Source organism: Moschus berezovskii, chromosome 15 (assembly GCF_049115385.1).
Source record: "Moschus berezovskii isolate FMDL1 chromosome 15, NW_MosBer_1.0, whole genome shotgun sequence".
NCBI classification, from domain to species: Eukaryota; Metazoa; Chordata; class Mammalia; order Artiodactyla; family Moschidae; genus Moschus; species Moschus berezovskii.
This window is the reverse complement of record NC_142474.1, coordinates 54340164-54484342: the sequence shown is the minus strand read 5'-3', so window position 1 is coordinate 54484342 and position 144179 is coordinate 54340164. Positions and strand designations below refer to the sequence as shown.

Here is a 144179-nt window from a genome sequence, read left to right as displayed (position 1 = left end):
TTTCTTATGTCTCCTGTATTAGCATGCGAGTTCTTTATCACTAGTGCCACCTGGGAAGCAGTGATATATTTTTCCAGATCTCTCCCTCAGAGCTATAAGGAACATTTAGTGGGTTATGGTAACAAACTTTAGTTCCTCAATCATGACCCTGTGACAGCAGTCACGTAGGTGGGTTAAAGACTCTTGTGTAGGATCTTCTTTTTCCAGCAATTTGATCTGTACCTGCTATGCTGTGACACTTTTTTTCCTTTTTTGGCTTCCAAGTTCCTAAACACAGAAAATAACTAATCTAATGTCATTGCTCCCAATGTAGTCTCTAACTGATGAATCTTCATAAATTGATTTTTTTTTTAGAAAAGATTTTGCTTGTCTTCTTGGATTCTGCAAATGCTGGCTGCTGCTGCTGCTAAGTCGCTTCAGTTGTGTCCGACTCTGTGCGACCTCATCGACGGCAGCCCACCAGGCTCTCCCGTCCCTGGGGTTCTCCAGGCAAGAACACTAGACCCATGAAATTGACATTACATCTCTCTTTCTTTTCTCTATGTGGATTAACCTGTTTGGGTTCTCCTTGCGGACTTTATTCTCTTTGGGCACTGTGGTTCTCTTTGTCCAACTATCATATTCTGGGTTGTTTTAAACAGCTTTGGGGAGTGGGGCACGGTAATCACTTTCTGCTTCGAATCTTAGTTGAAAATGGGTTTCTGTCAGTGCTGTTGTTGCTGTATCTCAGAATCCAATAGCTCTGATGCATTGTCTCCATGCACTCCGGTTGGACTTGAAGACAGACCTGCGGGAGCTGTGGTTGATAGAGGATGAGAAGGAGAGTGAGCTGTTGTTTGTAATTGGAGATGAAGGTGGTTTCATGATGGGGAAGGAATGCATAGTAGCCCTTTAATCCATAAACGTAAATATAAATAACCCTCTAGTCCATAAACAGCTTTGTAAAATCAAAACATGAACAGCCCTTTAAACCATAAACAGTTTTTGTAAAATCAAAACAATACATACAATTTAATAAATTTAATAAATGTAGAGCCAGCGGTCGATTCTGGGGCAGGAGAGGTTAAAGAAAAATGTATTATGGAGCTTCCCGGGTGGTCCAGTGGTTAAGAATCTGCCTTGCGATTCAGAGGACACTGGTTGATCCTTGGTCCAGGAAGATCCCACATGCTGTGGAGCAACTAAGCCTGTGTCACCCAACTACTGACCCTTGTGCTCGTAAACCACAACTACTGGGCCCACGTGCTACAACTACTGAAGTCCACACCCTGGAGCCCGGGCTCTGCACAAGGGATGCCACAGCAATGAGAAGTCGCGCGCTGCAGGTGAAGAATAGCCCCTGCATGCCACAGCTAGAGAGAAAACCCAAGTGCAGCAACAAGACCCACTACAGTCAAGTAAATAAAAATGTATTACGGAAATTTAACGCTTATTTCTAGGTATGAGATAAAATAGGGGGAGACAGAGGCAGGAAGGTTGGAGAGGAGCCCTTACAGGAGCCAGGCCTGTGGCTGCTTAACTGTGGAGAAAGGAAATGTTTACCACCAGGTACCAGATTGGAACGGAGAGAAGCTCTGTGTACCACGTGGTCCAAAAGAACACGAATGCTGCTGCCAATACTTAGAAACCAGAGAGTGGGAAAGTGGGCTCTTCGTGGGTTAATGAGCTACCTTTGTGACAGCCCTTTAAACAAGAGGTCAGCATGCCCGTTAGCTCACAGTTTCCTCAATCTTGAGTTCTTGAGTTGGCCTGAGCCCAGCACTTTGCTTTGGGTGCAGACTGTATAGGCTGAGTGTTGCCATGCTGTTTACCTTCCTCTAGACTTGCTCCCAGCCATTCATAGAGCTTGCTGTCAGCCTGTGTGTATCTTCAAGGACTTGGGTGACTTCATTTCTGAAGCAGTTCTGTGAAAACACAGAGTTGCAGGGTCTTGAAGGGGTATTCCATATATATCTGGTAGAGCTCCTCTAAAAAGTACAATAGTAGACAGAAAGTAAGTTTTTCATGAATTCATCAGGAAGTCTGACTGGTGGCCTTATTTTTCAGTTCGTGTATGGAAGGTACTGGGGTAAGGGGGGAAGTGAGGAAGAAGGAATGGGAGATGCATTTGGAGCGACAGAAGTAGAGTAATTTCTGGTCCGGCCTGGCTTTTGTTTTTGTTTTGTTTTGAAGAGCAGGAAAGCCCACAGCTCAATTTGGTTTTGATTAACTGCAATTGCTGAAAAGAGGCCCTTTGTCTTGGCCAAAGAGACCCTTTGTCTTGAGGAGTTGATATACAGCAGTAATATAATCCCAGGTATGTGATTTGGGCTCCCTAATGAAGGCCAGCAGTGATAAGCGCAGACAATTCTCTGAAGAGGGGGCTGAGGCAATTAAGTATAAGGGCCTGATTCAAAATGGTGCTAGATTCCAAAGATGGGATTTCAAATGTATCTGGAATTATGGCTCAGTGGATTCAAGTAATGTGGGTGAGCTGTTTAAATCAGAAAGCCTGGGTTCCTGAATAGGGCTGAGTTACTGGGTTAGGTCTGTTTCCATGAGGTCCTGGCAGCAGGTGTGTGTGTCTGTCTGTGTGTGCCTGTGTTTTGAGTTTAGTTCTAGGAAGCAGTTAGGGAATCAGAGGCTGTCTTGAGTGCTTCCACTATTCCAAAATTTTTTTTTTCTTTTAACAACTCAGACATTCTAGTTCTTATGTGGAAGTATTCAAAAATACAATAACTGGAGAGACTTGAGCCATTAACAGCTTGCTGGCACTAAATAAGGAAATGCAAGATGATCCCATTGGTACTGGGGAAACTTTTTGTGGATCATGAGGCTTTTTCTGGTCACAAGAAGAGGTTGCCCCATGGTTTGTCATGCTCTACCACATCTGTATGCCATGCAACTCGCAGCCCCCAGGTACTAAAAGAATAATGCAAATATCCTGTTGCATTTTTTTCCCCCTCCTCAAAGTTCTGGGACCTATCTCCTCCACCAAAAAATTAAAAAAAAAGAGACAATTCCAAGTATGTAGGAACAGTTATATACTTGAAGTTAAGAACAGTTCCAGTTTTAAGGAAATTAAATAAAAATAACCCCCCTCAAGAATAAAATTTAAAAATCTGTCCTTATAATATCAAGTTCATCGCATAATCATAATTTTAGTAATAATGGATAAAGCTTTAACATATAAGTCAGTCTTTGAAATGATGATATCACAAATGTCAGTGCATTCAATGGGATAGAAATGCGAAGAATCTCCAATTTTTGCTGACAGCACTAAGAACATTGCATGCTAATATAACTGTTTAACTTGCCTTGAATTGAAGCTTTTATATTGTATTTTCCATGCTAATTGTCAAGACATGAAAGTACAGAAAACACGCACAGGGAACACTCCTTTAGTTCTTGTAAATTGATAGCATGTCATGTCTTGGAGCTGGAAGATTTTCCCATATTATAAGCACTGCTCATATTTGACCCAGTCTATATTTTGGAAATTATTCCATAGCTATAAATAGTTCTAGAGGCTATATTCCATTTTTTAAATGTCTAATTAGAATAAATGTGTTTTTTTCCTTATCATAAAACATTATGAAAAAATTAGAATGTACAACTAAGCATAACAAAGAAACGAAAAACTATCTATATGACTTCCTCCCCAGAAATGAGTCCTTTTAAAATCTTTGTGCATAATCTTCCATCCCCTTTTCTCTGTATGCCTGTAGTAGGGTGACCAGCTGTCCCAGTTGGGTTGAGGCATTTCTTAGGGCTTTCAGTTTTTAAAATGATCAGTTCTGGGCCAAATGGGAGATGCCTTGGTTGTATAAATGCATTTGTGTATGTTCCTGTGTGTGTGCACATACAAACACAAATATAAATCCAAACCATACACCTACATTAATAAATTAGGAACTTCATGTGTTGGACCAGCCATGAATTCTATACCTGCATTATCATGATTCCCAGTTATTCATGAGGGTGACTAAAGCTTAGAGAGGTGTTTTCCTATTGTATCCTGAGCCTGTTTTCTCACTGGGGCCAGGTGTGGTGGTCAGCCATGTATGTGTATTTTTCCCTAGTTTGTCATTTCCTTTTTAAATTTAGTTATGGTTGTCTACACACAGAAATTGTAAAATTTTATGTCGGTGCTATTATTTTCCCACTTTAGGTAATGTTTAGAAAATCTCTTTCCATCCCAAGGCCATATAAAATCACTTAGAACTTTTACTAATACTCGTAAAATGTTTCTTCTAGTTTTTTACTGAGATATATTTGATATATAACATTGCATAAGTCCATGATATGAAATACAATGATTTGACATATGTATGTATTACAAAATGTTTACCAGAAGTTTAGTTATCATTGATGCATGTCACATGGTTACAATTTTTTTTAATGAGAGCTTTTAAGATTATTCTTCTAGCAACTTTCAAATATGCAATATACTATTATTAACTATAGTAACTATACTATACATTACATCCCAAGACTTATTATCTTATAATTGTTAAGTTTGCATCTTTTGACCACTTTCTGCCATTTCACTTCACCTCCTGCCTCAGGTAAACACCAATGTGTCTCTGTATCTATGAGTTCAGTTTGTGTTTTTAGATACCACATGTGAATGAAATAACACAGTATTTGTTTTTTTCTGGCTGGCATATTTCACTTAGCATAATGCCCTGAAGGTTCATCCATGTTGTCACAAAAGGCAAGATGTCCCTTTTTCATGGCTGAATTATATATATATATATATATGTGTGTGTGTGTGTGTGTGTGTATTTCACATTTTCTGTATCTGTTTATACATCCATGGACCCTTGAGATGTTCTATGTCTTGGCTATTGTGAATAACAATGAACATGCGGACACAGATAACCTTTTGGAGGTAGTGATTTAGTTTCTTTTGGATAAATACCCAGAAGTGGAATTGTTGGGTCACATAGTAGTTGTATTTTTAATTTTTTGAGGAATCTCCATACTGTTTTCCATAGTGGCTGCACCAGTTAACATTCCCGCTAACAATGCACAAGGGTTCACTTTTCTCTGTATTTTGGCCAACACTTGGTCCCTCTTGTCATTTTGATAATAGCCATTCTAATAGGTGTGGGTGGTATCTCATTGTGGTTTTGACTTGTATTTCCATAATGATTATTGATGTTGAGAATCTTTTCACATATCTATTGGCCATCTGTATGTCGTCTTCTTTGGAAAAATGTCTATTCAGATCCTCTGCCTATAGCTTAATCAGATTGTTTTGTTTGGGTTTTCTTTTTTTGGCCATTGAGATGTATGAGTTCTTTATATATTTTGGATATTAATCCCCATCAGACATTTCATTAGCAGACATTTTCTCCCAGTCCATAGGCTGCCTTTTCATTTTGTTGATGATTTCCTTTGCTGTGCAGAAACTTTTAGTTTGATGTGGTTCCCGCTTGTTTATTTTTGATTTTTCTTTTGTTTTTGGTGTCAAATCCAAAAAAATTAATTGCCAAGGCCAGTGTCAAGGAACTTACTTGCTATGTTTCTTTCTAGGATTTTATGATTTCAAATCTTCTAAGTCTTCAATCCATTTTGAGTGGATATTTGTGTGCAGTGTAAGATAGTTGAGTGATCCAGTTTTATTCTTCTGCATGAGGCAGTCCAGTAGTCTCAGTATAACTTATTGAAGAAACTCTTCTTTCCCCTCTTCTGTATTCTTGTTCCTTTGTTGTTAATTAATTGACTACATATGCAATGGTTTATGTCTGGGCCCTTTTCTCTGTTCCATTGATTTATGTGTCTGTTTTTTATGCCAATACCATACTGTTTTTATTGCTATAATAATATATATAATATATATGATAAATAATTATACATATTATCTGATAATATATATAACAATGAAGTGATATAGTTGGAAATCAGGAAGCGTGGTACCTCCTGCTGTGTTCTTCTGGAGGTTACTTTGGCGATCAAAGGTCTTTGTGGTTCTATATATATTTTAGGATCATTTGTTCTGTTTCTATTAAAAATTCCTTTGGAGTTTTGATAAGAATTTCATTGAATCTGTAGATTGTTTTGGGTAGCGTGGAAATTTTCACAGTTTAATCCTTCCAATCCATGAACATTTATTTGTGTCTTCTTTTATCGGTGTTGTATATTTTCCATGTACAGGTCTTTACCTCCTTTGTTAAATTTATTTTTAGATATTTTATTATTTTGATGCAATTCAAATGGGATCTTTTTCCCCTTTAATTTCTTTCTGATAGTTTGTCATATGCAGAAACCCAAAAGATTTTTGTAAACTGATTTTGTAACTACAACTTTACTAAATTCTTCTATTAGTTCTAACAATTTTTTAGTGCAGTCTTTAGTCTTCTGTATAAAATATATTGTATCATGTGCAAATAGAGAAGTTTTACTTCCTTCTTTTCAGTGTGAATGCCTTTTATTTCTTTTTCTTACCTAATTATGTTACCAACTAGGGTTCTTGACCTTCTTAATCAATAGAAATTGACTAGAGGCCAGACAAGAAATTCAGGCAAGCCTTTACTGGGGCTCCTGCTGCAGCAAAGGGGGCAGGAACAAACATCCGGTTCCCTTGCTTGCTGGCCCCCTGCGGGAGGGCAGTGAGCTTATTATTTATATGGGCTGAGGGTAGGGGTGTGTCCCAGGGTTGGGCCAGAGGGGTGGTTTGCCCACCTCTTGGTATTGTGTGGGTAGGGGCATGTGCAGTACCCTGCTTTTGCTCCAGGCTCTTCAGAAGTGGCAGTTAGGTTTCTTGGTTTCTTTGTATGTTTTTTTTTTCCTTCCAGAATTTGCCCTAACTATGCCTGCACAGTTATTTTTAGTCCCATATAGTTTCTCTGTATTTTGTTGCTCGAGGAGAGGTGTGCCCAGAGAAAGCATTGCAGCAAAACATCCTAGGCCTGTCTCATTCTCCCCTTCTTAAAGGGCCGAAGGTCTCTTCTGACACTTCTTTCTGCTGGACAGGAACCACAGACCCTAGCCTTCCCTAGAGGTGCAGAAGTCCCTCACTGACTGTTCCAATGCCCTGTAGGGATCTGGGTTATTTTCCACTGGATTGGGCTGAATTCCTTGAGCCATCACGAGCCTTACTTCAAACTGTCGGAGCCTAAAAGACACAAACTTAACTAAAAGGTTAAACAAAACAAGGGCTGTAAAGGAGAATAACAACAATGGCCATTGAAGGGCCTAGCAAGGAAAGGAACCCGGTTCCTTTTGGGCTTCCTTAACTGTTGACCAGACAAGGAAAGTGACATCACCCCTACCAAAATTATGAAACCACTCTGCCTGGGTGTATATTTCTTTAACATCAACTTTTACCTGTCCTGTCGCCTTGATCCAAGTGCAGCAGGAAGTATTAGTTATCGCACAAACTCTACCTTGTTCTGCCAAAAGGTACTCAAGGGCCAGATGATTGTCAAGCACCACATCAGCCAAGGAAACAAGAGACGTCCCAAGTCCCATTAGAGCTTCAGATAGGAGCCCACCCACTACATCATTTTACTTAGGTGGATAGTGCCTGTCTTCTGAACAGGTATCAGGTCTTCCACTGGCTCACAGGTGTATTGTTCTTCTGTTGTGACTTGTGGGGCTTCTGGAGGTAAAAGCTTTTAGTCTGGACAAATGTACCCAACTCAATATCCCTTGCCACTTGACAGCAGTGGGAATGGTTGAAGTTACATTATAGGGGCCCTTCCATTTTGGCAATGGCTGATCTTCAGGAGACCCCTCTTTCCAGGTTTTAAGAAGTTGGTCCCCAGGGTTTATTTCCAAAGGAACTGCTCCATTCTCTGTATTTTTAGTGGACTCTGGCAACACCTTGTGGGCATGGTCCTGGATTACTTTCTGAACTTGTCCTGTTGTTGTTCAGCTGCCAAATCGTGTTTGCCTCTTTGTGACCCCATGGACTGCAGCCTTCCAGGCCTCCCTATCCCTTACCATCTCCTAGAGCTTGCCCAAGTTCATGTCCATTGAGTCGGTGATGCCGTCCAACCATCTCATCGTCTATCACCCTCTTCTCCTTCTGCCCAACACAATCTTTACCAGCATCAGGGTCTTTTCCAATGAGTGGGTTCTTTGCAGCATGTGGCCAAGGTATTGGAGCTTCAGGTTTAGTATCAGTCCTTCCAGTGAATATTCAGGGTTGATTTCCTTTAGGATTGACTGGTTTGATCTCCTTGCTGTCCAAGGGATTCCCAAGAGTCTTCTTTAGCACTAATTCAAAAGCATCAGTTCTTTGGTGCTTAGCTTTCTTTATGATCCAACTCTCACATCTGCGCATGATTACTGGAAAGACCATAACCTTGACTTATGAGCCTTTGTTGGCAAAGTGAAGTCTTTGCTTTTTAATACACTGTCTAGGTTTGTCATAGCTTTCTTCCAAGAAACAATTGTCTTCTAATTTCATGGCCGCAGTCACCATCCACAGTAATTTTAGAGCCCAAGAAGAGGAAATCTGTCACTGCTTCTATGTTTTACCCTCCTATTTGCCATGAAGTGATGGGGCCCGGATGCCATGGTCTTAGTTTTTTAATATTGAATTTTAAGCCAACTTTTTCACTCTCTTCTTTTACCCTCATCAAGAGACTCTTTAGTTCTTTTTCACTTTCTGCTATTAGATTGGTGTCATCTGCATCAGTTCAGTTCAGTTCAGTCACTCAGTCATGTCCAACTCTTTGTGATCCCATGAATCACAGCACGCCAGGCCTCCCTGTCCATCACCAACTCCCGGAGTTCACTCAAACTCATGTCCATCGAGTCGGTGATACCATCCAGTCATCTCACTCTCTCTTGTCCCCTTCTCCTCCCGCCCCCAATCCTTCCCAGCATCAGACTCTTTTCCAGTGAGTCAACTCGTCGCATGAGGTGGCCAAACTATTGGAGTTTCAGCTTTAGCATCAGTCCTTCCAATGAACACCCAGGACTGATCTCCTTTAGAATGGACTGGTTGGTTCTCCTTGCAGTGCAAGGGACTCTCAAGAGTTTTCTCCAGCACCACAGTTCAAAAGCATCAATTCTTCGGTGATCAGCTTTCTTCACAGTCCAACTCTCACATCCATACATGACCACTGGAAAAACCATAGCCTTGACTAGACGGACCTTGGTTGGCAAAGTAATGTCTCTGCTTTTTAATATACTATCTAGGTTGGTCTTCTGAGGTTATTTGTATTTCTCCTGACAACCTTGATTCCAGCTTGTAACTCATCCAGCCCGGCATTTGGCATGATGTGCTCTGCATGTAAGTTAAATAAACAGGGTGGCAATATACAGCCTTGTGGTATTCCTTTCTCAATTTTGAGCCAGTCCATTGTTCCACATCCAGTTCTAATTGTTGCTTCTTGACCCACATGTGGGTTTCTCAGGAGATAGGTAAGATGGTTCTGGTGTTCTCATCACTTTATGGATTTTCCACAGTTTGTTATGATCCACACAGTCAAAGGTTTTAGCGTGGTCTATGAAGCAGTAGATGTTTTTCTGGAATTCCTTTGCTTTCTCTATGATCCAGTGAATGTTGGCAATTTGATCTCTGGTTCCTCTGCCTTTTCTAAACCCGGCTTGTACTCCTGGAAGTTCTCAATTTAAGTACTGCTGAAGCCTAACTTGAAAGATTTTGAGCATAACCTTACTAGCCTGAGAAGTGAGTGCAGTTGTCTGGTAGTTTGAACATTCTTTAGTACTGCCCTTCTTGGGAATTGGGATAAAGGTTGACTTTTTCTAGTCCTGAGGCCACTGCTGGGTTTTCCAAATTTGCTGACATATTGAGTGCAGCACTTTAACAGCATCATCTTTTAGGATTTTAAATAGCTCTGCTGAAATTCCATCACCGCCATTAGCTTTATTGGCAGCAGTGCTTCCGACAGCCCACTTGACTTTACAATCCAGGATGTCTGGCTCTAGGTGAGTGACAATACCATTGTGGTTATCATGGTCATTAAGAGCTTTTCTGTACAGTTCTCCTGTGTATTCTTGCCACCTCTTCTTGATCTCTTCTGCTTCTATTAGGTATTTACCATTTCAGTCCTTTATTGTGCCCATCTTTGCATGAAATGTTCCTTTGATATCTCCAGTTTTCTTGAAGAGATATCTGGTCTTTCCCTTTCTGTTGTTTTCCTCTATTTCTTTGCATTGTTCGTTGAAGAAGGTCTTCTTATCTCTTCTTGCTATTCTCTGGAACTCTGCATTCAGTTGGATATACCTTTCCCTTCTCCTTTCCTCAGCTATTTGTAAATCCTCGTCGGACAACCACTTTGCCTTCTTGCATTTCTTTTTCTTTGGGATGGTTTTGCTCAATGCGTCCTATATAATATTATGAACCTCTGTCCATAGTTCTTCAGGCACTCTGTTTACCAGATCTAATCCCTTGAATCTATTCATCACCTCCACTGTATAATCATAGGAGATTTGATTTAGGTTGTATCTGACTGGCCTAGTGGTTTTCCTGGCTTTCTTTAGCTTAAGCCTGCATTTTGCTATAAGGAGCTGATAATCTGAGCCAGAGACAGCTCCAGGTCTTGTTTTTGCTGACTATGTAGAACTTCTCCATCTTCGGTTGCAAAGGATATAATCATCTGATTTTGGTATTGACCATCTGGTGATGTCCATGTGCAGAGTCATCTCTTGTGTTGTTGGGAAAGGGTGTTCCTAGGTTAATAATATCTCTTAGGGCCTGGCTCACATCCTCATCTGGTAGTATATCAGTAAGAAAAAGTCACCCATAGGTCACTTCAAATGGGTTAAGTCTCAGACCTACTCCTGGGGGCTACATGGACCCTGAAGAGTGCAGTAGGAAACAAGTTGGTCCAGGGTTCATGAGTTTCTTAGTAGAGCTTTTGCTAAGGTTTTCCTTAAAGTATGGTTCATTTTCTCTGCCTTCACTGAAGACTGGGGGTGCCACAAGGTGTGTAGCTTGGAGTCTATCCCTAGGGCTGTTGTGAGCCCCTGTGTGATTTTGGGTATAAAAGGGGGCCTGCTATCACACTGCAAGGACTTTAGAAATCCAAACCAAGGAATTATTTCTTTTAAAAGGGACTTACAGGGGCTTCCCTGGTGGTCCAGTGGTTAAGACTTTGCCTTCCAATGTAGGGGATCCAGGTTCGATCCCCGGTTGAGGAACTAAGATCCCACATGCCTCGTGATCAAAAAACCAAAACATAAAACAGAAGCAGTATTGTATCAAATTCAATAAAGACTTTTACAAAATGGTCGACATTAAAAAAATCTGAAAAAAAGAAAACCAGGGGGTACTTACAGACTTCCATAACCTTTTCAGGTCAGGTGGGTAAGACTTCACCCCATCCTATGAGAATATCGACAAGCACGAGAAGATATTAATACATCCTGATCATGGGGGCATTTGAGTGAAATATAGCTGCCAGTCTTTCCCTGGATATGGCCCTTGGCATTGAACTAACCTGAGTAATGAAGGAGGAATCAGATGGATCTGTGGGTTATCACAGAGCTTCCCAGGTGGCTCAGTGGTAAAGAATCTGCCTGCCAATGCTAGAAACCGGGGAGATGTGGGTTTGGTCTTGAGTTGGGAAGATCCCCTGGAGGAGGGCATGGCAACCCATTCCAGTTTCTTGCCTGGAAAATTCCATGAACAGAGAAGCCTGGCAGGTTGCAGTCCATGGGGTTCACAGAGTTGGACATGACTGAGCATGCGTGCACACACACATGGGTTGTTATGGGTCCGTAAATCATGGGCACGTGTTACTTGTTTTACTGTTCTTTTAAGCCCCTTCCCTGAAAAATCCTTTTGTGTTAAGTCCCATAGTGCATCCCTCCCATAGTGGGTGGGATGTAAGCTCTCAGTGAGTTTCCATCATTGAGCCTCAGGAATTAGAACCTTATCCTCCTTCTTATACCAGCCTGTGCTTCCTTTCTCAGAGCCCCATTTCTCAGCATGTTTGTGTTCCTGTGGGGAGTACTGGGGAAGGCTGGGGAGTGCAGGGGCAGCCCATCACTAGAGCTGTAACTTGTTCAGGTTCCTGCAGTCGAGCTATCTGTTTTGCAGTTTGATCAACTTTGCCATGCGCTTGGCTCACAAAGGATCCATCCCTCTGACGGCTCCCACAGTGGATTACTGCTGCCTGGGTCAGGAGCTGCACTGCTTCTAAAAGAGCCAGGACCAAATCTTGATGTTTTATGGCAGAATTTCTAGTGGTTAACATTTCTCTTTCCAAATGGCAGCATGAGCATATAGCACATGAAACCCACATTTACAGTCAGTAAAAATTTTTAATTTCTTCTCCTTCCCTAACTACAAATCTGTTGTGAATGCAGTCAGTTCAGCCTTATGGACTGATGTCCAGGGTGGCAGGGCCTTGGTTTCTATGACTTCATCTAGACTAACTATGGCGTACCCTGCCTTTTGGGCCCCATTTCTACAAAACTGCTTTGATCAGTAAACCAATAGACCAAGGGTGTCAAGAGGCTCATCTAGAAATCAGACCTGCTGGACTGAGTTTATTCTAGGCTCTCTACACACTGATTCTCTAAGTCTCCTCTCTTGACTGCTAGAAGCAGAGTTGCTGGGTTCAGGGTTTGGCACACCTTTAAGGTAATTTCAGGGACATCCATTAGGAGGGCCTGATATCTTGTTAACCTTCCTCCAGTCGACCAGTGATGTCCAGCACAGATTGTACCTGACGAGGGGTTAACACATCTAAGTGTTGCCCCGGGGGAGCTTGGAAGCCTCACTAACCAACAGGACTGTGGGTGCTATGGGCCGCAGGCAGCTTGGCCAACCCAGGGCAACTAAGTTCAGTTGTTTTGAAAAGTAAGCCACTGGTCTCTAGTCCGGTCCCAGCTTTGTGTCAGGACTCCTGCTGCTATCCCTGACCTCTCATGAACATAGAGGGTAAAGGGCTTGTCCAAATTTGGAAGCCCCAGTGCTGGTGTCTGCTCAGCTGAGGCTTTAGAGTCTCAAAGTCCCCCCGCCCCCTACAGGCTGGTGGGCCTTATTCTATTGAAGGGGTTCCTTTTCTCCTCCCTTTAGAGCCTAATGTAGGCTTTTGGCTCTAAGGCCATAATTTGGAATCCAGAAAGGACAGAACCCAGACTTGCCTGGTGGCTCCGACGGTAAAGAATCTGCCTGCAATGCAGGAGACCTGGGTTCGATCCCTGGATCGGGAAGATCCCCTGGAGAAGGGAATGGCAAATCACCCTAGTATTCTTGCCTGAAAATTCCATGCACAGAGGAGCTTGGTGGTCTACAGTCCATGGGGCCACAAAGAGTCAGACACAACTGAGCCACTTTACTCACTAGGACAGAACCCAGCCATCCGGAGAAAGCCTCCAAGTTGCCGCCTTGTGGTTGGAGCTGGTAATGCACTCATTGCTGTTTTTCCGATCTGTGACCAGGGCTGGTGCCATGTCCCACCTTTGCAGGTGAAAACAAATCCTAAATATTGAAGCCATTGCTGTGAGACCTAAGCCTTGGTTTTGCTAGACAATTTAGGACTCAACAGTATTTTAATACAAATCTTGTTTGGTTTCACTACTTATCACTGAATCATCAATATATTGGAACAGAGTTCCCTTCTCAAGGCTCAGTTCCCTCAGTTCTCATGTTCATGCTTTTCTAAATAGTGGGGCCCTTCCAAAAACCCTGAGAAAGCACCATCCATGTATACTGGGTAGCCTCCAGGGTTTCAGGGTCCCTCCTTTCAAAGGTGGAAAGATATTGAGGTTTGGATGTAGGGGAATACAGAAAAATGCATCTTTGAGTCCAAACAGAGAAATACTGGGTGCTCCCTGGCACTTGGGTGAGGAGGGTTTTAAGGGTTTGGCGCCACTGGGTGATTAGGGATGACGGCCTCATTCACTGCTCGTAAGTCTTGCACAAACCAATAACTCCCTGTTAGGCTTCTGCACAGGGAGAGTCAGGGTGTTGCAGGGGGACTGGCAGGGCCTAATGAATCGGGTTTTAGGAATTTGCTGAGCAGTGGTCGGATTCCCCTCAGAGTCTTAGGCTTTAAAGGATATTGTCTTTTCCAGGGGTATTTCCCCCCAAGCTTTAGCCTCATTTAAAAAAAAATAATTTAGTTATTTATTTTTGGCTGTGCTGAATCTTTGTTGCTGCTCAGACTTTTCTCTAGTTGCAGCAAGTGGGGGCTACTGTCTAGTTGCAGTGCGCAGGCTCTCATTGCTGTGGTTTCTCTTCTTGTGAAACACGGGCTCTAGGGCACAGACTTAGTTGCTCTGCAGTATGTGGGATCTTCCCAGACCAGGGATCGGACCAGAGTCCCGTGCATTGGAAGGCAGATTCTTAACCACTGGACCTCCAGGGAATTTCTTGTCTCATTTTGATATCAGGGCAATTCTGGCCTTATGAAACCATTTTGAAAGTGTTCCCTCCTCTTCTGTTTTTTCGAAAGCGTTTGAGCAGGATTGGTTAATTCTTAAATGTTTGATAAAATTCAATGAAGTTGGTGGTCTTGTATTTTTGTTTGTTGGAAGATTATTGTTTACTGATTCAATCTTATTACTGGTGATCATTCTGTTGAGATTTTCTATTTCTTTTTTATTGAGTCTTGGTATCATGTATGCGTCTAGGAATCTTTCCATTTCTTCTAGGTTGTCCAGTATGTTGACATAATTGTTCATAGTCCCTTTTTCTTTTTTTGTAGTTCTGTGGTATCACTTTTAATGTCTCCTCCTTCCTTACTGATTTTGAGTCCTCTCTTTCTCTTGGTGAGACTAAAGTCTTTCAGTTTTCTTCTCAAAAAGCCAACTCCTAATTTCATCTCTTCTGTTACCTTTTCAGCGTCTTATTTCATGTATTACTGCTCTGATCTCATTATTTTCATCTTACTACAAAATTTAGGCTTAGTTTCACCTTTTTTAGTTCCTTGAGGCATAAAGTTAGGATGTTTAAGATTTTTTTCTTGTGTCTTAATGTGGGCATTTATTATTATTTATCTTAGAACTTATTTTGTTGTATCCCGTCGAGTTTTTGTGTGTTGTATTTACATTTTCATTTGTCTTTCTTCTGGTAATTGATTTGTAGTTTCATACCATTGTGGTGAGAAAAGATGCCTGACATAATTTCAGCCTTCAGTTTATTAAGATTTCTTTTATGGTCTGACATATGATTTATCCTGGGTTTTGTTCCATGTATACTTGAGAAGAGCATGTTCTGTTGCTTTTGGATGGAATATTGTATAAAATTTCCTGTAATTCTATCTGGTCTTACATGTAGTTCCAGTGTTTTCTAATTGATTTTTTGGTCTGGATGATCTAACTGTTATTGAATGTGGGGGTATTGAAGTCCGAAACTATTATTGTATTGCTGTCTGTTTATCCCTTCAGGTTTGTTATTGTTTGCTTTATATACTTAGGTGTTCCTCTGTCGGTTGTATATAACAAAGCATGTTATAGGCTTTGGTCAAATTTGTTACCAAACTCAGGTTTGGCTGCTTGCTACTCGAAAGCCAATACAAGTATTGATTGGGAGTTTGCTTTATTCTGGAGACCAACAACCTGGGGAGAAGGCAGACTCATATCCAAGAGCCTACTCCAAAGATTCTACTTGACCATGAAAATTCTAAAGGGAGAAAGGAGAAGTTTATCACAGTTAGTCATTTGGGAAAGAGATCAGAGTCTTCATTATCTTCCCTTGTGTGCAGACTTTTTTTCTGATTGGTTGATGGGAGGTAATATGGTAGTGTTCTACAGATTTTGTATTGTGTTTGAAGTTACCATCCTCCACCTGGATGGGGATCTTAGTTCCTGCAAAAGAATTCAAAGATACTGAATTCATATTGAGGAACTTCCCAGGTGGTCCAGTGGTTTAAGACTTCGCCTTCCAGTGCAGAGGGTGCAGGTTGGATCCTTGGTCAGGGTGATAAGATCCCACATGCCTCAAGACCAAAAAACCAAAAGGTAAAAACAGAAAACAATATTTGTTGCAAACTCAATAGAGACTTAAAAAATGGTCCACATAAAAAAAATTCTGAATTCATATTGAGTATGTATATTTTCCTTGAAAAGGAGCCACAACCCTACACTACTGTTACTTGCTTGCCCTTCCTTTGTTCTATATTCCCTCCATTTTTTGATTAGCCACTGTTTGAATCTGCCAAGGAGGCTAAATGAAGTCTCTTTCCTACCAACAAGAAATGGGGAACAGAAAGGACTTGTACCAACTGGGCACCACAGGGTCCTGCTTGGGCTCAAATTGACCCCTCTATCATTATATGATGACCTTTCTTATTATGGCTTGTGTTAAAATATAAGTACAGCGACCCCGGCTTGCTTTTGGTTTCTGTTTACGTGAAATAAGTTTTTCTATCCCTTCAATTTCAGTCTGTGTGTGTCCTGAAAGGTGAAGTGAGTCTCTTATAGGCCATGTGTAGTTGAGGTTTTTATTATTATTATTGATTCAGCCATTCTGTCACTTTCGATTGGTGAATTTAGTTTCAGTTCAGTTCAGTTGCTCAGTTGTGTCTGACTTTTTGCCACCCCATGTACTGCAGCATCCCAGGCTTCCCTGTCCATCACCAACTCCCAGAACTTGCTCAAACTCATGTCTATTGAGTCAGTGATGCGATCCAACCATTTTGTTCTCTGTCATCCCCTTCTCCTCCTGCCTTCAATCTTTCCCAGCATCAGGGTCTTTTCCAATGAGTCAGTTCTTGACATCAGGTGGCCAAAGTATTGGAGTTTCAGCTTCAGCATCAGTCCTTCCAGTGAATATTCAGGGTTGATTCCTTTAGGATTGACTGGTTTGATCTCTTGCTGTCCAAGGGACTCTCAAGAGTCTTCTGTGACCACTGCTGAGTTTTCCGATTTTGCTGGCATATTGAGTACAGCACTTTTAACAATGTCATCTTAGTAATTATTGATAGGTATGAAATTACTACTGCCATTTTGTAATTGTTCTTTCACTGTTTTGGAAGTTCATTGTTCCTTTCTTCTGTTACTCTTTTCTTTTGTGATTTAATGATTTTCTCTAACAGTATGCTTAGATTCCTCACTGTTTATCTGCTGTGTATTTATTATAGGTTTTTGCTTTGTGTTACACAAAGCTTATAGAAAATGTCTTATAGCAGCCTAGTTTAAGCTAATGACTTAGAGTGCATACTGAAGCTGTACATTTTGAAATGCTCGCCCCTGTTTAGATGTCACAATTTTCATTTTTATCTTGTTATACTTTAGCAAATTATGTACATTTTAATACTTTTAAGCTTTGTGCTAGATTTATGTGTGATTTACCCACCATGATGACATTAGAATATTCTGAATTTATTTTTATCTTTACCACTGAAATTTATATCCTTTCATATGTTTTCCTGTTACTAATTAGTACTTTTTTTTTTTTTTAGCTTAAAACCTGCTTTTACTTTTAAAAACTTATTTTTGGTATGATCAGTCTAGTGGTCATGAACGTCAGTTTTTCTTGTTCAGAAAACTCATTTTCTGTCCTTAAATTCTGAAGAAAAGCTTTTCTGGGTAGAGTATTCTTGGTTGACAATTTTTTTGTCTTTCAGCACTTAGCATATATAGTGCTATTCCCTTCAACTTGCAAAGTTTCTGTTGAAAGATTTGCTGATGGTCTTGTGGGGATTCTCTTGTGTATAATGTTGGTTTTCTCTTGTTTCTTTAAAAACGTTCTCCTTGTCTTTAACTTTTACCGTGTTAATTATAATGTGTCTCCATGTGTGTCTTGTTGAATTAATCCTTTTTGGAATGTTTTGGTCTTCTTAGATGTATATGTCTATTTCTTTCCCCAACTTAGGGAAATTTTTAGCCATTATTTCGTCAAATAAGCTTTCTGCCCTCCCTTCTCCTTCTGTGACTCCTGTATCTGAGGATTGGTGCACTTGCTTGTTCCATAAGTCCCTTTTTCTAATTCTGTTTTTCTTTCTTTTTCTACTCCATTGAGTGATTTCCACTGTCCTGTCTTTGAGTTTGCTAATGTTTCATTTTTCCTTTTTTTTAATAGTTGATTTTTTGGCCACACTAGGTGTTAGCTGCTCCATGAAGGATCGTCAGTCTTCTTTGCAGTGTGCAGAATCTTTAGTTGAGGCATGCAGACTATTAATTGCAGCATGTGGGATCTAGTTCCCTGGCCAGGGGTCAAACCCAGATCTCCTGCATTGGAATGTGGAGTCTTAGCCACTTTCCGCTTTTCTAAGGTCTTTCCCTTAGGGCACCAGGGAAATCCTTGATCTTTGTTCTACTTCATCTTTTCTGCTGTTGAATCCCTCAATTAAAAATTTCAGCTTAATCATTATATTTTTTAGCATCATGATTTCTGTTCAATACTTTCTTATATTTTTCTACCTCTTTGTTGAAATTTTTACTCTGTTCATGCATTATTCTTCTGAGCTTGGTGAGCATCTTTTTGACCGTTATTTTGAGCTCTTTATCAGGTAAGTCACTTATCTCTGTTTCATTAACATTTGTTTCTTGAATTCAGAACATATTCCTCTGTTTCTTCATTTTCCTAGATTCTATGTGGTTTTTGTGCATTAGATAAAAGTCACCACTTCCAGTCTTAAGGGAGTGGTCTCCTGTAGCAGATCAACCTTCACTGTGCAGGCTTCCCATTACGGTGGCTTCTCTTGTTGCAAAGCATGGGCTCTAGGGCAAGTGAGCTTCAGTATTTGCAGCATGTGGGTTCAGTAGTTGTGGGGCACAGCCTTGGTGACCCACAGCGTGTAGAATCTTCTAGGAGCAGAAACTGAACCCATGTCCCCTGCATTGGCAGGCCGATGCTTAACCACCAGGGAAATCCAATATAAAATCCTTTGAAATATATTTTATTACAGGGGATGAGGCAGGGATCTAACTAATTTTTTTTCTTAAATATATGTATATTGACATGCAATTGAATCAACCATCCTTTTCCCTTTGACTTGAAATACTACGCATTACATACACAGATGAGCTCATTTCTGAATGTTCCATCCTGCTTTATTCGTCTCTCTGTGCCTGGGCCTGTATCACCCTGTGTTAGGTATTACAGTTCTCTTATGAGCACAGATGAGTAGAAGACATGTAAATTAAACCTGACCCTAATTTAGGAACCATGAGAGTAAGTTTGGACTATAAATAACAATTTAGCCATAAATGATTTCTTCCAACTCCAATGTGGTTCGTTGTGTTCAGTGAGAGGAACACTGTGTATTTCAAAGTCATGTGTTGATATTTTGCAGTTCCCATAGAGACAGGCGGTGAAGTCCTAAATAAGATTTTACCTTGTAAAGTTCTTAATAGCTATAACAGACAACTTCTAGCCTGTTTTATTTATTTTATTCTAGCCTGTCTGTTTTATTGCTACACAGCCCAACACAATAGAACATCTGAACTTCTGGTGTTCTTTCACGTTGAGAATACTGAGATACTTTCACCTGTTTTTATTTTACTAGGTTCCATGTATTTTATGGCTAAACAAGGGAGCTTGAGGGGATGGTGGGGACAGAACAGCAATATCAAAACTATAGAAAAGAAATAGCTGCAATTGTAAGGGTATCACCCAGTCTGGAATTGTGGTCCCATTCTCCAGAGTCTCAATGGAGTAGTCCAAGGTTTCCTCTTTATCCTTAGTGATGATGTTAACAAACAATAATTAAAGATAAAAATGTTACTGGCATTGCTTAATTGCAGTGATAAATATTTTCTCTTGCTTAGTAGCACTGTTAGATGCCTTGAGCCGGTTTTATCTGTTTGCTCAGTAATTGTAATTTAAGCTATTTTACACTTGTTTAAAGCACGGGGGGAAAAAGATAAGTCATTTCTCATTTTGCTATAATTTCTTGGTGGCAGCAAATCCATGTCTTACCCAAAGCATACTTGGCCTGTTTGCAGTTTGCTTTGGCTATAGACTAATGACAAATGTAGTTTGAAAAGTTTATCAGGTTTTAATATACACAGGCATTGTTTTGTGGTCATTTCTGTTACAGTGTTCAAGTAAAACCATCCAAAAATATCACACTGAATGGCAAAGGTTTTCTACAGTTCAGGCTTTGTTGAAGTTGATAATCAGTTCCATGCATTCTAAAAACTTAATTTGGTCCTTAAAGATTGTGTTAAGCAAATGAGCTTAAAAGTTTTTTTAAATATCAAAGATATAAAACATATATCAGGTTGGTCCATCAGTGCAGAATAATCAAAGGGACAGAACTTTTGTAGTTAATAAAATAGTGAAATTTGGCATTTGTTCTAAAATTATGTGGCAGAACTCCACTAGGACATTGCTGTAGAATAAACACTTGTGTATCCCCCTTGTAGTATCCTATAGAATCATTCCCCTGCCCTAAAAATCCTCTGTGCTCTGTTCGTCCCTTCCTCACTTCTAATGCCTGGTAACCACTTATCTATTTATTGTCTCTATAGTCTTGTCTTTTCCAGAATGTCATATACTACGTAACTTTTCCAGATTAGTTTTTTACACTTCAGTTCAGTTCACTCACTCAGTCGTGTCCGACTCTTTGTGACCCTATGAATCGCAGCACGCCAGGCCTCCCTGTCCATCACCAACTCCTGGAGTCCACCCAGACCCACGTCCATCGAGTCAGTGATGCCATCCAGCCATCTCATCCTCTGTCGTCCCCTTCTCCTCCTGCCCCCAGTCCTTCCCATCATTAGGGTCTTTTCCAGTGAGTCAACTCTTTGCATGAGGTGGCCAAAGTATTGGAGTTTCAGCCTCAACATCAGTCCTTCATTAGCAGAATGCGTTTAAGGACCGTCCGTGTTTTTTCATGGCTTGACAGCTCTTTTTAGTGCTGAATAATGTTCCAGTGTCAGGATGTTCCATGGTATCTCATTATTTCAACTGGTTCCATTTTCAATGATTGCTAAGAATTCCTTTTAAAAATAGATTGGCCCTTTCCACACCATCATCCTCCTGCATCACTAAGGCCTTTGGAGCATCATCTTAAATTAGACAAACTGTAAAACAAGGTCATTGCCAGTAGACAAAGTCACCCAGAGACTGTGTTTATGCAGTTTCAGTCCACTTGGCTCTCTCCCTCTTATGGTCATTTCTCTCTTGGAACAGGTCCCCTAACTGTTCTTCATTCTACTAGTTTCTGTGGAAGTGGAATATCTTTTTTGGTAGTTTTCGGTCATTTTTTGTCAATCATTGTTTAGCAGTTAGGTGTGATTCTGGTGTTTTCATGGGAAGAGGTAAGCTCAGGTGCTTCTCTTTCACCATCCTTATCCCAAAGCCATCCACCTAGTTTTTTTTCCCCTTTCTTTTTTTGGCTGCACCGGGGCTTCGTGGCTGCATGCAGGCTTTCTCTGGTTGCGGTGAATGCGGCCTCCTCTCTAGGTGTGGTGCGTGGGCCACCATGGTGGTGGTTTCCCTGGTTGTGGAGCACGGGCCCTGGGGTGCACGGGCTCAGTATTTGTGGTGCAAGGCTTAGTTGACCACTGCTTGTGGGATCTTCCCAGACAAGGGATGGAACCTGTGTCTCCTGTATTGGCAGATGGACTGTTAACTACAGGACCACCAGGGAAGCCCTATCCTGCTAGTTTCTAAATAAGAATGCCGTGACTTCCTGTTCCCACTCTATGCTCTGTCTATTAGAATGTGTGAACAGTGCAACCATCGTACATAGTCTAAGAAGTCTCACGCTCATAGCTGCAGTCCCAACCTTTCACCTAAATTCTAGCCCTGTGTTTCTAGGTTCGTGGAGAACAGCCCCATCTTGACTGTCTTACAGTCCTTTCCTCTCTGCTTCCTTCCTTTTCAGTGTCTCTCGCTCTGGGCTCTTGCAAGGTTTCTTTCTTTTCCTCACACCCCACCTTGGATCCATCAGCACATCTTCCATCAAAATATATCCACTGACAGGATGTTAATACGTCTCAATTCCTCTCCTACTGGAACTCTCATCTAGACCAATACCTGTTCTCTGGAGACCTGCAATAGCTTCCAAACTGGTCTGTCACCTCCACTTTTACTCTTTTTTTAAAAAAAAATTGGAGTCTTGTTGCTGTATGTTGTGTCAGTTGCTTCTGTTCAGCAAGGTGAAACAGCTGTGTGTATAAATACATCCCCTCTTCCATGGATTTCTTTCCAATTCAGGTTACCACAGAGCACTGAGTAGAGTTCCCTGTGCTGTACAGGAGGTTCTCACTAGTTATCTGTTTTATACGTGCATGTGTGTGTGCTAAGTCACTTCAGTCATGTCCGACTCTTTGCGAACCCACGGGCTGTAGCACACCAGGCTCCTCTGTCCATGGGATTCTCCAGGCAAGAATACTGGAGTGGGTTGCCATGCCCTCCTCCAGGGAACCTTCCCAACGCAGCGGTCAAACCCGTGTCTCCTATGTCTCCTGCACTGGCAGGCGGGTTCTTTACCACCAGCGCCACCTGGGAAGCCCATTCTATACATAGTAGTGGACGGGCGTCAACCTGCCGTCTGTTCACCCCATCCTTTCTTCCCCACTTGGTATTCATACCTTTATTCTCTGCAGCTGTGTCTCTATTTCTGCTTGGCAAACAAGTTCATCGTGTTTACTGCTTAATGATACATCCTCCATAGAGCAGCCAGAGTGATCTTTTACCCCTTAGCTTTATTCAGTTATAATTGAGATATGTGTACAACATGTTGATTTTGTACATCTATATATTCCAACATGAGTGATTTTTAAAAGCAGATCTATCACTTTCTTACATAATATTCTTCAGGGGTGCCCTATTGCTATCAGAATAAAATCGATCCTTCTCACCATTGCTTAAAGCTCCTGTTTTATCTGACCTCTGCCTCCCTTCCCTAAACCAGTGTCTTACCTTGCCTCTCTTCATTTCCAACTTTCCAACATGCAAAGCTAGTTCCCACCCAGGGCCTTTACACTTGCTGTTCCCTCTGCCTGCAATGCTTTCCCCAAATACTCCCTTTGCCAGCTCATCCTCACCCTTCAGGACTCAGATTTTTCCTGACCTCCCAAGGTAATGTGGTTCTCACCTCCCCTGACAGACCCATCCACTCTCTCTCCCATTTCCTAGTTTTGTTTTCTTTGTGGCATTCATAAATTATTACCCCCAATTATTTGCTGATACATTTGCTGTCTGTCACTCTCCGGTAGAATGTGAGCTCCCTGAGGACAGGACTCTTGTCCTATTCCCCACTGGAGCCTGGAGCTTAGAGCAGTGTCTAGTACATAGTGGGAGCTCAAAAAGTGTCTGTAGATTGAGAGGGACTTTGCTGGTGGTCCAGTGGTTGGGAGTCCACCTGCCAGTATGGGGACACGGGTTCGATCCCTGGTCTGGGAAGGTCCCACATGTCGTGGAGCAACTAAGCCCACATGTTGCAACTACTGAGCCTGTTCTCTGCAACAAGAGAAGGCGCTGATGAGAGGCCCCCGCACCCTGCAACTAGAGAGTAGGCCCTGTTTGCCTCAATTAGAGAAAGACTTCATGCAGCAATGAGGACCCAGTGCAACCAAAAATAAATAAAATTAAAAATAGGTATCTGTAGAGTAAATACATACGGCCCCTCACAGCCCCTCCCCTCTGCCAATAAGTCATCATCCTGTGTTTTTCCATCCAATTCAAAATGATTTTTTTCCTTAAATTCCAGTTTTTTCAAACTCCTAAATCAATATTTTGGAGTCATCTTTATTTGCTCCTCTGTTTTTTCAGATTCCTTTTTCCCGCCCCTAGTCATGGCCCACATCATGGATCTATTTTTCCTACTTTTGTGTTTCTATATTTTCCTAACGTTCTGGAGGGTGCTGCCAGATGGATGTTTCTAAACACTTGTTTTCAAATTTTATGCCCAAATAGGGTACATTCCAGTCTGTATAACTGATGCTAAGTAGAAGCATCAAGAAATGAATGTATTTATGCAATTAATCAACTGGGAGGTATTATGTATGTATTTTGTCATTGATACCAATATCCTTGAATTTCATCCAGAAACCAGCAATTTAAACTAGCAGGCAGTGTGTCCTTCATAACCTGGTGTTATTTACTTTTGGAATAATAATTGCATACATTCACACTGAGTCTTTTTTAAAATTGATTATTTTTGGCTCTGCTGGGTCTTTGTTGCTGTAAGTGGGCTTTCTCTAGTTGTGATGAGCGAGGGCTACTCTCTGATTTGGTGTGTGGACTTCTCATTGTGGTGGCTTTTCTTGTTGCAGAACACAAGCTCTAGGGTGCATAGGCTTTAGTAGTTGTGGCACTTGGGCTCAGTGGTTGTGGCGTGAAAGCTTAGTTGCCCTGCAGCATGTGGAATTTTCCCAGACCAGGGATTGAACCTGTGTCTCCTGCAGTGGCAGGTGAATTCTTATCCACTGGACCACCAGGGAAGGCCCACCCTGAGTCTTTAAAGAAGAAATTTAGAGAGTGAAATATGGTTTCTCTGACTAGCACTGTCCAGAGGGCTCATTACTTTAAATCTAATGGCCATTTCCACAAATTGAGATGGAAATATTCTTGGACTTGGAGAATAACACATTAGGTATTAGTTTGCTGAAAGTGCCCCTTTGACAATGCAGAGTTTCCTTTTTTTCTGATTCTTTGCTTACCGTGTGAACTACCATTTGGTCTCCTGTTGATCCTTCCCACCACAAGGACCTGCTGCTGCCCCTGTGTGTGTGGTTCCAAGTTTTGATGCAGGCAGATTTCCCAAGAAAAATGAATTGGCATTATCACTCATAAACCATACTCTTGGAAAGGTGGTTTGTGTGAAGTGGACACCCAAATTAGTTCTCATTTAGATACAGTGATAAATTTGAGATGCTGGATGTTCAGCCTGCCCTTGGTCCAGTCACTCCCTGAGATGTTCCCGTGGCTCCCCACCATGACCCGTATTCCCCAGGCTCACATCCTGGTGTTTGGCTCCCTCATAGCTTCTGAGCTTGGCCATGTGTCTAACCTTGGCCAGTGGAACATCAGCAGATGAAACATGCATGGAGACCTGCTTGGCACTTACAGTTTGAAATGTGTCCTTCTGGAATATTCCTTTTCTTCTTCTTCTTCTTTTTTTAAGATAATTTCTTTTTAATACATATCTTGGAGAAGGCAATGGCAAGCCACTCCAGTACTTTTGCCTAGAAAATCCCATGGACGGAGGAGCCTGGTAGGCTGCAGTCTGTGGGGTCGCTAAGGGTTGGACACGACTGAGCGCCTTCACTTTCACTTTTCACTTTCACACATTGGAGAAGGAAATGGCAACCCACTCCAGTGTTCTTGCCTGGAGAATCCCAGGGACAGGGAAGCCTGGTGGGCTTTGTCTATGGGGTCACACAGAGTCGGACATGGCTGAAGTGACTTAGCAGCAGCAGCAGCATTCCTGAATGCACCAGATCTTAGCTGCAGCACTCAGGATCTTTCATTTTGGCGTGTGGGCATCCCTCTAGTTGTGGCACATGGGCTGTATAATTGTGGTGCATGGACTTGGTTGTCCTGCAGTAGGTGGGATCTTAGTTCCCCAACCAGGGTTTGAACACATGTACCTTGCATTAGAAGACAGATTCTTAACCACTGGACTACTAGGGAAGTCCCAGAATGTTCCTTTTTAGAAACTGGCTACCATGCTATGTAGAAGCCCAAGCAGCTGTAAGGCGAGGGCCACATGGCAAAGAACTGAGAGCCCTGAATGTAACCGCAGCTAAACTCCTAGTCGTAAGCAGTACCAGCTCTCTGAGCTGGGAGAAAGGCCATTTGGAAATTCGCACCATCCCAGTGTTCTAGCCCCAACACAAAATTTTCCCATCCCAAAATACCTTCAGCATTTATACTGCATCCTAATTTCCATTGGATATACTCCTTGACCTACAAGTAACAATAGCAGACATCATAACAAACATTTATGCAGCCTTTTCTATGCACCATGGGCTTTCCTGGTGGCTCAGACAGTAAAGAATCTGCCTGCAATGAGGGAGACCAGAGTTCGACCACTGGGTCAGGAAGATCCCCTGGAGAAGGGAATGGTAACCCACTCCAGTATTCTTGCCTGGAGAATTCCACAGAGGAACCTGGCAGGCTACAATCTATGGGGTTGCAAAGAGTCAGACAAAACTGAGTGACTAACACTTTCACCTTCTTTCTCTAAGCACACCGGTTTACTTTAATGTGATCTAGTTTACTATTGTGTGATCTCAATGCTGTGGTATTTCCCCCCCAGTCACCAGTTTAAATCATAATTTGTTAATCTGTCTTTCCCATCCTATGACAAATTCTTGGCTAGAATAATTCATTCAACAAATGCTTATTGAGTTCCCACTGTGTGTTAAACACTGGTGATACAGCAGTGAATAAAACAAGCAAAAATCTTTGCTCTCATGGAACTTGCATTTTGGTGGAAAATATAGATAATAAACAAGTATATCAGTTAGCTTAGTTAGGTAGTTTACATATAATGTAAACAGGGACTGCTGCTGCTGCTGCTAAGTCACTTCAGTCGTGTCCGACTCTGTGTGACCCCATAGACGGAAGCCCACCAGGCTCCCCTGTCCCTGGGATTCTCCAGGCAAGAACACTGGAGTGGGATGCCATTTCCTTCTCCAATGTGTGAAAAGTGAAGTCGCTCAGTCGTGTCCGACACTTAGCGACCCCACGGACTGCAGCCTACCAGGCTCTCCATCCATGGGATTTTCCAGGCAAGAGTACTGGAGTGGCTTGCCATTGCCTTCTCCGAAACAGGGACTGAGTTAACAGTAAATCCTCCACATTCATACGAGTTCCATTCTGAGAGTGCGTTTGTAAGTCCAATTTGTTCTTAAGTCCTACAGAGTTAGCTTCGATACCCAACTAACACAGTCAGCTATAATACTATACTGTAATAGGTTTATAATAGTTTCACACAAATAATACATAAAAAACAAAAAAAAATTTAATCTTACATTACAGAACCTTGAAAAGTACACTGTACAGTACAACAGCTGGCACACGGGCTGGCACCTTGTGAACAGGCAGGAAGAATCACTGGCTGGAGGTGGGAGATGGAAGAGCTGAAGGGTCATGAGCAATAGGAGACGGAGGGTGAGCTGTAATATCGCTTACACCTTTATGTGATTTGACATGCGAGCACTTGTTCACATCTTTGAAAGTTGGCATTTGAAGGTTTATATATAGGGGATGTACTGTATATGGTCTCTGTAGGTTGGCTCCTTCTCCTTCAAGGTCAAGGAGAAATCCCTTTCTGGGACATGCTGATCTTGTGGCAGAGGGAAATGAGAGATGGTGGGGCTATGCAGTGCCCCTTATGGCTTCTGCTCAGCAGTACCATGCATTACTGCCTCTCATGTTCTATTGACACGTGAACAACCCTGACTGAAAATGATTGGGAACATATCCTACCACAACTAGCAAAATATGTTAGATGTAGTCAAGGATTAAGTTGAAAAATAAAAAATAAAATGGGGAGGAGACCCATTGGGGTCCTGGAAAAGGAAATGCATTTTAATAGCATAGTCAAGGGTGACCTTGTTTAGAAAGTGACATTTGAGCAAAGATTTGAAGGGTAGAAGGGAGTGAGGTTTGGGTTTTCTGGATAAAGGGAGTTTTAAGGAAAAGGAAAGCAAGTGCAAAGGCCCTGAGGCAGGGGCATGTGTGCTAACTTGAACAGGAAATAAGACAGAAAATAGGGGTGGTGTGGGTATAGATCATGTGTGGTTATATGGGCTGCTGTAAAGACTTCAGATTTTATTCTGAGTGAGTAGGGCACCCACTGGAGAGTTGAACAGGATAGTGACATGAATGGAATTGCATTTCAATAGGATGTCTGTCAGCCCCATTAAAGATAGGCTGCAGTGGGGCAGGATTGGGAGTCAGGATACAGTGGGGAGGCTTTTCACAATAATCCAGGCAAAAGAGAATGGTAGCTAGTACTAGAATGTGTGGTGTACCAGGGTGATGGTGAGAAGTGGTTGTGTGGACATATTTTGAAGGTAAAACAAACAGGTTCCTTTGATTTGATCCTGGCATAGAGAGAAAAAGAAGGAATTAAGGATAACTTTTAAGATTCCTTACCTTTTAGCTCACTTACAGTTTTTTTTAAAAAATTTTATTGTGGTAAAAATAGCATAAAACATTTTATGCTTTTTAACCACACTTAGCTGTATCATTCAGTGGCCCTAAGTACACTCACGTGGTTGTGCAGCTGTCTCCATCATCCATCCCCCCAAGTTTTCACCTTCCTAAACTGAAACTTTGTCTTCATTAAACACTAACTCCCCATCCGCCTTCTCCACCCTCTACGCCCAGACCCCTAACATCTACCGGTGTACTTTCTGACTCTATGAAATATTCGACTCTTCTTGGTACCTCACACATCACTTACAGTTAAATCAGTCCAGTTCCAAACTTTAATTTCAAACTCAGTGGCAATCACATCTCCTTCTATTCCCTAACCTCACTAGACCAGTATGGCCTTGAACTGGGGACTCAGGCCTCTTGGATTGGAGGTAGGGAAAGTATTCGGAAAGATGCTGAAAAGTGCGGAGCAAGGAAGGAGCAGAGAGGTAGGGATGTCGTGAGAAAGTCGTGCAGTCCCCTCTGGGTTGACTGTCACCTGTTTCCTGGCTATCACTGAAAGTGAAAGTGTTAGTTGCTCAGTTGTGTCCAACTCTTTGGGACCCCATGGGCTGCAGCCCGCGAGGCTCCTCTGTCCGCAGGATTCTCCAGGCAAGAACACTGGAATGGGTTGCCATGTCCTCCTCCAGGGGATCTTTCTCCAGAAATCGAACCCAGGTCTCCCGTATTGTAGGCGGATTCTTTACCATCTGAGCCACCAGGGAAGCCCTAGCCATCACTAATGCCACTGATACACTCGTTTCAGTGGGTTAAGGGGGCCTGTGGGCGAGTTCTTTAGACTGTGCTGGGGAGCCCCCTTCTGTGCATTTATTCACCTGTGTGTGAGGCAGTGAAGTGTTAGGCCCTGCAGTGCTGCTCTAGTTGGGCCACCTGGAGATGACTCGACCACAGCTACATCCCCTGGCGCCTTCAGCAAACAAGCGAGGGCTGTTCTGCCGCCTCATCACCCCTGTTCCAAGGCTCCTCTTCCTTGTTCAGAACAGCATATTGTCCCATCCCTGTAGCTGCTGTCTGGGAGGTGCCTCGCCTGGCAAGCACCCACTGTCTCAGCCAGATGTGTTTCTTCTGGTGCCTCGCTTACTTGGTTTTAGGGAGGGGAGACCCTGCCTCATCTCCTCCCAAACTTGGTGTGAGGAGAGCATGCTGTTGCGCCATGAGTGTCACCTTCCCACACGCAGGGACAACCTGACCTCTGCTCCTTTTCTTTCCCTCTTCATTTTCTTTCTTTTTTGTAAAGGTGTAAGATACAGAGAACAAATGTGTGGACACCAAGAGGGAAAGCAGTAGGGTTGGAATGAATTGGGAGATTGAAAACTGATACACACTGTTGATACTGTGCATAAAATAACTAACTAACGAGAGCCTACTTTTTAGCACAGGGAACTCTGCTCAGTGCTCTGTGGTGACGTGAATGGGAAGGAAATCCAAAAAAGAGGAGTCATGTATACATATAACTGATTCACTTTGATGTACAGTAGAAACTAACAGCATTGTAAAAAACTATACTCCAATGAAAATTTTAATAAAGTTAAGATATAATTGACCTATGACATAGTAGTTTCAGGTATGCACAAGATTCGGTATTTGTGTATCTTGCAAAATGTTCACCACAGTGTAAGTCTAGTTAATGTCCGTTACCATACATGATAACAGTTTTTTTGTGTTATGAGAACTTTTGAGATCTACTCTGTTAATGTTAATACTTTCAGGTATGCAAATAGGATTGTTGTCTTGATTTCTCTTTCTATAGTTTATTAGTATATAGAAATGCAACATCACTTTGTGTGTTGATTTTTGTATCCTGCAAATAATGATAGTTTTACTACTTCCTTTAGAATTTGAATGCCTTTTATTTCTTGCATAATTGCTCTGACTAGAACTCACAGTACTGTACTGAAGGAAAGCAGTGACAGTAGACATCCTTGTCTTGGTCCTGATCTCAGGGAAAAAACAGTAATTTTCATTTGTTGAGTAAGATGTTAGTTGAGGGCTTCTCATATATGGCTTTTTATTAGGTTGACGATATATTTCCTCTATACCCACTTTCTTGAGACTTTCCATCATGAAAAGATGTTGAATTTTTTCAGATCAATCAACTCTTTTCATGTATGTATTATACCTTAATACATAAACAGGCTTAATTATCTGATGGCCAGTCCTCCTGTCTGCCTTTCCTGTAGATGCTGTGGAAAGTGAAGTGAAGTTGCTCAGTCGTGTCCAACTCTTTGCAACCCCATGGACTGTAGCCTACCAGGCTCCTCCATCCATGGAATTTTCCAGGCAAGAGTACTGGAGTGGGTTGCCATCATGAAAAGTTGTCACCATGTGGACTAGACTCTTGTCTTTCCATATAAGAAGAATCATGTCGCCCTTATGTAAGAATGTCACTTCACCCCTCTGTAGATTTTTAGACTTCTCCTGTAATTGGTTTGGTAGACCATGATTCTCTCTTATAATCCCATGAACTCTGGTTTTATTTTTCAACAATATTTAAGATATGGACACATTATAGTCATAATAATCTTGGTAAACACGATGCCATGAACCAAGATAAAGTCATGGGACCAATAATACTGCTTCTTGCAATTTCTTTCGTTCACCTGTATAAATCTCAAGGTTGCATATATATATCCAGTTTCGCTTTCACTAGCCATCCTGACCAAAATTCCATATTTTGTTGTAAGTTTTCCAGGATTATAGGTTTTGAATCTGAGTCATCCTCTTTATCATTGCTTCATCAAGTATTAGCTCTTATTTGGGTTATATAGATTGAAATTTTGGTAGAAAAAAATCTAAAAAGGCTTAACTTTTGAAATTCTGTCTGCAGGAGGTGGTGTTTCTGAGTTATTGTTAAAATGAAGAAATGTCATTATTTGTTTGAACACTCTTATCCTTTTTTAAAGATTTGTTTATTTTTGGCTGCACTAGGGCTTCACTCGGAAAAGGCAATGGCAAGCCACTCCAGTCCTCTTGCCTAGAAAATCCCATGGATGGAGGAGCCTGGTAGGCTGAAGTCCGTGGGGTCGCTAAGGGTCGGACACGACTGAGCGACTTCACTTTCACTTTCCACTTTCACACATTGGAGAAGGAAATGGCAACCCACTCCAGTGTTCTTGCCTGGAGAATCCCAGGGACGGGGGAGCCTGGTGGGCTTCTGTCTATGGGGTCACACAGAGTCGGACACGACTGAAGTGACTTAGCAGCAGCAGCAGCAGCAGGGCTTCACTGCTACGTGCAGGCTTTCTCTAGTTGTAGCAACTGGGGCTACTCTCTAGTTGCAGTGTGTGGGCTTCTCATTGAGTGGTAGGTGGTAAGTCTACCAGATCTGGTTTGAGGTTGACTTTGGTTGGTCTCTAGTTCAAAGGACTCTTGTGGTGCCAAATGGCCCTACATTGGAAGGGGTGATAATCTTACCTCTCTTTTCATTCATATAAGAATAAATTCCATATATCAAAACACCACATGGTACAGCTTAAATAGAAACAGTTTTTTAGTTTGTCAGTTATACCTCAAGAAAGCTGGGGGGAAAATATAAATATGTCTAACTTTGCAGTTCTTTCTCTTTGGTTGGATAGGTTTTCTTGGTTTGGTATCCTTTTTTCCCAAGGGATGGATCCCATGTTCATTATGGTTAGGCATGATTCCCTTTAATTTTACACATGATGGGCGTTTCCTGGTGGCCTAGTGGTGAGGATTCCAGGCTTTCACTGCCATGGTCCCAGGTTCAATCCCTGTTCATGGAACTAAGATCCTGCAAGCTGCATGGCACAGCTAAATAAATAAATAAATATCTTTATTCTTTTTTAAAAAAATAATAATTTCACACATGAAGATGTTAATGTTACCTTTTGCTAGCATAGTGTTCATCATTATTTATTATCATTCTCTGAAAATGCTCTGTAATCTTGATGTCAGCAGAATATACTCTTTGCCTTCCTCTTCAACATGGCAAATGAATTTCCACTCATACACCAAGGTCTGTTTGCTCACCATGGCTGTGCAAGATGGTCATTTTTAGGCTTAGGATACAGTGTCGGGAATCAGTTTAATATTTGTTCCTGTGTTCAGGAACTTTGGCCACCAATGCAAAGAGCTGACTCATTTGAAAAGAACCTGATGCTGGGAAAGATTGAAGGTGGGAGGAGAAGGGGATGACAGGGGATGAGATGGTTGGATGGCATCACCGACTCAATGAACATGGGTTTGTGTAAACTCCGGGAGTTGTGATGGACAGGAAGGCCTGGTGTGCTGTGATTCATGGGGTCGCAGAGAGTCGGACATGACTGAGCGACTGAACTGATTAACAAAGTAGGTGGGTCACAAGCCCATTTCTACTGAAAACTGTTGCCCCTTTCCATAAAAAGTTGGTTTGGAAGCTGGAATATTTTAAGCATAGTTATAGCTTTCTGTCTATTCCCAACAGATTTGTGCATTGTCTCCTTTAGAAAGTTAGTATTTTCGGTTGATCAGGATCCTGAATTGTTGGTTGGCAAGTGAGGTAGCTGATCATCAATTAAGAACAATTAGAATACCCATCATTGGGAATTCCTGGTGGTTCAGTGATTAGGACTTGACGATTTCACTGCTGGGGCCCAGGTTCAATCCCCTGTGGGGTAACTAAGATCCTAGAAGCCATGGGATATGGGGGATAAAAACAAGAATACCCACTACTTATTTAAGCCAGAAAATTTATTCATAATGTTTAGTACTCTTACAACCCATTTCTTGGATGAAGAAACCAGTATAGAAACCAAGGAACTAATTCAATGATTTGTAGCTAGCGGGTGGTAGGACATTTGTCAAGGATCTTCACTGCCTTCAGAAGCATCCATTATGTCAACTTCTGGCTCCGGCCTCTTGCAAGGAAATAATCTGTATTTTACTTGTTGTTGTTGTTCAGTCACTAAGTCATGTCCAACTCTTTGCAACCCCATGGACTGCAACACGCCAGGCTTCCCTGTCCATCACCAGCTCCTGGAACTTGCTCAAACTCATGTCCATCAAGTCAGTGATCCATCCAACCATCTCATCCTCTGTCGTCCCCTTCTCCTCCTGCCTTCAATCTTTCCCAGCATCAGAGTCTTTTTCAATGAGTCAGCTCTTCACAACAGGTGGCCAAAGTATCAGAGCTTTAGCATCAGTCCTTCCAATGAATATTCAGGACTGACTTCCTTTAGGATTGACTGGTTGGATCTCCTTGCAGTCCAAGGGACTCTCAAGAATCTTCTCCAACACCACAGCTCAAAAGCATCAATTCTTTGGCACTCAGCCTTCTTTATGGTCCAACTCTCACATTCATACATGACTACTGGAAAAAAATAACATAGCTGTGACTAGCCGGACCTTTATCGGCAAAGTAATGTCTCTGCTTTCTTTTGGAATTTTGCCACATGGGAAAAACATGGTACTGACTTTCTTTTGTTGTTGTTCAATCGCTAAGTCATTGCCAACTCTCTGTGACCCAATGGACTGCAGCATGCCAGGTTACTCTCTCCTCCAATATCTCCCAGAGTTTGCTCAAATTCATGTCAATTGAGTTGGTAATGCTATCTAACCACTGACTTTCTAGGATTTGTAAAAGCAAGTAGATAAGAAGTGTAACAGAAAACAAATACAAGTGTATAAGGATTAAGTGAAAAGAAACATTTTCTTCCAGAGCAGTGTGATTTTGACATGGCATATTTCCCTATTTTAACAAGATTATATGTGTGTTTATAGACAAAATGTTTTAATTTAATTCTAAGAGACAGCTGGAAATTGCTCACATTTGCTTTTTCACTCAAAATATTTGTTTGGAATTAGTCAATTGATTTAATATGTAACATCAGTTAGTGTGAATAAAGAAAAAAGTGCAGTTGACAGGGAAGAAAATATTGTTGTATAAAGTGACCATTGTGTTGATAGAATGAGTTAGTGTTCTTCAGTAGAGATGTTTAGTGTTAACTGTGATTTGGAATATAGTGAAAAAAAATTGTACTTTCAATCTTACACTCAGATAAAAAACCTGCAGAGCATAACAGGTTTTTTTGCTCATACTTAGAAAATTGTTAAGTCAAATACCCTGATATGATAAGTGTGTTCAATCCCTAAGTCAGTCCAGCTCTTTATGACCCCATGGACTGTAGTACACTCAGCTCCTCTGTCTTCCAATGTCTCCTGGGGTTTGCTCAGATTGGTGTTCATTGAGTTGGTGATGTTATTGAAGTATCTCATCCTCTGCCCCTTTCTCCTTTAGTCTTTAGTCTTTCCCATCATCAGAGTCTTTTCCTATGACTTGGCTCTTCGCATCAGGTGGCCAAAGTATTGGAGCTTCGGAATCAGTCTTTCCAATAAATATTCAGGGTTGATTTCCTTTAGGATTGACTGGTTTGATCTCCTTGCAGTCCAAGGGATTCTCAAGAGTCTTCTCCAGCACCACAATTTTAAAGCGACAGTTCTTTGGTGCTCAGCCTTCTTTAAGGTTCAGCTCTCACATCTGCACATGACTGCTGGAGAAACTGTAGCTTTAACTATACAGATCTTTGTTGTCAAAGTGATGTCTCAGCTCTTTTAATATGCTACAATCTCAAAAACATCAGAATGATCTCTGTTCATTTCCAAGACAAACCATTCAATAACACGGTAATCCAAGTCTATGCCCCGACCAGTAATGCTGAAGAAACTGAAGTTGAATAGTTCTATGAAGACCTACAAGACCTTCTAGAACTATCACCCCAAAAAATGTCCTTTTCATTATAGGGGACTGGTATGTAAAAGTAGGAAGTCAAGAAACACCTGGAGTAACAGGCAAATTTGGCCTTGGAGTACAGAATGAAGCAGGGCAAAGGCTAATAGAGTTTTTCCAAGAGAACACACTGGTCATAGCAAGCACCCACTTCTAACAACACAAGAGAAGACTCTACACATGGACATCACCAGATGGTCAATACCAAAATCAGGTTGATTATATTCTTTGCAGTCAAAGATGGAGAAGCTCTATACAGCAAAAACAAGACCGGAAGCTGCTGTGGCTCAGATCATGAATCCTTATTGCCAAATTCAGACTTAAATTGAAGAAAGTAGGGAAAACCACTAGACCATTCAGGTATGACCTAAATCAAATCCCTACTGATTATACAGTGGAAATGAGAAATAGATTTAAGGGATTAGATCTGATAGCATGCCTGATAAACTATGGATGGAGGTTTGTGACATTGTATAGGAGACAGGGATCAAGACCATCCCCAAGGAAAAGAAATGGAAAAAAGCAAAATGGCTATCTGAGGAGGCCTTACAAATAGCTGAAAAAGAAGAGAAGCCAAAAGCAAAGAAGAAAAGGAAAGATATACCTATTTGAATGCAGAGTTCCAAAGAATAGCAAGGAGAGATAAGAAAGCCTTCCTCAGTGATCAATGCAAAGAAATAGAGGAAAACAATAGAATGGGAAAGACTAGATCTCTAGAAAATTAGAGATACCAAGGAAACATTTCATGCAAAGATGGGCTCAATAAAGGACAGAAAAAATGGTATGGACCTAACAGAAGCAGAAGATATAAAAAGACATGGCAAGAATACACAGAAGAACTATACAAAAAAGATCTTCTCGACCCAAATAATCATGATTGTATGATCACTCACCTAGGGCCAGAGATCCTGGAATGTGAAGTTAAGTGGGCCTTAAGAAGCATCACTACGAACAAAGCTAATGGAGGTGATGGAATTCCAGTTGAGCTGTTTCAAATCCTGAAAGATGATGCTGTGAAAGTGCTGCACTCAATATGCCAGCAAATTTGGAAAACTCAGCAGTGCCCACAGGACTGGAAAAGGTCACTTTTCATTCCAATCCCAAAGAAAGACAATACCAAAGAATGCTCAAACTACCGCACAATTTCACTCATCTCACACGCTAGTAAAGTAATGCTTAAAATTCTCCAAGCCAGGCTTCAGCAGTATGTGAACCATGAACTTCCAGATGTTCAAGCAGGTTTTAGAAAAGGCAGAGGAACCAGAGATCAAATTGCGAACATGTGTTGGATTATCGAAAAAGCAAGAGAGTTCCAGAAAAACATTTATTTCTTCTTTATTGAGCATGCCAAAGCCTTTGACTGTGTGGATCACCACAAACTATGGAAAATTCTGAAAGAGACAGGAATACCAGACCACCTGACCTGCCTCTTGAGAAATCTCTATGCAGGTCAAGAAGCAACAGTTAGAACTGGACATGGAACAACAGACTGGTTCCAAATAGGGTAAGAAGTACATCAATGCTGTATGTTGTCACCCTGCTTATTAAACTTATATGCAAGGTACATCATGAGAAATGCTGGGCTGGATGAAGCACATGCTGGAATCAAGGTTGCCGGGAGAAATCTCAATAACCTCAGATATGCAGATGACACCACCCTTATGGCAGAAAGTGAAGAGGAACTAAAAAGCCTCTTGATGAAAGTGAAAGAGGAGAGTGAAAAAATTGGCTTAAAGCTTAGCTTTCAGAAAACTAAGATCATGGCATCTGGTCCCATCACTTCATGGCAAATAGATGGGGAAACAGTGAAAACAGTGTCAGACTTTATTTTTCTGGGCTCCAAAATCACTGCAGATGGTGACTGGAGCCATGAAATTAAAAGATGCTTGCTCCTTGGAAGAAAAGTTATGACCAACCTAGACAGCATATTAAAGAGCAGAAACATTAGACGGACCTTTGTTGGCAAAGTAGTCAAAGCTATGGTTTTTCCAGTGGTCATGTATGGATGTGCGAGTTGGACTATAAAGAAAGCTGAGCACCAAAAAATTGATGCTTTTGAACTGTGGTGTTGGAGAAGACTCTTGAGAGTCCCTTGGACTGCAAGGAGATCCAACCTATCCATCCCAAAGGAGATCAGACCTGAATATTCATTGGAAGGACTGATGTTGAAGCTGAAATCCCAATACTTTGGCCACCTGATGCGAAGAGCTGACTCACTGGAAAAGACCCTGATGCTGGGGAAGATTGAGGGCAGGAGGAGAAGGGGATGACAGGATGGGATGGTCAGACGGCATCACTGACTCAATGGACTTGAGTCTGAGTCAACTCCAGGAGTTGGTGATAGACAGGGAGTCCTGGCGTGCAGTAGTCCATGGGGTAGCAAAGAGTCAGACACAACTGAGTGACTGAACTAACTGAACTAGGTTTGTCATAGCTTTCCTTCTAAGGAGCAATCATCTTTTAATTCTGTGGCTGCACTCACCTTCTGCAGTGATTTTGGAGTCCAAGAAAATAAAATCTGTCACTGTTTCCACTATCCCCCCATCTATTTGCCATGAAGTGATGGCACTGGATGCCATGACCTTTATTTTTTGAATGTTGAGTTTCAAGTCAGCTTTTTCACTCTCTTCTTTCACCCTCATCAAGAGGCTCTTTAGCTCCTCTTTACTTTCTGCCATTAGGGTGGTGTCATCTGCATATCTGAGGATTTTGCTATTTCTTCCAGCAGTCTTGATTCCAGCTTGTGCTTCATCCAGCCAAGCATTTCGCATGATGTACTCTATTCATTTATAAGTTAAATAAGTAGGGTGACAATGTACTGCCTTGATGTACTCCTTTCTCCATTTTGAACCAGCCAAATACCATGTTATATTGAGTCATGTATTTTCTTCAATTAAATTATTTTTACATATTCTGTATAATCTGGAGGATTCTCTACCAGCTGAGCCACCAGGGAAACCCAAGGATACTGGAGTGGGTAGCCTATCTCTTCTTCAGCAGATCTTCCCAACCCAGGATTGAACTGGTGTCTCCTGCATTGGAGGTAAAGAATCCGCCTGCAATGTGGGACACCTGGGTTTGATCCTGGGTTCGGACGATCCCCTGGAGAAGAGAATGGCTACCCATGCCAGTATTTTCAGCTGAAGAATTCCACGGATTGTATAGTCCATAGGGTTGCAGAGGTGGACATGACTGAGCAACTTTCACTTCACTTCACTTCATATAGAGGAATTAAAAATATTAAGTGGACTTATATCTAGGAGAAAGTTGATAAATGCTTGCTCAGTGAATAAAATAAGTGATAGAGCCAGGTTTAAAACCAGATTTTATAAGCTTAAGTTGTTTTCTTCTTTCTTTATCGTTTATCTTCCTGGAAGGGACTTGGGAAAACCTAGAAGAACAATGGTGTATTGTGCTATTTATTCAACAATTAATGTTTGCTTTTGAAAGAAGAGAATTATGGTGCTTTCACCAGCCTTTATTTAATAAAGGACGTGTGTGGTCTTCCCTGGTGGCTCAGACAGTAAAAATCTGCCTGCAATGCAGAAGACCTGGGTTTGATCCCTGGATCGGGAAGATCCCCTTGAGAAGGGAATGGCAACCCACTTCAGGATTCTTGCCTACAGAATTCCATGGAAAGAGGAGCCTAGTGGGCTACAGTCCATGAGGTTGCATAGAGTTGGACACGATTACTTTTCAAAAGACATATCTACCTTTTGTTTAGCCTATAATTTATACCTTCCTATCCTTAAAATTCTCTGAGAGATAACTGGCACATAGCATTGAATTAACTTTAGGTATACTGACTCAATCTCCCTGCTAGTAATGAATTTATTCAGATTTTCTCTTTCTTCATGATTCAGTCTTGATAGGTTGCATATTTCTAGAAATTTCTGTGTCTTCAACGTTGTACAATTTGTTAGCCTGAGATAGTTCACAGTAGCCTGAGTCTTTGTGCAGTTGTGTTTACTCCTTCATTTCTGAAATCGAGTACTCTTCTTTTTGTTAGTCAAATGTTGCCAATTTTGTATATTTTTTCAAAAAACTAGCTCTTACGTTTCAATGACCTTGTGTCTTTTAAGGCTGTTTCTTTTAAAAAAATTTTCATTGGAGAATAATTGCTTTACAATGCTGGTTTCTGGCATACAACATGAATCAGCCATAAACAAACATATGTCCCCTCCCTCTCACTCCCTACCCCATCCTACTCTGTTTCATTTCTACTCTAATATTTGTTATTTCCTTCCTTGTATGAACTTGAGATTCTTTTTTGTATCTTTAAGGAATAAAGTTAGGTCACTTTTTTGAGATCTTGTTTCTTTACATAGGCGTTTATCATTATGAGCTTCTCTCTTAGAACTGCATCTGGTGTCCCTAAGTTTTTGCACGTTTTATTTCCATTTTCACTTGTCTTAGTTTTTGATTGCTCTTTTGTTTTCTTCTTTGACCCACTGATTGTTCAGTAGCATGAAGTTTAATATCCACCTATTTGTGAATTTCCCAGTTTTCTTGTTATAATTTATTTCTAGTTTCATACCATTGTAGTCAGAAGAAAAAAAAATGCTTGATATGATTTCAATCTTCTTTGTTGATTTGTGTCCTAACATCATATATCCTAGAAAATGTTTCATGTTAGCTTGAGAATTACGTGTATCCTGTTGCTTTTGGATGGAATTTCTGTATATGTTAAGTCCATCTGGTCTGACATGTAGTTTCAGCCCAATGTTTCCTTTCTGGTTTTGTCTGGATATTCTGTTTATGAAAGTGGATTATTTAAGTCCCCTAATATTATCATAATGATGTCTACTTCTCCCTTTAGGGCTGTTAATATTTATTTTATACGTTTAGGTGCTATGTTGAGTATAATTCACAAATGTTATATCCTCTCATTGGATTGACTTATCATTTTATAATTATCTTTTGTCTCTTATTACAGTCTTTGTCTGGAAGTCAGTTTTACCTGATAAGTTTAGTTACCTCAGGTTTTTGTCTTCCATTTGTGCAGAATATCATTTTACATACCTTCGTTTTCAGTGTGAGTCCTCACAACCTGTAAGTCTGTTGCAGGCAGCATATAGATGGGTCTTGTTTTTAAATCTATTCAGTTATGCTGTATATTTTGGAGAATTTAGTTCATATACATTTTAGGTAATTATTGATAAGTATGTACTTACTGCCGTTTTGTTGATTGTTTCCTGGCTGTTTTGTAATTCCATTCTTCTCTTGATCTCTTCATCTGTGGTTTGATGATCTTCTGTAGTGATATGTCTAGATTCCTTTATCTTTTGTGTATCTATTTTAGGTTTTTGCTTATTATTTCCATGAGGTTTAAATTTGTCTCTTTTTAAGATAATAACTTAAGTTTGAATGTACTCTTAACTCCTGTCTTTTTAGTATCTCGAGAATTTTAAGCAATGTTCCCCTTTCCTTTTTTGGTGTTAATAATTTTACTTCTCATTTTGTTTGGTGTTTTTATCCTTTTTATTAGTTCTTTCCCTGCTCCCCTGCGCCCCCCCCCACCCCCGCAAGAGTTCTTTTGGTGTTGCTTTTTTCATAGTATAGAACTGTTCTTTCATGGATTTCTCCTTTTATCTTTTTTCTTACAATTTTGTGACTTTTAGTATATTCAGTTATGCAGCCATCACAACTTTATAAAACATTTTTATTAACCCCAAAGAAACCCCTATACATTAGTAATTATTTCCCAATTCTGTTGCTCCACTCAATCCCCATCCTAGGCACAGGCAATTGCTAACCCCTTTTCTGCCTCTATGGTTTGCTTACTGTGGCCATTTCACATGAATGGAATCATAGTATGTGGCCTTTTACAATAGGCTTCTTTCTCTTAGCAGGTGTTCAAAGTTCATCCATGTTGTAGCACGTTTCAATAATTCTTAATTTTCAAATGATTTTTCATTGTATGTATATATATACACTTATCCATCCATCAGTAAACATCTAGGTTGTTTCCACTTATGGCTAGTATGAGTAACACTACTATAAATATTTAAAGAAAAGTTTATGTGGTATGGATGTTGTTTCTCTTGGGTGTAAATGCTGGGTTATACACTAACCCTTGATTTAACTTTCTGAAGAACTGCACTACTGTTTTTCTAAAGTGATTTCACCATTTTATATCCCCACCAACAACTGCAGAATCCCATTTTCTTCACATCTTTGCCAACAGCTGTTATTGTCTAGCTTTCTAATTTAAACATCCTCAGGTAGGTAAGATAGTATCTCTTGACTTTTATTTGAATTTCCCTAATGACTGATTTTGTTAAACATGTTTTCATGTTTACTGGACATTTTTTTTATCATCTTTGGTAGTATCTCTTCCAATCATATGGCCATTAAAATTTTTGTGTTAAGATTTCTTTATATATTCTGGATACAAATTCCTTATGAGGTAATGAGTGTCAAATATTTTCTCTCATTCTGTGGGTTGTCATCTCATCTTTTTGATGGTGTCCTTTGATACACAGTGCTTTTAATTTTGATGAAGTTCAACTTATCTTTGCTGCTACTGTTGTTTTTGGTATTCTAAGGAACACTGCCTAACCTATTGTGATGAGGAAAATTTCTTCTTTTATAGTTTTAGCTTACAATTAGATCTCTGATCTTTTAAATTTTTACACAGAACATGAAGTAGAAGTCTGAATTCATTCCTTTGCATGTGAATGATTCTTTTTGCATCGTTATTTACTTTACTTTCAGTTTGTTTTTGAGATGAAAGCTTACCTTTTTAACTTCCCAACTTTCTATAAAGTTACACATTTGCATTTAAGCACTGCTTTATTTCTATCCCACAATTTTGCTCTCTGCTATTTTCATTATCATTCAGCAAAAAATATGTTCTAATTCCCACTGCAATTCCACTTTGACACTTAGGTTATTCAGAAGTGTGCTGCTTAATCTCCAGACTTTTGGGGATTTTTCTAGGTTTGTTTTATGGTGCAGCCTATGGTCATGGACGTGAAAAGAAATGTTACCTGCAGTTGTCTGATGTTATGTTTGACAGTTGTCAGATCAAGCTAAGGTCCCAGTCGTGGGAGTTAAGGCACCTACACTCTCCTAGCTGGGCCTCCAGACTAAGAGGCAGGCAAGCCACTCCCACTGTATTTTGTTCAAACCTCCGAGCCCAGGCTTTATAAAATGATTATGTCATGAAGTTTTAGAATGGTTTGTTATGAAACAATTGTAAGAATAACAGATTATATTGTAGACTCAATGTTTATGAATAGAATCTATGGTTTTTCATAATCCTTATGGAATTTAGGAGCAGAGTTAGAGAACTAATTCTAGCATAATATTTTATATCCATTTGGAAATAAGCAAGATTAACCCAAAATACTGACATTTTACAGCTGTAATTGTAGTAGCTAGTATCATACTCCTAATACAGTGCTACTGAAAGTTGTTATATATAAAATTTGGGGTTTTCCTATGCTAAAATCTACTTATCACGTCAATGTGTACAAAAATATAAATAAACCCCCCCCAAGAGATTTATAGAGGAAATACATGTTGTTGAAGGTAAAGTTCAGTTCTGAAATTCATTATGAGGCTATCTTGTCTGCCTTAAGTGAAGTATTTTTCTGGGTATTCACATTTCAAATTATTAGGCAACAAAACTATTGAAATAGAGTAACTGCTCTCAAAAGTACACAGGAAGGGGCTTCTGTAACTGTCCACTGATGAAGACAGCTGTCCCCCAGGTTGTGGTGCTTCTGACCACTTGAGTTACGAGGTGCAAGGTTTGGTCTCCCTGTTGAGGTGCTGCGTGAGTCCAATAGGCATTTGTTCTGTGCTCTCAGGGCTACTGGGCAGACTCATTTAAGAGTATGTTATTTTGAGCTATGAATGTAAACAAATCAAGGGTAAAGTTAAAGAAAAAAAAAGTGTTTATTTAGGCCATCGACTAGGATCATAATAAATAATGCAATATACTAATGTAGTAACAGATGTTCTCATGCATTTATCACATTTATAAATATACAAGAAAGCTGGCTTACAGGGCTGTTGGGACAAATTTGGAAATGTGTAGTTGGCAATACAGTGAAAGTTAACAGTGTTAAGACTATCAAACAGATTCTCTTTCCTATCATTTTTTAAAATACATCCTCTATATATCTTTGAATAAATGGTAATGTTCCCTTATAGTTTCTACTTTTTATACACATGCCAGAGCTAAGCCAATTGTCAAAGATCCAGGTTGATAATTTGTTATTTATCAATATTTCTAATGGAAACCAGATTTTAGAAATAATGAAGGTAAAAACTTTTGCATTTCAATGTGGAGGCTGATGTATTGCATGCCAGAATCACTTAAACAATAAACGGTGCCTGAATGAAATAAAATCCCAAAGTAGAAGTCTATAAATAGTAACCTTGATACTCAATATAAAAATGCTATTGTAATAGGATGTCTGTAATTTGGCAAATGACCAAATTATCTGACTGCAACAGTGATGAACTTTGATTAAAGCTTAGTTTTGCTAGTAAATTTCACATAAAGAATTTAAATATGGTAACCTTTAACATAAAGCTTTAAAACAAATAATTTAAACATATCTTAAACACTGAAAATGTGTCTTTAATTGTTATTTACAGTTTATCAGTGATACCAGTGTATAGCTTCATTGGGCTACTTGCCAGTCTTGCATCCTTTTTTCAACATCTGCTATTACAATCTTCTTTATAAATACTTAGGCAAATCAGTTTAGTGAAGGAGAGCGATCTGTGGTCCAGAGTAATTCAATGTATGGCCATTTGGTTTGGAGACAGCGTTTAATGGGTGTGTCGTCTGTCTGTAGCAGGGGGTCTTCAAACCCCATAACAACTGCGGTTCCTTCCACATACATTACCTATTGAAGAGAAGCAAGCCACTGAGGTCAATCAATCTTAGCAAAGTATTAGGAGGGACTTTTTCATAGACTAGCAAACAGGGTACTGTGTTTATGGTTCGGGATTTTAAAAATCACAAAAAACATACTGTTTCTGATAAAGAAGACACTCTTTCTGATAAAAGAAAATTCATTCTTCAAATGTTGCCTTATGATTCAAATACTGCCTTATTTCAGATAAAAAGTTGTAATAAAAATACAGCTATATATTTTGAGAAGGACTTATAACAGTGCTGAATTTCCAAAGCTGGAAGCAAATTGGATATTTGTCAATGAAATTTTCTGTTATTAAATACTTATGAAGTGCTCTTCATTTTGGTTCAGCACAAAAAATCATGGAGAAAAAAATATTTCAGTCAGAAACAGAAATCAAATAGCAGGAAAAGGTTGATGGATAAAAAACTAGGTAAGTGATAGGCAGTGGCAGGTGGACGTCAGAAAAAGGTTTTATCCTGATTAATTAAAAAAACTTTTAGACCTTATCTATGAAGTAACATACTGACAATGAGTTAGCATTTATAAGCACACACTGTATACATGAAAGCAATGTCATTAATTTCTCTTGATGTCAGGAGATTCTAATTGCATAATTTGAAAGACAACAGAATAAGCCTGCTGTGTTGAAAAAGTATGTATAATGATTTTCACACTCAGTGGCTGATACACATGATTGTAATTATGTTCTTCCAAGATAAAAGCTATAAACCGTCTTAAGTTGGAGTCTCCTTAAAAAACATTAACTACAGGACTGGAGAGAGTATTTTCTATTATACTAGGCCAGGTACTTTGGTTTCTTAATTAGGTTCTAGTTTTGATGGACTAAGTTTACTATTTAACCCCTAAGTAATCATGCTTTTTAGCTCTCTAAAGCAAAACTTCTTTTTCTGAAAAATTGTCCACCAAGCATATAACAGGTTATCACAATGAACAAGAAAGACAAGACCTCTCTTCCATAAGAAACTTTCCTTGTTCACAGCGTTAGAGCAGAAGTGCTCAGGGCTGGGTACCATGATCTCCTCTGTGGCCTCACCAGCCTGGGCTGCCCCGGTGGGTCAGGCTCCCTTCCACTTGACCAGCCTTCTCCTGCTGCCTGTCTCCTCAGGTATTTTTAATAGTGTATCTTCTATGTGGTCTACCACATTTCTAGCTCATAAGTAACTTTATGTTATACCTTTGCAGCTTAATGGTATAATACATGCTTTGCATTCTTATTCTTATGTACTGTTGTCATGTTAATAGTTCATCTTTGGTTTCTGATCCTTTTGTTAGTGATGTCAGACACTTGTCATGAGCATGACTTAAAAACTTACTATACACATACAGCATGGGCAAGCAAACCAAGGACAGGACTGGGTTCCGGGAACTCAGTTCCAGTCCCTGCTCTGCCAGTGACTGGCCATGTGAACCCGGGTGAGTCACTTAATTTCCCTGTCCCAGAGGCTTCATCTGTAAAATACTGATAATATTTGACTGATCTACCTTGTAGGGATCGTGTAGGCAAGTAACTACTTTGTGACTACAAAGTACCTTCTAGTACAAGGCTACACAGAACTTACATCGAGATGAAGGGCTCCTTTACACATTAGGACCGAACATACAAGTTCTGTTACTGACAATTTCTATTTTTCCCAATAGATATCAATAAATTATCCTCCTATGAAAAGATCTTTGGCCCTAATTTAGTAAAAGTTCTAATTTATATTTTGTTATGAAAACAAAAGTAAATTTTAGGGGCAGGTTTAGATTTGCCCTAATGCACATGATGATCTGTTTTCTGTAGCCATCCTCAGTATATCAGATACACATGAAGTCAGCATGGGTACTTCAAATTAAAAAGGCATGTTAGGCCTTATTCCTTCTAATATGAGCTATATCTACTGTGACTCTTACTGGAATAAATGCAAACAGAGTAGATATATCTTATGTGTCACCAAACTCATTAATCAAAGAGAGTGAATTGGCAAGCCCAAACTTCTGCTGTAGAGCGGATGAGTACATCTGGATGTGAAGCACCCGTGGGCCCTTGTCCGAGATTCAAGAAGGCAGGATCACAGCACAGCGGGTGAGCCGCAGGCTCAGAGGGAGACACTTAGCCTTGGCTCCAGCTCTGCTGTTTCCTTGCTGCCTGACCTTGGTAAGCTGCTTCCTTCTCTGTGCCTCAGTTTTCTCTACTGTAAACTGAGAATATGCAAGAATACTTAGTTCATGGGTTGGGGTGAAACTTTGGAGAAAACAAAGTGCTGATGAAAACAAAGTGCTGATGACAATTCTAGGTACATCCTCAATAAATGTTCCCTGTTATGATTATTAATTTAAATCCTTTAAAATAGTGGTTTGTTTTTTTTTTTTTTTAAATAAAAAAATCTCCCTCTTGCCCCTTCTTTCTTCATTTAAGTGGATCAGTAACTTCAGTGGACTAAACTTGGTTTGGTAATATTTGCACACTAAGGGTAACAACATGTGTGTAGATGAGTTACCTTGTCACAATGAAACCACTGCTCCAAAATTCCAATGACGATTTCACTAAGTCCAGGTCTAAGGTAAGCTGTGACAGTAGAGACTCCTAGAATAACCTCCTTGCTTAGGCAGCAGTTTTATGGGACTCAAGACATTGTAATACATATTCCTGTATTTTATCAACTCAGGTGAAGACAAATTACACTGAGTTATCATACCTTTTCATTGTAATTTGACTGTTTCAATCCATTGTAGTGGTAGACAGTAAAAGACTCTGGACCACTGGAACCCTATATTATAAATAACCAACAATTAAAACTGTAAATCTTTATCAGGCAATTTCTAAATAGCAATTGAAAGTAAAATGGAAGGTTCTTAATTCCACAGTCTTTGATTAAGGAATCAGTTGACAAAGCAAGAAACTTAGATTTATGTACTTAAGTACTATAAAACCTAAAAGCTGAAATAGTCTCGTCTGGGGAAGAGACTGGAAATTGGCAGAGGGGTGATTTTTATGATAAGCTCTTCTACAGTAGTTTATGGTTTTAAATATGTGCATGTATGGGGGTGGAGATGAGACTTGGCCCAGTCCCAGAAGTTCCTGGAACCCACCTTCCAGGCACTACCTCTTCCATCCTTCAGGTATTCTGAGCTACGCCTTCCTGCTCATGTTTAGTTCATGCTAGGATTTGTAACCAAGAATCCTAAAAATGTAGGAGACTTCACTTTCCCTTTTCACTTTCACACACTGGAGAAGGAAATGGCAACCCACTCCAGTGTTCTTGCCTGGAGAATCCCAGGGACGGGGGAGCCTGGTCGGCTGCCGTCGATGGGGTCACACAGAGTCGGACACGACTGAAGTGACTTAGCAGCAGCAGCAGCAGCAAGCTGCTTTTCCAGTCTTGTCCCCACTCACTCACCTTTCTCAGTTCTCTGAGAAAAGCATATTCCTCATCTTCCCATGAAAAGACCTTTTGTTGTCAGCTCTGTGCACATTTGTGATTTTTTTTTTTTTCAACTTCTCTTGTTTTACAAGATCTAGTTAAAATCTTCAAGTTTTCCTTAAATGTACTAATTGGACTTCCAGTTGTCTCAATAATTTGTGCATCATATAAGAGTTCATATTTTTAACTTTTTAACTTTTCACGTCTAGAATCTAAGCTCTTTTTGGAATCCCACTTAAAAGCTTTATAAGACATATCAACCATCTTAATTTATACATGAGTCAGTGCAATTACTTAGATAAATGATTTGACTGGATTTTCAGAGTTAACATATTTTAACTTACAAAATAAATATTTTACTGCAGTTCCAGTAACAAGTTATATAGAATAAATAGCAACAAAAGGTTGTGTAACAGCGCTAAAATGCTTTGTCTCTGGGCTTAGACAACCTACTTTGGCCTCGTGCTAGCAGTATAACCTTAAGCCATTTTTTTAAGTTCTCTAATCTTCAATTTCCTCACTGGCAAAATTGGGGAAAAATAATACGCAATTTAGAAGGTACACAGTATCTCATGAATAGTACATGCTTATTAAATGGTAGCTGCTCCTGCTATTCTTACTGTAAACCATGCTGGTATCTGATGAAATGATCACAACACACCTTGCTAAATAATTTGAGGGACTGGTAAAACCCTGCACTCCGACAGGAGGAAAAGTAAGTGTAGGCTGTAGAATTAGCCAGTGACATAGCCATGACTGCAGCGTGCTGAGACTGATATAGATGCTTTTAACTGAGCCCCGGTTGCAGCCAGTGGAAGACATGTCCCAACATGAAACAGCAGAGTTCCATTCAAAGGGTCTCCTTTAATGTAACTAAACAGGAGCACTGGTAGGAGTTCATACGACATTCAGGCTCCTTTACCTTCTTTGCTAGCATTGAGAAAGTTCTAAAGATACATACGAATCTATTGACAGTAGTTACCTGAGAGAAGTTAGCCAGGGGCAGGAGGGGATTAAGGTAATCTTTCTGTTTTTATTCCATGAATTTCTGAATTTGAATCTTCCTTTAGAAAACAGTATCAAAGTGTCTATATTGGTGTATATACTCTCTTTTACCACCTCTGTCCTTTAATCAAAATTTTACATTACTGTATTGGAATACACATGCCCTTCTATCCTCTTGATCTGGGCAAGTATTTACATAATAATAGTGCTTTCTTAGTCTAATATCTGCATGTTAGAACACGTTTAGTAGGGGAAAAATGCTGAAACAATCATAATATGATCATCCCAATAGAACAAAACAATAAATGTATTTCTTCAACTATGTTACCTGATCAGGAAAAAATTCTTGAAGAAATGGACCCAATAATATGATTCCTAATCCTTCTGGATCTAATTTATTCTTCATGAGATTTATACTATGGAGAGAGAAAAAAGAAAAACAGTGGATACCACAGGAAAAAAATGCTTATTTTTCTTCTTTCATGATTAAATTACTGGTACTGCAACACATTTCACTGCCAAAAATCCAGAGAGCTGTTCTTTTTTAGACCCTTAATGACAAATACACAGGAATGACATCTAATTTGCCAAAACTTGGTTATTTTTAAACCAGAGTAATCTGTTACTATTTAGAATTTAAATTATGATGATGACTTTGGAATATTGTTCCTTATTAGGTAAAGTAACTTAAAAACCCAGGCTTGTAAAAGCAGGCCTATAGCCTCCCAAAGGCACATTCCCTTTACTTCATAGGTATGCCTGAATTTAGCTACCAAATGAGGCATTTAGGCTTAAAAATAAACTTTTCTTTTACGTTAAAGAGAAAAAGGAACAGTGTCAAAGGCAGTGGTACATCAGATAATCAAAAATATCTCCTGAAAAGCTTACTTTCAAGAACCAAATGAGGTGGAGGCTTAAAATTCTTAGACAGTGTAAACTGAAGGTTAAAAAAGGTAAGACAACTCTCAAAGAGCTAATAAAGTACACTGAATTTCAGGAAGTGGAATGACTGTTGTTCCAGTAGCGGTCTGGAGTAGCGCTTGGCAGAGCCCTTACCATTTGGTGTCACTGAGGTTGATGAAAGGTATTATGTGTAGAAAGAAGGCAGAGAAGAGTGGACTGCAGGTTAGAGTTTTAAAAATGAAAATGGTCTTTACAGAACATTTTTATTCTCCATATTACCTCTCAGGTTATAAAGATAACTTTTTATAGAGTTGACCCTTGCATAACATGGGTTTGAATTGCCAGGGTCCACTTACACACACACACACATATGTATATATTGATTGAAAAATATATATCATAAATTTTCTCTTTCTTACGATTTTCCTAATAACCTTTCCTTTAGCTTACTTTAAGAATATAGTAATACATATGTTATGACATGAAACAAATGAAAACACAGTCATATTTACTATATTTATTAATCTTTGATACGGTCCAGTTAGCTTATGGCCATCAAATATTATAAATGTGACTGGACCAAAGGACTAAGTGAGTAACTGTCCAATCTTTCAGCTATTTCTAGCAAAACAATTTGACTCAGCTAACTTTAATAACTGCCTTTTTCTTCCTTCCCATCTTAAGACTTCTTAGTAACCAAAATTATCCAAGTTGAAGTCTCTTTTGTGTATTAGAGCAATGTAAACAAAAAGGTCTCCACTTGGTAACCAGTTAAGAAGAAATACGGTAGTTACTATTATACCATTTACTAGACTAGTTCAACTGTCTCTGAATTTCTCCTCTTTAAGCTGGAATCACCAATTACGTCTACTAAGAAAGGGTAACTTCCCAGCTCCAGGTGGTGAGACTGAGACATTATCTCACATGTGATTAATCTGCAAATGTTTATACATATTTCATACTTTCAAAGAAAATATAGCCAAACTAACTGAAAACAGGATAGTATTAAGTTCTAAAAACTGTGTATACCAATATGTTTTGGGCTGCTTTTGCTGAATCCTTTCCTTAAATGTTTTGTTAGCTAAAGCTTGTTCGCTGTCAGATACACTTTCAGAAAAAGAAAAAAAAAAAAAAGGAAATGTAGATGAAAGGTGATTTTTAATAACCTATATTTGATCAATATATTATGTAATATTAAAAGATGTGTCTACCCAACTAGAGACAGATCTTCCCATGGATAATAAAGATCCCAAATGTATAGAAGTGATAGATGTAATGATGTACATTATTAATGAAGACAATGGCCATGTGGGGCAGTTAAGGGTCCTCCCACCCTTCCCCCTCACTAACACTTTGTATGTATCTTACTATTCAGGATCTGAAACAAGGTCCAATGCTTTCATCACATCTTCTAGAAGTGAGTCAGGTATGAATCCATTATCTGAGAAAAAATATTACAAAAATAATTTAGATAAAGTTTACTTCAAGAAATGCTATTAATGCTGATCACAGACACCAATGAAAAGTCAGTAAGAGGGATACAAAGAGTTATGGAATAGCATATTCAGTTTATTTTGGGCACAATGTCTATTATTATTAGGTTCCTTTTTTCTGTTAGTGTTCTTGAGCACATAGGCAAAGATTTATTTTCAAGGTTAGTTTCTAATACAAAAATAACCACAAGAATTCTACCTGAGAAGACCAAGGAAACCTTAAAGCCAAATTACTTCTTAAACAGGCTTACACATTTAAATGATGTAAGTTTTTTCTACTTAAGTTTATAACAACTATTTATTAATCAGGTATATTTTTCAATAAATAATGTAAACCTTTAAATTCCTTTTAACAAATCCAATTTAAATAATCCTTTACCAATAAATTCCTCTCGTCACAATGTTATGTAATCTTTTGAAAGGCTTTTCATGATCGATTGCTATTTAGATCTCCAACAATATAAGATAAGATACCTCTTGACTTAAATCACCTGACTTAAATAAAAGCCAAAGATTTAATAGGAAAAAAAAAAAGTCGGGATGCAGGGTAGACTCAAATGTTGATGAAGGCTAGTCAATAGAAAATACTCCTTTTCTGAGGCTCAATGAGGATGGGAAATGGCCCAAACTCAGATGATGCAACAGAGCATGACACACAAAAAAAGCTTCTAGGGCTGTCTGAAATCACAGTGCTTTTAAACAAGCAAGTTGTTGATTCCCTTAAATGTACAACACTCGAGTTTCTCTACCCATTTACTCATTTCTGAAGACTGTGTCGGCTTCCGATCAGCTTCCAACATGATGCCCTTTTTCAGGGATTAGGATAATAATAACACCATACCCTTTTCAGGGATTAGAATAATAAAAATAAAAATCTTGTCTTGGAAAACGAGGTGTCCAAAAGTCCTGCTTATGTCATCAAACCACAAAATAAAGCATAGCTGCTCTTTCTGGATGTAGCATGTACTCTGTCTCTACCAGAAAGGAAATAAAGAAATTATGATTTTTTGAAGTCTTTTCTTAAACCTCCTAAGCACATGCTTATTCATATGAAGACCGATTGGCCTTGACTAAAAGGCTGAGAATCATTTAGGATAATTAAAAATTTTCCTAAACATAATTTTATAAATTGGGGGTTTAGAATAATTCCAGTTTGTCAAGCTACCAATAATTTACAATACAGAGAATAAAGAACTTGTTTGAAGGCACCTGTGAACATATTTCAGCTTTGTAAGCATAACTTGAGTTCGAAACATAGAAAAAAATTACTCATTTTGCTTAGTTAGGTCACAGCTAAAAGCTTAGCATCTCCAAATGTAAAACAGGTTTTATCAGGTCACTGGCAGACAGAAACAGTTCTGTGTTTATGGGTTATCACATGTGTCACTCGACACAGGCAGTGTGTATTACAATATTCTTCAGAAGCACTGAATGGCAGGCAGCCTTATCTCTTCTTACTGTAACTGAGACTCTGCTCCCATCCTCAGAAAAAGCTAATTGGCTGTATAAGATACAAACAACAACCAGGAAAACAACACAATGACCTCGTTAACTCAAACATGATTCACCTCAAAACCCAACCATTCCAACACTTTTTAAAGTGGCCTATGAGACTCACTGGAAAAGACTCTGATGCTGGGAAAGGTTGGGGGCGGGAGGAGAAGGGGACGACGGAGAATGAGATGGCTGGATGGCATCACCGACTCTGTGGACATGAGTTTGAGTGTACTCCGGGAGTTGGTGATGGACAGGGAGGCCTGGCGTGCTGTGATTCATGGGGTCGCGGAGAGTCGGACACGACTGAGCGACTGAACTGAACTGAACTGATGAGATTTACAGCTTGTAAACACGGAGCACAGCAGTGACTATAAGCCAGTGACTCTTTTTATACATACAGTATAACTAGAGACTGGAGAGCATTTTTTCAATATCTCACAGACTTTAAATATAATCAGAAGAGATTTGGAATTACCCTTTTAAAATACTGATTTTGAAGTTACTTCATTCTTTAGCAGTCATTCATATCAAGACAAGTTCTTCAGAAAAAGAAGCCTTAAGTCTAAACAGATGCAATTCATGCCATCTAGGATTTAGCTGGTTGGTTCCACAGAGAATATGGAAATGGAGACACAATGATAAGATGACCTCAATACCAACAGCAGAGGAAACCTGAGAGTCAATCTGTTGACTTCTCAAGCTATTCTTGCCTGGAAAATTCCATGTACAGAGGAGCCCAGTGGGCTACAGTGCTGGTGGGTTGCAAAGAATCGGACATGACTGAGTGAGCACACACAAATACACACAAGCAGGGCTAGGAAGCACAAAAGGAAAAAGGAGAATGTGAATGCATCAGTAATTTAACCACATGAATATGAAACAGACTTGTGCAGGTGTTCCACCTCAGAAGAATGGGGAGGATGAGAGGGGCACTGTGTGTGTGTGATAGTGAGCTGGTGAGCAGCTACAGAGCCAATATTCACATACAGTTAAGTTGTGTTTTAAGACATTTGAAAAGGAGGGGAAAAGCTGTGTGTTCACAAATTTAAGAGTTTTGCTTCTTAAAAACAAGTAAACAGATGGTAAGACGTGTCCAGCTCCTAGAGCGTGAGAGGAGGGTAATGGCGCAGAGCAGTGCCGGGAAGGAACGTGATAGTGGAGTGAGTTAACAACCCACTGGGTATGATGACAGTTCATGAGGGAGAAGTCAGAGCTGGACATGAAGGTAAAGGAAGCACCCACTGTGATTCCCCGTGGGAAAACCTGAGGAAGACAAGGAGAACCTGGTAGGTCTCTCTCAGAAGAGTCTGCAGCTGACGGAGAGCCACAGAAGAGCTGCGTCAGGAGTTCAGGCGGGTAAGGGAGAGCTTGCGAGAAGGCAGGCCCCAGCACTGTAACATATTCAAACCTCTGCAGATGAGAAGAGTAAAGTTTCTTAGGAACAGAGGAGAAAATCGAGAGCTAGTTATTGTTTAGTTGCCAAGTTGTGTCTGACTCTCTGCAACCCCATCGACTTTAGCCCGCCAAGCTTCCCTGGCCATGGGATTTCCCAGGCAAGAAAACTGGAGTGGGTTGCCATTTCCTAGAAGAGATCTACTGAGGAGAACGTAAACGCTGTTGGTCTCAGTCAAGAAATTAATAAATTATTTTTATTAAATGTTATATTGTACTTTACCTATTATTATTATTAATGCTTTAATAACATAAACAATTTAGTAGAACTCTTAGTGGAGAAAATATGTGACTTTGGCCCCGAGGCAAGGTCCAGGCCTTTTTGTGGTTGCTTTTACCCTGGTCACCTGTCCCATGTCTCCCTGCTGATTTGCTTCTCTGGCCCCTGGATGGCAGAGAAGACATAGCCCCAGGACCAGCATAGGGCTTGATATAAGAAGCTGCTCAATCACAGTTCTGACATTCAATTATTCAAGCTAACCCTAACTTTCAGTTCAGTCGCTCAGTCAACTTATGTAAACTGCTCTGTTCGGGCACCATGGTTCAACCAAAAACAGCTTTGTGAACGGTACCTATGAAGTTTGGAAAGAAATGAGTAGTTGATTTCTGGCCTGTCTTGCAGAACCACCTCACCTTATGTGATGGGGAAGTTACAAAACAAACCAAACATGGTGCAGAATACAGAAAAGAGTACTATGGTGGGGGTGGGGATCAAATTAGTAACTTAGCTGATTAGTTTGTGACTAAAAATTAAGAATTTTCTATTTGGAAAACTCAGCAGTGGCCATAGGACCGGAAAAGGTCAGTTTTCACTCCAATCCTAAAGAAAGGCAATGCCAAAGAATGCTCAAACTACTGCACAATTGCACTCATCTCACACGCTAGTAAAGTAATGCTCAAAATTCTCCAAGCCAGGCTTCAACAATACGTGAACCACGAATTTCCAGATGTTTAAGCTGGTTTTAGAAAAGGCAGAGGAACCAGAGATCAAATTACCAACATCTGCTGGATCATCGTAAAAGCAAGATAGTTCCAGAAAAACATCTATTTCTGCTTTATTGACTATGCCAAAGCCTTTGACTGTGTGGATCACAATAAACTGTGGAACATTCTGAAAGAGATGGGAATACCAGACCACCTGACCTGCCTCTTGAGAAACCTGTATGCAGGTCAGGAAGCAACAGTTAGAACTGGACATGGAACAACAGACTGGTTGCAAATAGGAAAATATACGTCAAGGCTGTATATTGTCACCCTGCTTATGTAACTTATACGCAGAGTACATCATGAGAAACACTAGGGTGGAGGAAGCACAAGCTGGAATCAAGACTGCTGGGAGAAATATCAGTAACCTCAGATATGAAGATGACACCACCCTTATGGCAGAAACTGAAGAACTAAAGAGCCTCTTGATGAAAGTGAAAGAGGAGAGTGAAAAAGCTGGCTTAAAGCTCGACATTCAGAAAACTAAAATCATGGCATCCGGTCCCATCACTTCATGGCAAATAGATGGGGAAACAGTGGAAACCGTGGCTGACTTTATTTTTCTGGGCTCCAAAATCACTGCAGATGGTGACTGCAGCCATGAAATTAAAAAGACACTTACTCTTTGGAAGGAAAGTTATGACCAACCTAGACAGCATATTAAAAAGCAGAGACGTTACTTTGCCAACAAAGGCCCGTCTAGTCAAGGCTATGGTTTTTCCCGTGGTCGTGTATGGATGTGAGAGTTGGACTACAAAGAAAGCTGAGCACCGAAGAATTGATGCTTTTGAATTGTGGTGTTGTTGAAGGCTCTTGAGAGTCCCTTGGACTGTAAGTAGATCCAACCAGTCCATCCTAAAGGAGATCAGTCCTGGGTGTTCATTGGAAGGACTGATGTTGAAGCTGAAACTCCAATACTTTGGCCATTTGATACAAAGAGCTGACTCATTGGAAAAGACCCTGATGCTGGGAAAGACTGAGGGCAGGAGAAGGGGACGACAGAGGATGAGATGGTTGGATGGCATCACCAACTCAATGGACATGGGTTTGGGTGGACTCCGGGAGTTGGTGATAGACAGGGAGGCCTGGCATGCTGTAGTCTATGGGGTCGCAAAGATTCGGACACAACTGAGCGATTGAACTGAACTGAATCCAACTTCCTAGAGTGGACTCTATATAGCTAAACAATAAACAGTGATACTCAAATGAGAAAGTGGAGTTCATTTTCTACATGGTAAGCTCCAGGAGTTGGTGATGGACAGGGAAGCCTGGTGTGCTGCAATCCAAGGGGTTACAAAGAGTTGGACACGACTGAGCAACTGAACTGAACTGAAGGTAAGTAACAGAAAGACACAGCTTTTCTGAGATGACTGAACAAACTTCTTAACTATTCAGATTATAGTCCTGCTAAGTCGTCCCACATAAAACTATATAGATGAAAACTACTTTAATCAATAATTTTCTCTAATTAAAAAACAACAAATTTATTTTCCTATGTATCCCTCAGGACTCCATGCTGAAAAACTGCCACTGATCATAAATTGTGTTTTCGTACTGACAATAAGACAGTCTAATTTTCCTTGTAATTTAGTAAAACCAAATGGGAGTCTGCTACCTCATTAATGATGGAAAAAATTGAAATTGTAAAAAGCAAACAAATCTACTACTTGTGACTATAAGATACTAAACCTTAGTTTTAGTATCTTTGTATTCCTGATAGTTCCTTTAAAAAAAAGAAAAAAACTCGCCTTCTAAATAACATTAGGCTTTTCAAGTCCAGATCTACGCCTCCTTATTCTGAAGGCATTTCTCTACAACTTTGTTCATCATCTCCTAAAATATTCAGTTATCTCCTGAAATATTCTGATACTTTCTGTGCACATTTCTTTTCTCAAGAAATTCATTCACTTATAATTTTAGGTCTCAGTTTCTCACTAAGGAAAGAAATATTTAGGTATCCAAAAAGGCTGACTACAGAAAAGCCGTACGTTTGAGTTGAGAGTGGTTTGTGATGATGGTTACACTGGGATAATTGATATCTTGGACCATCAATTCAAATCAAAATTACACAGCACTATAAAGACCTGACTGGAAACCCTGGGAAAACACCCAGTTCATCTGTCAAGTCACCTTACCTACTACAATGTAGTCCATTCCAGAAGGAATCTACCTCTCACACAGTGATTACTATCTATATGGGTGGAAACATGTCAGCTAGTATGTCCTGAAACAGAGCAGGCATTTCACGTGTGTATGTGTGTATACCACTCCACACTCACTCTCCACTGGGATGTAAGGTACAGAAAAGGCAAACATCTAGAAGAGGGGTGAGAGAGGGAAGGGAAAAACAAAACAAATACCTTAAATCCTTAAGAGGAAGGTACATAACAGAAAACTGCTTGACTCGTTCTCTGAAATATAGTTCTTTAAAACATAAATCCTCTCAGAGCTCTGAGCTGAGCTTTCTGTGCTACACAGCAGCTTCCCACTAGCTGGCTGTTTTACACATGCTAGTGCATATATGTCAGTGCTACTCTCTATTCGACCCCCTCCCGCCTCCCCCCCTACCCCCCGGCTCCTTCCGCCCTGCCCCTGTATAAAAAGTCCATTCTCTTATGTCTGCATCTCTATTCCTGCCGTGGTGCAAGAGGGAGGGGATATATGTATACATAGCTGAAACTAAGACAGCAATGTAAAGCAATTACATCCCAACAAAAGAGAAGGAAAAAAAAACCCCATAAATCCAAGCCTTGACCATTAATTTCTTACCTTTGGCCTCACTTTAGTAAATGCTACATGATTATTTTTCTTGTGCCGTCTTTGCACTCAAGTCAAATACTTTGCTGGCTACTGCCTGCATGTAAATTGCTATTTCCTACCTTATATTCACAGATATCACTTTCTCTTCTTTATGCTCCCATTTGCCAGCATGACCCTCCCCCCTCAGGTCTTCTTGATGGCTCTCTAGCTAATCTCAGTTCACTTCAATCACATTTCTTTTAACCTTATTTATACCAAACTTATTTTCATTTTAACTTGCTACAGTTTCCAAAAACTCTATTAAGTTTGATCCCAACTCAAAAGATACTAAAAGCATTTCAGTTCAGTTCAGTTCAGTCCCTCAGTCGTATCCGACTCTTTGCGACCCCATGTGAACCACAGCACGCCAGGCCTCCCTGTCCATCACCAACTCCTGGAGTTCACTCAAACTCATGTCCATTGAGTCGGTGATGCCATCCAGCCATCTCATTCTCTGTCGTACCCTTCTCCTCCCGCCCCCAATCCTTCCCAGCATCAGAGTCTTTTCCAGTGAGTCAACTCATCGCATGAGGTGGCCAAAGTATTGGAGTTTCAGCTTTAGCAGCAGTCCTTCCAATGAACACCCAGGATTGATCTCCTTTAGAATGGAATGGTTGGATCTCCTTGCAGTCCAAGGGACTCTCAAGAGTCTTCTCCAGCACCATAGTTCAGAAGCATCAATTCTTCGGCAATCAGCCTTCTTCACAGTCCAACTCTCACATCCATACATGACCACGGGAAAAACCATAGCCTTGACTAGACGGAACTTTGTTGGCAAAGTAATGTCTCTGCTTTTTAATAGGCTGTCTAGGTTGGTCATAACTTTCCTTCCAAGGAGTAAGCATCTTTTAATTTCATGGCTGCAATCAGCATCTGCAGTGATTTTGGAGCCCAACAAAATAAAGTCTGACACTGTGTCCACTGTTTCCCCATCTATTTGCCATGAAGTGATGGGACCAGATGCCATGATCTTTGTTTTCTGAATGTTGAGCTTCAAGCCAACCTTTTCACTCTCCTCTTTCACTTTCATCAAGAGTGCATTTAGGAACATAAATTATTTATTTCCTATCTTTTCCATCAAAGGATTCAAAGAGGTAAGAGGATGCTTATTTTTGTCACCCTCCACGACACAGTTCAATATGCTACACATAACCAGTGATTCCAGTTGAAGCTGTTAACTTATTAATGCTATAAAACTGATTTCATTCAGTGGTGGGAAAATATAAAGATGTAAATTACTTTTACTTCTAAAGACTTAGAATGAAATGTTACTGGAAGTTTAAAAGATTATTAATTCCAAGAACAAAGAAACTCTTTTGAAAAAAAAGTTAATAAAAAGGTACAGTGGAAGAAACTAACTGAAGGAAAACTTCCCGGTGGCAGGAATCACATTTGTAAAATACCTACTACATGTTAAGCACTGCAGGTGCTTTATACAGCATTATTTATTTAATCTTCATAAGGACTCTTAAATAGGCTATTATATGATACGTAAGAAAGCAGACTTATAGACTGAAAGGTAACTAAAGTTATATGGGTTACCAAGATTCCTAGAATTTGTGTGACTGAAAGAGTACATCTCCAAGAACAAAAAATTTCAAGACAGAAGAAAATGAATTTATAAAAATAACTGAATGCATTCAGCAGTTGATAAGGACTAATCTAACAACGTAGGTTCCTACATGGTAATTCACAAGGGAATAGAAGGCATGACTCAGTTTTAAGGTTATCCTGGAAAAGTCAGTGAGTTAGTCGTGACCATCACCTAACTCAAGTACATAAATGCAAAGGTGATCAAAACCACCTAGTTAATGATGATACAGTGGACAACAGAGTGATATCTATCTATCTATGAACTTTTCAAAATGACCTTTGCTAGTGTGGTAGAGAAGCTAAGATCTGGCTCAAAAACAAATCATAAAGATGGTTTTTCTTCTGTATTTTCTTGTACAATATTACACAGAAATATTCTGGGGAGTGATATCAGCAAGATAGAGGGCTTGGAGACCCCAACTCATGTCTCCCACACAAAAACACAACAAAACAACAACTACAAACTGAAAAAAAAAAAAAAAGCCAAAGGATAGCACTGGGCTATGAAGCAGAAGCAAAAACCCCATGGAGTTCCAAAATAGATTGAGGATAGTGGTGTAGAAAAGTACACCACTTTTTAAGAAGTATCCCCCAGCCAAGAGCAGCCCGACACCAGGGTTGCCCTGGGAGGAAGTTCACCACTTGGGGGAAAAGGAAAACACCTGCAGGCCTCCCCAACAGTTGGAGGGAGGGGGGCGCCTGTGAAGCCCCTGCTGCAATGGTCTCCTACCATCTTCATCAGCGCTGCTCCTGCATCTCTTCCCAGAAAGGTCTAGTCCTCCGGGTGCCCTGCCCTGTTTTTGCTGCTGCTGCTGCTAAGTCACTTCAGTCGTGTCCGACTCTGTATGACCCCATAGACGGCAGCCCACCAGGCTCCCCCGTCCCTGGGATTCTCCAGGCAAGAACACTGGAGTGGGTTGCCATTTCCTTCTCCAATGTGTGAAAGTTTTTAGGTGGTCACCTAAAATAGTCACAAAGATCAATGGAACAAATAGACAAAAACCTACACAGAAATGAACAGTGAACTTACAACACAGGAGTTGTGATATACAATGCATAAAGACCAGTCTCTTCAACAAGTGGTACTGGGAAAACTGGACCACTTGTCTTATACCACACACATAATTTGATCCACTCTGAGTTGAGACTTGACTGTAAGACCAGAAACCTTAAAACTTATTAGAAAACACAGGTGGCAAGCTCCACGACACTTTTGGCATTGATTTTTTGGATGTGACATCAAAAGTAAAAATAAACAAGTAGACTGTATCAAACTAAAAAGCTTCTATGTAACAAAGGAAAATGAAAAGGTAACCTACTGAATGGGAGAATATATTCTCAAATCTCACATCTGATAAGGGGTTACTATACAAAATATGCGAAGAACTCAATACAGAAACCCCAAACACTGATTAAAATAGAGGCAGAGGATCTGAATGCACATTTGCCTATTAAGATATACTGATTATATACAAAAGGTACATGAAACAGTACTCAGCACCCACTATTCGTCAGGGAAATGCAAATCAAAGTCACAATAAGAAATAGCAAGTGTTCGAGAGGATGTGGAGAAAAGGGAACCCCTGTGCACTGTTAGTGGGGTTGTAAACTGGTACAGCCACTATGGAGTACAGAATGAAGGTTTCTCAGAAAGTTAAAAGGAGAACTACCACATCATCCAGCAATTCCACTTCCAGGTATTTATTTGAAGGAAGAAAAAACACTACTTGAGATGCATCTTCATGTTCAACGCAGCACTGTTTATAAGCCAAGATACTGAAACACTCTAAATGTCCATCGGTGGATGAATGGATAAAGAAAATATGGTATATACACTAAATGGAGTATTAAAAATTGGAGCCAATAAAAAAGGAAGGAAATCTTTCTATTTGCCTCAACATGGATGGAACTTGTGGGCATTATGCTAAGTGAAATAAATCAGACAAAGACAAAAACCATATGATCCCAATTATACGTGGAATCTAAACAAGACTGAGCTCACAGATACAGGAACAGATTGGTGGTTGCTACAGACAAGGGGTGGGGGAGTAGGTGAAAGGAGTAAAAGGTGTCAGAGGTGCAACCTTTCAGTTATGAGTCATGGGATGTGATGTACGGCATGGTGACTAGAGTTAATCATACTGTATTGCTTATTTCAAAGTTGCTAAGAAAGTTTAATTCAGAAGTAGTATTTTTCCCTGTTTAATACCATCAGAAGTCAAGATTCAAGTAACCATACTTAAGTACCATGTGAAACAAAACCCTTCTACCATGTGAGAATATGATGATCACTTTTTTTTTGGTTCTCATTTCTACTGTTTCTTATTTAAAACTTTCAACTAGTACAAGATAGATTTCATTTAGTAATCCAACAACTCTTTAAAAATAAAACTCAGGAAAGGATCAATGTGTTTCAAATATATAAAGATATAAAACAGTGTTAATAAAAAATAAAATCTTTTACCTTCTGGATCGTAAGTTTGAAAAACTCTTCTGGCTTGTTCTGAAGGAGCCTCAGGGGCAACTAAAGCCATATCCTGAAAACATAAAAAATAATGTTATCAACAAGCTGCAATATCATGACATTAAACACAAAATAAATACAAGGCTAGAGAAATGAAGACATCTGGAATCAAAATACTGTGAGTTATGTTAATATTTATATCATAGCTGAAAGACTCTCTGGGCCTTAACTTTACCTCTGAAAAACGGCAATACTACTTCAACCACAGAGAACTGTTGTGAGAATGACATATAAAGTTTTATATAACTCTTGAAAAAGTCTAATATTGTATAAGTAATTACTATAAAACTGAATGTGTAAAAATCAATGACATTTTTTGTTGTATAGTAATAGCCAATGAAAAATAACAAAATATACTCTAGTTTTCAAATATCTAAAAATTAAATCCAGAGATATGATAACAATTACATAAAAATTCATTTGAAATTTTTTACTTTAGGAAACATGTTATATCAATATAACCTAGGGACAGATCAATAATAACTTCTGCATGTTCAGAAATTTAACTTTTATTAAAGGAAATATCCAAAAGGCAGGTTTCTTTTTCTTATAAAACTTATTCTCTATCATGATGAATTTCTTTAAAAGTAAGCCACATTACAACTTACCAAAAAGAAGCACAAAATTCAAGGTTATCCTGGATTCTTCACAAAGCTTTACTCCACATATTTTAACCATTATGAAATTCTACACTTAACCAACATGAAACTAGAATATAGGCTCTAATTGTTTTCCTCTATTCATATATCTGGTCCAAGCATCTGCCTATAATTGTGTTCACTCAGACAAACCTCATCAGAAATCAAGTTTCCCAAGCTTCCCATTTTTACCATCTTGATTCCTTTTTGAGGAGTAGGTATAAAGGGAACATATCTCAACATGACAAATGCTATTTATGACAAACCCTCAGCCAACATAAAACTCAATGGTGAAAAGCTGAAAGCTTTCCCACTAAAATCTGAAACAAGACCAGGATGTCCACTCTCAGTTTTTCTAATCAACATAGTATTGAAAGTCCTAGCTACAGCAATTGAATAAGAAAAATAAAGGGATTCAAAATAAAAGCGAAGAAGTAAAATTGTCATTATATGCAGATGACATATATGTATAAAACCCTGAAGAGTTCGTATAAAAACATTTTTTAATTTTTTTAATTTATTTATTTTAATATTTTATTTTATTTTTTTTAAGTAATTAATTTATTTTTTATTGGAGGCAAATTATTTTACAATATTATATTGGTTGGTTTTGCCATATATTGACATGAATTCGCCCCGGGTTTACGTAAGTTTCCCCTCCTGAACCCCCCTCCCGCCTCCCTCCTCCCTTTATCCTCCCTCTGGGTCATCCCCTCACGCCAGCCCCGAGCATCGTATAACATGCATCAACCCTGAACTAGTGATTCGTTTCACATATGACAACATACGTGTTTCAATGCCATTCTCCCAAAGCATTTCCCCTAAAGTCAGGAACAAGACAAGGGTGCCCACTCTCCCCACTACTATTCAACAGAGTTCTGGAAGTTTTGGCCACAGCAATCAGAGCAGAAAAATACATAAAAGGAATACAAATTGGAAAAGAAGAAGTAAAACTTTCACTGTTTGCTGATGACATGATCCTCTACACAGAAAACCCTAAAGACTCTACCAGAAAACTACTAGAACTAATCAATGATTACAGTAACGTTGCAGGATATAAAATCAACACACAGAAATCCCTTGCATTCCTATACACTAATAATGAGAAAATAGAGAAATTAAGGAAACTATTCCATTCACTGTTGCAACGAAAAGAATTAAATACTTCGGAATATATCTACCTAAGGAAACAAAAGACTTGTACGTAGAAAACTATAAAACACTACTGAAAGTAATCAAAGAGGACACTAATAGATGGAGAAATATACCATGTTCATGGATTGGAAGAATAAATATTGTAAAAATGAGTATACTACCCAAAGTAATTTATACATTCAATGCAATCCCTATCAAGCTACCAACGATATTTTTCACAGAACTAGAACAAATAATCTCACAATTTGTATGGAAATACAAAAAACCTCGAATAGCCAAAGCAATCTTGAGGAAGAAAAATGGAACTGGGGGAATCAACCTGCCGGATTTCAGGCTCTACTACAAAGCCACAGTCATCAAGACAGTATGGTCCTGGCATAAAGACAGAAATATAGATCAATGGAACAAAATAGAAAGCCCAGAGATAAATCCACGCACCTATGGACACCTTATCTTTGACAAAGGAGGCAAGAATATAAAATGGAGAAAAGACAGTCTCTTTAACAAGTGGTGCTGGGAAAACTGGTCAGCCACTTGTAAAAGAATGAAACTAGAACACTTCCTAACACCATACACAAAAATAAACTCAAAATGGATTAAAGAGCTAAATGTAAGACCAGAAACTATAAAACTCCTAGAGGAGAACGTAGGCAAAACACTCTCAGACATAAATCACAGCAGCATCCTCCATGACCCACCTCCCAGAATATTGGAAATAAAAGCAAAAATAAACAAATGGGACCTAATTAAAATCAAAAGCTTCTGCACAGCAAAGGAAACTGTAAGTAAGGTGAAAAGACAGCCTTCAGAATGGGAGAAAATAATAGCAAATGAAGCAACTGATAAAGGATTAATCTCCAAAATATACAAGCAGCTCCTACAGCTCAATTCCAGAAAAATAAAAGACCCAATCAAAAAATGGGCCAAAGAACTAAACAGACATTTCTCCAAAGAAGACATAAAGATGGCTAACAAACACATGAAAAAGTGCTCAACATCCCTCATAATCAGAGAGATGCAAATCAAAACCACAATGAGATACCATTTCACACCAGTCATATAAAAACTTCTAGAACTGATAAATAATCAACAATACAGCAGGATACAAAATTAACATACAGAAATCTGTTGCAGTTCTTTAACAGTGAAATATCAAAAAGGAAAAGGAAAAGAAAAAAACCCCTTTTAAAATCACATCAAAAGTAATAAAACACTTAGGAATAAACCTGGCCAAAGAAGTGAAAGACTCATATGGTGAGAACTATAAAACACTGATGAAGGAATCTGAAAATGATTTAAAGAAATAGAAAGACATCCATGCTCCTGGGTTGAAAGAATTATTATTAAAGTCTCTGTACTACCCATAGCAATCTACAGATTTAAAGCAATCCTATTAAATTACCTATGACATTTTTTACAGAACTAGAACAAAGAATCCTAAAATGTATATGGAACCATTAAAGACCAGAACTGCCAAAGCAATCCTGAGAAAAAAGAACAAAGCCGGAGGCATAACCCTCCCAGACTTCAGACAATACTACACAGCTACAGTAATCAAAATAGCATGGTACTGGTACAAAAACAGACATATAGATCAATGGAACAGAATACAGAGTCTAGAAATAAGCCCACACACTTGATTTACAGCCACATATAAATCAGTGAACTTAGAATACTCACCTCAATACCACACACAAACTCAAAATGGCTTAATGACTTAAATATAAAACATGACACCATAAAACTCCTAGAAGAGATCATAGGCAAAACACTCTGACATAAATCGTAGCAATGTTTTCTTCGGTCAGTCTCCCAAGGCAATAGAAATAAAAGTATAAATAAACAAATGGGACCTAATCAAATTCTTAAGCTTTGGCACAGCAAAGGAAACCATAAACAAAGTAAAAAAGCCATCCTGAAGAATGGGAGAAAATATCTGCAAATGATGCAACTGACAACGGCTTAATTTCCAAAATATCCAAACACCTCATACAATTCAAAAAAAATAAATAGATCAAAACTACAATGAGGTATCACCTCACAAAGGTCAGAATGGCCACATCATTAAAAAGTCTACAAATAACAAATGCTAGAGAGGGTGCACAGAAAAGGGAACGGTTGTACACTGTTGGTGGGAATGTACATTGCTACAGCCACTATGGAGAACAGTATGGAGATTCTTTTAAAAGCTAAAAACAGAGCTACCATATGATTTAGCAATCCCACTCCTGGGCAGATATTTGGAGAAAACCATGGTTCAAAAGGATAAATGCACCCCTATGTTCACAGCAGCACTATCTGCAATAGCTAAGACATGAAAGAAACAAAGATGTGGTATACACACACACACACGAATATTACTCAGCCATAAAAAAGAATAAAATAAAGCCATGCGCAGCAACATGGACTGACCTAGAGATTATCATACTAAGTGAAATACACCAGAAAGTCAAATACTGTATGATATCAATTATATGCGCAATCTAAAATATAAAATAATGAACTTACTTATAAAATGGAAACAGACTCACATAGAAAACAAACCTATGATTACCAAAGCGGGGAGGGGATGGGGGAGGAATAAATGAGGAGCCTGGGATTAGTACATACAAATAACTATATATAAAGTAGATAATCAACATGGTCTACTGTACAGCACAGGGAACTATATACAGTATCCTGTAACAAACCACAACGGAAGAGAATACAAAAAAGAGTGTATATATTTGTATAACTGAATCACTTTGCTGTACAGCAGAAATACAACAATGTAAATCAACTATTCTTCAATTTTTAAAAAAGTGGGATATAAATGTTAAATAGAATTTAAATTGCTATTTCTCCATGGAAACAAATTTTTAAGAAATGTACTAAATAACTTTTGTCCTAATCATCTTGCCCTTAGTTCAAAGATGAAGGAATAAACTCTTCAGGGTCAGTTAGAGTAGTTCTCACTTGACCACTTCTGAGCACCTTAATAGTATGTTCCATTCAATGGGGAGTAGGTATCAAATGGGTATGGGAGTCAAAACAAGGCAATATATACAAGCCCCTACACAGTTTTAATGTATTAAATGATAAAATAATTTTTAAAGATCTGTTACTTTATAATGTACATCTGGTAATGTACAATTATTTCCCTTTTACCATCCCTTGATACCAACTTTTAGGGTCTCCTTTTCCTGCATTTAAAATAAAATAAAATATAAAATAAAATATTATTTTATAGATAATACACATGTCAAGGGCCATGCTTTCATCTGGTTGAACTTTCAATGCCTTTCTGATTTTATGATCCAGTCCTTTTCTGCTGGATACTTGGATTGTGCATAACATTTTACCATAACCACTGCTGTACCAAATAAACTGGAACATGTGATTTCATATGTGAACAGTCATATCTATAGGACATGAACAGTTGCATCTGTAGGACAGAGTTCCAGAGCAGGATCACTTAGCCAAAGGAAAAAGGCGTTGTAGTTTGGTACTACAGATACTACCTGATTCTTGGGTTAAATCTGTTCATTTAACGCAGTCTGAACAGTATTTCTTAATGCTTTCCTTTCTCTAATGTATCACCAGTAGAGCCTTAGCTCTACAGTCACCTTTGTATCAAGGCTAGGATTGTACTGTCGGTTCTCAGATTTAGGGAGCATTTAACAGCATTGAATGAGATGGCTGGATGGCATCACCAACTCGATGGACATGAGTTTGAGTGAACTCCGGGAGTTGGTGATGGACAGGGAGGCCTGGCGTGCTGTGATTCATGGGGTCGCAAAGAGTCGGACACGACTGAGTGACTGGACTGAACTGAATAGCATTGAGACTATTGTTATTATTATTCCTTAGCTAACTTTACCACTCCCAAACCTTAATTGCAAACGTTTCTATGTGTATTCCAGAATAAGCTTTCGCCCCCTTAACTGTTTCCAACTCTTCTTTCTTTTTTCAATTGTCCCCTTGAGAACACCTGTTGAAATTTGTGGAGGAGCAAAATCACTGAAACTCTGGCAGAGGAAAAGGTATACAGCTGTAGATGAGATCTTATGCAAAGGGGAGGGTTTAGAGGCACAAGACGAAGATAAAGTCATTCTTCCTACTCACCACCTGTTGCATTTCAACCTTGTTTCTAGTAAGTGATCAGGCAGAATTTGAAATGAGTTTTAATACATTACTTCAAAGTTTCTAAATATTAATTAAAACTGTGATCTAAGTAGAAGGAATGGGCGTAATGTTTTTCTTGGTAAAAAACAAACAAAAAGAATCATTTGGAGGGAAGAGGTGGCAGAGAATATAAATGAAGCATCTTTTAAATCTTTCTACAAAGTGAAGTTCTGGGAAATTGCCACCGTTTATAAAGTTTGGGGAACAAGAAAGATTCCAGTTCTAGCCAGAGGAAAAGGTTGGCATCAAATTCTCTGACATTAAAGATTTCAGAAAATAAGGGAGTGTGAAAAGAATTTATTAACTACCCGATGCCTCATCTCTAACTTTCAAGTGCTACAAATAAAAAAATACTATGCTTATGTAAAAAAAAAAGAAAATTAAAGTAGACTTAATAAAACATTCACTGCTTATCTCTTGCCTCTGGTTATAAACATATAAACAATTTAGGCTTCAGAAAATGTGTGCTTAATTCTTGTTTGAACAGGCATGGCCTAATATAGAAACGTCAGATGAAGCCTGGGCAAAGTCCTGGTGTACTCTGGTTTAACAAGTGTTCATCTGGAGTAAGGGTTGGCAAATTTTTTCTATGATGGGCCAGACAGTAAATATTTTAAAAGGCTTCACAGGCCATAAGGTAGCAAGATAAGACAATGCATAACAGCAGGATAATATAATACATAAACAAGAGCACCCGGTTGTGTTCCAATAAATATTTCACAAAATAGGTGTAGGGCTCAATTTAGCCTGTGAGCCATAGTTTACCAACCCATGATTTAGAGAATATATTATATTCCCCCCATCTCAGTGCTCTAAGATGTAGAAGCATGCCTTCTTTTGACATATCTGGGGATATAATGATGTCTTAATCACCTTAATAAATTTTACAAAGAAGGTACTTTGGCTGTCAGGCGAGATAGAAAAGAGGGTAGGAAATTCTCACTAGCCGGAATGGAATCATCAAAGGCAGAAACGTGTGCCTGAGCACAGCACCAGGGAAACCGAAACAGCTGAACAGGACGGGGAACTGAGAGCGATGGGGAGGGGTTAGGCGGGGGAGTCAGCTCTGCGAGAAGAGTGAACACGCAGTTTGGAGGGGATGGCTAAACACCCAAGTGGAGCACATGGCTGTCTTAACACTATGACATCCAGGGGCTGCCAGTCGTAGGCCTCTCTCAGGCCAGCAGAAAAAGGTGATGAGGACTAAAGGAGATCAAAGCTGGAGAGTCTGCCAGGCAAAATATGGAAACAGGTGAAAGGAGATTATGGCAAAGATGTCAGAATGGAGTATTTCCAAAGAGGAATTTAGAATTTCTTGTTTGACGTTTAAAAGTTGAAACAAGTATCTCAAAACAAGTATCTCAAAAGCTATGAGGAGACAATGAAAAATCCTCAGAAATAAACTACCAAAACAGAAATTCCTTTTTCCTCTTAAAATACAACCCAGTGGTAGTGGTCAGGTTCCACATAATAAAACCATCAACTATAACTGTCATTGCTAGTGAAGCAAACTGTGTCTTGAACGATTAAGAGAAAAAAATCTTGTTTTACTCCTTTGGTTTCAGTGATATACTAATAGCTAATCTGCCAAACTCCTTAGGAATTAATTGTTCTTAACTCATATCACTGATTTTAAGATGTGTTTATACTACAGGGGGGGAAAGAAAAACACAAAGCCCCCCTACCAAAACCACAAAAGATTACAATAAATTCTAAGGAAAACATTCCAAAAGTTTTCATCCATAAATTAAAAACAGTCTTCTAAATTGATTGTTGGCTTGCTTATTCTGAGTGTTTACAATGCTTTTTAGATTACTGTAGAAAAAGATTTCTTAGTTAAAGCTTGTTTAAATTTAGGTAATGTTTATAGATGAAATCAGGTCAAGTTACAAAACCACCTTCTATTCCCATTAAAGTGCTTCATGCTGAACTTCAAACTTTTAACTTTCTAATTTGGTTTAAAATTACAAACTCGAACACTCATTTTTACCAATTTATTTAACTTCAACACTTCTTCACAAGGTTCCCTGTGTAAGACCTGGAGTAGGAAGGCCCATTTAGTAATTCTGGCGATATGGTAATATTACATATATTTCATATCTGCACAGCAAGTTTGAACAGCAAGTGTAGAATTCCATTAATTGAGAAAGTCCTTTTCAACCTTAAGACAAGATATTTTAGTGAGATATAGCTGCCAAATTTCTTTCATTGCACATAAAGGAAATGATTTAACTAGAAAGGATAATATAAAATAGAACTCTTATGTAAAAACTGTATAAATGTGAAGAACAATATGAAAAGGATTCTACCCTTAGATTTTCTATATCTAAGACTTAAATGTGGCAATAGTTTTTAGACTACATATTTAACATATTTTCCCCATATAACTACCTACATACCCATAATGTTTTGAATACCTGTCAAGCCTATTAGATGAGATAAAGACATCACAATCTATTGGAAGAGAGAAAAATATGTTCCTATATGTTCCATGAATATTATTAAAATTCTCCTAAAATTACTTTCTAAAATAAAATTCAAACACACATATCCCCCATCCTCAAAAAACTGCCGAGTTGCAAATAAATAGATTCCAATGATGTAATTCCAAATTATCTAAGGCAGCAAGGATAACAGTGAGCACTTTTTTTTCTTCCCCAGTTGCAGTACTTAGGAGAAAATTTCAGTGTGTACTGCATCCAAAACTCTTTAAGGTACTCCCACAAGAGAATCTAAACATAAGAGTCAAATATTTTAATTTCTAATTAAAATATCATCAACATTAATTTTATTTTAAAAGTAGTTCTCTACATTAGTTAAATATAATCGGATGCTTTAATCACAGAACTGTTATGGCAAACAACTCCTTCTCAGCCAATTTACTGGTCAACAGAGACCACTAAACAATATGGCTTTTAAAGTTATCTGGCTTCATCCAACTTTCCTTAACTGGCAAAGTACTATAAGAGAAGAGGAAAAAAAAAACAAAACCCTGAGGTGTAATGGGACTATCTAATATCCTAGAGTCATGAAATGAGTATCTCTTTTTCGTGTAGCTCTGTCTGTCCACCATAAACCTTTTAAAATGTTGTAACATTAGCCATGCTTCTAAAATACCTACGGAAATATAAGGAAGGCCCGTGTTCAGTGTGGTAGCTAGATGTAAGTATGTAGCTCATTACCAGAAAGGTCTTTAAAGTTTATTTATTATACCTTTCTTCATTATCAAGAGCAATCTGCTGTCATGAGTAATCAAAGAACCCCTGAGAACCTTATCTATTTTCAGGAATGATCATGCACATATAAATTACATTCTAGCATGCAGACAACATTTTATAGTGTTATTAGGAATCCTTCCACACACACACAAAGTTAACTGGGATATAATTTCCCTTTAGACTTTAAGTAAAATTTTGCTTTAAAAATCACTTTATGTTCCATATTGACTTTGCTCATTACTTAAGGAAAATAATTTTGGAACCACTAAGAAATAAGATTTTAAATCAGTTATCAAGTGCTCTCAAGTAGGGAATTCCCTGGTGCTCCAGCAGTTAAGAAACCACCTTCCGACTCGGATTCAATCCCTGGTCAGGGAACTAAGATCCCATATGCATCGAAGCAACTACTGAGCCCACACACTGCAACAATGACAACAAAAGATCCTGCCTGCCACAACCAAGACCCGATGCAGCCCAATAAATAAATAATTTTTTTTTTAATGCTCTTTCAAGTAGGTAGGACAATGGCCTTTTTTCTTACTCTTCCATGATTGCTCAAACATGCAGCAGTCCCAGCTACCCCACAACAGCTCACTGCTGTGTGCTGACCTGTGCTGTGTCAGTGGAAAAGTCAGAGTAGGAAATACACAAGCAAAGCCCTTCAAGATTCTTTCTGCACAGAAACATACACTCTAAATGTGTAAGCAAAACCAGGCAATGGAAGGAAAGTCTTCGATATGATGCGCTGCGATCCTTATGATAATTCATATTAACACTGGTTGGATTCTTTTTCTCCCTATCACTATGACTGTACCACTCACTGCAGGGATCCCTCCAGCCTTCTCCACTGCTGCTGCTGCTGTGTCACTTCAGTCATGTCCAACTCTGTGCGACCCCACAGACGTCAGCCCACCAGGCTCCGCTGTCCCTGGGATTCTCCAGGCAAGAACACTGGAGTGGGTTGCCATTTCCATCTCCAATGCATCAAAGTGAAAAGTGAAAGTGAAGTCGCTCAGTCGTGTCCGACTCTTTGCGACCCCATGGACTGCTGCCTACCAGGCTTCTCTGTCCATGGGACTTTCCAGGCAAGAGTACTGGAGTGGGTTGCTTTCTCCGAGCCTTCTCCACTGCTTTATGCCAAAGAATTCATCCCTCAGGCCTAAGTTGTCCTGCTCTCCTGGACATCTAGAATAACTTCTGGTTTCTCTTGTTTACTCTGAAGAACTGGGCCAAGAAAAGCTCTTTGCCCCTTTAACTACTATATGTCATGAAGGAAACCGCTAATACAAGTTGTTACTCTCTAGGCTCATGGATACCTACAAAATTCAAGAAAAATGATTATCTGGCTTTTTTAAAAATGGTAGATGTTCATATTATATCAAAAACCAGTCTGATGGTCAAAAATTCCTCATTTCTAGGCTAAGACTCTTTATATCCTTTAAACAAACTGAAACTCTGTGACATTACCTGGCCCCACAGTAGCCCAGGGTGGTAGATAGTACAGTCGATGTCCATTCCTTGCACTTCCCTGTGAGAGTATAATCACTGCTTGTTGTCATGGGATCTGCAGTACCTCTCTGTGGCAGGGGTCTACTCCTGAGCCCCACTGACATCACGGTTTGATTTGGTGCCACTGTTGGCCAAAGAAACAGAAGAAGAAGTGACATCCTGCCAGCTCCTGGAAGAAGCTGTGAGAGCCGCCTGTGCCCGTGCCAGGAGAACTGCCAAGTCCTCACAGCAGGAGGCAGGCACATGCAGGACACATGCAGCCACCCTGCAAATTAAGAGAAGCTTCAGGGTGCGTGTCTGGGGAGAAGGTTAGAGTGTGCCTCAGCACAGCAAGAAGAGGGTGCTCTGTCCTCAGAATTTAAACATAGTAAAATGGACTTGGTCAAATTCTTCTTTATCATTGTCATATGCAGGCAGATCTAGATGATTTCAGTGGTCAAATGCCTGCTCTGGCCTGGGGTGACTGTTCTCACTGTCCCCACCCCACCCTTCTTGAATACGGCTGTGTGAACTGTTCAAACTTTAGGATTGGTTGTGACTTCAGGAAGGTGACAAAAGGAATTAAACCCTAACATCCTGGCTGAGGTTTTAGTCTGTTTATGTCACATGTATAATATCTGCTCGTCCTGTTCATCCTTGACCTGCTTCTTCCTCTTCGATTCCTCCGTGCTACCCATCGACATGAATTTGAACCACAGATGCTGCACAGGAGGAATCTCCATACACATATATCACTTCCTATGCTTCCTGTGAAAACAGAAGCCTAGAAAGATGACTGACACTCTAGTCCACACTACACTGGTCATTTAAACTTCGTAGTCCTGGATTAGTATAAGTGCAAAGTAAGGCACATCCCCGACCCTAGATCCTCCCACATCCTCCTTCCTTTTCTACTATTTTAAACAAGGTTTAACTGTGAAAAATACTGACAGTACTCAACTTCTAATACTCTGTAAGTTTCATCACAGCTTCAAAGAGAGAAGGCTGTTCCACTTCCATGAACAGGTTTTAGATTCACGACCTAGACACTCATGGTTAGCCTTTCATATCAAGATAAGCATGGGACGGGGGAGCCTGGTGGGCTTCCGTCTATGGGGTCGCACAGAGTCGGACACGACTGAAGTGACTTAGCAGCAGCAAGCATGCATAGCTTATCAAGATAAGCATAGTATAGCGAGATGTCAGAAGAGAAATGATTATGCCAGCTGGTGCTATGTCTAATCCCAATTTTTGCTTCCATCTTATCTCCTAGCACAATGAATAGTTCAGCCATCATGAACCAACTATTATTCTCCAAATACAGGGCAGAGCTTCACATCCCACATCTCTTTCTGCTTACTCTTTTCCCAAGCCTAGAGTACATTCTTCATTTTGTCTAAGTCTAATATACATTATGTCCTTTAATTCCAATACCATCTCCTCTGCACACACCTCTCCCCTCTTTCAGTCTCTAGTTCACCCTAGTGTAATAATTTGTTTTCCTAAGGGACAGAAGTATTTAAAAGCTCAGTGAACAGAATTCACGCTGTAGCCAGGAGGTGTTATTTCTCACTGGTCCCAGACTCTAAAATGTAGACGAAACTAGTATTTATTTCACAGGGTTACACTGAGGCCTGAATGAGGAGTGCACATAAGATGCTGACCATATAGCTCCCATGGGATCACAAAGAGTCGACATGACTGAGCAACCTTCACTTTCACTTTCATCATACATTAAATATATGCTATAAGGCCTTTTTTGCAACCCACTCTATTTGCCACAATTATTTTCATCAATTCTAGATGGACAGGTAGAGGTACGGACTTATCAATGCTGATTCTAAATGAAAACTCATAGCCTTTACTCCTAACAGAATGCCTTTAGGCATATATCAGCAATACTGTATCTTGTATGGACAATTATTTGGGTTCTAATGTAACAAAAAGCTATAAGACACAAATTCAAATGGAAAGAGTTTACTAGTTTCAGTAAGCTGCATGATACCATGGACATGACTGAGATAATTAATAGAAAAAAATTCATAAAAACAATTAAAAAATGTGGCAATTATGATTTAAACTACAAACAGTAATATTTTAGCTCTTAAATCCATTTTCCTTTCTGAGGCAAATAAGGCATGAAATTTAAACAAATGCACAAAACTCTTAAAATTTACTTAGGATAAATGGATGGGATGACTAAACCGTATTAATATATAGCAAAACCATATTACAAAATGCCCAACTGTGAATCTAATTATATTCCAAGTCCTAAGACTTTTATCAGTAATGAAAGATACATAGAAGTGAATTCTAAGAGACATAAAATCTATAAAGCCTCATTTTGCTTCTTTTCCTTAAAATTGTGTTAATACATGTAGAGGAATGTATTCATGATAAAGTAGAACTGTTCAACTTTTGAACGCCCTAAAAAAGGTTCTAACATGTAACTGCAGTAGTCCTGCTAATGTTACACCAAAGAGTAAGAACACAAAAAGAGCATGCTCTGTATAAAGAATTCTATCTCGATTCCCAGTAACAGATACCACTGTAAGAAGAGTCAGCTCATGCAGGAACAATTCAATGTTTTGTTTCTCCTTTGCATTAAATTCAGTTTCTCCATATACTTTGCATTTAAACAGAGATGTGTTTTCATGTGTACTTATCTAAAAGGAAACCTGTTTTATCATAGGGAAGGTTAAAGGCAACACTCTGTACACAGTATACAAGGAGTCCTTTTATAACCATAAAAGAGAACAAAAAGGAATGTAAAACTCATCTTTGTGGCTTCAAAAGAAAGATTGAAATGGATGACCAAGGAAATTAGTCACTGATCTTCTGAAGATGAAGCTAGATGTCACAGGTAGGTTCCAACTATTTTTATGTTGAATCAGCAGCTTCTATCCCAGAGATTTAAATGCACAATGAAAACAAAAACACTAAATTTATTTGTCTATCATTTTGTAGATATAATTCTAATGATATTAAAGTATCACATTATCAAATTTAGAGCATCATCTTGAATCTGTTGAAAATTAGCTCCACAGTTAGTTCCAATTCAAGAAGAAAATATGAAAGTGAGCCAAATAATTTTAATCTGAGACCACAAAATGTAAAAAAGGAAGTTAATGAGCCAAAGGGAAAACTGATGATTAAAGAGAAGAAAAATCAAGAAAGTTCCAGAAAAACATCTATTTCTGCTTTATTGACTATGCCAAAGTCTTTGACTGTGTGGATCACAATAAACTCTGGAAAATTCTGAAGGAGATGGGAATACTAGACCACCTGACCTGCCTCTTGAGACACCTGTATGCAGGTCAGGAAGCAACAGTTAGAACTGGACATGGAACAACAGACTGGTTCCAAATAGGAAAAGGAGTACGTCAAGACTGTATATTGTCACCCTGCTTATTTAACTTATATGCAGAGTACGTCATGAGAAATGCTGGGCTAAATGAAGCACATACTGGAATCAAGATTGCCGGAAGAAATATCAATAACCTCAGATATGCAGATGACACCACCCTTATGGCAGAAAGTGAAGAGGAACTCAAAAGCCTCTTGATGAAAGTGAAAGAGGAGAGTGAAAAGGTTGGCTTGAAGCTCAACATTCAGAAAACAAAGATCATGGCATCCGGTCCCATCACTTCATGGGAAATAGATGGGGCAACAGTGGAAACAGTGGCTGACTTTATTTTGGGGGGCTCCAAAATCACTAAAGATGGTGATTGCAGCAATGAAATTAAAAGACGCTTACCCCTTGGAGGGCAAGTTATGACCAACCTAGACAGTATATTAAAAAACAGAGACATTACTTTGCCAACAAAGGTCCATCTAGTCAAGGCTATGGTTTTTCCAGTAGTCATGTATGGATGTGAGAGTCCTAAAAATATACTGTTCATCTCAAAAAGAAAAAGAAGTTATTTCACTGAATAGAAACAATTTTCTCATCCATCCTCAAACCATGAAGACAGACTTTTAAATGATTATTTATGAATACTCAAATTTTTTTATTCACTCATCTGGAGAAAGAATCTGTGTATGTATGTGTGTGTATTTAAGTTGATCAGGCCAAAGAGCAAAAGTAAGTTCTTCTATTTTTGTCTCCAGATAGGATACTGCAAGCATTAACAGTTATTTCTTGATTTCAAGCTTAGGGCTCTATTGAATTCTTATGATAAAAGACAACTTAGCATATTCAGCTCCATTTCCCCCCTTTATCAAGTATCAACATGGTTACCTCAAAATGTGAAATAAATCTTCAGTGTATTGTGCTAATTTATTTCATCTGTTTAACAAAAATCTATAGAGCACAAACACTGAACCTGGCACTATTCTAGGTGCTAGAAACAGGAAGAGAGAAAATGGACAAGAATTCTGCCATCATTGAGCTTACTAGTGAGATAATACCTAAAACAAGTAAGTAAAATATATGGTATGTGCCTGGTAACCAGAATATATTAAAAATCTTACAATTCAGTAAAAAGCCAAACAGCCCAATTCAAAATCAGGCAAGGGACATGAACAGACAGTTCTTCAAAGAAGATACACAAATGGTAAAGAGCACATAAAAAGATGATCAACATCATCAGTCGTTAGGAAAAGGTAAATCAAACCACAACCACCACTTAACACCCACTAGGATGGCAATACTAATAATGGGACAGTAGCAAGTGTTGGCAAAGATGTGGAGAACTGGGAACGCCTGTTTACTGCTGGGAGGAATGTAAAACGGTATAGTTGCTGGGAAACAGCTTGGCATTTCTCCCAAGATTAAACTGCCATATGACCCAGCAATTCCAGTTCTAGACTGATACCATATTCTCAAAAGAATTGAGAATAGGGACTCAAACAGGTCCTTGTGTAGGAATGTTCACTACAGCACTATTCACAATAACCACAGGTAGAAACACACATCCACTGATGAGCGGACACATAGTGTTACATACACACAATGGAATATCATTCTTTCAGAAAAGGGGCTGAAGCACTGAGACATGCTAAAATAAGGATGAGCCTCAAAAACATTATACTCCAGACACAAAAGGTGATATGCTGTATGATTCATTTATATGAATGAATTTACCAGTATAGGTAAATTCATCAAGACTGAAAGCAAACTGGTGGTTGCTAGGATTCCAGGCAGGAAGAAGAGGGAGTAACAGCTAAATAAATTTGGGGTTTTATTTCAGGGTGATGAATATGTACTAGATACAGGTGATGGCTATACAATATTGTGAAATGTGCCAAATGCTACAGAACTGTTCATTAAAAATGGTTAATTTTGTTACATGAATTTTACCTCAATTAAAAAATATCTATTTTGAAAATAAGTGGGAGAGACGGTTAATGAAAAGGGAGGAGGGACTGAGATTTTTATAAAGGGTCCCAGGGAAGCCCTCACTAAGAAACTGATACTTGAATCCTGATCTGAAGTATGGAGTTCCATACCAAGGTCACAGGTGAGGCCTTGTACTAAGGCCACAGAGTTCCCCACCAAGGTCATCTCCCAGAACTGACTGAGCCCCATAGCAACCATGCCATGAATCCCCTCATCCTTACCCTGACTCCGTATTAGGTAAAAATGCCCGCTCGAGTAATCACCCTATAGCACCCTAACCAATCACCTAATGCCACCCTTTCAGCAAGAATTTTGCCTTGAGGCTATAAAAACTGACTACTAACCCACGTAGAACTGTGGTGCTGGAGAAGACTCTTGAGAGTCCCTTGGACTACAAGGAAATCCAACCAGTCCATTCTAAAGGAGATCAATCCTGTGTGTTCATTGGAAGGACTTATGCTGAAGCTGAAACTCCAATACTTTGGCCACCTCATGTGACGAGTTGACTCACTGGAAAAGAGTGATGCTGGGAGGGATTGGGGGTAGGAAGAGACGGGGACGACAGAGAATGAGATGGCTGGATGGCATCACCGACTCGATGGACATGAGTTTGAGTGAACTCCGGGAGTTGGTGATGGACAGGGAGGCCTGGCGTGCTGTGGTTCATGGGGTCGCAAAGAGTCGGACACGACTAAGCGACTGAACTGAACTGAACCCACGGAAGGGGTCGGCTCTCTCTTGAACAGGCCCACAGTTCTAAGTCAGCTCTCCCTGGTCTGCCAGGTGGTCAGCCCGCTGTGCTCACAGTGCCCTCATTATCTCTGCTCTTTGTTCTTAATAATAAAATCACTCCCTTCTGAAATGCTCTGTGTCTGGAGATTCTTTTCCAACCTGCGCTCAGATTGCCATGCACGACATAAAGGTAGGGAGGAATCCTGGATACAGACGTTTGCGCCAAGATCCTAAAGGCAAGAGCAGGGGTGGAGGGCTTGCCTCCTGTCGGAGGCACAGGAAAAGCCACTGTGGCCAAGCAAGACAGGAGGGGAGAGGAGCAAGAAACACACTTACAGGGCAATGGGGAGTCTGATGAGCTGAGGAAGGGCCAGGGGGTCACTCTAAGGACATTGGCTTTTACTCTTAGTGCAAAGGGAGCCAGTGACATGAAGTGACTCCATTTAATGGGCTCGTTCTATTGCTAAACTGAGAAGCTACGAAGCTACATGAAGGGCAACAGCATGGTCGTCAGTTAGGAAGCTACTGCCACGACCTAGGGCAGAGAATTCTCCAATCTGTCTTTCAGTTCTTTCAGGAAGTTTTCCGTTCTCTTCTGTCCTTCAAATGTCCTTTCTTCACAGGTTCCATAGTTTCATGGAGTTCATCATAAATTCTCTTATGGTTCTTGGTTTTTTGAAATTTTCTTTTGATGCCCTCATTGTCCTACACTGTCTCTAATCTTTTGAGCTCCTTTTCCCTATTTGTTCTGATTTCTGTTTTTCACATTAACATTTCTCAAATGTCTCATGATCCTTGGTGGCCTTTTAATATGTGAGAGACTAAAAAGCACTGTCTGTGTGGGCAGGCCTTGTAAACCTCACTGTGGGGTTATTTTGGCTGGGCCGTTTCACTGCAATATCTTGACCTTGTCAATGTAGACAAAGAAAAATAAATGGCCTTAATCATGAGTAGACGCATTCAACAAGTGCAAAGCAGTGGAGTTTTTTGAGGGTCTACAGTCTATTAAAAACACACATCTCCTTAGACTTCTCACTCCTCACCTATCTCAATCTATCACCAAGTTCTGTCAACTCAAGAATAAATCTCTCAAATGTATATACAGTTGATCCTTGAACAATGCAGGGGTTGGGGACACGGTCAAAAACTCACAGGAAACTTATAATTGGCCCTATGTATTCACAGTTCCTCTGTATCTGTGGTTCTGTATCCACAGATTCAACCAACTGGAGATCCACCCAACCAGGAATTGTGTAGTATTTACTAATGAAAAAAAATCTATGTAAAATCAGTTCAAACACATGTTGTTCAAAGGTCAGCTGTTCTTCTATCCATGTCTACCGTTGTTACCTTGGATCAAACTACTCTATGCTCACCAGGAAGACTATAACAGTCTTGTTTATATAATCCCTAGGATACCCTTCAATGTCTGCTTTCTACAGTTAGCCAGAGTGATTTTTTTCAAAATGTACTTTTAATCCTGTTCCCTTCCTTCCTATCTCTCCCTCAAACTACTCCCAACACCGATTTTTAAAACTAGTGGCTGCCCTTACTCTTAGAAGAGAGTTGCACAGGTTGTCTACCTTTGCAGCTTCCTCCTGCCCCCACCTCCAATTCTCAGGGTTCCCTTTCTTCTCTTTCAGGTGTTTACACCACAGTCCTTTCTTCTGCAGTGATTTGCTTGCTCCAACTATTTCCCTTGTAGGGACTGCTCTTTTTTCCCTCTCCCGGTAGCTTAATTTTACTGATGCCTCAGGGCTCATTTTCAACATCAATTCCTCAAGGAGACATCCCTAATCTTCCGCTAATCCACCTTTAGAGGCCTGTGCTTTGTCAGCACCCATCACAGCTTTAATTTTTTAAGTGTGATTCTTTGATTAATGCCTTCTCCATGAGAATGCACACATCCATAACAGGCGCCTAATCTATTTTTTCCTCACCACTGTATTCACAGCACCTGGCATAATGCCAGGTGCATAGTAAATGAACCCTGTAAATATGTAAGAAATGGATACATACATAAATGAAGAGAACTGCAACTATAATCACCTCCAGTGTACAAGTCACATGAGAAAGTCTATTGCTTTTCAAAGGCATTTTATTGGGTTGGCCAAAAAATTCATTTGGGTTTCCTGTAACAGCTTATGGAAAAGCCTAACAAACTTTCTGGCCAACCCAACACAATGCCAAATTATAGACTGCCTTTAAAATCATGACCTTAAAACATGCTTTTAAAATAATATTTCATCATAATCAGTACAAAGAAATCAGCATACACAAAATACTTTTCCTGACAAACACACAAGTTTTGTAGAAAAAGGTATCAATATTCACTTTAAGCTCTGGGGGAGAGAGAGAGAGGGGGAAAATTGTGTTATTTCAGGTCAGGAACATACGAGTGAGTAAACCTATCAAAAACAATAACAAAAATAAATTCACAGCCAAAATCACTTACTCAAATATATAAATATCCAAGAAGGTATGACCAAATAATAGATCTTATTGTAATGTAAAAACCAACAAAGTTTACAATATTATCTAAATGGCAAACAGTACATGAATAAAATTTTGAAAAATTTAAATTTGGACCCAGTAAATATTACCAAGTATTATTAATACTGGGCTTCCCTGGTGGCTCAGAGGGTAAAGAATCTACCTATAATGCAGGAGACCTAGGTTTGTTCCATCCCTGGGTGGGAAGATCCCCTGAAAGAGGGCATGGTAACCCATTCCAGTATTCTTGCCTGGAGAATCACCATGGACAGAGGAGCTGGCGGGCTACAGTCCATGGGCTTCCAAGGAGTCGGACATGACTGAAAGACTGAGCACATTATTCATATCATTTACCATTTACATGTTCTTCCAGCTTTGTAACAGTTTATTTCAAAGGGAAAAATTCTTTACATGTAACTTTTTAAAGATACCATGTGCAAGCAATCTAAATTCAACTGCTCTGAAATTCACTGAAAAAGAAGTACCCATGCTTTTAAGAAGCTTGAGAGTGAGTCATGAAAAAACATTTTTAAAAGATATGTCACTGGAACCTAAATGTGGAAAATTTGTGCAAAGGCTTTTTCATGAAACTAATGAATTCCCTATACTTTGATGGACAGGGAAGCCTGGTGTGCTGCAGTCCATGAGGCTGCAGAGTCGGACACAACTGAGCGACTAAACTACACAAAGGTAAGTGTCAAAACAATTAGCACACAGTGTAAGAGTTCTAAAAGAGAGATAAGGTATTTGAAATATACACACTTTATAATTTGTAACAGCAGAAGAACCTAAAATCTTAACATAAACTTCTATAATCACTTTAAATGTACGTGCACTTTCCTATTAGGATTATTAGTAGCTTTGAGGATGCGTATAAATGAAGACAGATTTAAAAACCTTAACTGGACTTCCCTGGTGGTGCAGTGGTTAAGAATCAACCTGCAGATGCAGGGGACGTGGGTTGAATCCCTGATCCAGGAAGATCCCACATGCTGTGGGGTAACTAAGCCCATGCATCTCAATTATTGAGCCTGTGCTCTAGAGCCCGGGCTCCACGACAAGAGAAGCCACTGCAATGAGAAGCTGGCGTACCCCAATGAAGGGTGACCCCAACTCACCCCAACTAGAAAAAGCCACCATGCAGCAACGAAGAGCCAACACAGCCAAAAACAAACATTTAAAAATCTTGACTGATTTCCACAGTGTACACTGAATGTGTTTTGAGGCCTACATACAACTGGTGTTGCAGGGGTCTTTGTTTTTTCTCTATATATGTACCTCATGGCTCCAATTCAACTTTTCACTGCATGTGGCTGAGGTCTGTGGATACGAAAATCAATGAGAGAGTCCCTGCCCCACACAGGCTCACTACTGACCAGAAGCCATGCAACAAAAGGCGTGAGAGGAACAATTGTGCATATTGGGAAGAACGAAGGAAACTTCATTGGGAACAATGAGGCAAACCAAGAGAGGCAGGGGGCAGTGTGTATTTCACAGAAAGGTGTGTACTCCCATGACACTCTCAACAAACCTAATACATCAATGCTTGAAAACAGAATGTCTGCACTGTTACACAGCTCAACCGACACTGTTCCTTGTATTAATCTCCCATGAAATCTTTTTTGCTGTTTTGACAACAAAATCATTTCTTAAATATCACTCATAAAATTTAAGATTTAAAATCGTTTTATCTTCAAGGTCCTACTGTAGGACCTTGGTCCTACAGGAAACTCTGTAGGTCCACAAGAAACTCTGCTCAATGTTATGTGGCAGCCTGGATGGGAGAGGAGTTTGAGGCGGAATGGATACATGTGGCTGAGTCCCTTTGCTGGGCACCTGAAACTATCACAACATTGTTAATTAGCTACATACTCCAATACAAAAAGTTAAAATTAAAAAACACATTTTATCTGTCTTGTATTTCATAAAATTTAATAGTTTTCCTAACACTAAAGAATAGGGCTGTGATAAAAATAATTAATAATTGGCTTGAAAACACATTTCTGTATGTGAACTGGAACTGATTTCCTTTTCTGGAAATTTATAACACTTGACACTAAAATTAGTCAAATGATGAAATCTTCAGTCAGGGAATTAGGTGTTTAGTTTCTGCAGGTTACACTTGCTTTTAACTTCTTCCTCTCTACTTCAGGAGGGAAATGAACAGCAAAAGCTGTCAGATGAAATACAACAAATCAGTAAGGTCTGTACTTTTTAATCATATTTATAGCTTTTCCTGTAAGGAAAAGTTAAGCCTGTATCTGCCACTAAACCCACTTGCTGGATGTTTGCCAGCACAATAAAAGTAAATACAGTAATAAATAATGAAATAGATCCACTAAACCTAGCACTGTCAGTTGAGTCTTTCAGTTCAGTTCTGTTCAGTTCAGTCGCTCAGTCGTGTCTGACTCTCCGCGACCCCATGAATCACAGCACGCCAGGCCTCCCTGTCCATCACCAACTCCCGGAGTTCACTCAAACTCATGTCCATCGAGTCGGTGATGCCATCCAGCCATCTCATTCTCTGTCATCCCCTTCTCCTCCTGTCCCCAACCTTTCCCAGCATCAGACTCTTTTCCAGTGAGTCAAATCGTCGCACGAGGTGGCCAAAGTATTGCAGTGTCAGCTTTAGCATCAGTCCTTCCAATGAACACCCAGGATTGATCTCCTCTAGAATGGACTGGTTGGATCTCCTTGCATTCCAGGGGACTCTCAAGAGTCTTCTCCAACACCACAGTTCAAAAGCATCAATTCTTCGGTGATCAGCTTTCTTCACAGTCCAACTCTCACATCCATACATGACCACGGGAAAAACCACAGCCTTGACTAGACGGACCTTGGTTGGCAAAGTAATGTCTCTGCTTTTTAATATGCTATCTAGGTTGATCATAACTTTCCTTCCAAGAAGTAAGCGTCTTTTAATTTCCTGGCTGCAATCAGCATCTGCAATGATTTTGGAGCCCCCAAAAATAAAGTCTGACATTGTTTCAACTGTTTCCCCATCTATTTGCCATGAAGTGATGGGACCAGATGCCATGATCTTCGTTTTCTGAATGTTGAGCTTCAAGCCAAACTTTTCACTCTCCTCTTTCACTTTCATCAAGTCTTTAGTACAATTTATATAATTCATACTTCTTACAAAGACACAAATAAAGAACACTAACAAGCACAAGCTGAAAGAGCACGCTGAGTAATCAGCAAAGTGCAACAGGATTAAGAAACATCAAAAATAGAATTATTTATTTTCTCCCTTTAGTCCAACATCTAGCAAGTCTACGTAGGCATACCACAATAATGAAAAAGGCAATGATGATGATGATGACGATGACAGCTAAGATTTACTGGGCATTTAACGTGTACTAGGTTCTACTAAATGTTTTATATTTAAGCCTGACAACAATCCTAAGAATAAGATCCTATTACTAAACCCTATTTTAAAGACATGGGCAAAGAGGCTGAGCCATGTTAGGAAGTGGCAAGGCTGGGATGCTAACAAAGGCTTCTGAATTCAAATCTCTAAACCACTCAATTGTAGGAAGAGAAAGTATAAAGCCTGTGATTTAGCAACAGCTTTCTGGGGGCAAAAATTTTAAACATATTCAAATATATTTAACCTAATTCGATACTGTTATACTATATATACTAAAACTGTGGAAATATTCCATCCTAAAAGAGCAACTGACTTCTAAATCCTTGAACTATTAATAAATTTAAAAATATTTTCCTAGATGTTGTAACGAAAACTATTTTATATCACATAAATTAGATTTTTATCCTCAAGAAAATAGTAACTCAAAACATTTAATTTCAATTATTTTCACCATAACACAGTGATTTCTGAAAAAAATCAAAAGTCAAACTTGTAAAGTTGGTAAAGATAAAGAAATTATAACTAAATCATGACCGACTTGACTGAAATTATTCCAAAACTAGAGTAGGACAATCATACAAGCAGTAAGATCCTTTAGTATCGCTTTTTTAGATTTTGAAACCATCCACTGAACTCTGTATAAAGATTCAAACTAAATATGGATGTAATATTACTTGTTTGCCTGATGTCAAACTTAAAAATAACAACAACAAAGAGATCCTGCAAAGCATACCTTGGCAAAAAAGACGGTGAGGTGAGTTTCACTGCCAACAATCCAAATAGGGAATTTTGGAGATTTCAAGTAAGAGCCAACCTAGAACAAAGGTAGCAAAATAAGTAAATGAAAATTTTATATTGCCTGTTAAATATTTACCAACAAATGTGTGAAGCATCACTAAAATGCCTAATTGATATTTAAATGGAATAATGGATTGTTCCAGAATACCTTATCCATAAAGGTCAAATGCCAAATGTAAAAATGAATGTTATAAAGACTGTCAGGGAGAAGCTTATAATGTATCTTTCCACTAGAATAATAATAACACAGATTTAACACATGAAAAAATAAATTAGTTTAACCCTAAGAATCATTCTCATGTTTCACTGAAGATCTTAGATAAACAGCCACTTCTAGAATTTCAGCTTGGTACCTCAAACTCTAAAACTATAAATCTGATGATAATTACTTTATCAGGAAAATAATCATAAATTAACAAGTGAATAGATACATGAATAAATAAGAGACAAAGCCTTAAGACCATCCTGTCTTCAAAGAACATAGAGCAATATAATAATCTCTCTAAAGCAAAATACATACTTCCATCTAGGAATATTAAAGAATCCTTCACTTGATTCTTCATGGCGGGAAGTAAGTTCAAAGTTACACAATATTAATTCTCTCTAAAATATATTAAAAAGTTATACCTTATAGTCTGCCTTCAAGGTTACATATTTAACCTATAAAAACAATAGCACCAAAAATTTAAGGGTATCATTTTTGTGTGACAGAGAAAAAGCAAGCTTAAAATTCAACAGGTTAAAAACTGACTTCTGAAATCTGACCACGTTCACATCAGTCACTCACACTGTTAGACGGACAAGGACTCTGATAAACAAGTAACCTTACCAATAACATTTGCTGAGTTTTCTTTTCTCATAAGACCTTCACCTGCCCCCCACCCCCACTGAAACTGGGAAACTCTTAAGTGGCTACTTGCAGCAGTCAGTCAGGGTCAACTATTCATCACTAAGCAGCCAAAAGCCTCACTATGGTTTCCTGCTTTCAACCACCTTTGAGATATACTGTGATCATTAGGAGGGCAGTGGGATAGTAAAACTATCTTTTGACCTGTGATGGGAGACATGAGCTGGATGTGCTAATCGCAATGAACAACCAGTAAAGGAGGAAGGGTGATCTGAGGACAACAGAGAGGATAACAAAAAAGCACAAAGAAGAAGACAAAGCTTATCAGAGATTCAGAATTGAGGGGTTTTAGAGGTTTTCCGCCAAGTCCTTCCATTCTACATAAGGAAACCGGAAAATACACAGGATCAGTGCCTGGTCTGAATTCAAACAGCTAACTAGTATAGAGTCAGAATTAAAACTCGTGTTTATGACACATAATGTGGCAGCTCTCCATTACATCATGCTGTCTCTTGTGATGCAAAGTTTAGACATCGTTTAATTCCTCTTCTAGAAAAAGTGTGCATGTATCAGTGTGTAGGCGTGTGTGTGTGTTTAGTTAAGGTAGAAGTAAAAAAAAAAATGAGGATAAAATTATACACAGTGGGATCAAAGGGCAAATGAGTGCTGAACTCATGCAGAGTTTTGTAATAATAAAAATAAATAAATCGAAAGGCCATATATAGTGCAACCACTTTGGAAACAGTTTGCTAGTTCCTCCAAAAATTATGCATATACCATGTGATCAAGTAATTTCATTCCTGGATACACATCCAAGAGAAACAGAACCATGTCCACAAAACGTTAATGTTCACAGTAGTATTACATTATTATGTTAATATTATATATTAATGTTCATAGCAGTATTATTCATAAGAGTCAAAAATCAGAAACAATCTAAATGTCCATCAGCTACTAAAGAGAAAAACAATATTGATATAAATTGATAAGTCATACAAAAATATATTATTTGGTCATAAAAAAGAAATTAAGTACTAATACACAGGAATGAACAACGGAAACATTATGCTAAGTGAAAGAAGAAGTCAGATACGAAAGGCCACATACTGTACGTTTCCATTTACATGAACTATCCAGAAGAGGCAAAGCTTCAGAGACAAAAAGGCGCCAGGCGCTGGGGAGGAATGAGGAAGTGACAGCTAAAGGGTGTAGAGGATCTTCTTGGAGTGAGGAAATGTATTGAAATTAGATAGTGGTCATGAAGGCAGAGGCTTGTGAATACACAAAAAACCCCCACTGAATTATATACTTTAAAATGGTGAATTTTACGGCATAGGAGTTCTATATCTATCTTTTTTTCTTTTGAAGTGCACACCCCAAAGCACTCAGTCACCCTTTCATCTCAGTACACTCTCACAGACACATGCACATAGGAGCTGGAGATGGGGAGAGAGAAAGAGAAAGAGAGCCAGCGAGCCCATGAGAGACTGTTTCCTTTGTCTTAATGAATGCATATGATAAAAGTAATATGAAATTGATCATTTTAACTCTAAAGGGCAATTTGCTACACTATCAAAGAAAAGGAAAATGTTCAGACTCAGAAAATCCATAACAACACAATTATTTCCTTACTGCTGTTTCTCTATATGTTTGATAAAAAGTATATAATTCCAAATATACATGTATTTTCAGAAGGATAGCTATAATTATATACAGATGAGCACCACAGTGTTAGAGGCTTATTTTTTAAATGCTTGTCTTCACTTAGTTTTGAGGTCCTCACTAGGGGCTGGTCAGCTTCCTTTAAAAAAGGCAGCTGATGAAGTCCAAACCTCCCTGATCTGTCTCCCACATTCCAGGCCACCAAGCATCGCCCTGGAGCCCGGTACCAGACTACAAGAGACGACTCCCAAGCCCCAGAGCCCACTGAATATATTCAAACCAGCCAGCCCACAGCGGGGCCAGGCATGGGTTGCATGGCCTCCCAGCCAGCTCCATCCCAGTTCTCATAAGGAAGCTGCTCCTCAGGGCTGTAAACTACTGGTGCCTTGTCCACAGGTCTCCTTCTCTCCTTGGCCCTGTCTCGGAGCTTTCTCTTGTTTAGAGCTGTAAGTAACAAAAGTGTTCTGCCTTTCATCTGTCTGAGCATCTGTATGCTGTATCCTACCATAAGAAACATCTTTAAACCCTAGAAAACACCACAATTACTGCTCGAACACTAGACCGGTAATACTAGGGTAGTACTAAGGCAGTAATACTGGGGTAACAGGAGCATATACAGCAGCTAATGGCTTCCCACTATGATCTTAGGCAGAAAACAAACATTCCTCTGTTCTACCTAACAGTTAAAGAAAAGCAAATGCACGTATTTAGAAGAGCTCACCATTCTGGTGATACTGTCTGCCTGCTTGTTCATTCAACAAATGTTTACTGAGCATCTAATATGTACCCAGAAAGACAATGTGACTGTTTTCATAGAGTTAATATTCCATTTAGGACAATAGAAAAATTTAAGATTTAAAAAAAAAAAAAAGATAACCAAGCCAACAAAAAAAGGTCATTACAAAGTGATTATTCCTACAAAATAATGTGAAAAACAGTCAGTGGGAAATGGTCCAACAAAAGGCCTCTGAGATACCATCTGAGTTAGGGCTTAAAAAGGGGAGAGGAGTGATCCATTCAGCTGGAGTATTCCAGGCAGAAATGAAAGAAGTATAAAAGTTCATCAGGTAAGGGCTTGTTGTCTGTTGTTTAGTCGTTAAGTCATGTCTGACTCTTTGTGATCCCATGGACTGTAGCCCACCTAGGTCCCTCTGTTCATGGGATTTCCCGGGCAAGAAAACTAGAGTGGGTTGCCATCTCCTTCTCCAGGGGATGTTCCCAACCCAGGGAAGGTAAGGGCTTGGCACATATGAAGAAGAATTGAGAGGAGACAGTGTGGCTGGAGGACAGAGAATCCAGACCATCAGGGCCTTAAGGCCACAGGGTGAAGACTTTAGAACATATCACCTTCACTCTCTATCCTCCTGAAAAACACACACCACGCACTTTTTAGAAAACAGCTTCACTGAAATATCTTTGACATACAAAAACTAAACATATTTAAGCTGAGCAACTTGATATTCTGATACATGTATATATTGTAAAAAGATCACCACAATCAAGCTAATTAACACCCATTATTTCTATCTAGTCACCATTTCTTTATGTGCATACACAGTCACACTTTTCGGAATATGAATGGTTGGTTGTGGGTGTGTTGGGGAGGAGACACAGCTTGATTCTCTGGTCGCTAGACTGCCTCAGAATAGCTTTGGCTTATGTAATTAAAGTCACTAAAAATGTAAGAGTTGCTACTGCTTGACAGTACAATTACTATTAATGAATAAAGGCAGGATGAAATCATTTAATCATCATGTCCATATCATCCCTGTGCAAGTGCTGTCATGAAATCATGAGGAATGTTCTCTAGTAAAAAAGAAACCAAAGAGAGGAAGGAGAGAAGGGAGGGCAGGGAGGATGAGGAGGAAGGAAGGCAGGCAGGAGGGAAAGGACTGTTACTGTTACTAAAAATAATCACCACCATTAGAACCACTGCTATGGAACCACCATTCTAAACTGGAAAAGAATAGAATATCTACTTCTTTTTCCAAAATCAGAACATCTTATTAAATGCAAATCATTAATGATTTAAACTCCATTTAAAACTATTTGGAATATCCATAGTAATTTCATATTATGCAGGAAAGTGATGAGATACGTATCAAAAAATGAGAGCCTCGTGGCAGCTCCTAATCCTAGCACATGTGTTAAGAGTTTAATGCTGTGAAATGCTTGGGTCTTTCTTCTTTTACTGTGAAATCATTTTTTCAGATGAAATAGACAAAAGTTAGAATTTCAGGCATTTAGCAAATTGTTTTACTATGCCTGACAAAATATTGCCAGTTGTTTCAATGAAACACACTATTAGTATGGAAGATCAAATAGGACATTCTTTCCCCTCAGTTTATCAAAAACTTTATTTATATTCAATAATGGATATCTGTTTTCATCAGTTCAGTTCATTTTCAAAGTGGGTTCTGCCTCTGACCCTCAAAAGGAATGAGCCTAAAAAAATAGAAAACAGCATGATCGGCCAGCTTAACTCTATCCTTGATAAGCCTGTCAGTTCAGAAAGGGTGATGAAAAAGGAATTGAGAGTATACACTATCAGCAGTAAACTAAAATATGCTGTCATAGGAGAAAAATGCTCTAACAGTGGACAAGTGAATAAAAACCGTTCAAAGTACCTTAAAAATCAATTTACCTTACAGTATCTTAAAGCTTCCATGAGTGTTAAGAATCCTACAGCAGCTTGTTCATGTATACCAAGAAGTTCTGCAACAAAAAAGTCAGCAATGCATTAGCGTAAGGATCTGAAAAGCACTTCACACACATATATATATTCTCCACCAAAACTTTTACTTCTACCCAAAATTGTACTTTAAAAGCTAGCATATATTTACTGTTAAGAATTCACATCAAGTCATCATGATAGTCCTATTCGTTATAAAATCCATTAGATTAGGTAATAGAGCCTTTGTATGTACATTAAATGCATTTATAAAACTTTATATTCAATGTTAACTTTTTATAGACATTTGATATCATCCCTTTCTCCTCTAAATAAACACAAGCAGCATGCTTAAGACTGGGCAAATAATGAAGAACAGAACACAGTACCTGCTTTACAAAGGCTAGTGTTAGTAGCTCAGTCGTGTCTGACTCTCTGCGATCCCATGGGCTGTAGTATACCAGGCTCCTCTGTCCATGGGATTCTCCAGGCAAGAATACTGGAGTGGGTAGCCATTCCCTTCTCCAGGGGATCTTCCAACCCAGGGATCAAACCCAGGTCTCCTGCATTGCAGGCAGACTCTTTAACCACTGAGCTACAAGGGAAACCCTTACAAAGGCTAAAAGCTTATCAAAGGAGACAGATGAGAAAACTTGTGCTCTTTGTTTAGATGAACACACACATCTTACAGTGGTGTTAAGGGCATCTGTTTACTGTGTTAGGGTAGGTGCATGCAAGTGGTAACATCTGAGTTGAATCCTGAAGCATATGTAGGAATTTTCCAGGCCAAGAAGAGGATAAGAAGAAAATTTAAAGAGAAGAAATGGCAAAGAAGTATGAAAAATCAATGTATTCAAGGGGTGAAAAATTTGTCAAAGCTTCCTTAAAGGTTTCTAGCCTGGGGAACCTGATAAATGGTGACTGACTGAGAGAAAGAATAAAGATTTAGGTTCTAAAGTGGTATGAAGAGAGAGCATGAGTTTGGTTTTAGACAAGTAGGACTGAGTGACCTTGAGGACTTTTAGATAGAGATGGATACATTACTAGAAGTAAGGTTCAGGAACACGGAAAAAGAGGTCAGAACTGGATGCAAAGCTTTAGGGAGTCACCAGCATGATCATGCAAATGGATAAGAAAGAGCAGAAAAAGCACAGAAAATGAAAAGACAGACTATTCCACGTCAGAAATGTAACTGTAATGATAATAAAGTCTTTTCATAGACTACAGCTTTCAGCTAAAGTACGTTAAGTATCAGGATAATAATAATTTGGGTAACAGTAATTTGTAATGGTAATTTGCGACCATACATATTTCTAAAAAGAATATTTTTTCTGCTTAAAAATTATGTCCACTATAAACACAACATATATATAACTCTACATCCTTTTTACTATTTGGTTATGTACCGTCCATTTTCCTGTAGGATATCATGTTTTTATCAATTAATGTAATAATATCAACTTATTTGCTTTGTTGTAAATATTTGACTATGTATCCTTAAGCACAACATCTAGACGGTGTAAACCAAGAATTGGTTTTTAAGCTTTAATTTTTGTAAATTCAAAATTCATAGAAGACATGTATACACATAGTTTGTATTTTTCACTAGCTTCTTATAGGTACAGAGGAGACATTGCCACAGTTTCCAAGTTTTGCTTAGAATTCTCCGGGATGTCTAAGTTCCTTTTAGACTTATTTCTCTGTCTTAATTTTTAACAACCCAAAAAACAGTGATTATTATTTTCTTATAAACCAAATAAGCAAAAGCTTTTTTGGATCCTCAATAATGTTTAATAATGTAAAGGTCATGAGACCAAGAAATCTGAAAATTGTTGGCATAGCATTCAGATCAAAAAGAGAAAGTGAAGGTGAGCAACCCAGATAGGAAGAGATAGTACCCCACAGTCTTTCAAATTTTTTCTTCCTCTTCATTCTAAAAATTAAGGAGCACTCAATATTCTCAAGTTCAAATAAAACATGTTAAGAAACAGTTTCACATTTTAATTTCTAAAATCAGTTACCACCACCTAGTGTTATGCCTTGATTACTACATCATCTATTTCCTTACAGATGTCTAGAATACTATATTTATAATATCATGCTACTAAATATACCAAATCAGCTTTCAAAACTCTTGAATAATGAATTATTCAAATGCAGTCAGTAATCACATGTTTAGCCACATTGTTTGAATGGTAATATTTTTAAAATGTATCACTCCTATGTACTTAAAATTTTGATCTTATTTTGATAGCTAAAGTGCATCATTAATAATATTTATTATTGCACAAAGTTATAAGTACAGTGAAGACATACTATTCTCACATATTAAAATTTAAAGAATTTAGTTACACTAACTACACTTTTCTCAGTAAGTCTCCAAGAAATCTGTTTGTTTGCAGAAAATTCTAATAATTCTGTCACTGTATTTCATAACTTTCTTCTTGTTCTTAGCCTAGCAATTAAGACTAACCATGATTAAGTGTCTATCCACCTTTGTGTTCAGTCAGTCAGACTGTATCAAAATGTAGAGTTTCATATATTCATGAGTTTGCTTCTCTATACCCTTCTCTGCTCCCAACTATCATTCTCATTACTGTCAGGGTGTCTACAGAAGTCCTTCTTAGGCCTTTCAAACTTGATACTGACTTGGAAAGCACATACCTGCACTGTATTTATTTAACAAACACACCCTGAGGGCCAAGTATTGAAGAGAACAATGTTAAGCACAGTGTGGGAATACAAAGGGATCACCAGGACTATGAAGACAAAGAAGAACCTCTCTGCAAACTATGTATCTGATGAGGGGTTAACACCTAAAACATATAAGGAATTCCTAAAACTCATTGTAAAAAAAAAAAAGTAACTCCCCAAACCAAACAAAATGCTAAATAAAAAAATCTAGGCTAAAGACTTAGACATTTCTCTAAAGAATACATACAAATGGCCAACAGTATATGAAAAGATGCTGAACATCAACATCCCCAATCATCAGAGAGGAGGAAATCAAAACCACAATGCTAGGATAACCATTCACAAAAACAGAAAAGATAAGTAAGTGTTGGGGAGGATGTGTAGAATCCTTGTTCACTGTTGGTGGGAATCTAACATGAAAAACAGGATGGAGGTTCCCCCCCAAAATTAAAAATAGAACCACCGTACGATCCATCAGTTCCACCTCTGTGTATTTAATTCAAAAGAGTGAAATGAGGATCTCAAACAGATATCCACATTCCCATGTTCATTGCCACATTGTTCACAACAGCTGAGAAACAAACAACCTAAATGTCTAGCAACGAATGAATGAAGAAAGCGTGTAACATCCGTACAAAGGATTACCATTCAGGCTTACAAAAGAAGGAAATCTTATTGTATGTGCACATACATGAACCTTGAGGACCTCAGGCTAACTGACATAAACCAGTCATAGAAGGAGAACCACTGCATGATTCCACTGAGATGAGGTATCTAAAACAAACTCAGAGAAGCGGAAAATAGAATGGTGGTTGATAGGAGCAAGTGGAGGAGGAAATGGGGAGAGGCTATTCTACAGATAGAAGAGTTTCAGTTTCAGTTATATGAGAAATAAGATTTGCTGTACAAGCGCATACCTATAGTTAATACCATACTCAAAAATTCATTGCAAGGGTAGATCTCATGTTAAATGTTCTTACTACAACTGAAAAAAAAAACCCGACAGTAGGTGACAATGTAGACTGTGGTAAGTATGATGAAGGCAAAATGCTCAGAGACCAGACAGACGACCAGCAGTTGTGGGACTCAGGGGACTCCTGGAGAAAGCACAAGCAGTGGCAGCTGAAGGACTGGCCAAGCAGAGATGGGAGGGATAGAGGTCTTCAGGCACAAGGAGCAGCATGTACAGAGAAATGAAAATAAGTAGCATGATTCTGTTCAAGCATCGATAAGTTCATGATGGCTAAAAATATAAGCTGGGGTAAAACTACGTAAGGTCACTGAGTAAGTAAAGAATCTACACACGATGGAATATCACTCAGCCACAGAAATGAAATGAAACTGTACCATTTGCAGAGACGTGGATGGAACCAGAGACTGTCAACACAGAGTGAAGTCAGTCAGAAAAAGAAAAACATCATACAGTAATGCATATATGTGGAATCTAGAAAAATGGTACACCTGTGTCTTATCTGAAAGCAGAACTAGATACCCCGAAGTGGAGAATAAACTTACGGTTACCACGGGGGGAAGGAGGGTGGGATGAATTTAGAGACTGGGATAGACATATATATACACTACTATGTGTAAAATAGATAACCAGTTCAATGAGAACCTACTGTATAGCACAGGGAACTCTGCTTGATGCTCTGTGGTGATCTAAATGAGAAGGAAATCTAAAAAACAGGGGATATATGTATATGTACAGCTGATTATGATATAGCAGAAAATAACATCACTGTAAAGCAACTATACTCCAATAAAAATTTTAAAAAGAATCTATAGTTTAAAAATGGAAGGGGGAGGGCTTTTTTAATAAGAATGCTAGAATACCTAAAATTTTAAAAAAATACAAAAATGGCTTGGTTCATCTCACTTATAGGTAAAGGTACATGCACTTTGAGCCATGAACTTTGTGAAATCTATTTTTGAAGTGAAGAGCTTTTTAAAAACCCACTAACTGGTTGTTAAATTCCTGAGAAGTCAGGTTGCTACGGAGTTGGCATCTAGCCAGGGTTGCCAATTTCAGCCAATAAGGAGACAATATGCCCAGTTATATTTAAATTTCAGATACAAAATAAAAATTTTCAGTATAGTATACTCAAAATACTAAACAAGACATACTTCCACTAAAAAGGATTGCTTATTTGAAATTCAGATTTAACTGGGAGCTCTGCATTTTATCTAGCAACTTCTGTGTGTGCGCGCGTGTGTGTGTGCGTTAGTCCCTCAGTAGTGTCCAACTCTTTGTGACCCCATGGATTGTAGCCTGCCAGACATCTCTGGAAATTCTCCAGGCAAGAATACTGGAGTGGCTTGTCACTTCTCCCGGGGATCTTACTGACTCAGGGATTGAATCTGGGTCTTCTGCATTGCAAGCAGATTCTTTACCATCTGAGCCACTAGGGAAGTTAGAATTGGGATATTAGGTAATCCTTTGGGAAAAAGTAAAAAGGTAGATCCCTATCTCATACCACTCATAAATAAATAAAATCCAGATGGATTAACGGGATAAACATTAAAAAGAAATAAAGCCTACCAAAGCATTTGAAGAAAATACTAGGCAGTGCTAGCTTTAACCTTGGGGTGGGAGAAACACAGAACAGATACACAGAAAAAAATGTAACAACAACAAAAAAACCCAGAAGCCCTAAAAGAAGAGATCAAATGATTTAATTTCATCAAAAACAAAAGCTTTGGTATATAAAAGATAGCAGTGGCAAAGTTAAAGAAGACAGAAATGGCTGAGAGAAAGTATCTACAACACAGATTTAATACATAAAGAACTAAGAATTTATAAAGTACCCCTAGAAATATTAAGTAAAATAACCTCTCCTTCTAAAATGCCAAAAGACAGAAAATTCCCAGAAGAAGAAAACATTAAAAGTTGACAAACATATGAAAAGATGATTAAGTGCAGGTTCACTAGGAATCAGAGAAATGTGAATCAAAATAGGCTACCAAGTGTCAATAAACTGACAAAAATATTAAAGAGTGAAAGTTCTGAGTGCTGGTTAGGATGTAGAAAAACAGGAACTACACACTGCAAGTGTAAGTTTATACTTCTCTAGTTGGTAAAGCAAATTTCCAAAGGTAATTTGGCATTATGAACGTTTAACAGGTATTCCTCAAAAGGTTAAATAAACACACAGTTATCATATGACCCAGGATTTTCACTCTCCTGGCTAGATGCTAAAGAAAAGTAAAAATATCTTCTCACTAACATTTGTACATAAATGTTACTAATCACATCACTCATCACGGCCAAGTGGAAACAAAACCAAATGTCCATCAACTGATGAATGAAAAATGAAAATGAGAAAATGTGCTATAAGCTATACAATGAAATATTTTTCAGTAAAATGGAGTGAAGTGCTGGTTCAAGCTAAAATATGGATGAATCCTGAAAATGCTACACTAAGTGAAATAAACTGGTACAGAAGTTTAGATATTACATGATTCTATTAAATGTCCAGAATGGGCAAATCAACAGAGATAGAAAGCAGATTAATGGTGGCTGAGGGGAAGTGACTACTTATGGGTTTAAGGGTTCTTTTGGAAATGATACAGATGTTTTGAAACTGATACGGTGATGGCTACACAACTCTAGAACATATTAAAAACCAGTGACTTATACATTTTAAATGGTAGATGTGTATCTCAATAAATCTATTAGTTAAAAAAAAGAAAAAGAACAGAAGCCTAACTGTAACCTTTATTGGTTGGATCCACTATAAATAATTCTATGTAACCTCATCTCAGCTCTTAATTCTGATTGCACATTTAAACATTCCTTTCATAATTCATCTTTATACTCCTTCTTAAAGCAGTAGATGCAAACTCTTTCTCCTTTACATGCCTCTAACTTTGTCCATTCATTGTCAGTGGACAAATTCAAACTCTCAAAAGTTCTCCCAATTTAAATATTTGATACCTCAAAATGCCTTTTTCTTTTTCTTTTCTCAATACATTCTTTCTTCTTGTTTTAGAAGAACTGTGTATCTTTCCAACGTCACTGTTACTATCAACTCCATTTACTATCTCTTCTATTAAAAGCAGTTTCCCTCCTAACAGACAATTTAGGAGACTTCTATCCCTTAAAACAAAACTGGTGTATACCATCTCTTGGTCTTATGACCAGGCAACGAACTCCTCTCTTTCCACCCTTTCACCAGCAAAATGTCCTTGCCTGCATTCCTAAAATATTTACTCCTTATGCTATGGATTCTATCTCAATTGCTTTTTTAAGGGAAAGACCTTGGTAACTGCTAAATTCATAGCCTATTCTTAGTCCTCATTCTCCTTGATTCAGAGATTCAGCATGGCTCATTCACTTAACTCTAGATCACAATAAAAAAAAAATCTTTGGATAAAATTCTCAATCTCTGCTTCTCTCTATAAATGAGGCAAAAAATTACCTCTTAGGGCTACTGTGAAATTAAATAAATGAAATTCTTCTACATCGTCTTATATATTTATTTTCACACTGAAAACTCTGTTAAGTGTGGTTTAATAGGCTATCTATCATGATGATTAAGTATGATGGTTGTAAGGGAACCAGACAACTGTGGTTTAAACTCCAGCTCTGTTTGCATGAAATAAGATACTTAATTTGGTGCCTTAGTTTCCTTTATTCTATGACCTTCACAGAGTAGTTTTAAGAAAAGAAGTTAGTAAAATAGGAGAAAAGAATACAGTCAATAAATACTAAGAACAGAGGTTGGCATTGCTAAGATGATGCTTGTCACTGCTGGATAATGGGCTTTCTGTTGTTATCATTATTTATATTTATTTACTTGCTGAGCCAGGTCTTAGCTGTTGCACACAGGATCAGCATTTTTAATAACTGTCAACAGTTGTTAACTGCCCTTTAAATAACATGAAATCCCTGAGGACAAGAACTGTTCTCTGCCACCAAAACAGTGACTTATAGCTGACTTCCTATGATGTTTCTTGCACATATTCATTCAGTCAGTAAACTTCATTTGAAAACCTATTGGTTATTTGTACCTTACTCTCATCCGTCTAATTCACAGCTGAATTCTACAGCTTCTACTTTCCTGGAGGCTCTTTCACAGAGGCAGGGTCCAGCAGGAGAACATGCTATGGTGGACTGAGCACAGGCCTGGGCTGTGGCCAGAAGTCGTGCACGCCTGCTATTGGACATGGGGTGAATTACAAATGACCTAAGCCTCAGTTTTCTTAACTATAAATTGAGGTTGAGAAGATACACATCCAAAACATATTGCTTGGAACAAAGTACATAACCCTAGCGGCTCTCTTACTCTTCCTTTGCCACACCTATTTCATCTTGTTACTTCCCACCCATCTTGACTAGTTTGTGACTTGTTCTAGTTTGTGACCTGTCACCCCATCCCATTCCTATGCAAAAAAGCTGACAGGTTCAAGTTCTTATTTTGTCTTATGTTACTGCTCTGCTTAAATACCTTTAATGACTCTCTTCCTGACAACTTAGGTTTAAACTTCTCAGTATCAAGATTCTCTGGTTTCTTACCCAACTTTATCTTTATGATCTTTTCTGTCTCCTTCACAGTCAATGCTTTTATCTCCTCAAATCTGGCTGTACATTCTAATTACGTACGGGTAATTTTTAAATTATCATGTCCAGACCCCACTACCTAGAAATTCTAATTTGTTTATTTGTTCTCAGCTGGGGCCTGAGCACTGACTTACTCTTAAGCTTCCTAAGTGACAACGCATAGTCAGGATTAAGATACACTGCTCTAATCAGACTGGTCTGTCTCCCTGTCTCTAGACACAAACCTGTTATTTTTCCCTCTCTCTCATTCCATGTGGCTTCATTAAAATGGCCACTCCTACTTAATGGCTCCCTACTCATCATCCCAAGGCAAACAGAGTAGGAAAGGTTTCCTCCTTTCCTTGAACTTCTATCATATTTTACTTCAACTTGTGTTCATTTTTAGAGAAGGAAATGGTAACCCACTCCAGTACTCTTGCCTGGAGGTTCTCATGGACAGAGGAGCCTGGAGGGCTGCAGTCCATGGGGTCGTGAAGAGTCGTACACGACTGAGCGACTTCACTTTCACGCATTGGAGAAGGAAATGGCAACCCACTCCAGTGTTCTTGCCTGGAGAATCCCAGGGACGGGGGAGCCTGGTGGGCTGCCGTCTATGGGGTCACACAGAGTCGGACACGACTGAAGTGACTTAGCAGCAACAGCAGCAGTGTTCACTTTGCCTTGCATTAAAATTATCTGTGTGCGTGTTCTTGTTTTCCTCTTTTGAGGGAAGGCCAAGTATTCCCATGGCCTGTTTGAGGCATTTTAGAAATTTAATATTAATCTTCATAATCTAACATTTCTTTAAGGAAGGTATTACCTCCCTGAGTTATAAATAAGGAAACTGAAGACAAGAAAAGTAAAGCAACTTGCCTAAAGATTTGCAAAACTAGTAATTCTTTAATTATAATTTTTCTTTGTATATTACATATATTACAATCTCCATGTTGTCAGACAGAAAAACATCCAATAAATGCTGAATGAATATATGGACTTTCATTTTCACTTTGGTGAATGAAAACAGATTCAACTTTAGGTCAACATTCATAACAAGGGAGAATGCAAGAAGTATACCATGTCTATTTTCTTTTCCAAGATAATATTTTAAAGTCATTGCTTAGTTTTGATATTTCAACTATACTTAAAAAAAAAACAAACACTGCAAGACAATAGCTTTGAAAGCTAGTATTTCAAGAAACAGAAAAGGATGAATTAGTATGGATCAACAACCTAAATTGGATAGCTGACCAATATCCTATAAGTATTGGGTTGGCCAAAAAGTTTTTCATAAGATGTAATGGAAAAACCCAAATGAACTTTTTGGCCAACCCATATATAGCATGAAGAAAAGCTTATGGAAGACTTGAGAATCTGACATGCCTTTGACTGGCAGGGTTGAATATTTTCAGCTCTCAATCAGAATGAGGGCTCAAGAACAGGATGGGCTCAATTACAAAAATATAGAGCGAGTTCACCTCACTACTTTTTTGTCAGTGAATTTGACTGTTTGAACTTTGACCTTTACCAGAAATCACCTAAACTAAGTTCTCATTTTCACCTCATCACTGAGATAATTTTGTATACATTAGCTAATGTAGGATGGAAGGGTACCTCTTAGATTTCTTAAATAGTTAAATGAAAGGTTGGATGGTGTTAAGGTGCTTTTCAATTTTGAAATTCATTCATTTTTACTGATTTCCCCCCTAATATTGTATTCTTTCATGTTTCTAATAACTCCATGTATTTCTAAAATTTGAGAAAACTTAAATTTAAGATTCATTCACTTAAATGGGAGCAGAAAGCAGTAACTATTATTTTCTCAGTCATAATATTTGCTTCTATCATTTGTTGACAGTTTTATCCAATTTTAGGAGAAAAATTAAACTTCCCTGTGAACTATAGGAGTCATGATGATTTCTGTTCTACATTACACACTTCAAGTATTACATACTTGACAGTTTGACATGCCTTTAACTGGCAGGATTGAACATGTGGTAGTTATTCAATGTATGTTGAAAGAACATATAAATGAATTCAGACTGACCAAGTAACAATAAGCTACAGGGAATCTTTTTCAGAGCTGTATATCAGCTCTTCTTAACTAGATGGATTGGCCAAAGATGCCTGACTTCAACGTTCCTGGAAACATATGAAGGTATACAAAAGACATAACTGAGACCAGAGATGGAGGTGATGGTGGTTTAAAATTCTCAGACAACCTTAAATTTACCCAGCATTTTAAAGGAAATTACAGACCTTAAAAGTAATACAGGGAAAAAACCACTAGACTCTTAAAGTAAATACTTCAAATCACGATACTCAATTTTTCAATTTTAAGCAAAATTCAATAGTGTTCTCGACTTACAGAGAGATATTACTGGATATGTACAAACTTTACATATAATACATTTTAACTTTACATATATAAAAAGACCTATTACTTTTTCTAAGCAAGTTAGTCCTATAATCCTAATTTTATATTAGAGAAAGCTAAAGGCTTAAGTATCTTGACTCAAGTCATATACTTGGGATTTGAACCCAAGTTTGTCAGCCTCCAAAGTCCATGCTCTTCACGTTATAGTGCTGTGAAAACTGTAAGGGTTTCCTCTATACTAAAGCATTTATCTTAACCTCTAAGTAACACAGAGCCATTAAACACATGAATTAATAATCAACTGTATTTTAGTGGAATATTCACCATAAACAAAATAAACACAACAAAGAATAAACACACTTACTCATTCCTGAGCATTCTCTATCACCATCCCATACATTAGAAACAGCATGTCCTGTCAGCAGGAGGTTAATTAAACTTTGGCTATTAATAAAGATTAAAAAGTAATTAAAGTATGAAAATTATACTAATTTTCAAAACAAACTATTCTTACGATAAAGCATAAAATCATGACTTTTTACATTATGTTGTTTAAAAAATAGAAAAACCTTATAGTTCTCATTTTATACACAACCTTGCTAAATGTATCACTTTCTGTGTCACCACAATGGCATTTGTTGTTCTATATAATCATATAAATTTAACAACTTTATTCAAGACATCATATTTAAATAGATTTAAAAAATGATACTTAGACCGCTAATTTATTTATAATCACCTTAAAAATACATATATAATTTTTATTATTTTGTGTTTGATGCAAGACATGTGAATTTAACCTCTGGGGCAGAAAGATCTAAAGGAAATATGTTTTGTAGTGCATTAACAATCAGTCATTGTGTCATCAATTTTTAGCATAAATAGCTATAAAAAGCTTGAGAGGCAGGGTTTTCTCAGAGAAAAATAAAGAAAAAAAAAATTTCCCCCCAAAGCTGGAAAGCATTCACAAATACACATAGATATGCTTATTTCTAAGTTAAAGTGAGCAAATTTCATCTATTAGAAAATTTCATGAATGCACTATCAAGCAAAATTTGTTAAAATAGTCCCACTGTCATCCTAAAAGAAACGATTTGCTACAATAAACCCAGTGCATACACAGACCTCAAAAGAAAGTTAATACTTCATACATAAAAGCAATGTATAAAGCGTAACACTGCTCATACTCAGAGACTTTAAGCTGTCAATACCATCAAACAAAATTATCTGACTCGGTAGTGTTTTATCTTATGTGCATATTATCCATTCTGAAACCTAAAGTCTATATGAGGAAATAATAAATTTTAGTTAATTACCTGCCATGTCCATACACAGGATCTATCAAAGGCTCACTCGAATCTTCAATTTCATTTTTTATGTTTTCAATGCCCTAAAGAAACCAAGAATTCATTGGCTTATTTTTAATTTTTTTAAATTTTTATTAGAAAATTGAAATTTACAATGTTTTTATATCACTCACTGAGTACATGGCATTTAAAAACAACTTCATTACAGAAAGATAACAAAAATACAAAGTCTTAAAACCTACAGGATATGGAAAACATTATCCACTGAGGCCTTAAATGTAGTAGACTTTACATAAAAAGGAAAAGCAATGAGTCTACAAGTATACAGCCAGTTTAAGAAGTTAGCAAGATAAATAATCATAAAGAAAAGAAATCAAAGGCTCACTTGAATCTTCAATTTCATTTTTTATGTTTTCAATGCCCTAAAGAAACCAAGAATTCATTGGCTTATTTTTAAAACTAAAAATGAAAATTATGGTAGTTTAAAAACTAACCAGTTTATACTATGAATTAATAAAACACAATTGTATAAGTAACTTTTCTCCCAAAGAATTACCCAGATTTGAAATGGGGGGTGCGTTTGAAATGAAAATGGTGAGAAGCAGCTAATTAGTATCTTTTCTTAGAATCTTTTCTTCTGTGGACTCTACATCAGAACAGGTAACAGATCCAATGTGGGTATGTGAGTTAAACGGGTGGCGGGGAGGGCCAGAGAGGGGGAGACAGAGAGACTGTTTAAGTTTCAAGTGAAGTGAGGAGAAAATTATTTTATCTGGAAGTTAATACTCACATAACTTCAGTTGAAATTAAATTTGAACCCAATATACCTACTGAGGTACCTGATGTATTTTCTTAGATCATTAAAACACTAAATATATACACACATGATAAAGATATAAATTTAAATATACAACAGGTGTTTCTCATACATAAGAAAATAGAAGGTTCTCTTCTGATTGTGTGTTCTTACATACTGGTCATACAAACATGCACTGACAAAATAAAATGTAAACTAGGAAGGCAGGAGTTTCTTATTTTCCTGAAAGCCAATTTTCTGGTATTTTTAATCACCCAAAAGATCACCCAAATCCCTAAAGGTCTAGCTACTGGATAAGTACAAGAAGGCCTAGGCATTTTATCTCCATCAATTTCAAAATTGTCATTGTGATAAACTGCCATTCATTGTGCTATTCACCTAACTTTAACTATTTATTCCATTTGATTATAGGCCATTTCTAAAAATTAAAGAGATGATAATCAACAATCAAAATAGTAATGATTGTGGAAATACTGTAGAAGGATACAAACAAGTTTAAGATCTCACACTGGCCTTCCTTGTAGACAACTATACAAAATGGACTATCATAAAGTCACAATGAATAACATAAACAAGTGCCAAAAATCACTAGGGAGAGAGGGGACCTTATTTCAAAGACCAGGTCAAGGAAGAACTAGACGTGACGGTTTTCTTGGCTGTGAACGACAAGACAGAGAGGAGGTATCAAAAGTTTTGAGCATAAAAACTGGGAGAGTACTGATCAGTCACAATGAACTCATTAAGAAATCAGGCATCCTCGGGACCTCCATCACTGTCAGTCCCATTGTTAATCGACTACTAACTACTTTTCATTCTTTCTCTTAAATATGCTCCTAAATGATTTAAAATTTCTAAGTTTAAAACATGCTTCTAAAAAATATGCTCCTTTTCTTTCCATTTCCATGATCACTGCTCTGGCTTGGGGTCACCTATTTCAGTAACTGCTTTTCCAGTTTCCCTGACTCTAGTCTTATTATCCACATACCAACTCCCTCCAGCACAACTCTGATACGAATTTAAAGAACCTTTTAGCAACAGTAAGACCTCATTACTCCACTGCTCACAATTTTTTATTTGTTCCAATTCTGGCCACGTGAAATGAGATTTTAAGTATTTTTGCACAAGAATTCTTACATATATGCCATTCTCATCTTCTGCGGTTGCACTTCTGGTATATTATGCTACACTAATACTGAACTCTTATATTGTTTCCAAATGTGTGATATATCCCCAACTGATAATGTCTTTATACCTGTTGTTCCCATAGCTTGAATTTCTTCCCATAGTTATTCTGTCCAGAAAACTTCTCCCCATCCATCAAATGATGCCTACAAGGTCTGCCCTTGATTCCACCATATGAACTGAGGCAAGCCTTCTATTGTCCCACCACGCTTTGTGCATGAAACAAACAAACAAACACCAGAAATACTGCCAAAATGGAAGTAACTATTAAGGTGTCTACTTTTTTGTTTACAACACTGAAGAGGAATGATTAAACAAAAATTGTATCCCACGTTGTAAGTTTAGTTCCTAATAAACAGTCAATGCTCAATAAACACTTATCAAGTCAATGAAGTCTGATTCCAGATATGGCAAATCCAGCAGGATAACTCAGACCAAACAGGTCACTGGAGATGTGAGGCTGGCACTTGCAGAAAAGGGCAGGACCAGAAGCGTACAGGTCAGAATGAACCATATAAAGGTAAGCTGAGAGGATACAAAGGTAAGTAACAGGAAAAGATGGAAATGAAGCTATAAGCAGAAAAGTAATTATGAGGCATTACAGAAAGAGAACCAGTATAGTGATTTATCAGGTAAGCTAAGAAGGGACTGGTGTTAGATACAGCTGTTCCACAAGGGGCTAAGGGGTCAAGTGCTTCTACTATGATCAAAGAAAACACAAAACCAAAGACCTCACTGCACTTCATAATTAGAACATTACTGATAAATCTCTGCAGTCTAGAAGATCATGGGTGAAGTTTGAAAAGTGGTTAAGTAACAGGTGAGTGAAAAAAGAGAGACGGATTCTTCATTACTGGCACAAGAGATTTCAATTCTGAGATTTAGAAACAATATCAGGAGTAAAATGTCTCTCTGCAGCAGGAAAAATACTAAACTCAAATGAATAAAAATCAGTAAAACATCTTCTTTAACCAACCTTTGTCAGTAACACAGAATACAGAAAAAGCAATACTCCAAATTTGTTTCCCCACATTGAATACTGGTCCAAGACAGCATCTCTTAATTCTGTTAAACTTCTGAATGATCTTTTTCTGGGGGGAAAAAAGAATTAAGTATTAACATGATGATGAGATTGACCACATTCATAAATGGGAACATTTTAAAATTGTCTTCTACATTAAAATGCATAAAGAGATTTTTGTGTCTCAAATTTTCAAATATAAATTTAGCCATTAAAAGCCAAAGCCATTGCTGACAACTGTCATTATACGTAATAGGTACCATTAAAATAGAAAGCCTACTTGGTAAGGAACCTCTTCATCTCTTAGGTGAACTGTCTGACATCAATGACTTCTTCAATGATCATACAGTTATTTAAGGAATTAGGTGGTCCTCGTCTAGGATATGGTTAAGAACAAAGAAACTTGACTTTTTAAAGCTTGAAAATTATTTAACAAATATCTGAACACCAAGGATAAAGGGTACATTTGTGGCTTCTTTTAAAATAATGTTGTATTTCAAATCAAATGCCACTCACAATTCTACCAACATAGCTATCCCTACCTTTTATTTCACAACAAAAAATTTAAATACTCTAATGAAAATATGGCACTTTTAATGAAAATTATAGAAAGCATATTTTGACAATAAGCAATAACACAAATATTTATCATACTAGAAATCTTTATTTTCACTTGGAGAAACATTAAGCTAAAATGATTTTTTCATTATAATGATGAAAAAGCCTTTATTGTTATAAAAGGGTGTATTTCCATAGTTAATTTGGGAATCAGAATATTTGAAGACCATATTGACAAATTATTCTTTTTTAAAAAAAATCTGAAAACAAATTAATCCTCAAGCATACAAATCTAAGTACCTTTCCACAGTATGAACAGACTTAAAATGGCAAATGTGTCCACAAGGTAAGTATTTTAAATGTTCCAATGTTACTTACTGAATTAATGCATGAAATCGCTCAAAGCCAAGCTCTTCGACAGCCAAGGCAGCTATACATAAAAGACACTTTTCAGCACTACACATGGCAAATAAATGACACAAGATACACACAGCAGGCTGTAAATACTTTTAAGCAATCAAAAGTTTCCCTTTTTCCTTACTCCTTAGAATTCTCAGTTTATTTTCCACTTTACTGTAACATAAATTTATATTTCAACATCTTAGGTATCATGAATAGAACTAAAATGGATTTAATACTGAGAATGTAGAAAGGTGATTAAATAATACACATTTTCTTTAAATTCAGTTGTGCTAGAATAGTTAATAACATGTGAGAAAGCATTGACAATCACAGTGCTTCACACATAATTGCAATGTGTCCTGCACTTCTAAATCATCTTTCATTTCTCAGAGCCAAGTCAAATCTTCACAGCTAATCTTCCTCTAATATAAAATCTTTGAATTGATGTTTCATTATTAAACAAATGTGTATAAAAAGGCAGAGCACTTTGAAAGTACACAGGTTCAACGACAGCTTTAAGTTTGTTTCCTCATTTACTTGTATAACTTTTGATAAGTTTTCAGCATCTTATTTAGATTATATTTACTAATAAAATTATAAAATTTTAAGAAATCAAAGGAAATCAAAGAAAGCATTTAAATGAAAAGTAACACTTACTTAGCACAGTTCTAAGTTCCAGGCCCCTTTTTAAATGCTCTATGGGCCTTAACCTCATTTAATCCTCAAACAACCCTATTACCCCATTTAACAGAAGAGGAACCTGGGGCCCAGAGAAGTATCCTCCCAAAAGCACAAAGCTATAAACAGAGAATTGAGATCTGAACCTGGATGGTCTCGGCTCCACAAAAATGAAGTCTTTAAAGAAATTCTACACACATCAAAATGCTGACTCTAATTAATCACAAGGAACAATTTCAAATATACCTTATTAAATAAATGTTGGTACTTTCAAATACTAATCCTCACTAGAGAACTGAAGAAATTGTTTCACTATGTATTCAAAAGTGAAATTCTGATTTACAATAAAAAATGTCACATTATTTTAGCCTTTCAAAGTCCAGATTTAATTTTCAAATATTTTTAATTACTCTTCAACATCTGTAAAGTCCAAATGGATTCATTTAAATATTTTTTGATTTGTTTGTGGGAAACAAACTGAAATTGAACCTGAGTATTCACTACTGCAAACAAGTGTGCATTACCAAAAGCCAAAACTACACACCACGAAAGCCAATGAAATTAATGTTTGTACACAATGTAATACTGACAAGGGGAAAAACACTTCACATTTAAAATTTCAAGATAAAATAAAACTTCTACCTAATCTTTTCCAAACTGTACTAACTTCTCTGTGGTGCCTGATTATCTAAGTAATTTTACTGAGTGTACACTATAAGAGTTGACATAAAGATAGTAATTTAGAGTAAAGAGGCAAGCAAAATAAAAAGCTTAGCAGGCAGGATGGTAGAAAAATATAAAACACAAGAAAAAGAACATAGCTGGGAATAAAGGAAAGAACAGGTAAAACAGATTGTTATATGGAATAAATTTTAATATAAGTTCATTTCATTGTCAACATCTAATGTGAATTTTCAAATTTTCAATTACTAAAACTTCTCAAATTTATATAACATTAAAAATCAATTTATAATAGTTTCATTTCATGTCTATTTTAAAAATGAGACAAAGTAAACTGGAAAATTACTAAAAAAATGTTTTTTGGAGGGGGAGTCAAGATAATATGCCCACACAGGTCACTGAAGTGCCAAAATTAACATCATGAGGCCATTTAACCTAGAACAATTTAACCCATCAACACAGAAATGTACAGTACATCCAGTAAGCACACAGTTTACTAAGATACTAATGAAAAATGTTAGCAAAAAACTATTTTCTTATAATATTAATACATGGGAGTAGTTTTAACCACATATTCTTTAAAACAACTTCTAACCTCTTCAACTATTCCTATTAAGATTTTAATATCCTAAACGAAACTATTAAACATGCTTTTATGCAATCCAGTAAAATCTGGAAAATATTTTAAAACCAGCCTTAATGACATTTTTTGATTATCAACCTTGTGAGTATTTTCCACTTGATTTCTTCAACTCTAAAAATGTATTAAATTCTTTTTGAAATGCTAAGTTTGAAAGGCCTAAAAGGAAATGTCATTCAAGTGTTTAAATTTAAAAAATTATTTCTTGCAAATGTACTATTAGTAGAATTTGCCATTGTAACTGCAAAGGTAAGAAAGATAAGATGCTGACATCATAGAGACATGCTGGCTCAAGGAGACAACTTGCCTCATAGACAATTCTATAGGGAGAGCAAGATGTGTATCATAGCAACTGAAATTTACTTTTTAGAAATTGGGTGTCTACAATTTCCACAGAGAGGATAGTTAATAGATTGCACTAATAAGTAGAACAAGTCACTTATTTAATAAAGGCACTTAGAACTATCAATACCAAAAGCAACCTACAAACAAGTTAATTTCTAAAAAGAAAACCAGAAACGCAACTCTTCATCTGTAATATAATGTTACTAGTTCATTCTGGCAGTTTGTAGGTCAACTATGTAAGAATTTTTAAAAACTAAAGACCAAAGAATATATAATTCTTGTGAGGGAGAAGAGCTGTTATTTTTCTTTAAGAGAAATCTTCAAGGTATGAAAAACTTAAATGAATGCAAAATTAAAACTCATAATAAAAAAACTATCTCAAAATAATTCATCTACAGTAACCATGTCCAAAAAGTTCAGGAGGAAAAGAAATAACACAGGGAAGAAAAATGTCCCCATCTTTGCTTTAGGAAAATAGCTAATGATAATTAAGACATTCCATTTCAGTGTTCTTGCCTGGAGAATCCCATGGACGGAGGAGCCTGGTAGGCTGCAGCCCAAGGGGTCGCAGAGAGTCGGACATGACTAAGCGATTTCCCATTCCCATTCAATGTAAAAAACAGCAATAATAATTTCCCTGTTTTCCCCAATACCAAGTATTTGAAGCAAAGAAAACAGAAATATGTTCCTTGAGCTTTCTAAATGAGAGTTCCGAAGCTCCAAAGAGATTGTCATCATTCCTTGAGCTTTCTAAATGAGAGTTCCGAAGCTCAAAAGAGACTGTCATCAAGTAGAAGTTAACTAGAACTTTTACTAAGTTTACTTTAAGAGATTCATTTCCTATGTTTTTTCCCCAAAAATCAAAGAAGAAATAAACAAATGTAATATCCTCCAGCAATTAAAATCATCAAGTGAGAAATGAAAAATACTAACAAAGCTCAAGGATTAAGTAAGCTTAGGCTAAAAAACAGATCTTATACAATGTTTAAATCTTGTTCTCTTTTTAAAATTTTCAGTAGTTCCATTCAAACACACAGACAAGAAATTACTTCAGGAAATAAAAGTGTGTCTTACAAGAATGTTCCACTTGGCAACTAGACTGTGCAGGGCTCCCAGAAAGACTAGCGGTTTCCTCAGTTGTTTTTCCTCTTAACCAAGAAACCAAGCAGTAGGCTCCCGAGTTGTCACAACCAGCACTTTCTAAAATATCACACAAGGTATGACAAAGGAGTTCCTTCCGCTCTTCCTCTAAAAATAACCGAAGCATAAGTTACAATGGTTTTCTCTGCAGGGCACAAAAAAATCCTGTCAAATAACAATGTTAAGAATGTGTTAATTTAGTGACGAAAATCAAGCATTTTTTAGGGGGGCAGAAATCCATAAGCCACTGATCTTCAATTACAGTTTAGAAAAACAATGTGCTTGAGGGTTAAAATGTCACTGCTATTGAATATTTCCATTCAGGAGAAAAAGAATCCTGGAAAATGCAGAATTAAACATCAGAGGAAAGAATATGCTATGTGGAGTAAGCTGATACTGATCATCCCTTTCTTAGGCTGCAAACAGAGCCTTTCAGCCATGAGGATTCCCTTCTTGTAGAACCAGGTCTTGTAACGGCCTATGGAGACCTCTGTTTTTCCCCATTTCTGAATTAGACTCATGTCTTTGATCTCCCAGTCCCACAGGGGGAAGAATAATGAGATAATATACCATAGCACATACAATGACACAATCCATTACATTAGCAGAGGCCGTTGCAGTTATGCCGCATAGTACACAAACCACTGATACTGGACTGCGGTGATCTGAGCCATCAGACATTTACAAAAATTAGCACAAAGGCTCAACTTTGCCCTGAACCTTAGCCACCCTCCCCTTTTTGAGCGGTGTTCATCTCCAGAAGTAGTACCACTTTCTGAAGCTTTCAAACAAAGGGGATAAGATGGATATATACCCCATGGAAAATTTTATGCTAGAGGGAGGTTTCTCTCTCCCTAGATAGACTAAGAGTTCTTTCAAGACAGGAACTGTCCTATTCACTTTCTAGCCACCACAGCATTTACGACACTTACGACAATGCTACAAACATTTCATATCAATATGAATGTTTCTATGCAAGAAATTTTAGAGATTTTATTAATAAAATGTTCTGCTAGTTAACAGTCTTTTTTGAATAGTTTTCTTCTCTACTGAAATTTATTTTGCATTTCAGTTATTAATTAAAAATACATCACAGTGACACTTTATCTCTTGAATTTAAAACCACTAGTAGAATGTACATGCATGGTTTGGAATGGAAGCTGTTCTGCCCTTATATACAAAACTGTGATTATAATATATTCCACCTTCTTTCAGTAGTCATTGTGAGTTCACATAAAATAGTGTAAGTGAAGAAAATACCTTTGTAAACTGTCAAGGATGCAAATGTTTGTTATTATCAGGTAGCACATACAGTTCTCTGATTTAATCATAGTGCAGAAGCCATGAAAGCTTCATTTGCGATTTAACTCCAGATTTTGTCTGGAAAATCCCATGGATGGAGGAGCCTGGCAGGCTGCAGTCCATGGGGTGGCTAACACGACTGAGCGACTTCACTTTCACTTTTCACTTTCATGTGTTGGAGAAGGCAATGGCAACCCACTCCAGTGTTCTTGCCTGGAGAATCCCAGGGACGGGGGAGCCTGGTGGGCTGCCGTCTATGGGGTTGCACAGAGTTGGATACGACTGAAGCGACTTAGCAGCAGTATTCACATTGTATAAGGTGTTATACTAAAAGATTCAGCAATACAAAGATAATCTTGAGTTTTTGCTCAAAGGTAAATAAGACAATACAAACATAAATGATTCTTCCTTATGGTATGCTATCATTTAACAGTGCACCGAAAGATTTTTCCCTTAGTTGTAAAAACTTGTCTTACCCCTCTCAGTTAGGAAAACCACATTACAAAATACACATTTTTAAGATCTAGAGTCACTGTTCATGAAACTTCCAGGAATATTTAAAAAATCAAGCTCACGAAAAAGTAACTGATAGTTTACTTTTTAAAAACAGGTAATTTCAACTGAATTACTGCCAATGAATGGTGCATGAATCACTCATAAAATAAAAGATGGAGCAAAAGTTGATAAAAGACAGCTATCATACCTGGGCAATCCCTCCAAGAAGACTTCTCAGAAGAAAACAGGAGCTTCTTCAAAAGAAATGCCTTTATACAATTAAAGCAATAATTATTAGAATTTATTATAAACATACTTTATATCATTCTTTTATTCTAAAATGGAAAAAAAAAAAACCCACCTAATTTGTACCGCCTTTCTGATCTTTTGAATAGTGCTATAGAATTTCAAATCGTTTCCCTTCACATTCACCAGTAACTGAACATAATTACTTACTTAGAATATACTACTATAAACTTGATTCTAGATCCATACAATTCTTCTTTTATAGTACATATTGTCTGGCAAATAGAAGAACTGACTCAAAATAATAACCACATAACTGAAAAAGAAATTTACTGCTTCATTCACAGAGTGAAGGCCCTATCGACCAGGAAAAAAAAATCTACATTTCTCTTTGATTCCTTGGAGGAAAGAAAGCTAAATACAAAAGTGGTTCTGTACTAGTTCTCATTTGTGACACAGGAATACCACTGTGTGGGTCACTGATAAGGAGTTCCTAACTTTCTGATTTAACTCAAAAAGCTTTAAGATCCCAAAGAAAAAAACAAACCCATTTTTAACCTTTTCTTAAGTGTGCCAACTATGTTACATTGGTAATTTGATAGCAGTTCTGTGTATAATACTGTTTCCTTCTCAAAGTGTAATTAACCTGACTTGTTTACTTAAGTGGCAGATCCTGATGCTCCACCTACTTTATCTCCAGGGGGCAGATTCAAGAAAAAGTAGTTACTATGGTGATTCTTACTCATCAGTGTCTGAAAACAGCAGTATACAGATAAGAAAACTACTTTTAGTTAGATAGACCTAAAGTTGAATTCTGGTTCCATCATTTTACTAATTAAAAATAATAGCACAAACTTTAAAATACATGAGATGATCTAGTAATACACTTAGCATAATACCTGGCACCTAATAAGCTATCAATTCTAAATATTTTAACAAAAAAATAAGTAACATTCTATGATAGTCTCACTGAAATAAAATCTACAAATACTACAACCAAGTGCTTCTGACTTTTCCCCAAATAACAAAAACCATAAAATTGAGTAGCATAACTATATTACAAAACTGGAAAAGGTGGGACAACCATTACTTCATCACTAATAGAACCACCATTCACATTTTTATATACTTCCTCCCAGTCTTTCATACCTGTTTTAAATTTTAAGTGAGACGCCTAATGGGTATGTGATTGTTTTCCACTTTTCTGTTTTCCCACGTAATTCATAACTATAAGTCAATCTCTAAATGTCTACCAAGCTATTAAAATTTACTTCAACATTATTCCATGTTTATATAACGTTACTATGCATTAGGTTATTTGCAATTTTTTAAAACTACTGTAAATAAAATACATATTTGGACTTGCTCTAAAAAAGCTAATTCTTGAATGAAACCTTTCCATCTTCAGGAAAGATTCACAGAAGTAAAATTATTCACATCAAAGAATCTGCATTATTTTATTATGGTTTCAATTATAATGCAAAATTCCTTCCCTAGGTCATAGTACAAATTTATACTACATAGAGTTATCTGTAGCTACACAGAGCGTGCCAGCATCACCCTACCCTTATATGCACTGGCAATTATTTTATATATGAAGATCAGAAACAGTAAGCCTTCTGGCAATTATTTTATATCTAAAGATAAGAAAAAGTAAGCAAAATAATCTATTTAAAAGTTTTATTTGCACTTTGGTGGATTCCTCGTGAGCTTGGGCATCTTGATTTTTTGGTTGTGCAGCATCAGTCCACCTGCCATGACTGCATATACTTGCCCATCTCACCTCTGAGGTTTCAGTGTTTTTCTAACCAATGTGTATGAGTTCTTTGTCTAAGAAAGATACTCATTTATAGTTAACATTACTCATCTATTCTCTTAGAGGGTTGGTAACACATTATTTTCAATTTCCTGTGGTTAAGTGTTGTATCAAGAATAAACTTGGTACATGGTATGAGACGACCCAGATTCAGTTTTCCCCCTCAAATTATCAACCTGTCATATCAGTAGCATTTACTAAACTACACTGTATTTCATCACTGATTTGCATTCCTTCTTATTATATGCAATTAATTCCAGGTAAACTATTGTATGTAACATGGTCTACTACTGTATTTTCTACTTGGTTCCATAATGTCTATTCTTCGAGCAAAAGTGCCATGTTCTTGCACTCAGTTTTTAAAAGTTTCAACATCCAACTCACACACTTCCCTTCATTACTCTCAGTAATTTAGTTTTGATTTTTACACTGAAATATTAATACAAACAAAATTCTATAATCAAAAACATTTATGTGACTATGAAGCTAAATTACTACCTCAAAGATATATCTTGATTTTGAATATTACAATTATTTCCTGTTACATAGCAACTCCACTTGCAAAAATTACTACCATTTTGGAAACATACTGAATTTTATAAAACATGAAATTCTTGTTGTTTATCTTGCATTTAAGTATATTCACAGACTGGCAATAAAGACTCTAAGGTACTATTATGGCCCAAGAGGATCAGTGGTAATAAAATCTATCTTGTATATGAAGAAGACATGGAATCCTCAGATTCAGATAAGATTTCTACTAGCAAACCAAAACCTACCTCAGTTGCTCAACAGCTCTAATAACTAATTTATAGTTAAATTTATTTATACTCCAAAATCCCTAGGCAAAGCTCAAATTTTTCTTAATTAAAAAAAAAATCTACTAATGAAAAAAATGTATCAACTTTACTTTTTAAAGATGATACAATGACCTACAAAGAATATATTTTAGAATCAACCATAAAGGAAAACATTTCTTTTCTTCTTCAGAAAATGCACTTTAAATTTAACAATGTAAGTGTATGGAGTTTGAAAGACAAATTTATTTTGCAACTAACAGTTCAGGAAAGCATTCTTTATGCTCAATGAATAATAAATACCACATTAAAAATGTATTTTCAAAATGTGCTGATTAAAACAAGCAATAAATTCAAGTTTCTTTTGCAACAGTTCTGAGGTTATATTGCTGTTTAGACATTGTAAATATCACAGCAAACTGAAAATTCAATTCTGTTTTAATAATGTAATAGTTCATGGCAAATCAGCCTTTGAATTTCAAACAATGCAACACATAAAGATTCAAAGTCAACTACGCACACTGAAATTCACCCTATCTCATGTGCAAAGAAAAAAAATTTTTTTTTTTAAATTTTGGTAATTGAAATCTGCTGTTACTGATTTTATTAAGACCAAAAAGCTAGACCCTAAAACAGTATATATCATCAACTTACTTTAAAATCTGATAAAAGTTTTAGGCCATGAAAATACTAACTCATCTTCAACTTTTTTGAAGAGTCATTTTAAGAGACAAATGGTACCATGACTATGGTATAACTACCTTTGGCATAAATTATTATTACTCAGTAGGATCACTGTGTAAGATGTCATGGTCATTATTTTCAAGAAAACGTAATAGAAAATTTGGAGTTAAACTTAGCCAAATGGCTACTGCTTTGTAACCTACTCATATTCTGAATTCATTTTTATTTCAGACATTTAAAGCAATTTACATGAACACAAGTTAAGAGGTAACTGATCATGCCTCATGATTACACAGAGTACAGGTATTAGAAAACACAAGGTCAAGTAGGGAACGTTTGAACAGGTCCCTCTAAGGAACTGGGAAAGTAGTCTATGTTACCTGAACAGGTGCAATAACAGCACAGGGGCCACCTTCAAACTGTTCTAATGCAGATCCCTCTGATTCACTAAACACAAACCCTAAAAATGAAAGCAAGCAGCAAAGATTAAACACATCATCCAAGTAGTAGCTAAAAGAATTTTTAATGTATTTTGCTTTGAGAGAGGATCACTTATCACAATAGCAAATTATCTTTAAGTCAGTCCATTGCTGTAGTTCTTAGCTTTTTGGAGGATAAAAGAACTCTTTGAAAAAAGATATGGAACCTAGGCTGCCTGCCAAGTGCATGTACACACACACACACACACACAATTTTGCACTCAGGGCCACCTATTAAGTGGACTAAAGAGATACAGTGTAGACTTCAGTAAAAGGACACTAATTCTGATTTTTTAAAGTAATTTAATATACTGGAAGAAAGACTAGACAGTTTACCTACTGAATTTAAACAGAAATTTTAGGACTCTTTACAGAGAGTATCTTTTTTAGTTTCATCTTTGAGTCACATTCTATAAGCTAAAAATTAAAGAGCATTATACACACTAACATCTTCCCTGGTGTCTCAGACGGTAAAGAATCTGCCCGCAAAGTGGGAGACCTCGGTTTGATCTCTGGATTGGGAAGATGCCCTGGAGGAGGGTATGGCAACAAACTCCAGTATTCTTGCCTGGATAATCGCCATGGATAGAGAAGCCTAGCAGGCACAGTCCAAGGGGTTGCAAAGCATTGGACGTGACTGAGCGACTAAGCCCAGCACATACACACCAAACGTGCTCATACTAGCTCCATCTTAGTTTAAGTATTACCAAGTCGAACTGATTGAGAGCAGCCAGGACAAGCTCCCACAGAGAAACGGCACACCGTGGAGATACTGTGGCCAAAGTCAGGGGAGGTGAGTTACTATCTGTACAACCTTCAGGAAGTCATTTCACCTCCCAAGGCCTCAGGGTACTTAGCTTTAAAACAATCATTTCCAATTCCAATATACCTAAAGGTTATAATTCAGTCATTTATCTAACAAATATTTCATGACCCTCAGACACAAGACCAAACATCCAGGATACACAAATGACATACATGACAAAGTCCCTCATCTGGAGAAACCAACAGTCCAGATGAAGACAGACATACGAACAAATCACTAAAATAAAGGGATAAATGAATGTTTCAACAGAAGTATGAAGAGAGTGTTGAGGAAACTGAAAGGAATGACTTTGCCTAAATCAAGTCATAACAGGTGACTTGAAGGCTGACCTTGAATGGAACTTTACCAGAGAGGCAAGGGTGGGAGAATGACTTTCAGGTAAAGAAAACACCTTTAATAAAGGAAAAAGGTGTGGTAAGAACAGGACAAGTTCATGGATCAGAGGGAAATGTCATGCAGCTGAAGGGCTGCATGGGGGCAGGATGGTGAGAAAGAAGAGATGACAGGACATTCATACTGGGAAGGGCCACATCACGACAAGCACTAATTAAAGTAGTAACACAACCATACTGTATTTTGCTTCTTTCTTTAAAGGACCAGAATGGGAAGGAGACCATTTCAGCAGACCTATAGAGACAGTGCCAGCCTAATAAACACAATACTAATGTGAGAGACAACACTATATACAAACAGTATTTCTAAGGTAAAAATTAAGATTTGATGAATATATGCAAGTGCAGCAAAGGCTGGGTACGTAACAAATTCGATCTAAGTCTGTTTCTACCTTGAGACACTAGGTAGCAAGTGACTTAACAAATAGTATGGAGGACGCCATTCCAGTCCACCTCCTCTCTCTTTACCTTTCAATTTCTTTCAAATAGGATTTAAACATGTACCTCCTATTTAAAAACAAAAATTCTCCTTAAGATTTTACCAGAAAGTCCTTGTTTACCCAAAGGAGTTGAAAATTTAGGTCCCCCCCCAAAAAAAAAAAAAACCTACACACACTGTTTACTATGCTTTTCATAACTGACACAACTTTGAAGCAGCCAAGATATCCTTCAGCAGGGGACTGGATAAATAGTACATACAGAAAATGAAATATTATTTGGTGTTTATAAAAAATAATGGCTTGAAAGCTGTGAAAAAACAAAGAGGAAACAGTTATACACCATATGATTCCAACTATATGACATTCTGGAAAAGGGAAAACTAAGCAGACAGTAAAAAGATCAGAGGTTGCCAAAGGGAGGGGAGTGGGGGATGGCGAGAACAGGTGGAGCACAGAGGATTTTTATGGCAGTGAAAATACTCTATGATACTATAATGATGGATACATTCCATTGTATTTTTGTCACAACCCATAGGATGTATAGAACCAAGAATAAAAACTGTTGACTTTGGGTGATAATGAGTCAATGCAGGTTCAAAATTGTAACAAACACTCTGGTGGGAGATGTTGCCATTGGAGGCTGTGCACATCGTGGGAGCACGAGGTATGTGGGGAAATCTCTGTATCTTGCCCTCAATTTTGCTGTGAACCTAAATAACATTGTTCTAAAAGGAAAAGTCTTAATTTAAAAAATCATTTGACCATTAAAAAAAAAAAATTCCATTCAAGACCACCCCAAACACCACTTGCTCAAAGCATACCTAATTGTCTGTATGCACTGTCTCAATTTCCTTATCTCCCAATTAACTCAACCCACAATAATTTGGTTTTCAACCTATGATTGCATCAAACTCATTCTCACCAAATTCACCAATGACCTCTCAGAGAATCATCTGAAATGCTCACCAGTGACTTGTGAAAACCTTCTGGCCCTTGGCTTTAGTGGTCCCTCTTGTTCCAAATTTTCCTTTTTTGTTTCTACCCTGTATCAGTGTTGATCAGCGACTAAATGCTAATGTTCTTCAGGTCATGGCTTTAGAGTCTTTGTTCTTTTCATTCTACATGTTCTCCCTGTGTAACTCATTTACTCCCAAGGTTTCCACTATGGGTTATAATCAGGTAATCTCCAAACAGAGCCCTGACTGGAACTCCAGTTTAGACAGAATCTAAATTCTTTAACAGGGTCTTGTATGGTCCAGATTCTGCCTGTATCTCCTGTCTCATCCTTTGATACTTTCCTTCCTTAGCCTCCAGGTGTGCAGGCATTCTTTCAGACCCTCAAATACCCATTATCTCTCTGGTTTCTCATGCTTTGAACATGTTCCCTCCCCTTGAAACACTTTCTCCAAAACACTCCCACTCATCTTTAAGGCTTCACCTGATAAGATCCTCTTGGCTCAAGGGCCCCAAACACATCTGTGTCTGTCCATCTCCACTCCATTTCCGGTTCACCTTCAGGTTCTAACCACCATCATCTTTCATCGAGAACACCATTAGGAATTTCCAATCAGGATCCCCCTGCCCCATTTCACCTACATCCCAACTCCCAAGCCACCCCTTACCTATTCACCATAAATTTACCAGAGAAAGAATCTAGAAATGGAAATCAGTTTTTCTCACAGACTGCTTAAAACATTCAAATGGCTTCTTACTGTAATTAAAATAAAATTCAAACTCCTCTTTCACTGCCTAAAAAAGGCCCTATATGATCTATCAATCCCACCTTCCCTCAGTTCACTCTTCCCTTCATCACATACAGGGGTCCTAGTCCTCAGAACATCTCAAGGGGCCTTGGTGTCTGCTGTTCTCTCTGCATGAAATGGTCTTTACCCTTCTCAGTCCTTCTCATCCTAAAAGACTCAGTTGAGGTATTAACTCCTCAGAGAGATGTTCCCTGACAAATCTAGCTAAGCAGATCCTTCCTACCATTCCCCAGCCCAACCAGGCCTCGTCATCATCTGTAATTACGTTATTGTTCATTTGTTTATTATGTCTTGCCTTGCAAGTATCCTGCCTCTCTTATTGACCACTGTTTTCCTAGTGTGTTACTAGTAATACAGTTACTACTCAATGAATACTTGCTGAAGTTTTGGGAGGAAAGATAATGGGGGTGAGCCCATGGACTGTAGTTCACCGGGCTCCTCTACCCAAAGGGTTCTTCAGGCAAGAATATTGGAGTGGGTTGCCATTTCCTTCTCCAGGGGATCTTCCCGACCCTGGGATCAAACCCATGTCTCCCATGTCTCTTGCATTGGCAGGTGGATTCTTTTCCACTGAGCCATCTGGGAAGCCTGATAATGGAAATGTTTGTTTCTAAATTCAGTCTCTAAAATGTGGCTGGGGGGATACGGGTCTGGAGCTCAGGGCAGGGGCGAAGATTAAAGATAGCAACTTGAATCACCCTAAACGTGGCAGTTAAAGTGAATGAGAACATATGGAACAAAGATAATGAAGCCGGTTAACATGAAAGAAAGAAAGAAACAAGCAGATGCTGAGTCAGCAAAGAAGACTGACAAAGACTTGAAAGGTAAGAGAAAAAACACAGTGAGGAAAAGCAGCCAGTCACCTGTTTCAAATGCTGAGTGGAATAAAAACATAAATGAAAACCCTGGATTAAGCATGTCACCACTGGGAATACTAGAAAAGGAAACAGAATCCAAGGAAGAGCAGTCAAATTTTAAAGGGCTGAGGTGTGATTCAGAACACAAGCAGAAGGAGAAGCTTCAAACTATGTTAAATAAGTGAAGGGACAAAAGATGACAGCTTGACGGGTAGCTGGATAAAGAATTATTATTTTATAGACCAAAGGGCATGAGTTTAAAAGAAGGAAAAGAGTGATCAAATGGAAAAAGAGGAAGTTTAAGGACGCTGAGTTCTGAGAAAGCTGAGATGGTATAGAGTAATGGTGGACTGGATAAAGAGGTTCTCAAAGTGTGGTCTACAGAACCCTGGAAATTTTAGTGACCTTTTAGGGAACCTGCTAGAGGTGAAAATCATTTTTACTATAACACAGAGATATCTGCCCTTTTCTCGGTTTGATTATCACAGTGATGGTACAAAACAAAAAGTGGGTTATGTTACTGGTGCCTTAGCACACATCAAGGCAATGCCATTAAGCTATACCAGCAGTCACTGTACTAGGAAACACTCTGATATGCTCTCAAACACACAGAAAAAGTCAATTTAACTTAAGAAAGCTCTTGCTAATGCTAATCTTACTAAATCTTGACTCTGAATACAAAGTACTTAAAAAAAAATAGTCTGTGTGACATAATGGAAACTACCCAAGAAGCCCCTCTGCTACGTACTCTGTACAGGTGTCTCAAAGAAAAGCAGATGTGTAAATTTTTGAACTGTGAGCTGATCTAACAGCTTGTCTGTGAATGTTATTTCTACTTTGAAGAGATACTAACAAACTATGATTATTTAGACTTTTTCTCAGAAGTAAATGAAGTGAGCCTGATACTTCAAGGAAAAAAAACTGACAGTACTTTTGCCAGCAATAAAATTTCAAGCTTTCAAGTGATTAACTAAAATTCTGGAAAACCCAGGTCCAGCACTGTGCCCTTGAAGCTTCCCAATACTCAAAGAGATTTTTCTGACAGGATCAGTGAGATAATAATAAATATGGCTTTAGATATTGTTTAATAATATGTGTTAACATTTGGAAGATTTGCATAAGCCAGCGGACCAATAATTTCCAAACGATGCAAATGGTTATAAATTAATTCACGGGTAGAAGATCCACTCAAAGTACAAGACAAACCAATGGATTTCAATTTAATAGAGTACAAAATATTCATTAATGTGGCTTCAGATTTCATATTTCAACTAACCTCTAAGAAACTACCATTTGCTGAGTTTCAGTGAAGTATCAAAGAATATCCACAATTATTTGGAAACGCTATTATGATACTCCTATATTACCAATTGCTTATACGTGTGAAGCTGGATTTTCTGCATACACCTCAAGCAAAACAGCAGACTGAATCTAACAGACTGAACGGAGACACAAGTGAGAGTCCGTCCCTCTGCTAATGAGCGAGACACTGAAGAGGCTTTTTAATGTAAAATAATGCCGCAGGTCTCAACTGTTTTTTCATAGTGAAGTCTTCAATAATTTTTATAGTGTAATGGGGTCCTGAGTTTAAATAAACTTGAGAAAAAGAAAACTTTAGCAGGCTTTCAACTTAGAAATACGGGCAAAGAGGAAGTGAAGAGATGTTTCTGACTGAGAGCAACAGAATGAGGGGCACAGAAAACTGAGAATATTAATTCCAAAAAACCGTAAGAGTCGACAGGAAAAAGAACTAAGAGAAATACTGAGGTCTCAGCTAAGGTTTAATTAGTACATCTGTACTGACGCTGACCACAATTTACTCCAGCAACACGCAACACTTTGGGGGAAACAGAATAGAGGACATGTTAAATGTAGGCTAAAAAACAGGCATGATGGATGGGGCAAATTTAATAAGGACAAATGAGAACTAAGGGTGCTGGTGACCACATCAAGCCAAGCAAAACTAAGATCCAACCTGGAAACAAGAGGTGGAAACCAAGGGACCTCTTCATCCACCTCTTTTTCTAGTGGCAAGAAAGAAAGGGTCACTGGTGTTGGGCCTAAGTGCAGAGGTGAAGCTAAGCTCTTCCAGACTTTCAGGGTATATGATAAATAAATATGACTAATGGATTCTTGCCTTTCTTAAAATCACTAATAATGTAATTCAATTTTCAAGGTCCATGGGTGAGGCTTTTAGACTGAAATACATTAAGATGAGTTGCTTTTTTACTTCAGAGATAAAAACCCCAGGGAGAGAATTCTAGGCAAATCTGCTTTATACCAAATTCTGTTTAATTGCAGCATATATGCTTGAGGGTGTTATCTGACAATGAACAAAGGCTCTTACAGCTTAAAATGAATAAAAGTCAAATAAATGGAAATGAACTTTTCTGTCCTAAAACAGGACTATGCTATGTAGGCATCTCCTTTTATAATAAGGTTTCACTTGAGTTGGAATTTTTTAGGATATAGTTATTTTTCTTGTCAAATGTTCTCACATTTGTATTTTTTCCTAGTTTTAAGAGGAATTAACTTATCACAAAATGACTGTTTTACTAATTTGATCTGAAATTAGCCATCTAACTTAACATCTGATCCTAAGCATATGATTTTATATCACACTGGACAGCACTACAGACATAGAAGTCTTTCTCAATTTTATGGCTCACAACTAATTTAAACCTAAGCCATGAACCTCTTTGCAATTTCCTAGTCTTTTATTTTCATATGACTTACTTTCAGTATTCAAACCAGTTTGACAACTACTGCCTATGTAGTTCTAGTCTTCCATGCAAACAAAAAGCTACACAGAAAGACTTCATCTGTCATTTTAAGTTAGACAATATTAAGTGGAATCTGAATTGAGCCTTAGTCTCCTCATCTATAGAGAGGAGGATAACTACATTTATCTCCTGCTGTCTCTTGGGGTTGCTGCAAAGATTAAGCAAGATTTTCAAAAACTGTACAGCATAATACACATGTAAGGTATTACCATAAATATTTTGAACTTAAAAATACATTACATACTCAAAGTACCAAGAAACTGACTTTATCACATAAGGTTACAAATTGGAGATTTTAAAAGTTGATTTTTTAGGTCAAATGTGATGTAGGTAGGTTTGAGAAAGTAAAATCTATATTGGAAATAAAAGGTTTCCAACAAGAACAAAGATCTTTGAAATTATATGGTCCATAGTACTGACTTACCTTCACATCACACTTTTGGATTTTAACCCAAATGTTTTTAACTCCTGACTACATTTTTAAACCTACATTTTTACTGATCCCTCAGTTTTTCAAAAGTTATTTAGAATCTTTTTTTTTAATCATATACTAAACACTGTCCTTCACAGAAAGTGCAAAACTCTAATTTCAAACAACCACAGCTCCAAACACTCCACCTCCACCGTAAAACACACTGAACTGCAATAAACAGCAAAACTGGGTTTCTCTTTTGGCTAATCCTTAGGTGAAACAATGAAGTAACTTAAAGCTGGAAGGAACGGGTAGAAAAAAGGAAAAGATGGGTTCTCAAGAGTTTATAATGTGCATCAGGGTTGGCTTGTTTTTTAAATGCAGATTTGGAACACAGCCACACCCACCTTATCAAGGGCTGCTTCTGCTGCAATGCCAGATAATAAAGTCACTGGCCCTTTAAAGAAAATATTTGCCAAGCACTGGCTAGACAATCAATACTGAAAAGAAAACAAAGTCTCAACCAACCAAAATGTTTTCCTCTGTAATAAGATTAATATTTACTTTTGTTTGATGACAATGACTCTTACTCTGGATCTGCTGGGTTGAGGTCAGCCTGACCACTTTGAACCATCTCCACCACCACTCTCCCAGTCTTGTCAGTCTTTTACCCCCTTGATTACTGCAATTCTCTCGCATTTGGTCTTGTTGTCTCACTCTAGAACTCAACCTCAAATTTAGTAGTCAGGTCAGTTCTTTAAAAATTGTCATGTCGTGTCTCTCCTTTGTTCCAAACCTGCCAATGACCTGTCATCTCATTTAGAATAAAAACCAAAGTCCTTACAATGGCCTATAAAATCTCAGTGATCTGGGCCATACTGCTGCTTAATCATCTTTATTGGTCCCCTCTTCCCTCATTCCGTCTCTAGCAAACTAACCTCCTTCCTGTTCCTTAATCAGACATATTCTGCATTAAGTCTTTTATGACGGCTATCCTTGCTGCCTGGAATACTCCTCAGATACCCGCATGACTAATGCAGTTACTTCAAGAGTCTGTTCAAATCTCATCTTAAAATGAGGCCTTTCCAGGCAACTTCACCCTATAATTCTTATTTCTTTACCCTCTAATATACATACTTTTTGTGCCATATTTGTCATTTGTCTTCCCTTTTGCCCGATCAAGTAAGCCTGGAACACTTCAGTTTGAGAGAAAGGAAGGAAGAATAAATGATATTTACAAATAATGAAGTAGAAAAAAAATTTTTTTTCATTTAAGAAGCATTAGTGACAATTGAGCAGGAGGGAAGTAGGCAGGAGTAGGGAGTAAATGTCCAAGGTAAACAACAAAACAACTTCAGATCTTTAAATTATGTGACTTATTGACTTTAAAATAAAAACTGCAAAAAAAAAAAAAAAAACCTCACACCAAAACCCAACTTTTCTCTCTTTTTTAAAAAAAGTACTTGCAAAAGAGAATTATCTTAAACTGCCAAATGAATTTTAAAGAACACACACACACAAAACCTATGTGCTACTCCTGCACTTACTGCTTTAACATATTATCTAAAGCTGCCAAATCAATTAAAGGGGGGAGGGGGAAACTCCTAAAGCTGTTTACCATATCAAAGGAATTTAACAGGACCAATCAGTGTAGTTTCATAAATGGAATGTTCCTGGACATAGTTCTATAAATATTTACGCCAAAGACCTTACATCTATAACGTGCTTCCAAAAGATAATGAGGTTACAGTTGTCAATTCAAAGCACAGCTACAGATGATGAAATAAAGCCAAAGCTGATGTCACATTACGAATGCAGTAAGTGCAGCAAAGCAGCATCTTGTGTCATTCCCAAATCATTGCCACAGGAACCTTCAGCAATTTCTGTCTCCTCTGAGAAAGAATAAATGAATACAAAGTCAACAGAGCAAAACCAGTAACAACATCCCTCTGATTCAGAAGTGATAACTTAAAAATACATATTCGGTGGCCTTAAAACCATGATCAATTTAAGACCTTGAAGAATCAGCCAAAATATAACTGCACTCTGTAAAGAGCAAAAGTAAATACCCTTTTATTTTCAAATGATACTGATTGAACACATCTTGTTAAGGAACCGCCCTCTGACTACAAGATGGTAGAGCATTCTAATGTGTCATTACGAAGTGATCTAATTAATAATAATTTCTTGCAACTGTCAGGACATGGCTAGAGAGTGATCTTTGGCTTGATCTATCCTACAGTTAAGCACTTTCTAAATTAAGCTATCATTTTCTGAGTGTTTATGTCAGATATTGTGTTAAGTACTTGCCTTTAATCCTCACAACAAACCTGTAAGAGCGGCACTAGTATTATCTGCTCTCCACAGAAAAGGAAACTGAGGCTTAAGTTAAAAAACTTGAACCTAGAACCAAAGAATGCCTAGTCCAAAGACTGCTCCTGCTCCTAACCATTATTAGAACTGCCTCTCTGAATTCTCCTTGTATCTGCGACACAGTACTAAAATAAATGAGGCCAAATATCACCCTATTCTGTGCTATATTACTACTTAATTAACAAGCAAAACCTTTCTCAATCTTACAATCTTGCGTACTTTAGGGCTATTCATTACTAGAATAAATAAGACAAATAAGAAAATAAGTTTTAAAACAGAACTTGCAAATGTGAATGCCCATGATTTTTGAAAAAAATTAGTTAAGTGGCAAAATTAGGCGTGTAAAAAGAGCCAAACTAATTACATGTCTGGTTAAAAACAGAAAAGAAAACAAGACAGAGCTGTGACTTGTAATTCACTCCCAGTTCTATCAATTCATGCAACTTTGGCCTGGTCGTTTAGCCTTCAGGACTCATTTTTCTCACCTTCAAACTAAGAGCAATGGACTAAATAACCTAACTAGCATTGGAGAAGGAAATGGCAACCCACTCCAGTGTTCTTGCCTGGAGAATCCCATGGACGGGGGAGCCTGGTGGGCTGCCGTCTGTGGGGTCGCACAGAGTCGGACACGACTGAAGTGACTTAGCAGCAGCAGCTGTTATACATTATGATTCTGTTTTTACCAGCTCTTAGAAGTATCTGAGAGGGAAGAAGAGAGTATTTAAACCCTAAATGTTTGTTACTAAGTAAACATTATTAAGTAGACATAGATCTACTATGCTAAATTTACCCTAAATCCATTGAGAATCAGTATTTTCTAAATAAACGTTTTCATAACAAAATATCTTAATAATAGTACTAAATAGCTACTATTCATTGGCTTGTGATGTTTTATATACATACATTACCCATCCTTCTGACTCCAAAGACTACACTGTTAACTTCACTTAACCTCACCAGTCTTTCTTATCACCTTAACCAATGTGTCCGTTTCGTTTTAATATTGAAACGCACGAGTTTGGGATGATTACTAGCATAAAGTGCCCAACGCAGAGCCTGGGACAGCTCTGGAATTAAATCTCTCTGTGTGTGTTTTCTATTTCACAATTATTCGTAGTATTAACAAAACTCCTTACATAATTCAAAATCCTCTCTGAATAATCAGATCGGCGCAGGAAGTTCTATGAGCCACGGAACAGGCACTAAACCACCTCAACATCAGGCATATTGGGGTGCAGAAAACACTTTGCAGCAGCGTTTTATTTTTGCACCGAGTACCACGCCTAACCGCCTAATTAAAATACAAACTGCACAATCGTTTCGTGGAATTAGCCACAGTGAGTTTCACGTGGACTACCCTTCTCTTCAAAATTAGACCAAACACCAAGATGAAGCCTCGTTAGGGAGTAAAGACCCAGGAGGCCAGAGCAAGTCTTGAGAAATGGATACCAAGGCACAGGGCACACCTTCAGTGTCACACCCTGCAGCCCGACTGCCGCCCCCTTCTTTCCAGCCCAAAAGGCAGCCCAGGGAGCGGCAGGGGCACTTCGGGTCTTTAGCTGCCAGCTGGAACCATTCTCCTACTCAACCTCTACCGCCTGGAAGGGCAGGGCGTTTCTAGGAAGTCCAGTGTCAGTGCTGAGTAGGGGAATTGGGACAGAGTGCAGGGCACGGGAGGGGACTGGCGCGAGAGACGTCAAGGCTCGACTCTCTCGGGGCAAAAGGAAGCGGGGGCTGGAGGCCAGAGTCCAGCCGGGGTACCTTGCGTCCAGCGGCAGAAGATGGTGTCAGAGAGACCGGGGCTGCTGTTGGTGCCCCACACCAGCTCCATCAGCTCTTTAGTCAGTTCGGACATGATGGGATGCCGGCGAGCTGGTCTTGGCTTTCAGGACTCCTGCCCCGGCACATGGGGAAGGGGCGGCTTCCGAGACCACAGTGGCCGGAAGGCGGAGGTAAACGAGCTTGAAGGTCAGACGGGAGGAAGGCAAAAGGAGAGAGACCTACTTGCAGAGACCCCGCCTGTCAAGCCCGGTCGGAGCAGCAGCAAGGAGTTTCCCTTACCGGAAGTACCGGAGCCACTTCCGGCTTCTCTTTCACTGCCGCCCCCAAGGCCGGAGGGGCAGGCGGCACCTCCCCGGAAGCGGAAGTGGGGGTGGGGCGAGAAGAGCTGCCGGGGACTTTTCAGGCTACTGGCCGTTCTGCGCTCAGTGCAAGGGCGCTGTCGTGCGGTGGCTGCTTTTGTGTTGGCAGGAACATCGCGTCCCGTGGGCGTTGGCATAGTTCTACCATTGTAGAATACCTCCTTCTCCGCACTGCTTTGGGCTTAGCCGGAGGACCCTAGGCCCGAGCCCTGGGACTCAGAACATAACCTATACCTTAAAATTTGTAATATTCATTATGCCAAACTACAGCTTTAAGAGTATGGTTGAGTTTCCTTGAGGAAACATTCATGTTTGTGTGGAGTTCAGTTCAGTCGCTCAGTCGTGTCCGACTCTCCGCGACCCCATGAATCACAGCACGCCAGGCCTCCCTGTCCATCACCGACTCCCAGAGCTCACTCAAACTCGTGTCCACAGAGTCGGTGATGCCATCCAGCCATCTCATTCTCCGTCGTCCCCTTCTCCTCCCGCCCCCAACCTTTCCCAGCATCAGAGTCTTTTCCAGTGAGTCAACTCGTCGCATGAGGTGGCCAAAGTATTGCAGTTTCAGCTTTAGCATCAGTCCTTCCAATGAACACCCAGGAGAGCCGCCCATAAATTGAAGGCTCTCAATCTCTTGCTAAGTCCCATAAAGTTAAACCAACTATCAACGTAACTGAAGAACGTGGCGGAATGAATGTTAGAAATGCCTGAGCCAAGCATAACGCAGGATTACAAAGCTCTATACAGGAAAACAGATTCAAAACTGCCCGTTTGTAAATGGTAGAGCAATTTTACCTACAGTTTTGAAGACTGTAGGGTGTATGGGCAACACGTGAGCTTAAGACCAGGTTTCAATCATCGACAAGCATTCAGTTAAATTTAGTGGCTTTCCTGAGTTGGTGATGGATAGGGAATCTTGGCGTGCTGCAGTCCATGGGGGTCGCAAAGAGCTGGACACGACTGAGCGACTGAACTGAATTGAACTGAAAATTTTCTATTTGTGACACTTACAAAGAAGAAAACTTATTCTGGCTGAATTTGGAATTTCAAACAAAAAGGCAAAAATCTGATGGGCTCCTTCCAGGCAACAAACAACAGAGTTTGCTAATTTATATACTATTTTTGATTTAAGCAACCTTTGCTGTTGTTAAAAGGAATTGCTAAAAGTACCTAAACCATATCCATAGCCGTCTTCCCAACCTTTATTCCTTGTGAAATATTATTTATCCCGTTTTTCAAACCAGATCTTATTCATTCTTCAAGATGTATGTTGACTTAAAAAATACAACCTAAAAATTCAAAGTTTTTTTTTTTTTTTTTAATTCAGTGAGAATTTTTAGGACTTTAAGCCCAGGAGACAGCATCTCTAGTAACCCTGAGACAACTGATCTGAGGAGGCGAGGGGAGGAGCCAGGTTAACAGAAGCTTTGCAACAAAGGGCAGGTAGTCTCAACATCAAAAGATTATTGTTAATTATTGTTAAATTATCCCACAATCCAATATTCTTGGGCTTCACTGGTGGCTCAGATGGTAAAGAATACACTTGCAATGAAGGAGACCTGGGTTCGATCCCTGGGTGGGGAAGATTCCCCTGGAGGAGGGCATGGCAACCCACTTCAGTATTCTTGCCTGGAGAATCCCCCTGGACAGAGGAGCCTGGCAGGCTAAACAGCTGGACACAACTGAGCAACTAACTACAGCACAGATATCTCAAGGTAAAGAATTTAGCGCTTTTCTATATATGGGAAGATGCAAGAATCTGGGATCACTGAAATCATTTCATATGTATCTCAGCTATCCTGGGCCAGTAGCCTGTGTATTTTCACATCCTAAGCTCCACTGGGGCTCACTTTAGGGAGTAGCTACAGTCCTGGTGGCTGCTAGTCCACAGGTTCCCTTCTTCCTGAGTGCCCTTAGGGCTCAGGAATTCACATTGGAGTGCTGTAATCACTGATGACTGTGATATCCCTGTTTACTGATATGGCAGGAAATACTCCATTTCTTGGTGCTTCCCTGGTGGCTCAGATGGTAAAGAATCTGCCTGCAATGCAGGATCCAGGGTTGGACTGATCCCTTGACGAAGGGAATGGCGATCCACTCCAGTATTCTTGCCTGGAAAATTCCATGGACACAGGAGCCTGGTGGGCTACAGTCCATGGGGTCACAAAGAGTTGGACACAATTGAACAACTAACACTTCCACTTTTCACTCTACTTCTCACATAGTATAAATGGTACTTTTTAATAAAGCCTCCTCCAGTTGTTACAATATAAAAGAAAATTTTTAGCTTCTGAAATTTCATGAAAGTGAAAGTGAAGTTGTCCGACTCCTTGCGACCCTATGGACTATAGCCTACCAGCCTCCTCCGTCCATGGGATTTTCCAGGCAAGAATACTGGAGTGGGTTGCCATTTTGTACCTTGCTTATGACAATTACTGTCATTTATAATTTGCAAATAACTCTTTACTCTTCTCCTGTGGTAGATGTTTAAGGAAGATGAGGACCTGTCTTATTCATAGTAACTAATAGAGAGCCTTGAATATAGCTGGATCTCAGAATGAAACTTTATGGAACTTAAGAATTCAAGAAATGAGTAAATGAGGGGAAGTACCAGTGACTGGTCTAAGTAAATGTCTATTATTTGCACAGGTGATTTATAGTATGCACAATTATTTCACTTCCTAAAAGACATAGAAGGGCCAATGTTCATAGATCCTGTAAGTGGCAGAACTCTAATGTCAACTATAAATTGGCACTTGCCATGGGCGCTTGCCATCTACATTTAATCCACAAGGATTAAATCATGTGCTGCTGCAGCTGCTGATTTTTAACACCCCTGAAAGGACTTCAGGGTGAAGAACCGAAATGTAGCATTCTGTGCTCTGAAAAAAATGGGCAGAACAGGTCTTTAGATAGTTAGATATTTTGAGGGGCTGATTTTATGAGCCCAATTCTAGTATCTTGTCATATCTGCTGCTGCTGCTGCTGCTAAGTCACTTCAGTCGTGTCCGACTCTGTGTGACCCCATAGAGGGAAGTCCACCAGGCTCCCCTGTCCCTGGGATTCTCCAGGCAAGAACACTGGAATGGGTTGCCATTTCCTTCTCCAGTCATATCTAGTTCAGTTCGGTTTAGTTCAGTCGCTCAGTCGTGTCTGACTCTCCGCGACCCCATGAATCACAGCACGCCAGGCCTCCCTGTCCATCACCAACTCCCAGAGTACAAGAAAAGTGCTAAAGTCCTTCATGGTGAAAACTGCTTGTTGTGACTAGCAGAAACCTTCCAAAAATATGTGCTTGATTGCATGTACACCTCCTTCACCAAAATCACATATATACTGATCTTCACCACTACCTCTTTAGAGCAGTTTCTCAGAGCTATCTGAAATGCTGTCTCTCAGGCTACAGTCCTCATTTTGCCCCAAATAAAACTTAACTCACAACACTCACACTGCATTTTTTTAAAGTCAGCAATAAGTTCAGAGGTGTTTGCCACATTTTTCTCTTTTCATTATTATAGAGACATAGTTATAGATATAACTGTTCATGAATAGAAAGAAATACTTTCAAAAATATTTTTAATGAAATATTTCTTGATTCATGATTTTTCTTAGTTTTCAGCTGTGATGAAACTGGCAAAATCTTTGGTGGATGTTAATATGCATGATCTTTCTGCCTTTAGGTTATATTCTCTATTTGCAACATGCTTTAAATTTTTAAATTAGCTGGACATATTTTTAACAAGGAATATTTGATTGTTAAATTATTTATGTTGCTTAATTATTCATTACTTGCTACATTTGAATTGTGAAGTTACACTACATTAGAAATGCAAATTAATATTCATTTAACATTTTTTTAGTTAGTAATTATTTAGAAAAATAACAGTAACTGTAACAGTCCAGTTTGTTACATATATTTCTGGTACAGGAGGATAATGCCTTTTTCGTTTTTATAATGACTTGAAAATTATGTAATTTTTCTTTGGCATATTTATCTTGCTCCATATTTACCATAATATTTTTTTCCTTAGGACAATCTATTCGTCTTAGTCTAAGTAGCTAACTCATGTCTGACACTTGCGACCCCATTGACTGTAGCCCATCAGGCTTCTCTGTCCATTGGATTCTCCAGGCAAGAATATTGGAGTGGGTTGCCATTTCCTTCTCCAGGTTGCCATTTCCCAACCCGGGGAATCAAACCCAGGTCTCCTGCATTGCAGGACGATTCTTTACCACTGAGCTACGAGGAAAACCTGGGACCACCTATAGTTTTGATTAAATTGATGTGTGTCATTAAGATGCACATATACATGAATGCTCAGTGGCTCAGTCATGTCAGACTCTTTGTAACCCCATGGACTACAGTCCACTAGGCTCCTCTGTCCATGGAAATTTCCAGGCAAGAATACTGGAGCAGGTTGACATATAGGTTGCATGCTGCTGCTGCTGCTGATAAGTCACTTCAGTCATGTCCGACTCTGTGTGACCCCATAGACGGAAGCCCACCAGGCTCCCCCGTCCCTGGGATTCTCCAGGCAAGATCTTTAATCCTAAAAGAGAGTCTAAAAATATCAGAAACTTCCTGTTAACACGTTAAATTTTATCTGTAGTATTTCTCTTTCCAATTCAAGTCAGGGCACCTCCATAAAACTGGGCTTAGATTACCAGAATCATTCATTCTCTTTACCCAAATTCACTATTTCAAAGAAATAGAATTACTCATTCAGTTCAGTTCAGTTCAGTTCAGTCACTCAGTCATGTCTGACTCTCCACGACCCCATGAATCACAGCACACCAGGCCTCCCTGTCCATCACCAACTCCTGGAGTTCACTTAAACTCATGTCCACAGAGTCGGTGATGCCATCCAGCCATCTCATTCTCTGTCGTCCCCTTCTCCTCCCGCCCCCAACCTTTCCTAGCATCAGAGTCTTTTCCAGTGAGTCAACTCGTTGCATGAGGTATGCTAACTCCATGCTGAATTATTCTGTTGTCTTTCCCCAAATTTCCCTGTCAAAAAAGAGCAAAACAGCTTCATGACCATGTTCCTAGCAACTACCATGAAAGAACACTTCTCCATCTAGAAGCCCTCAGATTCTAATTTAGTATATTTGCACCACTTGTTTAAAAGAAATCAATCTTTCAGAAATCCACTCTACAATAAGATAAGTTCTAGGCAGGTTAAAAACTATTTCATGTATATGCCCCTTGGCTTCCAATAACAGTGTAAATCTGTTGAGCACATGAAATTCTTTTCTTTGCATCAAACTAAATACATCTCAGTTCAGTTCAGTTCAGTCACTCAGTTGTGTCCGACTCTTTGCGACCCCATGAATCGCAGCACACCAGGCCCCCCTGTCCATCACCAACTCCCAGAGTTTACCCAACACACCTCAGTTCCTTTTAAATCCACCACTTTCATGCTCAGGTATGACATAAAATGTCATTTTCTACAAACAGGTGGTGGAAAAGGGGTTCTGTCATTAAATGTTGAGTTAAATAAAGTCAAGCAAGAGATGCTCAAAATTCTCCAAGCGAGGCTTCAACAGTACGTGAACCAAGAACTTCCAGATGTTCAAGCCGGATTTAGAAAAGGCAGAGGAACCAGAGATCAAATTGCCAACATCCATTGGATCATCGAAAAAGCAAGAGAGTTCCAGAAAAACATCTACTTCTGCTTTATTGATTACACCAAAGCCTTTGACTATGTGGATCACAAAAAACTGGAAAATTCAAGGGATGGGAATACCCAGACTACTTTACCTGCCTCCTGAGAAATCTGTATGCAGGTCAAGAAGCAACAGTTCCAAAGAACTGGACATGGAACAACAGACTGGTTCTAAATTGGGAAAGGAGTGCATCAAAGCTGTATATTGTCACCCTGCTTATTTAAATTACATGCAGAGTACATCATGCAAAATGCCAGGCTGGATGAAGCACAAGTTGAAATCAAGATTGCTGGGAGAATTTTCTTGGACTCCAAAATCACTGCAGGTGGTGACTGAATCCATGAAATTAAAAGACACTTGCTCCTTGGAAGAAAAGTTATGACCAAACTAGACAGTATATTAAAAAGCAGAGAAATTACTTTGCCAACAAAGGTCCATCTAGTCAAAGCTATGGTTTTTCCAGTAGTCATGTATGGATGTGAGAGTTGGACTACAAAGAAAGCTGAGCACCGAAGAACTGATGCTTTTGAACTGTGGTGTTGGAGAAGACTCTTGAGAGTCCCTTGGACTGCAAGGAGATCAAACCAGTCCATCCTAAAGGAAATCAGTTCTGAATATTCATTGAAAGGACTGATGCTGAAGCTGATGCTTCAATACTTTGGCCACTTGATGCAAAAAACTGACTCACTTGAAAAGACCCTGATGCTGGGAAGACCCTGATGGAGGGAGAAGAAGGGGATGACAGACGATGAGATGATTGGCTGGCATCACCCACTTGATGGACATGAGATTGAGTAAGCTCGGGAATTGGTGATAGGGAAACCTGGCATGCCACAGCCCATGGGGTCGCAAAGAATCAGACACAACTGAACGACTGAACTAAACTGAACTGTGCAAGAGATGGAATTATATTTGAATCATTTTGTTCACTGAGTTTCTCACAGTTTATTTCTACAGAAGACTGGAAATCATTGGCCACAGTATAATGGAATAGATTTTTTTAACTTTTCTTCTTAGGTTATTTGGATGTAGACCATCTTTAAAGTCTTCACTGAATTTGTTATTTCTGTTTTTTATTTTTTGGCCACAAGGCATATGAGATCTTAGCTTTCTGACTAGGGATTGAACACACACCCCATGCATTGGAAGGGGAGGATTTAACCACTGGACCACTAGGGAAGTCCCTAATGGAATAGATTTTTGATAGGAATTAGAAAACTTGGATGTTCATTTTTATTTGGGTACTGTGACCTTGGATGAATCACTTAACTCAGTATACTGTGCTTTCTCTGTTTATAGTAAGGACTAAATTTAAATCATCTCTTAATATCCCATTTACTTTAGATCATGCCCAGTTCTGATTTTAAAAACTGGCTGATTAGGAGTTAAGATATATAGAAAGAGTGAGAAGAAAAAGAATGTTGAGCAAGTATAAAGGGTAAACAGTTTAGCACTATTCTCCACTAACACAGAATTAAAAAGAGGTTGGTAATTTGCCACTTGTCATTTAATTGTGCTAACATTTTAACTAAGATCAACTTCCAACTAGTATATTAATCCAGAACTAACTATATTAAATGAGTATATAAGATATACATACTTGGATGTGTCACAAGTACTTTAGACTTCAGTTCAGTTCAGTCGCTCAGTCGTGACCGACTCTTTGCAACCCCATGAATCACAGCACGCCAAGCCTCCCTGTCCATCACCAATTCCTGGAGTTCACTCAAACTCATGTCCATTGAGTCGGTGATGCCATCCAGCCATCTCATTCTCTGTCGTCCCCTTCTCCTCCCACCCCCAATCCCTCCCAGCATCAGAGTCTTTTCCAGTGAGTCAACTCGTCGCATGAGGTGGCCAAAGTATTGGAGTTTCAGCTTTAGCATCAGTCCTTCCAATAAACACCAGGATCAGTCTCCTTTAGAATGGACTGGTTGGATCTCCTTGCAGTCCGAGGGACTCTCAAGAGTCTTCTCCAGCACCACAGTTCAAAAGCATCAATTCTTCGGCGCTCAGCTTTCTTCACAGTCCAACTCTCACATCCATACATGACCACGGGAAAAACCATAGCCTTAACTAGACGGACCTTGGTTGGCAAAGTAATGTCTCTGCTTTTTAATATGCTATCTAGGTTGGTCATAAGTTTCCTTCCAAGGAGTAAGCATCTTCGAATTTCATGGCTGCAATCAGCATCCACAGTGATTTTAGAGCCCAAAACAATAAAGTCTGACACTGTTTCCAATGTTTTTCCATCTATTTCCCATGAAGTGATGGGACCAGATGCCATGATCTTTGTTTTCTGAATGTTGAGCTTCAAGCCAACCTTTTCACTCTCCTCTTTCACTTTCAACAAGAGGTCTTTGAGTTCCTCTTTACTTTCTGCCATAAGGGTGGTGTCATCTGCATATCTGAGGTTATTGATATTTCTCCCAGCAATCTTGATTTCAGCTTGTGCTTCTTCCAGCCCAGCGTTCCTCATGATGTACTTCTGCATAGAAGTTAAATAAGCAGGGTGACAATACACAACCTTGACGTACTTCTTTTCCTATTTGGACCCAGTCTGTTGTTCCATGTCCAGTTCCAACTGTTGCTTCCTGGCCTGCATACAGGTTTCTCGAGAGGCAGGTCAGGTGGTCTGGTATTCCCATCTCTTTCAGAATTTTCCACAGTTTATATCTTGCCCCAGAAAACCTTCTCCCCTTTCATGTTTCATTATCAGTGAATGGTGCCATTCTGTATAAACATGCACATTTTTTAATGTTCTATTTTGATATAATAAGCAAGCACTTTGAGCCTCAGATGCCACATACAGAAAATAAACTTACTAATAATTACATCATACAGGGATTATGGGATTTAACAGAGTACACAGAAAAAAAAACACATAATGAAAAATGCTATTCTTATGTTAGCTATATTGATGGTTTGAACCAGGAACCTTGGGGAAAAGGTGGAAGATGAGTTATTGCTGCATTTGAGCTGGAGAAAACATCAGAGAAGTTTGAACTGGCCAGAATTTAGTATTTTGGCCACACTGTGTGGCATATGGGATCTCAGTTCTCCGACCTGCGTCCTCTGCATCAGAAGCAACCGTCTTAAACACTGGACCACCAGAGAAGTCCTCTGAACTGGATAGAATTTTGACTAGCAAAGACAGGGAGGATGTGCGTTTAGGCATAAAATATTGCAGCAGGAGCCTGGCATTAGTATCACTAGAGAGATGAATGAAGAATGTCAGATTAAGGAGGTGCCATAGACTGAATTGTGCCTCTTCCAAATTCATATGCTGAAGCCCTGGCCTCAGTGTGACTTGCAAATAATGCCTTTAAAGAGGTAATTAAGCTTAAACAACATCATAAATATAGGATTCTAATGCAATAGAACTGGTGTGCTAATAAGAAAAGGAAGAGACACCGGGTATCTCCTTCTCTCTCTTCTTATTCTCCCCCATCTTTACCTTTGGTTTTCTACTGTTCTACTGTGTTATCTTGGTATGGGTCATTTCTATTTATCCTGCGTGGTATTTGTTGTACTTTTTCAAATGGTAAATTTACATCTTTTATCAACTTGGAAAATATTTCAGCCATTTAATTTTTAATATTTTTTTTCTCAGTCATTATTATCCATCTCTGGAAATCCTAACAGACATACATTGGGTTTAGTCACTCCGTCTCCCATGCTCAGCTTTTCTTCCATATATGCCATTTATTTTTCTCTACATAATATATATGTAAAATAAAGTCTTCATCTTTTAATCTCTGCTCACCTCTGTCTTTACTGCTTTTGCTGCTGCTAAGTCACTTCAGTCGTGTCCGACTCTGTGTGACCCCATAGACGGAAGCCCACCAGGCTCCCCAGTCCCTGGGATTCTCCAGGCAAGAACACTGGAGTGGGTTGCCATTTCCTTCTCCAATGTGTGAAAGTGAAAAGTGAAAGTGAAGTCGCTCAGTCATGTCCGACCCCCAGCGACCCCGCGGACTACAGCCTACCAGGCTCCTCCATCCATGGGATTTTCTAGGCAAGAGTACTGGAGTGGCTTGCCATTGCCTTCTCTTACTGCTTTTAGCAAATTTAATTGAAAATTTAAATCTCAATTGTTTAATTTTTATTTATACAAGTCAAAATCTTTGATTGTTTTCCAGATTTTCCAGAAGTTTTATAATAGTATTTTCTAACTCATTTATTATGAAATGTTTTGTTGCTGCAGTTCTATGATTTGGATTATAAGCTTTTTTCCTGTTTTGGATGTACTGTACAGTTTGTGGGATCTCAGTTCCCTGACCAAGCACTGACCCTAGGTCACTGCACTGAAATCCCCGTATCCTAACCAGTAGGTCACCAAGGGACTCCCAAACTTGTTTTTAAATTAAGTTTGGTTTGTGGGAATCTTGTATGACTGTATTATCCAGATTGAGTATTTTTTCCTCAAAGAAATTTTGAATTTGCGTATTGTGCTGCCATAGATCAATTTTATGGTGCTTTCTGAGCTGAAATACTCCTGGACCACACAGAGAGTGAAAATGATAACCGCAGCCTATGTGAGGAACATACATCCTTACAATCCTCAAATGTGTCTCTTTATTGATCCATCTAGATTCTATGTCAAGACAGAGACCCTTACTTGTCATTTTTTGGACAAGTTTTCCACAAACTTTTGCACAGTAAAGGAAACCATAAGCAAAATGAAAAGAAAACCTTCAGAATGGGAGAAAATATTTGCAAATGATGCAAGTGACAAGGGCTTTACTTCCAAAATACATAAATGGCTCATACCACTCAACAACAAAAAATAACCCAATCAAAAAATGGGCAGATGACCTAAATAGACATGTCTCCAAAGAAGAAATACACATGGCCAAGAGACACATGAAACTTGCTAGTTATTCAGTTCAGTCGCTCAGTCCTGTCCGACTCCTTGTGACCCCATGAACCGCAGTACGCCTGGCCTAACCATCTCACTGATAGATTTCATCGAATCAGTAGTCAATGATGTATATATCCATACCTTGATTTGTAATTCCAATAAATATTTGAATTGTATCTGTAATTTTAGGATTTCAGTTCTGCAATTCCATCAACAGGTGGTGCCATTGTATTATAGTTTGAATTTTGTGAACAAAAAACCTTTTTGGAGTAGTTGCACCTATAAGCATCTTCCCTTTTCCAAAGGCTTCGGTCATTGCTTTTGTACCTTAGGAATCTTGATTTTATGATTTTGTTTAAAACATGTATATTGTTGAAATTTATGCCCTGGAATAAACTTGGCTGGATTCTTCTACTTTATATAATACTTCTAGAAATTTCAGGATATAATGTGTGCCATTTTGTTGACAAAGCAACTAGTAACCAAAAATAATAACTATGTATTCGGATATCTACAGGACCAATGTATGCTTTATAATTTCAGATTATCACAAGTTCTCATTTTATAAAGAAAATTACAGGCCAATATCCCTGATGAATATAGATGCAAAAACACTCTAAAACAGAATTCAGAAGCACATGAAAAGCATCATTCACCATGAGCAAGTGAGATTTATCCTTGGGATGCAAGGATGGTTCAACATACAGGAATCAATGTGATCAACCATATTATTAGAATAAAAAAATTATATGTTCTCAGTAAACACAAAAAAACATGTGGCAAAAACATTGATTCATGATAAAAGTTTGTAAATTAGGTATCAGTTCAGTTCAGTTACTCAGTCATGTCCGACTCTTTGCGACCCCATAAATCACAGCACGCCAGGCCTCCCTGTCCATCACCAACTCCCGGAGTTCACTCAAACTCATGTCCACAGAGTCGGTGATGCCATCCAGCCATCTCATTCTCTGTTGTCCCCTTCTCCTCCCGCCCCCAATCCTTCCCAGCATCAGAGTCTTTTCCAGTGAGTCAACTCGTCGCATGAGGTGGCCAAAGTATAAAGGAACATATTTCAACATAATAAAGGCATATGACAAGGCCACAGAAAATTTTATAATTTTTAAAATACTCCTTTGCAACCCACTCCAGTATTCTTATCTGGAGAATTCCATGGACAGAAGAGCCTGGTGGGCTACAGTCCATGGGGTCTCAAAGAGTAGGACATGACTGAGTAACTAACAGCACTTGCATTTGTAACAGAACACCTCTCCATTTTTTCTTTTTTTGTACTGAGAAAAGCAAGACAACATTCAATGTCTATTTGTGTATGGGTTATTTTTAAAGATGCTATTAAATATTACATTGGTTACACCTCTGTCAAGAGATCTCTTTATAGTTCAGTATTCCCAGAAGTAACACCACTGGGCGATCTCTTCGTGTTGCAGCAAGTTGTGCAGGGTCAGCTTGGAATGGAATGGGCGAACCCCATATGCACCGCCATAAAGAAAGTGAATGGAGAATAACTGGCTCTGGCCCTTTCCGAGTTCTGTTCTTGGTTCACTGTGTAAACTGGCAAAGCTATTTCCCTCGAGAGTGCTTGTCAAAGTCACAGCATGATCACAGAAGGTGGTAATAAGAAGTTGTGACTCACCAAAAGAACTTATTTTGAGGTTTCTTATAATTCTCGTCAGTAATTTCAGGAACCCATAGCTTATCTAAGCTAATTAGTCCTGCATTGTTGGTGTGGATGATCTGAGAAAAAGAAATTGAAAATAATACAGTTCTTTAGCAATACTGAAAATGTATACACACACACAAATCTAAAAATGTACACAACACAAATGTCAAGAAATGAAACAAACCTACTTAAAATCATTTGCATCAATTTGATGAGCACATCAGCAGATGGAAAACTCAGCTCAGAGTAGACAAAATACAATCTATTTGGCAGCAGAAATCCAAGTTAGGGGCTACATGTTAAATGATACAATTATCAACATACTGGATACTTTTTTATTATAAACTAAGACCAAGGTCCGTCTAGTCAAGGCAATGGTTTTTCCCGTGGTCATGTATGGATGTGAGAGTTGGACTGTGAAGAAAGCTGATCGCCGAAGAATTGATGCTTTTGAACTGTGGTGTTGGAGAAGACTCTTGAGAGTCCCTTATACTGCAAGGAGATCCAACCAGTCCATTCTAGAGGAGATCAATCCTGGATGCTCATTGGAGGGACTGATGCTAAAGCTGAAGCTGCAATACTTTGGCCACCTCATGCGACGAGTTGACTCACTGGAAAAGACTCTGATGCTGGGAAAGGTTGGGGGCGGGAGGAGAAGGGGACGACAGAGAATGAGATGGCTGGATGGCATCACTGACTCTATGGACATGAGTTTGAGTGAACTCCGGGAGTTGGTGATGGACAGGGAGGCCTGGCATGCTGTGATTCATGGGGTCGCGGAGAGTCGGACACGACTGAGTGACTGAACTGAACTGAACTGAAGAAATGTTAACATAATTATCCTTCAGTATAAGTTTTAATATATAATTCTCATTTATTATCACACCTCTATGGTTCAAAGACACATTTTCAAATTTATTATCAGATTTACTCTCATTGATTCTTATGATACAACTCTGTAACAATCGCTATTTAATAATCAAGATAAGTTTTCAAAAATTACACTGAAATAAGTATTGGAGCCCACAGTAAGCCAGATCCTTTTAAGTTATATGTTCTTTTCATTACACAATGAGGAGTGAAAAGAGTAAATTTTAACAACTGAAGTTGCTTTGTAGTACAGTAAGTGAATAAGTTTAGAGGAAAAAGATATAAAATAACCCAAGGAGATCCAACCAGTCCATTCTAAAGGAGATCAATCCTGGATGTTCATTGGAGGGACTGATGCTAAAGCTGAAACTCCAGTACTTTGGCCACCTCATGAGACGAGTTGACTCACTGGAAAAGACTCTGATGCTGGGAAAGGTTGGGGGCGGGAGGAGAAGGGGACGACGGAGAATGAGATGGCTGGATGGCATCACCGATTCTGTGGACATGAGTTTGAGTGAACTCCGGGAGTTGGTGATGGACAGGGAGGCCTGGCGTGCTGTGATTCATGGGGTCGCGGAGAGTCGGACACGACTGAGCGACTGAACTGAACTGAACTGAAATGTTATTTTTATTAAATTGTGATAAGAAATGATATGTGTCTCATCCTCTCCATGAATTATCCTAACATACTGGAATTCTGTCTTTACTAGGGTTTAAAATGGGCAGGGAAGATCTCTTTGATTTTCAGATCTGGAGCTTTTTCCAGTTGGAGTGGTAAGTGAAGAGTGGGGAATATTTTTTTGGCCCACAAATAGAGTGAGGGCATATCCCAGACACATTGTGTTAATATTCAATTCCTCTCTGCCATTATGCTTTTTTGAAGTTTGGTTGTAGGTTCTTATCCATTCTGTGAAAAATCATAAGATTTTACATTTGCACTTTTTCCTTTATGTCTGGAAAGTAAATTCATGATTTTTCAACAAGGGTGAACTTTTTATCTTCTTTGAGATTTTGTTTTCCTTGATAGTAGAAAGTATCCTTATATTTATTGAAAATTTTGCTGCTCAATTTTTTACAGAGAAATTTTATGCAAAGTGACTATCTATTGCATATAACATGTTTTATATATAACAGTAAGTTTATGTAAGTTAAGACACTGAGGAAAATCAAGAATATTTTGTTGTTAAAAGTTTCAGAAAATAGTTGAAGCTACAAGGATGACAAGATGCTTCTAGGGGAAGATACTTTGGAAGTGAATTTTAAGACATTGTTTGCATCCTTCATAGTATAAAGAAAAAATTCCCTTGATCCAGAAAAGATTATAAGGATAGAAAATATGAAATAAAATGTTAATAGGTAAGGAAGAAAATAGAAATGAATGTTACAAAAGGGATATATAGGGATTTTCTGGCTGTCCAGTGATTAAGATTCCTTGCTCCCAATATAGGGGCCTGGAGTTCAATTTCTGGTCAGGGAACTAAGATCCTGCATGCTGCCTGGTGCAACCCAAAACGACAACAACAAAATGAATATACATGGGAGAAAGATTGTGAAAAAAAACAAAAACAGGGAAGAAGAAAGATTTGAAATAGAGGCAATAAAGAGCACAGTTATTGATGCAGGTAATCAGTCTGGCACTAAAGTACACAAATCTGGATAACTCTTCCAGAATGCATATGAAAGATTAAAGCCATGCACAAAGTTATGATAGAATAAATTACACAGAGGATGGAGACTCAAAATAAAGAGAGTTGGATGGAATTAACTCTCTGAGGGTAAGGACATTGTTTCTGCTTCGCTCATCAAATTTGGAGATGTGCATGTGTCATAGTAGGCATTCATTATATATTTATTGAAAAAATAATTAATTGATTACTGCATCAGTTAAGATGCTTTGAGGTTTATGTTTTAGGAAACTCAACTGAATGGGACTTAGACATTAATGAAAACGGTTCACATAATTAATAGTCCAAAAGTGGGATAAAGGTCAAGATTTGTTAATCAGTGGTTCAACAATATCATCAAGGACCAATATTCTTACAATTCCTCAGTATACACTTTATTTTATTGTAGGTTCCACTTGGAGTTTTGGGATAATGGCTACTTCCTCGTTCATGTTCAGTGGAGTAAAGAGAACACTTCTTCAACTTTTGCTCAAGGTTCTCCCTCAGTTTCGCTAATTTAGTTAATAAACCCAGCTCTGTTGCCAGGGGATCGCTATGCTGTTGATTGGCTTAAAGTTAGAAACCAGTCCAAAAGAAGAATGATGTGATTGCAATGATTAGCTCATACCAACCAGAGGCCATTCCTGGAACTGAGGCTAATTTACTCCATCCCATTGCTGCTACATAGTAACAGAAGGATAAAAGCAGACGGTGAAGGTTTCACCACACTTTCTTTACAAAATTGATAAGGAAGACATCTGAGGCAAATAATACAGCAGATACAATTTTAAAAAGTCTTTTGCTGAAGAAAGATTCGTGTATACATATTAGAAAGGCAGTGCTGGGGTTGCCATACAAAATACCACAGATTGTATGGCTTAAACAAAATAATTGCATTTTCTAACACAGTTCTGGAGGCTAAAGGCCCAAGGCCAAAGTGACAGCAGAGTTGGTTTCTGGTGAGACCTGTCTTCCCAGCTTGGACACGAGCACCTTCTCATTGTGTTCTCATGTGATCATTCCTCTCTGCAGTGCAGTTCAGTTCAGTCGCTCAGTTGTGTCCGACTCTTTGCGATCCCATGAACTGCAGCACGCCAGGCCTCCCTGACCATCACCAACTCCCGGAGCTCACTCAAATTCATGTCCATTGAGTTGGTGATGCCATCCAACCATCTCATTCTCTGTCATCCCCTTCTCCTCCTGCCCTCTATCTTTCCCAGCATCAGGGTCTTTTCCAATGAATCAGCTCTTCGCATCAGGTGGCCAAAGTATTGGAGTTTCAGCTTCAACATCAGTCCTTCCAGTCAACACCCAGGACTGATCTCCTTTAGGATGGACTGGCTGGATCACCTTGCAGTCCAAGGGACTCTCAAGAGTCTTCAACAACACCACAGTTCAAAAGCATTAATTCTTTGGTGCTCAGCTTTCTTTATAGTCCAACTCTCACATCCATACATGACCACTGGAAAAACCATAGCCTTGACTAGACAGACCTTGGTTGCAAAGTAACGTCTCTGCTTTTTAATATACTATCTAGGTTGGTCATAACTTTCCTTCCAAAGAATAAGCGTCGTTTAATTTCACGGCTGCAGTCACCATCTGCAGTGATTTTGGAGCCCAGAAAAATAAAGTTGGCCACTGTTTCCACGGTTTCCCCATCTATTTGCCATGAAGTGATGGGACCGGATGCCATGATCTTCGTTTTCTGAATGTTGAGCTTTAAGCCAACTTTTTCACTCTCGTCTTTCACTTTCATCAAGAGGCTTGTTAGTTCCTCTTCACTTTCTGCCATAAGGGTGGTGTCATCTGCATATCTGAGGTTACTGATATTTCTCCCGGCAATCTTGATTTCAGCTTGTGCTTCTTCCAGCCCAGCGTTCCTCATGATGTACTCTGCATACAAGTTAAATAAGCAGGGTGACAATATACAACCTTGATGTACTACTTTTCCTATTTGGAACCAGTCTGTTGTTCCACTTCCAGTTCTAACTGTTGCTTCCTGACCTACATACAGGTTTCTCAAGAGGTACGTCAGGTGGTCTGGGATTCCCATCTCTTTCAGAACTTTCCACAGTTTGTTGTGATCCACACAGTCACAAAGCTGTGAGCCACAGCTTTGGCATAGTCAATGAAGCAGAAATAGATGTTTTTCTGGAACTCTCTTGCTTTCTCCATGATCCAGCGGATGTTGGCAATTTGCTCTCTGGTTCCTCTGCCTTTTCCTCTGTACACAGGCATGAAAAAAGAGAGAGAGAGGGAGAGAGGGAAGGAGAGATAGAGAGATCTCTTCTTATAAGGACACCAGACTTACTAGATCAGGGTCCCACCCTCATGATGTCATGTTAACATTGCGGTGGTGGTTTAGTCCCTAGGTCATGTCTTTTGATCACATGGACTATAGCC

General features: G+C 38.6%; 1 protein-coding gene across 3 annotated transcripts; it reads right to left on the bottom strand.

Annotated features, from left to right (window-relative positions):
* Positions 1-42596: 42596 nt before the first annotated feature.
* MINDY3 (MINDY lysine 48 deubiquitinase 3) lies at positions 42597-126980 on the bottom strand. 3 transcript variants are annotated; one of them, XM_055429283.2, is made up of 16 exons: positions 126654-126980; positions 114948-115027; positions 111233-111293; positions 109162-109335; positions 105720-105771; positions 104739-104853; positions 101773-101846; positions 100821-100900; positions 89823-89893; positions 85297-85329; positions 84605-84685; positions 61213-61285; positions 50299-50371; positions 48356-48443; positions 46297-46368; positions 42597-43582 (listed from the first exon to the last, which is right to left on the bottom strand). In XM_055429283.2, exons 1-16 carry the CDS (start codon positions 126745-126747, stop codon positions 43433-43435), a joined length of 1371 nt encoding a protein of 456 aa, XP_055285258.1. In that variant the 5' UTR covers positions 126748-126980; the 3' UTR covers positions 42597-43432. The 3 variants fall into 3 exon arrangements, with proteins under 3 accessions (XP_055285258.1, XP_055285268.1, XP_055285274.1); XM_055429293.2 differs by lacking the exon at positions 85297-85329; XM_055429299.2 differs by lacking the exon at positions 109162-109335.
* Positions 126981-144179: the final 17199 nt, after the last annotated feature.

Coding starts and splice junctions, on each gene's coding strand:
- MINDY3 (XM_055429283.2), bottom strand. CDS start 126,747: ATGTCCGAACTGACTAAAGAGCTGATGGAGCTGGTGTGGGGCACCAAC. Junction 100,901..101,772: donor CCTGTGTATGGACATGGCAG/GTAATTAACTAA, acceptor CTTTATTAATAG/CCAAAGTTTAATTAACCTCC. Junction 43,583..46,296: donor AGTCAAATTACAATGAAAAG/GTATGATAACTC, acceptor TCTCTTCAATAG/GTAATGTATGTGGAAGGAAC.